This window comes from Glycine soja, chromosome 8, assembly GCF_004193775.1.
Source record: "Glycine soja cultivar W05 chromosome 8, ASM419377v2, whole genome shotgun sequence".
In the NCBI taxonomy this organism is placed as follows: domain Eukaryota; kingdom Viridiplantae; phylum Streptophyta; class Magnoliopsida; order Fabales; family Fabaceae; genus Glycine; species Glycine soja.
The window spans coordinates 21007077-21151255 of record NC_041009.1 but is presented as its reverse complement, the minus strand read 5'-3'; the positions used below and the strand labels follow the sequence as shown (position 1 = coordinate 21151255).

The 144179-nt window shown below is 36.2% G+C and overlaps 6 protein-coding genes, 1 long non-coding RNA gene and 4 pseudogenes across 9 annotated transcripts; 8 read left to right on the top strand and 3 right to left on the bottom strand.

Moving 5' to 3' along the window:
• The first annotated feature begins 11953 nt into the window (after positions 1 to 11953).
• Positions 11954 to 14350, top strand: LOC114422700 (UDP-glycosyltransferase 83A1-like). The gene is made up of 2 exons (XM_028389181.1): positions 11954 to 12501; positions 13273 to 14350. Exons 1-2 carry the CDS (start codon positions 12021 to 12023, stop codon positions 14145 to 14147), a joined length of 1356 nt encoding a protein of 451 aa, XP_028244982.1. The 5' UTR covers positions 11954 to 12020; the 3' UTR covers positions 14148 to 14350.
• Positions 14351 to 47298: 32948 nt separating this feature from the next.
• LOC114424012 lies at positions 47299 to 47628 on the top strand. The gene has a single exon (XM_028390890.1). The coding sequence runs from the start codon at positions 47299 to 47301 to the stop codon at positions 47626 to 47628; it is 330 nt and encodes a 109-aa protein (XP_028246691.1).
• A 6432-nt stretch (positions 47629 to 54060) lies between these two features.
• LOC114424011 lies at positions 54061 to 56452 on the bottom strand (annotated as a pseudogene).
• Positions 56453 to 61632: 5180 nt separating this feature from the next.
• Positions 61633 to 62216, bottom strand: LOC114423363. The gene is made up of 3 exons (XM_028390099.1): positions 62062 to 62216; positions 61912 to 61980; positions 61633 to 61809 (listed from the first exon to the last, which is right to left on the bottom strand). The coding sequence occupies exons 1-3, from the start codon at positions 62209 to 62211 to the stop codon at positions 61669 to 61671; spliced, it is 360 nt and encodes a 119-aa protein (XP_028245900.1). The 5' UTR covers positions 62212 to 62216; the 3' UTR covers positions 61633 to 61668.
• A 6225-nt stretch (positions 62217 to 68441) lies between these two features.
• On the top strand, positions 68442 to 70740 carry LOC114422842 (UDP-glycosyltransferase 83A1-like). Its single transcript, XM_028389385.1, has 2 exons — positions 68442 to 68986; positions 69726 to 70740. The coding sequence occupies exons 1-2, from the start codon at positions 68506 to 68508 to the stop codon at positions 70571 to 70573; spliced, it is 1329 nt and encodes a 442-aa protein (XP_028245186.1). The 5' UTR covers positions 68442 to 68505; the 3' UTR covers positions 70574 to 70740.
• A 2710-nt stretch (positions 70741 to 73450) lies between these two features.
• LOC114424437 (UDP-glycosyltransferase 83A1-like) lies at positions 73451 to 75504 on the top strand. The gene is made up of 2 exons (XM_028391287.1): positions 73451 to 74204; positions 74462 to 75504. Exons 1-2 carry the CDS (start codon positions 73712 to 73714, stop codon positions 75310 to 75312), a joined length of 1344 nt encoding a protein of 447 aa, XP_028247088.1. The 5' UTR covers positions 73451 to 73711; the 3' UTR covers positions 75313 to 75504.
• A 3275-nt stretch (positions 75505 to 78779) lies between these two features.
• LOC114424010 lies at positions 78780 to 84659 on the top strand (annotated as a pseudogene).
• Positions 84660 to 84852: 193 nt separating this feature from the next.
• LOC114424009 lies at positions 84853 to 85636 on the top strand (annotated as a pseudogene).
• Positions 85637 to 107220: 21584 nt separating this feature from the next.
• On the bottom strand, positions 107221 to 109234 carry LOC114424008 (replication protein A 70 kDa DNA-binding subunit A-like). Its single transcript, XM_028390889.1, has 10 exons — positions 109107 to 109234; positions 108875 to 109002; positions 108715 to 108805; positions 108500 to 108617; positions 108242 to 108399; positions 108048 to 108168; positions 107783 to 107953; positions 107635 to 107694; positions 107470 to 107541; positions 107221 to 107376 (listed from the first exon to the last, which is right to left on the bottom strand). Exons 1-10 carry the CDS (start codon positions 109232 to 109234, stop codon positions 107221 to 107223), a joined length of 1203 nt encoding a protein of 400 aa, XP_028246690.1.
• Positions 109235 to 121036: 11802 nt separating this feature from the next.
• LOC114422312 lies at positions 121037 to 124088 on the top strand (annotated as a pseudogene).
• A 342-nt stretch (positions 124089 to 124430) lies between these two features.
• On the top strand, positions 124431 to 129299 carry LOC114424597. 3 transcript variants are annotated; one of them, XR_003669034.1, is made up of 9 exons: positions 124431 to 126820; positions 126912 to 127271; positions 127349 to 127439; positions 127527 to 127605; positions 127751 to 127908; positions 127983 to 128103; positions 128249 to 128388; positions 128499 to 128558; positions 128936 to 129299. It is a non-coding gene; the product is annotated as an uncharacterized LOC114424597 (long non-coding RNA). The 3 variants fall into 3 exon arrangements; XR_003669033.1 differs by having other exon boundaries at positions 127983 to 128388; XR_003669035.1 differs by having other exon boundaries at positions 127983 to 128388; positions 128757 to 129299.
• Positions 129300 to 144179: the final 14880 nt, after the last annotated feature.

The following is a 144179-nucleotide window of genomic DNA, read 5'->3' as shown; positions in this document are numbered from 1 at the left end:
CCTCATTCTCTTCTTCTTCTCTTGTTCCTTTCACTCCATTTCGATGGTGAGCACCTGGGCCGCCGGCGACACAATTTTCATTTGATTATTTTCTTTCGCTACGTTGTTCAAGCTTTTCTTTTCTTCGTCACGCGTCTTTGTTATTTTTTTTCTTCCTTTCGAAAAATCTGGCGAGATTGCGGTGCCTCCGTCCATGCCACCGCCGCTATCTCGTGGTAGCTTCATGCCTTTGGGCCCTTCGTCGGTGGCGTTAAGGGCGCTATCGCCTTCGTTTTTTTTTGTTACTTTTCTCTCTTTCTTGTTTGCACCACTGCGAAACCTCCACCGTCGTCACGTTGCCCCTATGGCGGTCTCGTATTGTCAGGCCCTGTACTAGCAGTGCCAGGGGCGACGCACCACCCTCCGTGGTGGTTTCCCCTTTGGTCGCGCCGTTTTTTGCATGAGGCAACAAGGGTTTTCCAACCCCATTGCATAATCATAGGTTGGGCCGAGTCGTCTTGACCCAGTTCCAAAACCCAACCATTAAAAACAAAAACATCAAAAAAAGGAACAACAACAACAACAATTGTTGTTTACACCTAATTGGTTAATACATGCACCCCTTTTCCGTTTTGGGCCTAGCCCCTTTTTTGCAAAATCTGAAATAAAATGGAAACGTTATTAGCACCTCATTTTTTACAACATGAACCTTTTTTTTTTTATGTTTTTAGCCTAGCCCGTTTTTTGGCAAAATCTGAAAAAATAGAAACGTTATTCATATCCCGTCTTCAATACATACACCTCCATTCATTTTGGGCCTAGTCCTTTTTTGCAAAACCTGAAATAAAATGGAAACGTTATTTACACCCGCTTTTTTAACACATACACCTTTTTCATTTTGGGTCCAACCCTTTTTGCTAGGTCCAAAACAAAATAAAACTGATAGTTATATCCCCTTCTTTATATGTGCACCTTTGTCACTTAGGATGGTGGCTAGGCCCGCCATGTCTACACTCCATCAGTGTTGATTAAGTCCAAGTCAACCCTTTGAATTTGAAAAAAAAAACAAAAATAAGTATAAATATTAGTGGGTAGATCTTTATTTTATTTTATTTCTTTATTGTCTCTATCGCTTATTTTATTCTTCAATGTGATTTTCTTTTTATCATTGCCTAACTAGTTAGTTTAATTAATAACACATTTTAAATATCTCGTTATTCTTTTTTATTTCCTCACATGTTTTAATCTCACATCCTTAATTACTAAGAGTACTCCCTACTTCTATTTTATCCCTTTCTATTCTCATTCTATTTATCTGATTTCGTAGCAATATGCCAATTATTTATTTATTTTTTCAAATCTGCATTAGCATTCTTTAGTACACGCTTATACTATGTGCACTCCATGTTGGGTCTCCAACTTGCTTGGTGGTGTTTCAATAACATGTGAGTAAATTTTGTGAATGACATTCTGGGTCTCCAACTTGCTTGAGTTCACACAGTTTATCATAAAACTAAAGTCTTTTCTAAAAATGGTAACATCCTTAAATAAATGTTGGTGGCGACTTCCCAAGTTTTTCATTTTTTGGAAAACAATTTATTTATTTATCTAAATATTTTATTCGTCGTCCCATTGTGGCCCACATTGCGACAGATGGCGACTCCACTGGGGACTTGTTAGAGAGTTAAGCCATTTGATCGAGTGTGCAATTTTACCGTGACATTTTCTTTATTCTCTTTTATCATTATGTTGTGCTCTTGTTCATTATTGTTTCATTCCACAATCGTTCTTTTTGTGGTTTTTCTTTGATCTTGTTTCTTTTATTCTTTGTTTCGCTTATGCTTGTATATAACCTTTGCTACGTTGTTACTTCTTGGTGTGTATCCTTGTATCTATTACCTTCGTAGTTAGAAGTGAATTGTGTCATTGAATCCTAGGGTAGACGACATGCGCTATACTTGTTGTATATGTCTGGGAATTTTCTAGTAGTTTTGTAGGTAGGGTTGGGTAATTCTTATGTTGCTCCGTTCACATATGACACCTATACTTTTTGTACACACTTTGAGATATTGGGCCCTATACCTGGGTCTGTGTGAGCTATAGGGAGTGGAGGTCGATATGTGATCATGTTGGGTCTCCGACTCGCTTGATGACAATGAAACCTCATCTAGAGTTTTCCTCTTTTGGTGAGGCATTGCCGCTGGTAGTCCCTATCGCCGTAGTGTTGTTACCTAAGAGGATGATATCTCTAGAGGCCGGTGAGGTTACATGGAACTACCCTTGGAAGTTGCCACTAGATACTGGAATTTTAGACCCTTTTTGTTAGGTTCCTGAATTAGGGACATGGAGTAAACTCACCCTGTTTTATTTCCTTGATCGCATCATGCATCTCTTCATGGCATCATGATAAACATATCATTCTTGCATTCATTAGTTATCATATTAATTCATGCACCACATTTGTATAAGTCATTGCATTTCCATACATATTCATTTAGCATGTTTTTTTGTTCAGACAATTACATACATTTTGTTGTCATCATTTGCATGTTATGTTCACTCATGCATAGTCCTACCATATAGTTGTTCATGCCTTGCACCTCTTCATCGCCAAAAAGTCACAATGAAGCGTGAAAGTTTACACCGCGTTCTTAGTTACATGTGTTGGGTACCATGGTGATAGCTATAAATAAACCATGTCAGGGTTATACAGTTTTTTCTCCTGAAAATGATTGAAAATCACATGAACATGATACCTAATGCATTGTTGACACGAAAAGTGGTCTTTCGGGAGTCTTGTGTCAATCTCATAAATACATTTGTCATGAATAACATAAGTATGCCCTGATCATTCACCTCTATGATAGGTTACTGAAGTATTGACAATCAAAATTTATATTCCTTAGATCATGGGGTCGAACCAAGCACAGTCTTTTAAGAAAGAATTTTATCTAGTCAAGGTCAAAGTATGGAAGTAGCCAACTTGTGAAAGTTAGGGCAGAAGATGGATCGGGTTTACATAGCCTTTTTGACTACTGCCAACACATGATTGAGCTAATGACTTACAAAATTAGGAATAACTTATGTGCCTGTGTTTTATTTCCAGTTGCACTTTGACTCTGATGGGATGCAATGAACAACTTGTTTTAATGAAAATTAGAGTTGATTCGACCCTATGTTCTATTGAGTGTTCTGTGTAAAATTCACATGCATTCATGCTTATTTGTTTTCCACATTGGTATGCATTGCTCATTACATTCTTTCCTTGAAATCAGAAAAAAAAGTAAGCATTGTGCTAAGAAAGAAAGACTATGCTTTACGACACCCTTACCAGACACGTGCCAAGGCAAGGATAGTGAGTGACATAGAGCAAGTACAAGAGCAGATGAAGGCTGATATGGAGGCTATGAAGAAGCAGATGCTAAAGATGTTGCTAGTATTGCTACTCAGAGGGACTCGATTCACCCGTCCGGGTTCAATTAAGAGAGTTGTCCAGTTTCAGATGTAGTAGGTCAAGGAGGCGAGGCAGGGACAAATGCATATGGGCCTCATTATGTCCAGGTCCAGAGTAAGTATTCTTTTCCACCATATGGTTTGCCTCCTAATTATATACCTCCTACTGTTGTATACGCTCCTGGTGAGAATATCGGTAACTCTGCACCCTATTCATTGAGAATCAACAACCCCAACCCAATCATACTCATGCCTATGTCTCTCAACCTATGGGGGAAACACATGAAGCTTCCTAGGACCACACTCTGACCGGTTTCGAGATTTATCTAGGATATACCACTAAAGGGTCTACGTTTTCTAGTGTCCCCATTCCAAATGTTGCGAGAGCCCCTCAGTATCGACCACTATCACAACCCTTACATCTTGTGATGGAAGGAGGACTTCCTGTTATAGTTGAAAAGAAAAAATTTGATCATATAGAGGAAAGGCTAAGGGCCATTGAATGAGGAGGAAATTATGGCTTTACTAACATGTCAGAATTATGCTTGGTACCCGACGTGGTTATTTCTCTGAAGTTCAAGGTGCCAGAATTTGATAAGTACAAAGGAACCACTTGTCTAAAGAATCTCCTAAAAATGTATTACAGGAAAATGAGGGCATATGCAAAAGATGAAAAGCTGCTAATGCATTTCTTCCAAGAGAGTCTTGTTGGGGCAGCTATTACTTGGTATACTAACCTGGAACCTTCCTGGATTTGCTCCTGGAAGAACCTAATGGATTCCTTCATTAGGCAGTATCAGTATAACTCTGATATGGCTCCATATAGAATGCAACTACAAAATATGTGCAAGAGAGACAATGAATCTTTCAAAGAATACGCTCAAAGGTGGAGGGATTTGTCAGCTCAAGTAGTGCCCCTAATGACAGAGAGAAAGATGATAACAATGAAAATGGACACACTGCCGGCGTTCTACTATGAGAAAATGGTAGGTTACATGCCTTTGAGTTTTGCATATATAGTATTTGCTGGCGAGAGACTTGAAGCAGGTCTGAGGAAAAGGAAATTTAATTATGTTGCTTCTATGAATCTTGGTAATTTGGGACCAGGGAGAAGTGGTGAGAGGAAGAATGAGGGAGAACCTTATGTTGTAGCTATAGTTCCCGTGTGGCCAAACTTTCCACTAGCCCTTTATAATCCCATGTACTGATATCCTCCCTAGCAATATCACTACTCAACCACAAAGGCCATTACCCATCACCCTTCCAACCAAGAACACCCAATCAGCCACAAAGGCCACCCCTAAATCGGCCACAAAATCCACTCGCTGCAAATCCAAGACCAAACACCACCCTTAATACCAACCAAAACACCAGCCAGAAAAGGAATTTCCCAGGAAAAAAGCCTGTAGAATTCAGTCCAATTCTGATGTCATAGGTTAACTTACTCCCGTATTTGCTCAATAATGCAATGGTATCCATAAGCCCAGCAAAAATCCCTCAACCACCATTTTCCCGAGGATACAACTTGAATGTGGCATGTGCTTATCATGGGGGAGTTCCGAGGTATTCCATTGACCATTGTATGACCTTGAAACATAAGGTGCAAAGTTTGATTGATGCAGACTGGATGAGATTTGAGGAGCATAATCGCTTGTGAATTTTGACATCATCAAGTGGTACTACGCATGATGCTTGGGGCAATTTGAAGGTTGCTGTTGGATGTCTCCAAGGACTCATTAGGCTTCTCATGTTTATGCTATTACTGTAAGCAACAGTCACAATGCTAATAATATGGACGGATTTGATGCCATTATCTCTCATTCTCTCACAATTACATCTTTGCATATTTAGTTAACCGTCATTGGAATATGAATGTATTTCGCTAGCTTGTTTGCTCAAGTGACATGCACTCCAGAGTTAATTTTCAAGTCTGCCCAATTAGAAATGACACGTTCTACACATTTGGTGGCAGTGCCATAAGCAACAAGTAAAATTGAATAAACATTTGATTAACTGTGTTTCAAATCAATAAATAATAAGTATAGACATTCATACGACTTCATCTTATCTTTCTTAAAAGTTTTGTGAAGAGTAAAAGTCATTTGGCTTAATCTGTCAATTGAAAATCCTTTAAATATTTCTTGTCCTTGAAAACTCTTTTTCGAGAACTTGTGCAGTTTCTTTCATTTCTTCTTGCTACAAGGTCGTGAGAAATGACAACAGCAGATACCTCCGAACCCTACACTAAGGCAATAACAACACCATGCATGAGCTTCAAGCGAACTAAGGGGCATATAAGAAGTTCTCACTCGGTAGGTTGAAAACCTAAAAGAGAAGCCTAGGCAAAAGTTAGGGTAATAATAATAATAATAATAATAATAATAATAATAAATCCTGAGTAGGAACCATCACTCTAAATTGGTGGGAAGAGCAATGCAAACAACACATGCATGAGGTTTACTAAGCTCTAGGTTGGGCAACAATGAAATATATATAAGTAGAAAAAAATCCGTCAAAGGCAAGCAAAGCAAAAGGAGACAAAAGATCTCCAAATTTTAGAAGGAAGACACAAAAGTGCAATAAGGATTAAAGTATAAGACAAATGGAGTAGAGCCCAACCCAAAAAGTTGAAATGAATAAAAGTACAAGTAAGACTCTCAAGGTTCTTACCCAATATCACCCTTAAACACTCTTTAAGCCTCTCTGATCCTTTCATTCATAGCCCTCTTACCCCCTGACTACGTTACAAGCCCAATAAAGCCCATGTGAATCAATGAATGACTAATTTTGCTTGAGTTTGGATTCTGGAATAGAACCCGCACACGCTTGAAATTGTTAAAAAAAATAAAACAAAAAAAGATAAAGTCCCTAAGGTTTTCACCTGCATATTTGAGAAGAAAACTTATTTGACTAGTAGCTTGTGGAAGATGCCCAAAGACAATTGCGATAGTAGGGTACATCTGATGTTAGTCACTCATGCAGACTTCCTAGGGTTCCTTTCGAACCCAAGGGTAGTCTTTGTTATATAAATTCTTTCGGGATTAGCCCATGTCCTCAAGCTTTAGCAGGATTGACAGATCCATGGCATCTTTGTATGATCTTAAATTAGGAAAGTTTCACTTGGTCATATACCAAAGTGTAACAATCCATTGCCATCCTTCAATGGTGCACACGGTCGGTCCCAAAGCCTTATATTTCGTTGCTGTGCAGAATAATCAAAGTTTTTAAGTAAAAAAAGAAGGGAAGGGACAAACCCTAGGATCAATATTTCAGTTGATTGATGAAATGTCAAATGGCTCCATTGCCGTCATCCAAGATTGTCAAGTGATTAAATCAAACAAAATATACACTCTGAGGGAGTCCCCAAGAGATTTGCAAAAGATAGGATGAGGTTACATGAATTATCACATCTTGTAGAAAGAGACAATCAATCTGTGTTTAAAAAAAAACATAAAACATAAAACAAAAAACAAAAACAAAAAAGAAAAAAAGTATAATAAGAGAAGAAAAATGTCATGAACATTGCATAATTTTCATGATTCAAAACCTTTTGCATTGCATTGTTGCGTACAAAGCATACATTTACTGCATTTCAGGGCAAAGTTTGCATGCCTATGCATTCCAAAACTCATATGCTTCATATCATCCTATAAGGGCATAAATTTCTCTTTATATGCCAGTTTCCAAAATCCAATGCCTATCTTTTGAGTTTGGGATGAGTGGCTCTCTTAAAAGAGTCAACATCTTGCTTTCTTATAAGGTTGAGCCCTTGGGTACTAGTACCTATTGGTATGTTTCACAGGACTCAATGTCCTTTGCTTTACTTTTTGTTAGACATGTGGCCTCAGAAATCTTAAGAAGGGGTGAATTAATTTCTCACTAACAAAATTTTAACACCCTTCTAAAAGAAGAGATAGGCTCATAATGCAGAAGAAGTAGCAATCAATTTAATAATGTTCTTTAAACATGAAAGAAAAAATTGATTGCAACAAAATAAATGAGGTAAAGGAAAAGAGAATGCAAACACAATTTTATACTAGTTCGACAAATTTCGTGCCTACATCCAGTACTCAAGCAACTCACTTGAGATTTTCCATTCCCTTTGTAAAAATCCGTTTACAAAGTCTGAACCACACAGAGACAACCCATCCCTTGTGTTTAGGAATCCTTACAACTTAAGAGACCCTCAGTCCCTAAATCAATCTCTTTGAATTAGAAGAAACAAAGAAGAATTCTCTCTTGAAGAGAAGGATATTACAATTGAAGTCCATGGATAAACTCTTAATGAATTTGTAAGTGTTTGTCCAAGAGTTTCTTTTGAGAGAATATTTGGCAATGAAGTTCTCTTGGAATATCTCTCTCATTTTCTTTTGAGAGGATAAGACATTTTGGACCAGCAAAAATCTCTCTTCAAAATTCGTGCCCAAGTCACCTATTTATAGGCCTTTGATGGCCATTCACAAATCCAATAAAAAGATGTGACTGCTGGCAGATTTTCTGAATTTTTGAATTCTTGACTTGGATCAAACTTGAGAAACGCTTATCTTTGGCATAATCAAAATCATGTATACATACATTCACACTTTTTTCATAGCACTCAATGTCCTCGCCTTTAAGTTTCATAGGACTCAATGTCTTTTGTTTTTTGTTTCATAGGACTCAACGTCCTTGCCTTTAAGTTTCACTGGACTCAATGTCCTTTGCTTAATGTTTCATAGGACTCAACATCATCTGTCTTTATGTTTTCATAGGACTCAACGTCCTTTGCCTTTTGTTTTCATAGGACTCAACGTCCTCGCCTTTAAGTTTCATAGGACTCAACGTCCTCTGTGTTTATGTTTCATATGACTCAATGTTCTCTGCCTTTATGTTTCACAAGACTCAACGTCCTTTGCCTTTTGTTTCCATAGGACTTAATGTCCTTGCCTTTATGTTTCATAGGACTTAATGTCCTTTGCCTTTATGTTTCATAGGACTCAACGTCATTTGTCTTTATGTTCCCAGACTCAACGTGCTCCGCCTTTATGTTTCATAGGACTCAACGTCCTTTGTCTTTATGTTTCATAGGACTCAACATCCCCTGTCTTTATGTTTCATAGGACTCAACGTCCTCTGTCTTTATGTTTTCATGGGACTCAACGTCCTCTATCTTTATGTTTTCATGGGACTCAACATCCTCTGTCTTTATATTTTCATGGGACTCAATGTCTTCTTTCTTTATGTTTTCATAGGACTCAATGTTCTCTGCCTTTATGTATCATATGACTCAATGCCATTTAATTTTTGTTTTAATAGGATTCACCGTCCTCGCCTTTAAGTTTCATAGGACTCAACATCCTCTGTCTTTATGTTTCATAGGACTTAACGTCCTCTGTATTTATGTTTCATAGGACTCAACATCCTCTGTCTTTATATTTTCATGGGACTCAACATCCTTTGTCTTTATGTTTTCATGGGACTCAATGTCTTCTTTCTTTATGTTTTCATAAGACTCAACGTCCTTTGTCTTTATGTTTCATAGGACTCAACGTCCCTTGTCTTTATGTTTTCATAGGACTCAATGTTCTCTGCCTTTATGTTTCATAGGACTGAACGCCATTTACTTTTTGTTTTTATAGATTTCAACGTCCTAGCCTTTAAGTTTCACGGGACTCAATGTCTTTTGCTTTATGTTTCATAGGACTCAACGTCCTCTACTTTATGTTTCAATGGACTCAATGTCCTTTGTCTTTATGTTTCATATTACTCAATGTCCTTTATCTTTATGTTTTCATAGGACTCAATGTTAAAGAAAAAAAGACCAGAAAGAAAAAAAGAGAAAGAAAACATTGAAGAAAAAGAAAAAAGAAGAAAGAAAACTGATTTTGTTACCCATTAGGTCAAGAAGAGGATAACACTGCATCAAAAAAGGAAAAAAAGGAAAGTTTGGGATGAATGGCATAGAGCAGCATGAATCCTGAGGGAGAGAATTAGCCAACAAAAGGGTGACACTTGGCATTGCTATCAGAGAATGGAGAGGGGTCTCCAGGTATCCCTCATTCTCTTCCCTACACTGTCTGTCTTTCCCTCATTTTTTTCTTTCTTTTCTCCTTTCGCTTTCCCTCTTTCTCTTCTTCTTCGCTTGTTCCTTTCACTCCATTTTTTTTTGCTTTATCTCGCTGGTGAGCACCTGGGCCGCCGGTGACACCTGCATAGACGATTTTCATTTGATTCTTTTATTTCGGTGCGTTGTTCAAGCGTTTTCTTTTCTTCGTCACGTGTCTTTGTTTTTTTGTTTTTTTTCTTCCTTTCGTCAACTCCAGCGAGGTCGCGGTGCCTCTATCCATGCTGCTGCCACCATTTGCCATTATCCGGTGGTAGCTTCGCGCCTTTGGGCCCTTCGCTGGTGGCATTAAGGACCCTATCACCTTCGTTTTTTTTGTTTCTTTTCTCTCTCTTTTTGTTTGCACAACCGCAAAAACCTCCATCGCCGTCACGCTGTTGCCGTCCATGTGGTGGTCTCGTATTGTCGTGCCCTGCACTAATAGTGTCGGGGGTGGCACGCCACCCTCCTTGGTGGTTTCCCCTTTGGCCGTGCAGTTTTCTGTGTAAGGCAATTAGGGTTTTCTAACCCTGTTGCATAATCATGGGTTGACCGAGTTGTCTTGACCTGATTCCAATCCAATCCTAAAAAAAAAAAAACAAAAAACATAAAAAAAAGAACAACAACAATTATTGTTTATACCCATTTGTTAATCCATGCACCCTTTTTCGTTTTGGGCCTATCCCTTTTCTGCAAAAACTGAAATATAATGGAAATGTTATTTACACCAATTTTTTAATGCATGCACCTTTTTTATGTTTTGGGTCTAACCCATTTTTTGGCAAAATCTGAATAAAATAGAAACATTATCCATACCCATCTTTGATACATGCACCTTTTTTTTTTCGTTTTGGGCCTAGTCGTCTTTTGCATAACCTGAAATAAAATAAAAACGATTTTAAACCTTGTTCTTTAATACATGAACCTTTTTCATTTTAGGTCCAATATGTTTTTTTGTCCGAAACAAAATAAAACTGATGGTTATACCCCCTTCTTTATATGTGCACCCCTACCATTTAGGATGGTAACTAGGTCCACCATGTCAGCACTCTATCAATGTGGACTAAGTTCAAGTCAACTCATTGACTTTGAAAAAAACAAAAAAATTATAAATATTAGTGGGTAGATCTTTATTTTATTTTATTTCTTTATTGTCTCTATCATTTATATTATTTTTCAATGTGATTTTTTTATCAATGTCTAACTAGTTAGTTTAATTAATAATACATTGTAAATATCTCGTTATTCATTTTATTTCCTCTCATGTTTTAATCCCACATTCTTAATTACTAAGTGTATTCCTCATTTATATTATATCCCTTTGTATTCTCATTCTATTTATCTAATTTCGCAACACTATGTCAATTATTTATTTATTTTTCCAAATCCACATTAACATTCTTTAGTACACGCTTACACTATGTGCACTCCATGCTGGGTCTCCGACTTGCTCGGTGGTGTTTCAATAACGTGTGAGTAAATTTTGTGAATGATATGCTGGGTCTCCGACTTGCTTGAGTTCACAAAGTTTATCACAAAACAAAATTATTTTCTAAAAATGGTAACAATCTCAAATAAATAATCTCTCAATGTTGCACACACTCCATGTTGGGTCTCCAACTTGCTTGACAGTGCTTAAATAGAATATGAGTAAATTTTGTGAATGCCATGCTGGTTCTCCGACTTGCTTGACTTCACAAAATTTACCACAAAACCAATTTTTTTTTAAAAAAAACCCAACACACAATCTTTTTTTTTTACAAAGAACTACGTAAGTCTAATTTCCTCATTGCACTTGAGGATATGTAGGAGCGAAGACAAATCTCTCGTCGACCCCCAAAAAAATTTTTTTTTCAAATAAAATATAAAAAATTGATTTCCTTTTCTAAATAAAAAATAATATAACAAAATATAATTCATGTTTTCAAAGGAAAATAAATAATTAAAAGTCACTTTATTTTTAGCACACTCGATTAAAGGTTGTCGTCTTCATGACGAACATGTGGGGTGCTAACACCTTCCCCATACGTAAATGACTCCCAATTCTTTTTTTCTCAAATCGTAGACGATTCCTTATCCTTTGTTGATTTTTTATATTTTCCTAAATAAATGTTGGTAACGACTCTCCAAGTTTTTTATTTTTTGGAAAACAATTTATTTTTTATTTATCTAAATATTTTATTTCGCAATCCCATCGTGATCCAAGTTGCAACAAGATTCATTTCATTTCATAAAAATCTAAGTTCGAATCACACTATTGATGTAAATACTTTATTGATGGAGGATTGTAATTACCTTTTATCTAAGTGCACAGTGAAATGAATGGTAAGACATATTGAGAAATGAGACTTTGGGACCAAGTCACTTGAACTTTTTAGCACACAAACTCAATTAAATTTTAAGATATTATATAAACAAAGCAGGCTTCCTTTCTTGACCAATTCAACTAAACCACAACCATTAATTCACATAGTTTGTTTCTTGTCCCATTACCGATATTCAAAAGATGGGCATCCAACATGTGCTGGTTTTGCCATTTCCTGCTCAAGGGCATGTCAATCCTCTGATGCTCTTGTCAAAAAAACTAGCTGAACATGGCTTCAAAGTCACTTTTGTCAACACAGATTTCAACCACAAGAGAGTGTTGAGTGCAACAAATGAGGAGGGATCAGCAGTGAGATTAATCTCAATCCCAGATGGTTTAGGCCCTGAGGATGACAGAAATAACGTGGTCAATTTATGTTCGGAATCCTTAAGCAGTACCATGACTTCTGCCCTTGAGAAGGTCATAAAGGATATTGATGCACTTGATAGTGCTAGTGAGAAAATCACAGGTATAGTGGCTGATGTGAACATGGCATGGGCCTTGGAACTCACAGATAAGCTAGGAATCAAAGGTGCTGTCTTCTGCCCTGCTTCAGCAGCTGTTTTAGTCTTGGGTGAGAACATTCCAAACCTCATTCAAGATGGGATCATAAATACCGAAGGTAAGGCCATTTTTCCCTAAAATGAAACAAAAGTTTTATGTTTAATTTTCAATTAGACGTTAAATTTAGATCAAAATAATGAATCAGCGTCGACTATGAACCCTACCTTTTCCGCTACGTACCCGCTTAAATTTTCTATTTATTCTATTTAAATTTATTTATTTTTTGTTATAGAATGAATCTAGAATTATTAATTAATTTGTAGGGACGGAATTTTCTGTTTTTCTATTTTGGGACCAAATTGATGCAAGTAAATTAATACCAATTTTTACCAAAAGTATAATTAGGCTGAAAACATTTTTTTATTGAGACGGGCCAAATGCTCAAAAAAATTACTGAAAAATCAGACAATTTGGGATGCAATCTGAGAATCTTACAAATTTTCTGCACAATACCACAACCCCAGCACCTTGATGGCCTTAACTACAGCTTGGGAATCAACTTAAATAATCAGATTAGAATACTGTCTCTCTTGGTCTATAAGAAGACCTTGAAGAATTCTCCACAATTAAGCAATGAAAGCATTAGAAATACTATATGCCTGACATACCCCCCAAGATATCTCCCACATGCTGAGAAGTCATCCACAACCAGCCAACTGGGTATGCATTTTTGCAGCTCCATTTCTAAAGATATAAATTATAGAAAGTATGAAAACTTATCTTATCTACTATAGGCCATGACGCATTTATGCATAACATTCTGAATTTTGTGTATATATGTGTATTCAGAGCTGACACTTAATCTAGCCCTCACTGGTTGTCAATGCAGGGTTCCCGATTATAAAAGGGAAATTTCAACTATCCCCAGAAATGCCAATTATGGACACAGCTGACATTCCATGGTGCAGCTTAGGTGACCCAACCATGCACAAGGTTATATATAATCATGCGTCAAAGATTATACGATATTCACATTTAACAGATTGGTGGCTTGGAAACACCACAAGTGACCTTGAACCTGGTGCTATATCTTTGTCTCCAAAGATCCTACCAATTGGTCCACTCATAGGGAGTGGTAATGACATTAGATCATTGGGGCAATTCTGGGAAGAAGACGTCTCTTGCTTGACCTGGCTTGATCAACAACCACCTTGTTCTGTCATATACGTTGCCTTTGGTAGCTCTACTATTTTTGACCCTCATCAACTCAAGGAACTAGCTCTTGGACTTGACCTCACAAACAGGCCTTTTCTGTGGGTTGTTCGTGAGGATGCCAGTGGAAGCACCAAAATCACATACCCAGATGAATTCCAAGGCACTTGTGGTAAAATTGTTAAATGGGCACCTCAACAAAAGGTGTTAAGCCACCCTGCAATAGCTTGTTTTATTAGTCACTGTGGTTGGAATTCTACCTTGGAAGGTGTGTCCAATGGGGTACCTTTCTTGTGTTGGCCATATTATACTGACCAATTAGTTGACAAGGCTTACATTTGTGATATGTGGAAGGTGGGTTTGGGATTCGATTTGGATGACAAAGGGCTGATATCACGTTGGGAGATAAAGAAGAAAGTAGACCAAATCCTTGGAGATGAGAACATAAGGGGAAGGTCTCAAAAACTGAAGGAAATGGTTCTAAGTAACATTGCAGAAGGGGGACAATCCTATGAGAATTTTAACAAGTTTGTGGAGTGGCTCAAGGAATAAAAATGTATTTGTTGATGCTCTGATGTTGTGAACAATGTTTATGATGTTCCTGAAAAATATTGAACATTTAAATTTAGCTACCTGATATAGGCAATAAATTAGAATTCATGTTATCAAAACCTCCTTAATTAGTATTAGGTGACAACCATAACAAAACTAAACAATCAAATAATTTGTTGTTGTTGAGCAACAATTTGTATCTAGTTTGAATTATTTCACATGGAAGGAGAAGAATGAGTTTTCAGAGCAAATAATTTGAAAGCCAGTTATTGGGAGATTAACATATTCAAAAACTTAAAATTGCTAAATACATTTATCATTGATCATTAGAAAATTGGCTTTCACTGCATGAATTATTGGGAGATATTTGCGGATGAGATGGGCATCCCTCACTTCTTTCTTATTCCATACCCAACACTAGGACATGTAAATAGAGGGAATTTAGACTTTGGGCAAGAAGCCAGTTTAGGTCTTCCCAAGTCCCCACCATCCCCAATCATAGAAGAAAATTAAACTTGCTTCCCATAGCATGTTGTGGTGATTTTCATTAAATAGTCATATATGCAAAGTCTATTTTTCTTTCTTTATTCTTATTTTACAAAAAAAGCTTATTCTTACATTTTTAATATATTATATACGATAACATTATTTCTTCTATTTTGCCTCTTCGTGGTATGTTTTCTAGATTGGTGATCATGTATCATGTGTGGTAGTTAAAACAGGCTAGTCTTCTGTTATTGGTCAAATTCATTCAAATTCAATGAACTTGTCGGTCACGTAGTCTCCCATGTTTTATGTTAAATTCATTCCCTCCAAACAGTGTAACCATCTCCAACTGATCATTCATAGTTTTAATTAATCCCTTCCTTCCACTTACGGTATGTCTGGTAGACTCGAGGAAAATAATGGAAATCAAAATAGATGGGTAAGACAAAAAAATAAAGAGAAATATATATAAAGAAAAATTAGGTTAAGATATTAGTTGTTTGATTTAAGAAAAATAAAAGAGATATAAAATAAAAATAAAATTGTGAGGTTACTTGGTTTAAAAGAAAATAAAATAATGAAAATATTATTTTATCCTCTTACACATAATTTTCAGATTTTTGCCGTTGAAATAATTTTTCAAAAATATAACCAAAAACCATAATCGATTAAGTAGCATAATATTATGTTACTTAACAGATAGATTATATATGCATACTGCATGCATAATCGATTGTGCTTATAAAAAAAATAATCGGTTGTGTTATAAAAAAGCGGATCACGACTGTAATGATGATAACATTGTGCAACAGTAACATTTTTTCCTCTTTCCTACTCATATGAGCGTGAAAATTTTGTAGTATGGTAACTACAACTTTTTAAAAAAATTCTTACCCATTTCTTACATGCCAAATCACACAAATTACATTCAATCCATGCTAGGGGTGTTCAAAATCAAACCAACCCAAACGAAAAACCGCAAACCGCAAAAAAAAAAAAAAACAGAAATCCAAACCAAACCACGAGTTTTCGGATTAGTTTGGTTTTTTTTTTTTAGAAACCGAGTGATTTGGTTTGGTTCGGTTTTGGTTTCTAGCTGAAAATCCAAACCAAATCAAACAAAACTGCATATTTACATATTATATATTTTTTTAATTTTTATTTTAGTACGTGTGACATTACCCATTAGGTGTGGATTGCGTTTGAGTTTCACTATTTGCGTTTCACTTATTTTTGTGTTGCGTCTCACTTGCACACTACTGACTACACAATTCACGTTTCACTTACCATTACCCTAAACCCTAATATTCTTCTTCTTCTTTCTACGAGTACCAGCGGGCAACGGGTAGCGGCGCACCTCAAAACCCTAACCTTCTTCTTCTTCTTCCTACCGAACAACGTGCCTCTACACATGATTTGTTGTTCTAGTCAAAGTTATTCTAGGAAACATAAATAGATTTGGATTTGGATGACACATCTCCTTTACATTTTCAATTCAAAGATAATAGTACTGAATACTGATTGAGTATTAAAAGAAATATTAATTCTTTGATTGTTTTACTTGAATTATTGTTGTAGCAGATTTTTATGAATTACTTGAATTATTTGACTGTTTTATGTTTTTATACTTTATTTTCTTAAGGAATATTTAAATCTACAACATGTTAATTTTTATTATGATTATAAACAAGATTTTATTATTTAAAAAAAACAAAAAAAAAACCGCCCAAACCGCACCGCATAGATTGGTTTGGTTTGGTTTGGATTTTACTTTTTAAAAAATCCAAACCGAACCAAACCACATGTTAATTTATTGTTTGGTTCAGACGTAATTTTCAAAAAAACCTTTATACTTATTCACCACCTACTCCATAGTGCCCTTCAATTCCCCAAGATTGTAGAAAACCTAACACCCAATCCTAACCGCATCGCCTTGCTGCGGAGCGAATCTCTTGTTTCCTTGACCCAATTGAGCTCTTCGTTGATGGCGTTGATGCCAACGAGGTCATACTTGTCACAGAGGCTGAAGATCTCAAAGTTGAGTTGGGTGGCCTTGGCAAGATTGAGTTTTTCGGGGTCAGCGGTGGCCATGAGATCGCCAAGCTTCTTGGAGAGGTGGAGGGCGCAGATGGAGTGTTGGAGGAGCTCGATGGTGCGGTGGAGGTTGAAGAGCTGGGTGTTTTTGGTGGCAATAGAGTAGTGAAGGTTGGAGAACTCGGAGCGGAGGCGACGAACGGAGGACTAGAGTGAGAAGAGCACAAATTTAAGGTGTCCAAACTCTATTTAATTATTTTCCTTTGTCCTTTGCCTTGACCGTCATCAAGACCAATAAAAAAATGGTCCTCTCCATTCTCGTTGTCATCCTTACCATCGAAAACATTGCAAGCGAAGAACCACCACCACAACAAGCACGACTCAGATATGAGAACCACACAAATCCAGATATGAGAAATAGTGAGAACCACATCAAGATCTTAGTTTTGCCGTGCCTTTGTCAAAGTTCCACCTCCTCACACGTGACAAGCCATAACAACAATGGTTCTATTCTGAGAACCACCTGAATAAAGAATTGAGTTTCGCCACTCCACTGTCGAAGTTCCATCGGATGTTTGGTTACCATAAGCATAATCTACTTTCGGTTGTCATGTTGAAATATTCATTATTGTTCAATTTTTGGAGGGTTTCATTGGGATTGATTTAAATTTTGTTAAGTTTATTTATTTTTCCTTTTTGTTAATTTCTTTTATGATTCTACTTAGAAAACATTGAATATTAAAAATTAAAAATAGACTACAAAGAGGGATTTGGACTTGCAAGCTGCAACTCATTTGAAATGGTGCATGTTACTAACTTCATGCTTCAAAGCTCATTGAAGATGGAATCATTCATAATAATAGTAAGGTCATTTTATTCAATTAAGAATGTGAATATATAGCTAGACGTACCACATTAGTGTCTAGATGCATTATTTTTTGCCATTTTGCCACTCGTGCTAGTTTCATTTTCTTTATAATTCCAGTTCTACACTTAATAATACATATGTGAACAACCGTTTTACTTTCTCCTTTACAAAATAACCCACACACCTTACTCAATTAAAACTATTAATTAGATCCTTAATAAAGTTTGCACCATTTTATTGTTTTTCTAATAATAATAAGTGTGGCGCAACAAGAGAGCTAGAAAATCACAATGAGTTGAAATAAATGTTAGACGTTGAAAAACCAGAGTTGTATTACATTTTGAGAATTTAAGTAATTTAAAAAATATTTTTATAACAATTTTGAAATAAAAAGGTGAATGTGTATTATTGTGAAATTTTTTCATGGCATAATCACTACAAAAAATTTGTTTTTTACGATGCACATTCTAAGACGGTTATACGAAGCCATCTTAGAATCTCATGCAGTGACAATTTTGTAAATACGAGATTGTTCAACGAAGACAGTTTTACAAAAATCGTCTTGGAATGGTTGTCATTTCAAGACGGTTTTCGTAAAACTGTCTTAGAAGTTAATATTTTTAATTTTTAACTCTCCCTCTCCTCTCCTGTTTCTCACTCTCATTTTCCTTCTCCTTTATCCTTTCTCATTTCTCCCTCTCACTCTCTGACTCTCTCATTTCTCACTCTCCCTTTCACTCTCCAACTCTCTCGTTTCTCACTCTCCCTCTCACCCTAACATTTTTCCCTTCCTTTTTCCGGCCAACTTCGATCGTGAACCAAGAAACCGCTACAGTCAATTGCCTCCTCTCTATGTCCGCAAAAACACCCTATTTGATTTTAGTCTTTGCCACCGTGAAGCAATTTCCGGCCACCATGCACTGTCGTTATCCGCTGCTTTGGCATTTTGCGTCATCTGGTTCTAGAATTTATACATGTGGCAGAACTCGCAACATAACATAACCCTCATCTTCTTCAAAACCCTTCTTCTCTTCTCTTGGTTTCATTTTGTGCTTCTTCCAATTTAGGATTAGGATTAGGGCTACCAATACTAATTCTATTCTATGGCTTGCTCAAGCGCTTAAATACACAGCCTCAGAACCCCTTCCTCCTGAACCCTATTTTTAGGTCAGAGGCTAAATATGAAGGCTGTCTTTATCAAGGTCAAGTCCATACCCAGGAGACTCCACCCTCTCAGAGTGGTTAATGAGAAAGTGGTCGATATCGATTTGAGAACCACCAACTCTGTTGTGGCCGCCAAGGAAGGCGGTAAGCCCATTATCATCACCAACGCTGAGGGCTAGAGAACCACTCCCTCCATCATGGCCTACACCAAGAATAGTGACAGGCTCGTTGGCCAGATCGCCAAGCGTTAGGCAGTCATTAACCTCGAGAACACTTTCTTCTTCATTAAGAGGTTCATTAGACGCAAGATGTTTGAGGTCGAAGAAGAGTCCAAGTAGGTCTCTTACAAAGTCATTAGAGACAACGACGACAACATCAAACTCAATCGCCCCGCCATTGGCAAACAGTTCGCAACTAAGGAAATTTCTACCTAGGTTTCTCTGTCGTCTCGTCAATATTTGTTATTAGTATTGATTATTGATAATACCTTACGACTAGTACTATATTGTATGTTATATAGGTTTTGAGGAAGCTTGTTGATGCTGCTTCCAAGTTTTTGAACGATAAGGTTACCAAGGTTGTTGTCACGGTGCCTACTTACTTCAATGACTCCCAAAGGATTGCCACCAAGGATGCCAGTCGGATTATTGGTCTAAAGGTTCTTCATATTATTAATGAACCAATCGCTGCATCCTTGGTTTTTGGTTTGAAAAGAAAAACAACAAAACTATCCTTGTTTTTGACCTTGGAGGCAGTACCTTTGATGTCACTGTTCAAGGTTGGCAATGGAGTCTTTGAGGTCCTCTCTACTTTTGGTGACACCCACTTGGGTGGTGATGACTTTGATAAGGAACCAAAATCACATGTATATTTTCTTATATATTTTTTTGAATATGGTTATGAATTTGGTTTAGCTCCCTTTGTTGATGTCATTTATTACAAATGTGAATAATTTCCCTTTTGTCTAGTTGATTGTGATTTTTATAGTTATTTTTTTAATTTTTTTTTTATTTTGATTTTGAGATATAACTTTATTTGATTTAAAAAGGTTTATAATCTGATTGCTTATGTTATGTTTCTCAAAATTTGCCATTCGTTGTTGTTATATTTATACACGTGTCTTGGGATTCACTTGATTTTCTAAGCTAATGAGGCCATAAGCTTTGTGTGAGTTTGATATGATTGTATTAGTTTTTTGTTGGTTTTTCGTTCATTACCATAATACTTCTAATTTAATTCAAACTATTTTTTCAGGGAGGGGATTGTACCACAAAAGACCAAAGTTTGATCAAGAAACCAAAGGAAAGGTGAATGAGGAAACATATCCTGATGAAAGATGCAGAAAAGATCAAGAGCAGTATCTAGATGCATCAACAAAAAAGTGTTAATTCCAATATTCCTTCAGTGGCTAGAATTGTGAAGTCAGGTTATGATCGGCTTCCAAAAGAATTAAATGAAATGAAGATTGGAGATGACAAAGGCAAAAACAACAATGAGAAGGTATATATGTTGTGATTCATTTTCTTATTTTCTTTTGATGTTTGTGTTAGTTGTCACTATTTAAAATCATTTATGTATATTATTATATATTCATTGCAAGGTAGCATACTTGTTATTTTTTGTAAAGCAGTAGCAACAAAAAATGTGGTGCAAGACAAGAGATATAAGAATAGGGAATTACAGGTTATGCGTATGCTTGACCTTACTAATGTTCTCAAACTAAAGCATTGTTTCTATTCAACGGTTGAGAAAGATGATTTGTACCTTAACCTACTTTTGGAGTATGTACCTAAAACCGTCTACAGAGTTTCAAAGCACTATATCAAAATGCACTAACATATGCCTATCATTAATGTGCAACTGTATACATACCATGTAATCTAGAAATTTTAAATTGATTGACTTTTTTTTTTGAATTTTTGGTTATGAGTTTCCTTGATCATGCTTATAGTATTCAATTATTTGCTTTGAGCTTATTACTTATGTGTTGTTATTGATTGATCTTGCCAACACTCTCATAGATATGTGAGGTTTAAATTATTTGCATCATGTGATCAAGGTCTGTCGTCAGGACATCAAACCCCAAAATCTATTAGTAACAATTTATTTTCTTTAAAATTCCTTGTTTGTGAACCATATTTTATTTATTTCTTGAAAACACGAGAAATGATTATTCCTAGTTTGATGCTTAATACCATTAATTGAATCAATTGATTAATATGAAATATGCATGCTAAACCTCATTTAAATCTTGCCTGGTGGCATATGCTTGTAAGTTATAAATCTACTATGTTATTGCTTGTAAGAATAACTAGACAATAAATTGTGTCACATTCTATTTATTTTGTTATTCTCTATGGAATGATTTATCAGATCTTGCTGTTTAATGTATGGTTTGAGTTATTGGTTATGCTCATTGTAGATTTTAATAATGATTTTTCTTATAATGATTTTTTGACACAGTATATTGCTTGGAACCCTTCTTTACAAGAAAAAAGTTTTTTGAATTGTTTTGATCTGACATGTGATTGCATGTCATAGGTTAATCCCCAAATTCATTAGTTAAAAGTATGTGATTTTGGGAGTGAAAAGATGTAGGTAAATTTGTTTTTGTTATTCCTTGTCACTTTGAAAGTTGTACAATAGTTTGTGTTTGAGCTTGTGATATTATTGTGCTTTAGGTGCCTGGCGAACCCAACATATTGTACATATGATCATGGTATTATATGTTAATTCATTGACAAGTGCACAAATTTGTCCAAGTAGTAAAGTAAAATGGAAGTCCGAGTGTCGAGTCCACAGGGACTTTGTTTGTACTTGAACTTGGGTCTATCCAATTTTCAAACAATTAATGAATTGATTTAAATATTTGTGATACAAAGCATTAAAAGTAAATTGACATAAAATTAAACTAATTATCTAGAACATGGAAGGCGAGAAAAACAAACACTTGAAGCGATGAAGTGACAATTGATGCATAATACATATATGTTAGGGCTTAGTCTACCGAAACTACTCTTGATGCAATGCTAATGATTTTTCTCTATTTAAACTAATTATCTAGTAAGTGGTCATGCGCTAAGTGCGTCTTCACGTGATATTAGGCTTTTCATATGACTTCTTTAGACTAAGCGAGTGCTACCCGCTAAGTGACTGGGTCACGCTGTGCGTGTATGGCGCACTAAGCGAGAGTCTCAAGATCTTCAACTTCTCTTCCAAGCCTTATTCTATGTTTCTGCTGAAAATACACCACAAAAAATGTATAAATTTACCAGTTTAAGCACCTACTAGACAAAAACTTAGATGGTGCCAAATTCCTAACGATTCACACAAAAAGAAACATTAAAAGAGGAAAAATTTGACCATTTTTTGTTGACTTAATTACAAAGTATACTTATGCACAACAATTATCAAACTCCCCCAAATTTAAAGCTTTGCTTGTCCTCAAGCAAAAGTAAACTAATTACACTAAGTTAGATCAATGACAATGTTCAAAATGTACCAACCACAATACATGGGATAACTACACACATTTCAAACAACTTTAATTGCCAACTATCTAGTTCACATTTATCATAATCTCATGATAGAAGCATGGAAGAATGCACTTGGAAATAAAATAGGTTAGCAAGTATGACAAGAATCAATAGCGATCAACCATGCTTCATTCCTCACAAGGATAGTGTTTTTCTCAAGTACACAAATGTCTCGGTTATGAGTGTTTCAATTACAACAACTGCAAGTAAAATTTCCAACTTTGCACATCATGTCATTCAATGCAATCATACATACATAATGTGGACCACTAAGGACTTTATTAGGTTTGTAATGCGGCTGGGTTAGCAAGGAATCCATGGTTTTTCTTTGATTCAAAGCTTAGGTTCTAGGAGAGCATTCATTCCCCATTTTCTTGACAAATCATAACTCATTTTCCAGAGCCCCAACCTTATTGGGTTACTACACTTAACAATAGAAATAATTCACTTTGCTCATATATATATATACTGGAGCAATTTACTACATACTGTAGTTCCTTAGTTGTGTGGTGTTATTAATGTCCTTGCAACAAAAAAATTACCCAAGACACTCCCCCAAATTTGGGACAAATTTGTCTTGATCTGTAAATGCTCTCCTATAACCTAAGATAGGGTATACACAACAACTATTTCATTCGGCTTAGGCTTCAATGACAAATTCATTCACATTAGGCTCAATAGGGTGCAAGGGATTCATTCATTGACTATTGACAAGGTAGCTATTTGGCTAAGTAGCTGAAACAAAATAAACAATAGGGCCTTGATCATCTCCACATCATGTATGCATTCAAACAGTCCAAGAATCATGCAAAATTGAGAAATTAAGATTCAATCATTCTTTCACAATTAAGGTTCACACAACTCACCTGGTAACATGAAGCATTCAGTTTATCCTTCCATGATTTCCTATCAGACATGCTAACCACTTCTCTCATGCGCATTTAATTCACACTCCACCACTCGCACTGACGCATGCTCACACGAGAATAAAATATTTCACAAAAATATTCATTAGTACGTAGTTCATCTCACTCACGTAGTCGATTCATCCAAACATGTCACAACCAATCCACAAGTACCTAAGTATCTATCATACATCAAACTAAATTAAAACTACTAAATAACTGAAATTAGACTGCTGAAATTAAATTGTCATAGTTGCAAGAGATAAAAATAAAAGAAAATAAAAATAAAAGAAATAAATGAAAGAAAATAAGATAAAAAAGATAAATGAAAGTCCTGCTCAAAAAATAAGCCTCAGTCCTGTATGGGCCAAGGATCCCAAGTTCCTTGAGCAGCGATGACATCCGCGACATAATCCTAATCCACCCCGGCATTTGCAGCATTAGCATCATCGGGAATAGCTACTCCAACTGGATAGAAAGCTGGTGAAGGCTCTAAATGATGAGGTACTAGTTGTGGTGGAGGCTTTACATCATTGGGAGGAGCTGCTTCGGTTGGGAAAAAGGGAGAGAAGGTTGGTCAACGGGAGAAGGAGAGACAGCTGGAGGAGGGACCTTTGGTGGAGTGTTCGGAGTGGCTCGAGCCCTGACTCGCTGTGGCCACAGGAAGACAATGGAAGGGTTTACCAGATTCTAGCAGTTCTTCCAGATGTAGGCCAGGTTGATCATGGGGCTCAGCAACTCAAAGGTCAGGGAGTCAAAAGTGACCTCCTTTGCGTCACAAAGAGTCGTGATCAGGGTAGGGAAACCCAACCACGATGAAATGGACTGGGCAATTTGTGTATTCTCAAAAGAGATGAGGCTGCCCAGATCCAAGTCCATCTTCATCACCTGCCCATATATCAGTTGAACGTGGTTGACGTTGAGGTCAGAGGTGTGGGAGGTAGGGGCGAGGTTGAAGTAGGAGAGGATACTCCACATCTGGGCGAGGGTGGTCAAATCCTTTCGTAGAATCTTCCACGGAGCCCCCTCAGCATTCAGAATGAATTGACCACCTGATGTGTACAACTTGGCCGCGATGGCTTTATGGTCTGGGTAGGTGTGGAGGTATTGGGAGTATATGGTCAGCTGCTCACCCTCTAGAATGATGACGAGGGTCTCAAAAAAGGAATTCAACGTCTGAGCATCGAATTTAATGACCTTTCCCTGTACCCGACACTACTTCGGAGAGCTTTCCTCCGGGTCATACATATTGGAGTAGAACTCCTTCACCAATGCCATGTTGATTTGTTTCTCTGCCAAGCGGGTGAGTCGTTGGTGCCACTACCTCCTCTGCAACTCCTCATAGAATTCATCATATAATATGGATGCAAGCTACATGTTTCGCTTCAGAAGGATGTTTTGGAGGTGTATGTTGTCCTAGTAGCGGAGCCATGCGACCTCTAAAATGAATTGGGAGGAGTCCCATGCAGGCTCCCCCCTTGAGGTCAACTAGGGCCAACATGATGCTTCTTCGAGGCCATCTGTAAAAAGGAATACAAAAATAGGACCAATAATAAAAAGAGGAAAAAAATTAATAAAAGTAAAATTAGATAAAGCAGAAGAAAATCAGAAATGAGGTTGGGCGCTAAGCCTCCATGTGGGCGCTTAGTGCCAATGCAAAAAATTAGGTTGGAGGCTTAGGACGAGGTGGCGTGCTAAGCCCAATTATAATGATAAGTCAGGCAGAGAAAGAATTGGGCTTAGTGCGAGAGTGCTTGCTAAGCCCATAACAATTAGAAGCATAAGATAAAGGCTGGGGCATAGCACGAAAGGCGTGCTAAGCCCAATGCAAGACAAAGAGGGTTTTGGGCTGAGCGTGAGGTGCACGCTAAGCCTAATTATGAGGCAAATAGGGAATTTGGCTTAGTGTGAGGTAGCACGCTAAGCTTAGGAAAAATAGGCATAAGCCTCAGGGGTGTGGGGCTTAGTGTGTGATGTGCTCTAAGCTTGTGCACCAGCACATCAGAAGGCACTGAGGCTTAGCGTGAGAATATAGGCTAAGCCCATGCATGAAAGATAGATAGATTGTGGGGCTTAGCACGAGATGATGCGCTAAGCCTATGAATGGAAGATGAAAAGACACCTTTGCGCTAAGCCCATGCATAAAAACGAAAAGACTCAGATGATACAAGATGACACTGGGGCTTAGCACGAGAGTGCGCGCTAAGCCTATGTATGAGGTACTAATAATTGCAAAATTTGAGTTAATTTGATAGTCAATTTTGGTTAAAATACTGCAATTTCTTTATTTTACTGTTTTTTTAATGAAATACTAAAGAAATTAATATTTTGTGCAATTTTTTATTAGCAGAATAGAAGACTTTAAGGGCTTTAGAGCAAAATTGATAAAAAAACTATAAGAAAAAGCCTTGAAGAAAAGTTGAAAGGATTGAACAGCTCCCTTGGTGCATAGGCTAGGCTTAGCGCGCACCCTCGGTTAGCAGGCAAGCACAGGCTTAGCGCGAAGAAGGCCTATGAAGAAGTCCAAAGGCACACCTAGCAGGACACTCAGCGCTAAGTGCGTGACCATCTCGCTAAGCCCAGAAGAAACACGCTTAGTGCGAAGTCAACATGAAAAGTAAGCTACCATAGGCTTATAAAAGGAGGAGGAAGCAAAAAGGAAAGACACACCGAGTCTCAGAGCTCTTTATTGAAAATATCCAAAGCTTGACCCTATCTCATAGGGGAAACCCTCCTTCTCTAGGCATTCCTCCCTTATTTTCTTCTAGTCATCCAACCCATTCTTCCATCCATATTAGACTCTGAAGTGTAAAGTCTTTCATGGCTATGAGAGGCTAAACCCCCTTTGGTGGGAGCCTAGCTGCCAACACCCTTGTAATGTAACTACTTTTATTATCTATTAAATGCATTTTCTATTTCTATTGCCTCTTTTCTACTCTTTATCTTTATTGTATGGTCTGATCATACATGCATTAGTTTTAGGGGTTATACATTGGGAAATGGTAATTTCTAAAGAACTGGGAAAGGGCATCTAAACAATTCATTGCTAGGGATAGAGTGATTTTGTTTTGCCTTTGTATACATTTCCATGCTTCATATGATTTACTATTCAATCTTTGCAAAGGGATTTGGGAGAAAGAATAGATAAATGAGGCCCTTCGTTGTGAGGGATCAGGGATGAGTGTCTTAGTAGATGTGAGTGAAAATTGGAAAAGCATTAAATAGAGAAAAACATTAATATTGCATCAAGGGTAGTTAGGCATGCTAGGCCCCAACATATTTAAATTTTGAAGTTATTTATTGCATTTAAAGCCTATTTATTTTATTGCCTTAACCTTTTTAATTTTCAAATTCTTTGTTTCTTCTATCCATTGCAATTCCCTATCTCTTGCTTGCAAATTGGGTATACATCAACTCAAGTATGAACAAAGTCCATGTGAATTTGACACTTGGACTTCCATTTTAACTTTACTACTTGTGACAAATTGGTACACTTACCAACGAGTTAACAAGTTTTTGGCACTGTTGCTGGGGACTTTGTCCTTTGTACTTTATTGTTCATATATCCCAATCTGAAAGCAATCTTTCTTTATTCTTTTAATCTTTATTTATTTTCTGTTTTAATTCTTTTACCTTGATAACCTGCACAATATTGTTTCTCTTTCTTGTATGTGAGGTACATCTGTAGGGGATAACCTTGTTCCCTTGAACCTAGAGATTGAAGCAACTTGCAGAAGGAACAATGCTGTAAGAAGAAGAAGAGAGTAATGAGAGGTGCAGTTTATTCAAGGAGAGAGAGAGGATCCTCATCTGAATTATCCTCTCCCTCTCCTGTGACCAGTCAATATCCTTTCTCTAAAGAACGCATCATGGCAGAAGACCGTCCACAAAGGATGATGTTAGAGGACTACTCTAGCTCTGCTACACCTTGGTACTTCACCAACATAGCCAGACCGGACGTTCAAGCGACCAACATCACACATCCACATTCCCTCATCCAATCGATCCAGGGGAATCTATTCCATGGGCTACCGAGTGAAGATCCTTATGCACACCTTGCCATATACATCGAGATCTGTAACTAGGTAAAGATAGCGGAAGTTCCAGAAGATGTCATCCGCTTCAACCTATTCTCTTTCTCCTTGGCTGGTGAAGCAAAAGGATGGCTTCACTAATTTAAGGGGAATAGTCTACGGGCATGGGAAGAGGTGGTGGAGAATTTCCTGAAGAAGTACTTTCCAGAGTTCAAGACCGTTGAAGGAAAGGTGGAAATCTCATTCTTCCACCAACTCCCTGATTGAGTGAAGCACTTGATCGCTTCCATGGGTTACTTCAGAAAACTCCCACACATGGGTTCAGCAAGCCAGTCCAGCTCAACATCTTCATTGATGACTTGTGACCACATTCCAAGAAGCTCCTCAATGCCGCCGCCGGTGGGAAGATTAAACTGAATACTCTAGAAGAAGGCATGGATCTGATAAAGAATATTAGTGACCACACCATCCTCTGTGATCGAGCCTACACACTCACAAAGAAAAGTCTTCTTGAGCTCACTTCTCAAGATGCTATGTTGGCTCAAAACATCAAGTTGGAAGAAACGCTGGCGTAGTTCATGCAAGTCACCTTGTCACACCATAAGAGCACTAAGTCAACAATAAAGAATTTAGAGGTGCAGATGGACCAACTAGCAAAGCAAATGGCTGAAAGACCCACTGGAACCTTTGTGGCCAACACTAAGAAGAATCCTAAGGAGGAATGTAAGGAAATTGTCACTCGAAGCCAGAAGAAAAAGGATGCTGAAGTTGGCAGAGTATTACAGGATAAGAGCATAAAGGAAGGAGATGATACAAAGAGGGAAGAAGAGGATGATGGGAAAGAGAAGGATGCCGAGGTGTTAATCCCTAAGACCAAGAGTCAGTTTGCTTGGGAGGCTAGAAAAGAGATAACACCAGCCTTACTAAAGGAAGCCCTGTACCTTCTGGTGCCATCAAAGAAGGATAAAGAGCGCTACTTCAACCGGTTCCTCGACATATTCCAGAAGTTAGAGATTCTTATCCCTTTTGGAGAGGCCCTACAACAGATGCCACTGTACATAAAGTTCTTAAAAGACCTCCTCACAAAAAAGGGAAAGTATATCAGCAACGAAACTGTCGCAACGTGCCCTTCGCGGGCGAGCGAGGGCGAGGCTCATGGGTGCGCTTTCCAAAGGAGGAAAGATGCGCGGAGTCGCCACCAACGTTTATTTGTGGGAAACGTCGGGAAAACCGAAGGAAACCGGTCAAAATGAAAATTCTAAGTTCGGGAGTTGTATTTACGTTTGAGGAAGGTATTAGCACCTCTCACGTTTGTCTCAAAGGACAACAACCTATTTTTTAGAATTGTGGAAATTGTATTACCTTAACTTTTATTTCTTTTTATTTTTTGAGGTCGACAAAAGCGGGGCTTTTGCTCCTACGTACCCTCCTTTGGAGAGAAAATCAGACCTACGTAGTTCTTTCTTATGCGTGAATCAAGTGATTCTTTTTACTTGAAAGGTGATCATTTTAAGGCGTTGGACCTTAAAAATGATCCATTTTTACTTGTTAAGAAAATGAAATGATAAACTTTCAAAACCCTATTTTTGTGGACGAGCTTGACTAGGCGAATTGATTTTAGCCTTAGCTTCACTTTAGTTATTAGTCAATTCAATTAAGAATGAGAAATCCCAAAGAGAAAACGTCCGATTGATTTTTCGCTTTACTTTACTAAAAGGTATTTTTTATTATTATTATATTATTATTTTACCTCTTTTTTTATTTCCAACGTGGTTACGGCATGACCGAACGGTCGGAATTCATCTTAACCGAAATTAACGGATGATACAATTCAAATGATCGGTGGAAATTTATTTTATTTTTAGATTAAGCGAGAAATGACTTAAATAAATGGCTTAAGCACATCAAAAGGGGGTATAAAAAGCAAATGAAAACGAGAATAAAAATACATGAAACAAAATGTGGACCACCACGGGTACATAGAATGAATTGAAAAGCTCGGTTTGAGGTACTTACCCGTTGAAGACTGAAGAAAACGAAGAACGAACGATGAATCTTGAAGAACGGTCGAGAATCTTCGCGTAATTACTCACAGAAACGTTATGGACACGTTACGAAAGCGCCTCGGCTTGGATTTTCTTCAGGGAAATAATTTTCCTTAGCAATTTCGAGAGAGAGAGAAGTGCCAAGAAGGCTGAACCCTTTCTTCTTCACTCCTCCCCCTATTTATAGCAAAATAGGGGAGGAGCTTGCCACCCAGCTCGCCCAGGCAAGCAAGGTTGCTTCCTCCAGAAGCAACAGCCTTCTGGAGGAAGGATCTAGAAGGCCCAAGTGGGCCAGATTGCTATTCGTACCCCCTTTTTACTAAATGCACCCCCTTCTATTTTTTTGGTAATTCTTTTTCCGTAACGTTACGAAACTTTTACGAATTTCGTAACGATACTTATTTTCCTTCCGCAAGGTTACGAATCTTTACGGATTATGTATTTACTCTTTTTTAGCTTTCGAAGAAGTTACGGAAACTCACGAATTGCGCAAAAATGCCTCTTTTCGATTTCCGCCACATTACGGAATTTCACGGATCGCGCAAGCCTGCTTCCTTTTGATTTCTGACACGTCTCGGGACTTCATTTATTGTGCAACAAAGGACGCCAAGTATCTCAAAGCGGCTACCCAAAGGTTGCATGTCATCAAGTAATAATCCCCGGACGAAATTAGGGTATGACAGTTGCCCCTCTTTACTTACCTCTCATCGGAGATAAGAGGAAAGCAAAGATAGGACACTGATTTCGTCCGTCCTGCCCTTTCCGTGATGACGACTCTCGTCTCTACCCCTTCTTTTTTCTTCTGCACAAAACAAAATACAAACAACAACAAGAACAACAAATATAATATACATATACACATATTTGGCGAAGGAACCGATCCGGAAAACAACAGAAGAACGTGTTTCCCAGTCACCAGAGGCTTCACGCTTGATAATGGAGGACACATGAACAGCGCTAGGCAATGACATTCATGGGGCTCTGAACAAAGGTGGAGAATGGAGGATTGCCTTGAGGGTCCGCACTTAGGCAATCATGAAACACAGCTCCAAACTCGAAAGTGGAGGACACATGAACGAAAACGCAATTCATGGAGCTCCGAAAAAAGGGGGAGAATGGAGGATTTCCTTGAGGGTCCTCACTTAGGCAATCATGAAACACAGCTCCAAACTTGAAAGTGGAGGACACATGAACAGCCCTAGGCAATAACATTCATGGGGCTCCGAAAAAGGGTGGTTGGCAGGACCAAACGGTCTACCGGGTTCTTCCACCTAAAAGGCAAACATGCTTTTTGTAAAGAAAAATAAATCATTCGCGAGAGCACCATATCTTAGAGAAACAATATACTTGTGCCACGGGTAATTTTCCTTGTAACCGAGAATGAAGGGCAGGACGTCAACTTTTAGCTTTCAAATGAACATGCAGGGGAAACATCGGGCTAAGCTGAAAATAAATCATTCATAGTGTATACAACTCACAAGGCAAGTGTTTTATCCTATTCCCAAACCATAACTGCACCATGACTTTATCTTGCACACGACTTCCTATCGAATCAAAGATCAAACGTACGATCACGGACCAATAGGATTTTCTCGAGGGTGGTGTTTTTGAAGAGGAAGCTGGGTGTTTCGGTCTTTTCCTCTTTGTTTATGTGGGGTGGGATATCGCCAGTCGAGAACGACCTTGAATGGCAATCTGAAGGGAAGAGACACCAAAAATGGGTTTTCCTTTGCCGGCAGTCACTTACCTTGCCGAAAATTTATCTGGTCTGAAGATCTTCCGTTCTCTTTCTTTCATTGATCGAGAATTGCTTCTTTTCCCTTTTCACTTCCTTTTGATCTTTGATCGGGAATCCTTCCTTTTCTTTCTTTTGTTCTTTTCTTTATTTTCATCTTTTTCTTTTCTTTCTTTCCATTTCTTCCTTCTATTTTTTGTTTTTTTCTTCTCCTTCCCCCATCCCTTTCTTTGGGAAATCGGGTTGTAGCATTCTATTTGCTCTCCCTTGAGGAGATTCCGCTATCCTTTGCTTTGGGGAAGGAATGAGGATTCTTTTTATAGGCCAAGGTTCAAAAAGGTCTAAGGTTGTGTTTCAATGGGATCTTTTATCGTGGGAACCCAATCTTGATATCTGGGGCAAAACAAATTTGGGTGTCAAGGTGTCGGTCTCGGGTCGAACTTCCATATCACTCCATAAGGCACGCGTGACAATGATGATTTGAAAACAACGTGCAAAATTAGTCATGGCTACAGCCAGGTGGGCACTCAAGCATCCCGTTTATGGCGTTGTGATACTACGGTTGGGAATTTACACAAACAGACCCAATGTTTCCAAATTATGTTCTTTCATCAGTTCAATGAATTCATCCATTCTTATCTCGATTTATTCCGGAAAATAAACTCTTAGCATCAGTCCCTTGTTTCCAGAAGATATGTTTGCTCTTTACGAATGATTTATACTTCTTAACTATAACATGTCGACCTTCGCGGTCTTTCTTTCTCTTTACTTTTTGTTTTATTTTTATATTCACAAAACTATACACCCATGGCCCTCTATGAGGAAAACTTTTCTTTGTACATCTACATTCTTATACATGACAAACTTTTTTCTGTACACGCATTGGAACTCTTTCTTTTTACGTCACACGGTCTATATACAAACCCTATTTACGTTCAAAGATTTTTTTATTTTTCCCAACACACACTTATGGTTCATACAAAAGTTTCTTCATATACACTCGTTGCTCACACACACAAGAATTCCTTTCCACGCATCATTTACACACAAAAAATCCTTTTATACACACTTTCCTTTTACACACATATATAAATAAAAACCTTTTTCTTTTCTTTATGAACATGACTTTTATTCACAACGCTTCTTTCTTTTTATTAGGATTTTTGGTTCATTTTATTTTTAGGACGACATTCCTAAATGAAAAACTCTACACGGTTCCGGAATTCCAACAAACACTATTGACAACAACGAAGTAAGCACTAACGCAATAGTCCAAACAAAATATATGCACAAAACAAATGACAATCGCGACATCAAAAAACAAATGTTAGTCCCTCAAGTCATGTAAATGATAAATGATGAAACATAAAAGAACATGAATCTGGGGATCCCACGGTCATGTGGCTCCGCATGCCACCGGTCTCTTGGGACACGGTAACAAAAAGTGGGGTGGTCGACAAAAGTAGGGCTTTTGCTCCTACGTATCCTCAATTTGTGATGAGGAACTCAGACCTACGTAGTTCTTGCTAACTGTGAGACTAAAAATAGTCTCGGTGTTCTCTTCACTAAAATGCGAACATGCTTTAGTAAAGAGACAAAAACTTCCAATTGATCAGAGCATCAAATGTTTTTTGGATGAAAAATGATGTGTCTATCGGGGAAGGAGAGTATGCTGATGAAATTTTCTCATAACCGTAAATGAGATTTTGGATATTAGCATTTCGTTTCTAAATGACCATTTAGAGGAAGCACTGGGTTCAACAAAAATAGAAGAAAATCACTCAAAGTGTATCAATCTCACACAGGTAAGTGTTTTATCCTAATTCCGAACCATAGATATGTCATGACTTGATTTTGCAAATCATTTCCTATCAAATCAAAGATTACATGCGTGATCATGGATCAATAGGACTTTCCTTGGGAATGGTTTGTTTTTTCTTGGTGGGAAATTTGGCTTTGAGTGTTTCTGCCTTTTCCTTTTCTGTTTTTGTTTAGTGCGGGGCGAGAAAGTCGCTAGCGCACAGGATTTTGGTTGGCAATAAAGGGAGAGGGCCACTTTGGGTCGTGGTTTCCTTTCTTTCTTTTTTTTACTTGGTGACAATTCTGTATTGTTCAGATATTGTCTGGGTCAAAGACCTTTCTACACATTTCTTCTGTTTTCTTCCGATCCTTGATCGAGAATTTTTTCTTTCTTTTTTTTTTTTTTGCTTTCTCCCACTCTTTCATTGGGAATTTTCTTTCTGTTTTGTGTCTTCTCCCTTTCTTGGATTGGGAATTCTCTTCTTTGTGTCTTCTCCCTTTCTTGGATTGGGAATTTTCCTTCTCTTTGTGTTTTCTTCCGAGGGTAAGGATTATGGTGAGTTAGGATTTTGGCTCAAGGCTTGTAGAACGGTTGGTCATGATACATGTCAGGATTTGGCCAGCGGTTTGGGGATAAAGGGGATGTCCCCACATTATTCCCATGATACACATGCAACAAATGATTATTAGGAAATTTTATGCAAAACTGGTCATGCATGCACCCATGTGGACACTCAAGCATCAAGTTTTTATGGTCATGTGACACTAGGGCTCAGGATTTATTTTCCCTATTTTAAGTCAACCCAGTATTTCCAAAATATGTTCTTCTATCAATTTGTGCATTCATATGAGTCTATCTTGGGTGTTCGAAAAACTTTTCACAGCATTTACCCTTCAAATGTGTACACACATTTTTTTCAAAAAAACTGGTTAAGATCAGTAAAATCTTTCAACGAAAAGTTGGACATTATCTCTTTTCACAAGCATGTTGTTTTTTAGCTAGACAACTTTTTATTATTACTTTTTTATTTTCTATTTTTTTTCTTCTTATTCTTTTCTTGCTGCTCTCTTTGCTCTTTTTTTTTCATGAGGTATTTTGCTACCTAAACATACGTATAATATTTTTGCTATATACATGCATATCCAAGGTATCTTGCTACCTAAACATACATATATATGTTTTGTGAGATATTTTTGCTATATACATGCATATCCAAGGTATCTTTCTACCTAAACATACATATATATATTTTGTGAAGTATTTTTGCTACATACATGCATATCCAAGGTATCTTTCTACCTAAACATACATATATATATTTTTTGTGAGGTATGACTACCTTCCAAGCTTGTGCTTGTTTTATTTAAATTCCTAGGATCATGAGCAACTAGGTGTGTCCTGCTATGACTTGAGAAACAAAAAGTGATCAAATAACAAGCAGAGATTTAAAAGGTACTAGGTTGCCTCCTAGTAGCGCTTCTTTAACGTCTTGAGCTGGACGCATGATGGCTTGTCGGTCACAGACCTAGTACTTTGCTTACCTTTGACTTTGGGACTTGGTCGCCTATTGGTCGGCCTTGGGTCGTAAGCAACGCTCTAACCTTTTTGTGGATGAGCTGAGGTGAACTCTAGAGGTGATGGCGGTGCATCTGTTGCCCGCTGCTGGCCATCCCTAGGCTGCTGTGGTGTTTCGCCCTACGCTTGCCTGGGGACGCAGTACTTCTTGATGAAAGCTCGATTAGTAGGGGGCCTGATGCCCTTGCTGGAGGTGACAGGTACTTTGTAGAACTGACAGAGACCCGTAATTAGAGCTTGACAACTCCAAGACCCTGTTGGACTTCTTCGAGTCCACTGGGTGTCTTGCAGGCGCGATCCCTGCAAACAATAGATGAAATCAGAAATCAGTTGAGCGATGTGCATACTTACCTATGATGATGTGACCTTGCCGGGGGGAACAGGCACCCTGTAGGACTACAGAGGCCCGTAACCAGAGCTGGAAACCCCAAGGCCCTGTTGGACTTCTCCGGGTCCACTAGGTGTCTTTGTGGGCGCGATCCCTGCAAACAATAGATGACATCAGAAATAAATTGAACCATGTGCATACTTACCTATGTCATGACGGCACAGACCAACCGATACATCTGCAGGGGGAGATTGACATTGTGGTCGCTGGGCAGAATGTTGCTAAATAGCAACGTCATCCACGTAAGGGTGGTCATGTTGGTGCGCATGGTCCGCACTCGTCTTTTTGTAGCGGCACGGGGGAAATCTTGCCCCGGTATGCATAGTAGATGCGTGATAGCCTCCCTCTCTAGATGTGCTCGCACAGTTGGTCGCCTTCTAATATCAGGGGGTGGCCCAGGAATTGATAAAAGGAAACTACTGGCCCCTTAACCGGGAGCACAAGTCTCGGTTAAGCATTTAAGGGCAGAGGACCTTAAATTATCTTAAGGTGTGGATATGGAGTCCACTGAAAGTGAGGACGCGTAGCCCTCATAAAGGCGAGGGCGTGCAGCCCTCTGAAGTTTAGGACGTGCCGCCTTTTGAAGGCGAGGGAGTGTAGTCCTATGATGGCGAGGACATGCAGTCCTCTAAAGGTGAGGGCGTGTCGCCCTTTGAAAATGGGGGACATGTAGTCCTCTGATGGCGAGGATGTGTAGTCCTCTAAAGGCGAGGACGTATAGTCCTCTGAAGGTAAGGGTGTGTAGCCCTACAAAGGTGAAGGTACATGACCCTTTGACGGCGAGGACGTGTAGTCCTCTAAAGTTGAAGACGTGTAGTCCTCTGAAGGCGAGGGCGTGCGGCCCTCTGAAGGCGAGGACGTGTAATCCTCTGAGGGCGAGGACGTGTAATCCTCTGAAGGCGAGGACGTGTAGTCCTCTGAAGGCGAGGACGTGTAATCCTCTGAAGGCAAGGACGTGTAGTCCTCTGAAGGTGAGGGCGTGTAGCCCTCTGAAGGCGAGGACGTGTAGTCCTCTAATGGCGAGGACGTGTAGCCCTCTGATGAAGATAGGTACTAGTACCCAAGGGTCCACCTTTATGAGAAAACAAGAGGTCGGCCCATCGAGAGGGTCGTCATCCAACAAGATTGGACACGAGATGTAGGAAATCTATGCAGTTAGCATAATTTTTAGGGATGCAGACGCATGCAACCTTTGTTGTGAAATTTGGTAATGCTGACCTCATATGAAACAATGCAATGCAATGGAAAGTTGTACAATGTTCATGACATTCTTTCCCTATTTTGTGATTTTGATTTTGATTTAATCTTTTTGGAAAACACAGATTGACTGTCCTTTTGAAAAAGGTGATAATTCATGCAACCTTATCCTATCTTTTGCAAATCTCTTCGGGAACTCCCCCAGAGTGTATATTCTGTTTGATTTAGTCACTTGACCATTTTGGAGTGACGACAATGGAGCTGTTTAACGTTTAATCAATCTATTGAAATTCTAGGGCTTGTCTCCCCCCCTTTTTTTTCTTGTTTAAAAACATCGACGGGTGAGAACTTTTGATCTGCCTTTATGTTCACTTGAGGCTCATGCACGATGCCCCTCATTGCCCCAGTGTAAGGCTTTGAGGTACCAATTGTTATCTTTTGTCATGACCTTGTAGCTGGGAACCTATTGGGTGAAAACTTCTAATCTGCCCCTAGGTTCGCTTGAGGTTTTTGCATGGTGCCTTTCGTTGCCCCAGTGTAAGGCTTAGAGGTACCAATTGTTGTCTTGTTTTCACAACCTCGTAATGAGGAAGAATGAAAGACGCAGTTGATTCTTGCAAAAAGAATTTTCCAAGGATGAGAAATAGTTGAAGGATCTTTCAGTTGATGGATTAAGTCAAATGACTCCTATGTAGAAGCAAGATGTTTTGATGTCTTGATGATGCTAAAGGATCAAGTGCTTTTAAGTTTTACTCAAGACAAAAATCCAAGAAAATCAAGATATATGATCAAGTTGATCTCTAGAATCTTTAGGAAGAAGTTTCCAAATTGAAAATACAAAAGGTTTGACCAAAGAATTCTATCATTTCAAATTGAGATTTTCTCTATGGTAATCGATTACCAGCAGCTGAAAATGTTTATCACAGTCACTAGAAATTTGAATTCAAAATTTATAACGTGTAATTGATTACACATGGATGGTAATTGATTACCAGCAGTTTATTGAACGTTTTAATTCAAATTTTTAAAACCTGTAATCGATTACACAAGTCTTGTAATTGATTACCAGAGGGGATTTTCAGAATATAATTTCCAAGAGTCACATCTATTCAGATGTTTTATGAATGACAATCAAAGGTGACTTGGAAACATGAATTTAAAGAGACTTTTCATTGCCCAAACAGTTTTATCCTCCCAAAAAGATTCCTTGGTCAACCACTTGCATATTCAATAAAGAATTTTGATTGATCTTCATTATAGAATTTATCTCTTTTAAGAGAGATTTCTTCTTCTCTTCTTCTTATTTCTGAAAAGGGATTAAGAGACCGTGGGTCTCTTGTTGTAGGGGATTCTTGAACACAAGGGAAGGGTTGTCCCTATGTGCATTGTTAATCCGAAAAGAGAGAGTGAAAGTTTAATTGGGGAATAGTCTTTGTATCTTAATTTAACCCCCTTTTTCTGAGGCCATTTGTCCAACATCCTATTCTTGATAACTCACTTCTCTCTAAAAGACAAACTTTCCGGAATGATAAAATGAGGTCACATGAACGTCTTAAAAACACAGCCAATCAAATGCTTTTTTTTCTTTTTCTTTTTGAACCTTTTTTTTATTTTAATTTTTATTTTTATTTTGAAATTTATTTGTTTTGAACTTTACTTGTTGTTTTACGGCAGCCCCACCAACGTGCAAAACGAGTAATCTCTGATTGAATGGTCTTGGAAGTCCAAACTCAGGAGCACAGGTCGCTTGAGCAAACAGACCAATGGCTTGCACCCACATTTCGGTGAAAGTTGAATAAGCAAAGATGCGTTTGTAAGAGGATGAGGGACAAAGATATCAACTTTATCCATTTCATTTAACATTGTAACTGTGGTTTACAATAATGGTACAAACTTGAAAATCCTGATGAGTTATTTAGAGACATCTAACAACAGCTTTCAAAATTGCCCCATGTGTGGCATCTCTTGTCAATGTCAGGATTTACACGTGATTCTCCTCAAATTTCAGCCAGCCTGCATCAATTAGACCTTGCACCTTACGCTTCAGGCCCCTACAATGCTCAATGGAATGCCCCGAGGCTTCTCCATGACAAGCACCACATTGCGTTCGAGTCGTATTCTCGGAGAAATGGAGGTTGATGAACCTTGGTTAGGGTTATGGCTACCATTGAATTATCAAGTAGATATGGGAGCAAGTCAGCATAGGACACTGGAATTGGGGTGAATTCTAAGGATTTCTCGCTGCAAAATTCATTTCTTGGTTGGTGTTTTGGTTTACACTAAAGGTGGTGTTTGTCATTAGAAGTGCGGTAGGTAGGCTTTGTGGTTGATTTTAGGGATGGCCTTTGTGGAGAACTGGGCAGTGGTTAAGGAGAAGGTTTGTTATTGGCTGAGTAATGACATTGTTGGGTTGGTGGGCAACTTGGTTGTATAGGAATGGCAGTCACAACATGGGCTTCTCCCTTACTCTCACCCTCTTCATTTGCCCCAGTTTTCTCATTCGTCCAAGCAGGATGACTAAATTTGCCTTTTTTCAGACCCACATCGATCCTTTCACTGGCAAAGACCAAATCCGCAAAGCTTTGAAGGTGCATAGCCCACCATTTTCCATAGTAGAATACTGGTAATGTGTCTACTATCATTGTCATCATTTTTTCGTCATTGAGGTGCCACTTGAGCTGCCAGGTTCTCCACCTTTGGGCGTATTCTTTGAAAGATTCGTGCCCCCTTTTTTTGCACATGTTTTGTAGTTGCATCCTATCCGAAGCCATTATACCGACACTGCCTAACGAAGGCAACCATTAGGTCCTCCCAGGAATGGACTCGGGAAGGTTCCAAGTTAGTGTACCAAGTAACAACTACCCCAGTAAGACTTTCTTGGAAGGAATGTATCAACAATTCATCATCTTTTGCGTATGCCCCCAACTTCCGACAATACATCTTTAGATGGTTCTTGGGGCAAGTAATCCCCTTGTACTTGTCAAAGTCCAGCACCTTGAACTTGAGAGGGGTGATGATATTGGGTATTGGGAACAACTCTTCTAGGTTAGCAAAGGAATAATCTTCACCTCCTTCAATGGCCCTGAGCCTTTCCTCTAGATGATCCATCTTTCCCATTTCTGCCATAGCATGAGGATTTTTACTTATCGTGGAATGCAAGAGGTGTAGTTGTGGGTGATACTGAGGGCCCTCCAAAGGGTTTTGTAGGGGTATACCACCAACTGCTTGCCCTTCAGTGGCATATCCGAGCCAAGGCTCGAAGTCGGCTAGATTGTGATGGGGAATTTCATGTGTCTCCCCCACGGTTTTAAGAGACATGTGCATGATCAGTTTGGGGTTGCTGGCTCTCAATGGGTATAGGAGTGGAGTTATTGACATTCTTATTGGGAGTGTACGCCACATTGGGTGGCGTATAGTTGAGAGGCAAGCCATATGGCGGGAAGGCGTGCTCGTTTTGAATTTGCACATCATGGGGGCCGCCCATACTTCCCAAATCTTTGCCTACCATATCTGAGGTTGGATGATTCATTGATGCCGGATGGGGACGTCGGGTTCACCTTAGCAACAACGCTGGTAGCGGCAATTGCAACCGCATTGGCTTCCATTATCTTCTTCACGCTCATCATGGCCTCCATCATTGTGGCCATTTTCTCTTTAATGGCCTCCATGTCGGCCTTCATCTTCTCTTGTATCTCCTCTACTTCACCCACTACTCTAGCTCTAGCACAAGTTCGGTGAAGGCATCATAAAGCATGTTTTTTTTCTTTTTTATAACAATGATTAAGTTCTTCTTTTTTTTTTCAAGGAAAGAATGCAATGAGCAATGCAACCAATGAACAACATGGATGTATGCGAATGATGCACAGTTGAAGTATTGCGAATTTGTACACTGGATATGGGGTTGAATCAATTTAGATTTTCAACATGGTCCATGACATCTTCGTCAAGGTGAAACTGGAAGTAACAGGGACATCCGCAGCCCTAAATGTGTTTGGCAGTAGACGAAGCAGCGATGTAACACGATCTTTTGCCCCAATTTTTTTTCAAGATGGGTACTTCCATACTTCAACTTGACTCGATGAACCTTTTCGTAAAAGCACGAGCTTGGTTCAACCCCATAACCCAGAGAATGGCAATTTTGATTGCTAATACTTCAACAACATTTCATAGGGATGAAAGACTCGAGAATACGCATGCTATGCATGGAAAATGTAATTATGAGATTGAGATGCCCGAAGAGATATCCTTTCTTAATTAACCACGCATTAGGTACCATGCTCAATCATTTTGTTTTGTTGTTTATGTTTTTTTTTTTAATTTTAGAAATGGGTTTATGATCCCAACATCGTTGGCTCATGGTACCTAACACATGCAACTAAGAATGCATCATGAATTTTCATGCTTCCCTTTTTTTTGTTTTTGTTTTGTAGAGGAAAATACAAGGATCATGTATGAGCAAACATGCAGAACAAAAAGTATGTTGAACGCATATGCATCATGATGCAATGACTCATGCAAAATGGGAATGTGATAACGGACAAATGCAGGAACGATATGTTCATTATGATGCTGAAGAGATGTTTATGCGGTGCATGATATGAATGCATTTACGGACACGAGAGCCCGGAAAATTATCTCTCCTTATTGCGCATTTGGGGGGTGCAGTGCCCCTTGTGTGCAGTTAAGAAGACGATATGGATCTTCCGGCTTCCCATGACAAAAGACGAGACCCACATACAACGCATGTGTGACGGTATGATGCAGATGCGCATGCATGAAACGGAAAGAAAACAACACAAAGGGGTAATTCACACATATGAGACTGCAGAGATCCAACTTTAATGCTACGTTTTGGGCATGATGGCGCCTCAACGTAGTATTAAAAAGGTTACGTATTACTCTAAAGAAACCAAACATCACTAGCAAAACTATATAAACTAGTGCTATTTACCAAAAAATGCATGAGAACGAATGGCACGGAGCGTGTTTGCTCTTTGCCCCTATTCGGGAACCTATAGGACAATATCTAGGGGTCTCTAATAACTACTCCCCAACAATTCATAACTCACACGGCTATTTTCTAGAGGTATCATCACTCATGATAATAATATTGTGGCGGTATGGAATACCAGCGACAACACATTATAAAGAGAGAAAGCTCTAGACGAGGTTTCACTATTATCAAGCAAGTCGGAGACCTAGCATGATGATAGATTCACCTCCACTCCTTAAATTCCCATGAACCCGGGTATAGGGCCCCTTTTTTACTCAAACCCGTGGGTGCTTAGAATGCAGTGTAAAGAATGAAAAATAGACAACAGTTATTTACATTTTACACAGTTCAACAAAATGCACACACAAAGTTTCACAATTCCACAATTCTTTAAAATAGGCCTAACTCTCAAAAAAGTCCCCAGTGGAGTCGCCAACTGTCGCAACGTGCCCTTCGCGGGCGAGCGAGGGCGAGGCTCACGGGTGCGCTTTCCAAAGGAGGAAAGATGCGCGGAGTCGCCACCAACGTTTATTTGTGGGAAACGTCGGGAAAACCGAAGGAAACCGGTCAAAATGAAAATTCTAAGTTCGGGAGTTGTATTTACGTTTGAGGAAGGTATTAGCACCTCTCACGTTTGTCTCAAAGGACAACAGCCTATTTTTTAGAATTGTGGAAATTGTATTACCTTAACTTTTATTTCTTTTTATTTTTTGAGGTTGACAAAAGCGGGGCTTTTGCTCCTACGTACCCTCCTTTGGAGAGGAAATCAGACCTACGTAGTTCTTTCTTATGCGTGAATCAAGTGATTCTTTTTACTTGAAAGGTAATCATTTTAAGGCGTTGGACCTTAAAAATGATCCATTTTTACTTGGTAAGAAAATGAAATGATAAACTTTCAAAACCCTATTTTTGTGGACGAGCTTGACTAGGCGAATTGATTTTAGCCTTAGCTTCTCTTTAGTTATTAGTCAATTCAATTAAGAATGAGAATTCCCAAAGAGAAAACGTCCGATTGATTTTTCGCTTTACTTTACTAAAAGGTATTTTTTTATTATTATATTATTATTTTACCTCTTTTTTGATTTCCAACGTGGTTACGGCATGACCGAACGGTCGAAATTCATCTTAACCGAAATTAACGAATGATACAATTCAAACGATCGGTGGAAATTTATTTTATTTTTAGATTAAGCGAGAAATGACTTAAGCACGTCAAAAGGGGGTATAAAAAGCAAATGAAAAAGAGAATAAAAATACATGAAACAAAATGTGGACCACCACGGGTACATAGAATGAATTGAAAAGCTCGGTTTGAGGTACTTACCCGTTGAAGACTGAAGAAAACGAAGAACGAACGATGAATCTTGAAGAACGGTCGAGAATCTTCGCGTAATTACTCACGGAAATGTTACGGAAACGTTACGGAAGCGTCTCGGCTTGGATTTTCTTCAGGGAAATAATTTTCCTCAGCAATTTCGAGAGAGAGAAGTGCCAAGAAGGCTGAACCCTTTCTTCTTCACTCCTCCCCCTATTTATAGCAAAATAGGGGAGGAGCTTGCCACCCAGCTCGCCCAGGAGAGCAAGGTTGCTTTCTCCAGAAGCAACAACCTTCTGGAGGAAGGATCTGAAGGCCCAAGTGAGCCAGATTTCTATTCGTACCACCCTTTTTACTAAATGCACCCCCCTTCTATTTTTTTGGTAATTCTTTTTCCGTAACGTTACGAAACTTTTACGAATTTCATAACGATACTTATTTTCCTTCCGCAAGGTTACGAATCCTTACGGATTATGTATTTACTCTTTTTTAGCTTTCGAAGAAGTTACGGAAACTCACGAATTGCGCAAAAACACTTCTTTTCGATTTCCGCCACATTACGAAATTTCACAGATCGCGCAAGCCTGCTTCCTTTTGATTTCTAACACGTCTCGGGACTTCATTTATTGTGCAACAAAGGACGCCAAGTATCTCAAAGAGGCTAACCAAAGGTTGCATGTCATCAAGTAATAATCCCCGGACGAAATTAGGGTATGACAGAAACCATTGTGGTAGAAGGCAATTGCAGTGCAGTGATCCAATAGCTACCACCCAAGTTCAAAAATCCGGGAAGCGTGATCATCCCATACTCTATTGGGAATGCATTTGTAGGGAAAGCTCTTATTGACTTAGGGGCAAGCATCAATTTGATGCCCCTTTCCATATGCCCAAGAATCGGGAACCAGAAGATTGACCCTACGAGGATGACACTCCAGCTGGCAAACCGCTCCATCACAAGACCGTACAGGGTGGTTGAAGATGTCTTGGTCAAAGTCCACCACTTCACTTTTCTGGTGGACTTTGTGATCATGGAAATTGAAGAAGATGAGGAGATTCCCTTAATCTTGGGGCAACCATTCATGCTAACTGCAAAATGTATGGTGGACATGAGGAATAAAAATTTAGAGTTGTGCATAGATGATCCAGAAGGTAACCTTCAACCTGTTTGAGGCAATTAAGCATCCTAGTAATAATAAACCATGCTTCAAGGTGGAGGTAATTGAGCAAGAGGCAAACCACAATATGCAACACCTGGCGACTTACTCACCATTGGAAAAGTCTTTGAAAAATGCAGTTGATTGCCTAACCAATGAGAATGAGAAGGATCTGGTAGCCTGTCTAGAGGACTTGGAGTAATTGAATGAGATTTATATAGGGGAAGATGCTGTTGAAGATCTAAAGAAAGACAACCCTATAGAAAAGCCAAAGGTGGAGTTAAAGACCCTACCCATGCACCTGAAGAATGCCTTTCTAGAGGAGAAAAAAATCAAGCTGGTTGTGATAAACAGTGACGTATCATTAGAAGAGGAAGCACGATTGATGGAAGTTCTAAAAAAACACAAGGAAACTATTGGGTGGCACATCTCATATCTCAAGGGAATCAGCCCCGCCTATTGCATGCACAAGATCAAGATGGAGGAGGAGTACAGACCAGTGAGACAACCATAGAGGAGGCTCAATCTAGCCATGAAAGAAGAAGTGAGGAAGGAAGTCCTCAAGTTACTTGAGGCTGCACTCATCTACCCTATTCTGATAGTGCTTGGGTAAGTCTAGTCCAAGTGGTGCCCAAGAAATGAGGTATGATTCGAAATGAAAAGAATGATCTTATTCCTACTCGGACTGTCACGGGATGGAGGATGTGCATCGACTACCAAAAGCTCAATGAGGCCATAAGGAAAGACCATTTTCCTTTGTCATTCATAGATCAGATGTTGGGGCGGCTAGCAAGACAATCTTTCTACTACTTCTTGGATGGGTACTCAAGGTATAATCAGATCGTAGTGGATCCCAAGGACCAAGAGAAGATGACGTTCATATGCCTTTTTGGCGTCTTTGCCTACAGAAGGGTGCCATTTGGGTTATGTAATGCACCAACCACTTTCCAGAGAGGCATGCTGACCATCTTTGCTAACATGGTAAAGAAGTACATAGAGGCCTTCATAGACGATTTCTCAGTTTTTGGACCCTCCTTTGACTGTTGCTTGACTAATTTAGAGCTTGTGCTGCAAAGATGTGTTGAAGCAAATCTAGTACTAAATTTAGAGAAGTGTCACTTCATGGTTCAAGAAGGGATAGTACAACCCGAGGCATTGAGGTGGACAAAGCAAAAATAAATGTCATCAAGAAGTTACCACCACCAGTAAATGATAAGGGTATCAAGAGTTTTCTTGGACATGTAGGCTTCTATCGGAGGTTCATTAAGGGCTTGTCTAAAATAGCCAAACCATTGAGCAACTTGTTTAACAAAGATGCAATCTTCAAGCTTGATGAAGAATGCTTGGAAGTTTTTTAGACTTTGAAAGAAAACCTTGTATCTGCCGCAATAATGGTTGTATCTGACTAGAGTAAGGAGTTTGAGTTGATGTGTGATGCCAACGACTATGCTGTGGGTGCAAATCTAGGACATCGACGAGACAAGATATTCCATGCCATATACTATGTCAACAAGGTCCTGAATAACGCACAATTGAATTATGCGACTACTGAAAAGGAAATATTGGTCAACGTCTATGCCTTAGAGAAGTTTCAATGCTATCTGGTGGGCTCCAAGGTCGTCATCTTCACAGATCATGCAACAATCAAATATCTTCTCACCAAGGCAGATTCAAAGCCAAGGTTGATAAGATGGGTCTTGTTGATTCAAGAGTTTGACATCGTCATCAAAGACAAGAAATGATCTGAGAATGTAATAGCTGACCATTGTAGATGCAATTGGCTTTGATGTTTTGATGATGATCATGATGAAGTGTTGCAATTGATGCAAATGGGCTTTTCAAGATTAAAATTCAAGACAATACTTCAAGATTACAAGGCACAACATCAAGATGATCACTAGAATATTAGGAAGGGAATTCCTAATTGAATTAGCAAAGGTTTGGCCAAGTAATTTAAAATAAAAAGTGTTTTTCAAAGGTTTTACTCTCTGGTAATCGATTACCAGAGGATGTAATCGATTACCAGTGGCCAAATACGTTTTATAACAGCTATAAAAATTTGAATTCGAAATTTTAGACTGTGTAATCGATTACACAATTTTGGTAATCGATTACCAGCAGTTAGTAAACGTTTTAATTCAAATTTTAAAAGCTGTAATCGATTACACAATTACTGTAATCGATTACCAGACAGGAATTTCAGAAAAATAATTTCAAGAGTCACAACTTTTCAAAGGCTTTACTCATGACCACCAATGGTCTATATATATGTGACTTAAACACGAAATTGCTCAGAGATTTTCAGAACAACAAAGTGTTTATCCTCTCAAAAAGCAATTTCATTTTATCCTCTTAAGAATTCCTTGGCCAACTTGATTGCAATTCTTTAAGGAATTATTTGAGTGCTCAATCTGTAAAATCCATCTCTTTCAAGAGAGATTTGTTCCTCTTCTACTTCTCATTCTCTAAGGGATTAAGAGACTGTGAGTCTCTTGTTGTAAAGAATCTCTAAACACAAAGGAAGGGTTGTCCTTGTGTGTTTAGAACTTGTAAAAGGAATTTACAAGTTAGTGGAACTCTCAAGCGGGTTGCTTGGGGACTGGACGTAGGCACAAGGGTGTGGCCGAACCAGTATAAAACTGAGTTTGCATTTTCTCTTCCCTTAATCTTCTTTATTTATTATTGCTTTATATTCATATTCAAGTTGCTTCATTTGAATTAATATTTAAGAAGATTGTCATTAAGGGAATTCATAACTTAAGTAAAAAGTAAGATAGATTTTTAATTAGGAGAAAAGTTTGGAATATCTTAATTCAACCCCCCCCTTCTTAAGATATCTGAGGCCACTTGTCTAACAACCATTTCTCCCGGTTAGTGAATGAAGAAGTGACGAAGGAGGAACAAGAAGTGAGGGGTGAATTTCTAGATGAATCCCTCTTATTTGTAGTTGAAAGGCCCTGGTTCACAAACATTTCCAACTACAAATCTACTAGAGTCATTCCACAATATCTTAACTGGAACCAGCAAAAGAAATTTCTTCATGATATCTGTTTCTACATTTGGGATGATCCACATCTATTCAAAATTAGAGTAGATAACTTGCTAAAAAAGTGTGTGACCAGAGAGGAAGCCCAAAGCATACTGTGGCACTATCAAAACTCACCTTATGGAGGCCATTATGGTGGAGATAGGACAACTATCAGAATACTTCAGGCTAGATTTTTCTGGCCTTCCATTTTCAAGGATGCTCATGACCATGTACTTCGCTGTGATCAATGCTAGTGAATAGGGAAAATTTCAAGGAGGAATGAGATGCCATTGCAGAACATCATTGAGGTAGAGGTTTTTGACTGTTGGGGGATTGATCTCGTGGGCCCTCTACCATCCTCATACGGGAATGCATACATCTTGGTAGCTGTTGATTATGTGTCTAAGTGGGTGGAAGCCATAGCCACTCCACAGAATGATGCCAGGATCGTGATTAAATTTCTGTAAAAGAATATTTTCTCCCGCTTTGGAGTACCTAGAGTGATGATCAGTGATAGGGGTACGTACTTCTACAATGCACAACTGCAGAAGGTTATGGGGCACTATAACGTCAGACATAAGATGGCTTCACCTTATCATCCTCAGACCAACGACCAAGCAAAAGTGTCAAATAGAGAGCTAAAGAGAATTCTGGAGAAGACCGTCGCTTCTTCAAGGAAAGATTAGGCAACAAAGCTGGATGATGCCTTGTGGGTTTATAGGACTGCATTCAAGACTTCCATAGGCCTCTCACCCTTTCAGATGGTCTATGGGAAGGCGTGCCATTTACCGGTGGAATTGGAGCAATGAGCTTACTGGGCCCTCAGATTGCTAAACTTTGATGAATCTTTATTTTGTGAGAAGAAAAGATTACATTTGGTAGAGCTAGAAGATATGAGATTAAGCGCCTATGAATCAGCTAGGATCTACAAGCAGAAGATAAAGGCGTACCATGACTGGAAGCTACAAAAGAAGAACTTCCAGCCTGGTCAACATGCGCTACTATTCAATTCAAGACTTGGGATTTTCCCAAGGAAGCTCAAGTCAAAATGGTCAGGACCTTTTGTAATAAAAGATGTCAAGCCAGATGGAGTAGTGGAACTCATAGATCTAACTTCAAGTGAACCAGAGAGGAGTTGGATCGTGAATGGACAATGCTTGAAGGTCTATAATGGGGGCCATCTAAAAAGACTTACCAACGTCATCTATGTCCAAGACCCATGAGGGATCCAACATCAAGCTAGTGACATTAAAGAAGCGCTTACTGGGAGGCAACCCAGGATTTCTTCTATTTGTCTTATTTTCTATTTTGTTAATTTCTGTTTTTAAAAAAATCTTTTTCAGAAAAAAGGAGAATATTAATCATTTTAAGTGATTTTGTAGGTTAATGGGGGAACATTGTCATGATTTTAAGAAGAAGGTTCTGGCGCTAAGCGCCCCATCTCACGCTAAACACCTATGCATAGAGGCGCTAAGCCCAGACATCTCGCTAAGTGCCATTATCACTAACTGAGGGGAAGATCAAGGGACTTGTGTCCATCAGGCACTAAGCACGTCCTGCATGCTAAGCACCAACACCATTAATGCAACTGTTATTGTCAGGTTATGTGCTAAGCGTCGCACTCGCGCTAAGCGCTTTGCTTGTAACTACTGGAAATTGAAAAATCGCTTAATACTATAACTTCTCCCTCTTCTTCCCCTACTTTCTCATTTCTGCTTATCCCAACATTCTATTGCACATGTTGTTACCTTACATACTTTTTTGTCTACATTGCACATTTCTTGTCTTTATTTTGCATTTTGGTCACACTAGGTAAGGTTCATCATTTGTTCTTATTGTTTTCACCATGGGATCTTGGTCTTTGTCGCATTCGTAAGTTTCTTTGGCCTGATATACATGCATCATTGTTGCTTTTTGTCATCCTTACCTTGTAAAGTCGCTAAGCCCACACTCATGACTTAGCGAGTTCTGACCATATAGGCATAAAACAATTTTTCTTGGGTTTTTAGATAAGCGCGCTAAGCGCCCCATGGTGGCTTAGCGCGAGCTTGAGTTCTAGGCTCATTTTTTTTATGAACATGCTAAGTGCCCACTGGCGGCTAAGCACATGCTTGCAATTCTACAAAACATACGATGAGTGCGCTAAGTGCCCCTACGCGCTAAGTGCCCCTACGCGCTAAGCGCGTTATTGAGTCTCATGCATTTATGAGTTTTGTTGTTGAATGTTCATGCATAGGCTTATTGCACAGTCTCACACAGGACTGAGGCTGGACCAAGATTTTTCTTTCTTTTCTTTTTCTTTATTTCTTTTTATTTGATTTTTTTTCTTTTAAATTCAATGTAATGTCTTTTGCATTAATGATAATTTAATTTCAGCAGTTAATTTCATTCAGTTATTAAATAAATAAAAATTGCATGATAGACATAGGAAATAAATAATTGATTGTGACTTGTTTTTGGATGAATTGATGCATGAGATACACTGTGTACTAATGAGATAATGGTGAAGGTTCTAATTTTTGTGAGCATACATTATTGTGAAGTGGTGAAGTATGAATCGAAAAACAAGAGTGAAGAGGTTAGCATCACATGAGTAGGCATCTTTTTTTTGACCCCTTTCTCATAATATTTTAATTTTTTTTATTTTTTTAAAAAATAAACATTCTATGAAGGTTATCCTAAAAATCGTTTTAGAAAATCAACTTTTTAAAACGATTTTTGAAAAAAAATTCTTAGAATCTTCAATTTTTTTAAAAATATTTTAAGACGACGTCTTAGAAAACCTATCTTATTATTCTCATTTTAAAAAAAAATTCTAACATGGTTTCAAAATAAAACCGTCTTAGAAATTGTATTTTTATAAGACAGTTTGAAAATCATCGTAAAAGTCTTAACTTTTCATAACGATTACTTCAACCACAATTAAAAATTATCATAAAATATCCATCGGAATTGTCCTAAAATTCACTTTTTTTTAGTAGTGAATATCATTACTCTTGCATCTTTCTTATCAAACCATCATCTTTTACTTTCTCCCAAGGTATGATATAATTGAGTCAATACATTAAAATTTTAGTTTTGTTGTTTAAGAAAAGAATATTCAATTTTTTTTCTCATTTATATAAATTAGTTGACTTTAAAGTTTAAACATAATTTATCTAATTGAAAATATGAATTTAAGCGTGTGGCTTATTTAATCTATTTATTTATGTCTTAACTATTATTCCTGGATTTTTTTTATTGAATTATATTTTTAAGTTTAAACTTAATATTTAACATATATCTATTAATTTTACCTTGCTAAAGGTGAAATTAATAAAATTGAAATTTTAATGAAAATTTGAATTTTTGATTAAAAAAAAGACGGTAATAATTTAAATAGGGGTCTTAAAAATTAGAGTTAAATAGGTGGTAGGAACAATAAATTAAATTACTATTCTTTAAATAATTAATACAGATTTATAAATTATTCGTGAACTATTAGCATTAAACATTAAAAAAATAAATTTGACTTAAAATAATTGAAATTGATTTTAAATTTAATATTTTTTATTGAATTAAATAAATGAAGTTAACGTATCATTTAACAAGTCAAACTTAAATAATAATTCATAAAGTCTTTTATTATTTTACACGCCTATTTTAACTCCACTTGTTTCATTAGAATTCATCAAGTTGGTCTTTTCTTAGTTCATTAGGATTCTACTATATTGAGATGTACATTCGCACCAGTCGCATCAGTTTTTATGCATATATCAGAATAGTTTGTAAATATAATGATAAGTTAGTCTGCCCAAGTAGAAGAAAAAAATTGAAAAAAATTGAAAAAAAGGGCGGAAAAATATAAACAAGGCTAATTTACACTGACATTTTTTTAATTTTTTTTTTCTGATAGCACATCATACCTTTTTTTTTTTTCTGCATGTGCCTAAACTAACTCCATAAATTATTTAAAAAATATTACATCAACATTTTTTATAAATTATATAAACATTTTAATTATTTGAAAAAAATATTATAATGTGTATTCTTAAAAAGAAGGCTATTGTAAATATTAACAAAATATGAATAATACGGGTAATATAAAAAAACCTTTACTGGTCTCACACTAATTTTCTTTAAACTAGTGGAGAGCCCGTGCGATGCACGGTTCGGTATTTTACTATAAGTGACATAAATACTATTTGTCACAGAACTGTTTGTATCATTAGACTCTAAGTGAATAAATAATATTTGTCAGGGTGCTGTTTGTATATTTTTACTGTAAGTGATATAAATACTATCTGTCAGCATGCTGTTTGAATATAACATAAAGATAATTTGCATGAAGACTTGATTGTGTTGAAAATATTTTAAAATTGATTTAAATTATATAAAAGAAACATGGGAAATAAATTAAAAATATTTTGTTTTTCTGGAAAGAAATTATTTTAGATGTATTTAATTGTGAAGAGGGACTAAATTTTAAAAATAATTTTGTAAAAATGTTTAGTGAGCATGTGAAAATAATATTTTGATTATAAAAGATAATTTAGACTCATAAAAAAACTATGTTTTAGTCTTTGTTTTAAAAAATGTTTCAGTCTATACAAATAATTTGTCGTGATGTTAAATAATTTTGTTATCTCTATAAATAATAGTATTTAATTCTGATCCTAAATAAATTTTAATTTAATTCAACAAAAAAAAATTCAAATTTTTAGTTATCTGTTACAGGTGGTGGCAGTATTGAGCTATCCGGTTTTTCGTATAAAGCCGAAAATGGACTACACACAGACGTGGGTAAAAAAAAAAACATAATAGAAACAACAGTGTGTATGAAAACGAAATCAGACAAAGCTGACACATGTTTTTAGTGTTTCAGTACAAAGGAAACCGAAAAAGGTAAAGACACAACGAATGGCAGCAGCATACAAATAGAAGGTTTAATCCTGCGGCTACACTTTTGATCAAAACAGTTTTACTAATTGCAACCATTTATTTGAAACAAAAATTCGAACCATTATATTATTATGGAATAATATAATCTAAACTTAAATGTTCATTTTATTTCATCATTTAATCTAATTTAGAAGCCAATATTGACCTATCGCTTTTTTCGCATAAATACCAACAATATTGACCTATCGCTTCAACGTAATTTGGAAGACAAAGTTCGCAAAATCAATATAAATATCAAACGACAAACAAAGCGCTGAGCAAAATTAACGGAACATAAATATTTGTAATATTGAGATAGGAATCGTGCAGTTATAGTGAGAAAATTGTCTGGTGGTAGTAGTAGGAAACAAAAACCATAAAATATTAAACTTTAAAAAAAAAAGATGAATATAAAAGAACTTATTCATCAAAGTCAAGGTCGGTGTTGCTGTTGTTCCATTCGATGGCTTTCCTGATGAGCAGCTCCCATGCATGGTCATGAAAACGGTAGTAAAAGACTACCTCATCTCCGGGTCTTAAATTTTTTTCATGAATCAGGTTGAACCATGGTTCTGTAATGGCTGGGATGCCATGGTGGATGCTGAGTGGCCATTTGGTGGATTTTGAAAGTCCGTGGTGGATGGTAATACTTTTTTTGGAGCCATACACAAATTTGGAAGCCGCTGTAGGAAGTGTCTGTATCATCAAAACAAAGGATGGTTAAACAAATTGATGAGGAAACCACAAAGTATGATAGACTGAAAAAAGTGTAGTATAACGCACCAAAGGCAGGTTCTGCTGTAGCATATCATCTGTGATATCAATTGTGAAGATGTATCTCCTTCTATAAATGATGGGCTTTAGGCTAGAGTGGTGGTGTGCAGGTCCGTCAATATAAATGGTGAAAATGGTGTTTTTGTCACCGGCAACCAAACGTAGAATCACGTTTTCGTTGAGGTTGTGTGCCCTTCTAAAATCATTCAAGTCATCAGCAAAAAAGCATTTAGTACCGAGTGTTCTTACCCGAATGAAATGTATCTCGCCATCGTAGTGGAATAAAACATATTTGGGGTAGTTGCGCAGCCATTGCCTGTGGTAGGAGAAAGGAACTTGGAGAAGGTTCTGCGGGCAAAGAAAGTAAGGCGAGGCAGTTGAAAAAAAATGGAAATGCAGTTAAGTCGAAAGGTGCGGTGAATCTTATGCTATCCATTGGATCGCGTGGGAACTATACGAATAATGTGAAAATATTAAGTAACCAAAGGAATAGAGGAAACAAATATAAGAAAGATGAAAATGAGAAGAAGAAGAAATAAATTACAATAGTGGAGCGTGATGCGGAAGTGGCCATAAGAATGCAAAGAAGATGAATAGGGAGTCTAGTTTGGTTTGGCAGGATGCGAAGAAGATGAATAACAAGTGTAGTATAGGTATATATATGTGTATAGAAGTGTTGTAAGTGGCGGTGGTGTTATATCGATATAATAACTGATTTAATTAACAAATTAAATGGTGACTCTTGGATGCAAAGAAGATGAATAGGGAGTTTAGTTTGGTTTGGCAGAATGCGAAGAAGATGAATAGGAAGTGTAGTATAGGTAGATATATGTGTATAGAAGTGTTGTAGTGGCGGTGGTGTTATAGCGATATAATGATTGATTTAATTAAGAAATTAAATGGTGACTCTTTGTTGTTGAACGATGCAAAAAAGAGTTGTGAAGAGTCACAACCCTATACAACGCTGACGTCTCTCGATAATGATTACATTTGATGCAGTATAGGGAGATACAACTACAGTAATTGTCTTAGTGCATTTATTACGATGGTGCCTTAGTGGTGTAAGTTTTATGTGGGATGGGAAAATGGTTTTTTTTTGTAAACAAAGTGGAAGTTCAGAAGGCAATCTGATAGCAGAGTAAGCGGGATATGAAGCGTGTAGGAAGTGTGTACGTATCGGGAAAAGTAAGGGTTGAGTAGCAGTTGTGCAGTGTATTTATTAGGAATACGGATTCGTTGGTGTAATTTTAATTTGGCAGTGAATATAAGTTGAATTTATTTGTAGAGTAAGTGAAAGTTCAAAAGGTTATGGTATAGGACTGAAAGCACGAATACAAACTGTGGATGGCTGGTCCAGCACCCCAAGGACTTCGAAAACATTTTCATTAAATTAAATCATATGATATCATTCATATTCATATTAAATATTAAAGGATTGAAGTTGGATTTATTTGTAGACTAAGTGGAAGTGTAAAAACCAATCGTATAGGAGTGTAAGCACGAATACAAAATGTGCAGGGGTGGTCCAGGTAGTTGGAAAACATTTTCGTTAAATCACATTAAATAAAAAAGGATTTCAATTTAATCAACCATAATATGGATTTGTACGTGTATTTCGTAAATTATTGTATGATTTGTAGTTATATAAATAAATTACCATGAAATAAACAATTTGATATCGACCATGTAATATAAATTTTCAGATAACATTTGCAGCATTAAATAAATTTGTTGAAGTGTGTTATATGTCAAACTGAACAAAAGGAGTAAAACCGAATATGATGTAGAATTAAATAAATTAGTTGAAGTTGTATTGAATTCCCCGAAGTGAGTATAAAAATTTTGGAATGCAACAACATACATAGTGCATGTGTTATATGTCAGACTGAATAAAACAAACAAACAGAAAGGTGTAATTAATGCAACAACATAATTGTATTGTATGATGGAAGGATACCTGTTTATAAATTGGCAAAGACTTCATTGTAAACAACATTAGTGGTAATATTTTTTGGATTACCATCATTGTCATGTATGAGAATATGAAGTCCATCTTTGCTTTTAACCCTTGAGAGTGCAACATATAGTTGGCCATGACTAAAAACTGGGTGTGGCAAATACAGTCCTATGTGGTGTAATGGTTGTCCCTGAGATTTGTTTATAGTCATAGCATAAGAAACTATGAATGTAAATTGCCTCCTTATAAGTTTGAATGGCTATGGAGATTCAGAAGGGAACATATTTATTCTGGGTATGTATGTCCTATTTCCTGAATTAGGCCCAGTAATTACTTAAGCCTCAATCACATTAGATCCGAGTTTAGTGATAATGAGCCTAGTTCCATTGCACAGGCCATCAGTCTAGTCGAGATTTCGTATTAGCATGATTGGAGTTCCAACATTAAGTTTTAATTTATGATTAGGTATACCTAATGTTTGCAATGAATACAGGAATTCAGGTGGCAATAATGCAAAAACAGGATTGAGCAATTCATCTGATTTATTAATACTATCTGCGCTGCAATACTCTTTTTCGTGATTGGGTATAAGTGATAGGACATAATCATTTATTTTGTCAACAATTTCTTTTTTAGAGGCAAGAACAACTCTTTTTTGCAAGTAATCTGTGTCACTATAGTTATCTATCAAGTTAGGATAGGTGGCTTCAACAATAGCATGGATAGGATCATCATAATTTTTTATAAGAAACTCATATGGAATAGTGATTTCTGAAAATCCTTCATTATATTGTCCAATTTTTCCATCTCCTATGTCAAGTAGCCAATGTGAAAATTGTTTGAGTTCTTCATTGTTGGGCTGTTGGGGAGCATTTGATAGCAATCTCATGTTTTTTGTAAGTTTAAGAATTTGGCAATGGTCCCAAATGTATGATGCATTTATAGTTGCATGGACGATGTCTGAGCGATTACCTTTTGGAACAATTGGCAAGATCTGTCGGAAATCTCCACCAAAAACCATAATTTTCCCTCCAAAAGGCAGATTGTTTTGCATGATTTCTTTAAGACTTTTATCTAGTGCCTCAAATGCAAATTTATGACACATTGGAGCTTCATCCCAGACTATTAGTTTTGTAACCTTTAATAATTCAGCTAACTCACTGCCTTGATGAATATTGCATGTTGAATTTTCTGTTGCAGGGACTGGGTTTAGGGTTTAGGAACAATTGGCAAGATCTGTCGGAAATCTCCACCAAAAACCATAATTTTCCCTCCAAAAGGCAGATTGTTTTGCATGATTTCTTTAAGACTTTTATCTAGTGCCTCAAATGCAAATTTATGACACATTGGAGCTTCATCCCAGACTATTAGTTTTGTAACCTTTAATAATTCAGCTAACTCACTGCCTTGATGAATATTGCATGTTGAATTTTCTGTTGCAGGGACTGGTATAGCAAATTTGGAATGTGCGGTCTGACCACCAGGCAATAGTAATGAAGCAATTCCACTTGAAGCAACTGTACAAACAATTCCACCATTGGAGCGTATACCAGATGATAAGGTTGTCCAAATAAATGTTTTGCCAGTTCCACCATATCCATAGAGAAAGTAAACTGCAGTTGATTGAGTGTTAACCACAGACATAATGGTATCGACAATAGTTTTTTGCTCATCTGTAATTATATATTCACATATTAACAAATAGTAATATATACTATTGTGATTAAGGAGTTGCTATATCAAATGTGTCATAATTTGTGAGTACCTGTGAGCAATTGGTATGCCGTGTTGTATTGTTCTGCTAACATTTCTTTGTCATATGTCATTTCATTATGGATCAGTTATTATGATGTTGGTTTCGTGCATATCCTATTGGGTATGGCATGGATGGAAAATCTCGCAAGCTCCTTCTGTTCGCTTGTAGCATATTCTCAATCTCAGTTAAGCATAAATGAATTGTTTCCTTTTCAGTAAGGCGAATACATGTGATTAGTAAAATAATAAACATAATGATTTTGAGTAAACAATATTTATTTAGAATATATAAAATCACCTTGTTTTCTATGATTGAATATGATATCATCTGCCATCCATTGTCATGTCTGTTGCCAAACATATTCTGGTCTGTCCATGGTGTTCATAAATAAAAGCTTGACAAATAATTTTCTTAGGTAGTGTGCAGTACCCCAATTATTAGCTTCCTGTAAAGCACTAATAAATTCTTGATCACTACCAAGAAAGCCTTTTGCAAAACATGCTTCCCTAAATGTAGGATATACCAGACCATTGACTGTTCTAATGTCACTGTAAGACTGTGCACCTTTAGCAGTGGATAGCATCATTCTAAGGTAAAACAGTTCACCAACTGAAGGTGGGACCCATATGAGTCTGCCCATTGTATTCCCTTGTTTTATTGGTTGCCAGCATCTTTTGTGGGCGACATAAACAAATCTTGAGATATATTGATGATATGTAAGATCCCGTCCATAAGAACATATTTTGTTAGAATGCATCCAAGCTGTGAACATGGATTCTTTGATTGTGTTTTTTGATAGGACTTCACCTATTTGTTGATCATCTGTCCAGTAAACATGCTGTTGATTTTCAAGGTGGAAATATAGCCGCTCCACTGCCAAGGAACGCGCATGCATTAGGAATGCAAAAATTTTCCAACATGCTTCTGGGGGAGATACATATCTATTGATTCAAGCAGCACACATATATTGCTGAAGATAGAATCAGATGTTGGTAAGTTTGAGTTAAACATATAACATCAAATAAATTAATTTATGTTAAATGATTTCGTTAATCAAATCAGGTGAGAATAAAAGGATACCTGCAATCAAGATATTGCTTAATTTCATCTTGATTTCCAAGAGAAGCTGTGATACGGTCAGAACCTTTGTTGATGTATTTGAACAGATATTTAATGGATGTACTTTGATTACACCATTCCACGTTTAAGTGTGTTTTATACTTTAATAAAAGTTGTGGATTGTATGGTACAACAAATATGTTATCTAGTTCAATTCCATTTTTCATCACTGTACGACCATCATTTCTTCTCCTATAAACTGGGAATCCATCCTGGTCAACAATTGTTGCTCCATGGAATTTTTTTGGAAAACATCTAATGCACTTTCCATTGACCATACATGGTGATTTTTTATTTGCAAACCCACATGGTCCATGCATCATATGGTTGGAAACAATTTCAAATAATTGTGCCTGGCTCTGTTTGTCAGGTATTTCTGCTGAAATCATTTGATCAATATCGTGTGGGTTTGGTAACTTGTTTGAAGGGTGCAAAAACATTAAAATGTGGACATGTGGCAATCCTCTTTTTTGTCACTCAATTGTATAAATATCTGAAATAAACTTGCATCAGTGATATTATAAACATCAACTTAGAAAGTAGGGAAAAAGTCATAGAATTTTTTATTACTTACATCCAATAATGTTGCCAAAGATATTGCCATGTTTTAAGTCATTCATTAATTGATTGAGTTTTATTTTGAAAACTCGTGTGATAATATCAGGGCAATTACTGGGGGTCAGATTGGATTGTGTGACCTTGCGTTGTATTTCTGGCCATGTTGGATTACATGTCATTGTTAATAATAAGTCTGGAAATCCAAGATGTCCACAAATTGCCATGCCATCAAAATATAGTTGCTCCATATATCTTTGACCACCAACAAAACTACTTGGCAGTATGATTCTCTTTCCTATGTCCCTACCAAGTGTTTCAGGATGATCATTAGAGCCAATTAAATTGATGTATTTGTCAACCCTGAGTTGTTGTTGATGCTGTCTGACATAGTTTAGTTTTTGAGACTCAATCATACAATATCCATCAACAATCCATTGCTGAAATAATCTTCTTGAATGAAGTATAGTCTATGCTTCATCAGTTCTTGACTGTAGGCGGTAAGAAAAATATTCGCGTAATGTGACTTGTTTCCTCTTTGTAGCATGTATATTGGCATGATCTTTGTGAGGTATATTTAGTCTGTAACCATCTTCTCCTTTTGGGTATAAAAACGGATATTGCAAAGGAAAATATGCAGGATGAAGTTCATGTATTCTCTTCAGAAGTTCGGATTGTTTTTCTATTATAATACCTCTTTTATCAGCTGAGTGTTCATCACCAACAATCAAGGCAACAACTTCAGTGGTAGTTGGTAAGTTATACAACCTTCCGTCTGTTTGTCTTTGACTAATGAGTTTCATCTTCAGGTCTGGAACTACAGCAGAATGCAATTTGTCCCTTGCCATTCGAAACCTTTGAGCATAGTGATTGTGATGATCAAGCATGTCTTTGATTGCAATGATAATCTGTTCATCAAGCATATCATGCATCCTGTAAATAAAAAATTAGCCAGAACAGCATACACAGCTATTTGAATATGTAATTTTTTACATGTGTGACATAAGTATGAATACTAACGGGTTTTGCGAAAGTTTGTTGATGATCTCATTGTCTGTATCATAAATATATAGTTGTGCAAACTTAGGTGGGTTATTAGGCATAGGGAGGAGGCTTCCAATAAGATTATGTGTTTGTCCATGTATAAGGAAAGTTGGAGGTCCTTTTCTAGTGTTATAGGATTTGTCAAATTTGATATCGGGAGATGTAAAAGCAAACATTAGATTATATATTCGTATGTACTGCTGGAAATTCTTAGCTTTAGGATCCTGGTTATTGAAAAGTAAGTGATTTAATGGATGGGGTGGTTCATGCAACAGAGGCAATTGTATTTTTCCATCAGAACAACATAATGAAAACCTTGGTTTGTTTGTTTGTTTGTCTTTATTTATCCTCTCATCATACCACATCATAGCCTTACAATGTGAGCATTCCCATACAGGATCTCCGATATCAATGTAAGTACCACCTATAAATAAGGTATGAATAATAATTAAATATATCAAACACATTTGAATAAATTTTATAGTTGGAAGATCAAACCTGTATTTTGGTATGCAGATGAGGCAGATAGAAAGGTCTGTTCATCATAATCATCAAGATCATCTATTGTTGGGTCATTTAATGAGTATTCTATGCATATTGATATGGTATAACACACATCAGCCGAAAATATTTGATTTATTTATTTGATCATCAAAGAAACAGAATATAAAAAAATATAAATAATGGATAAATACCTATATCAATGTTTTCCTATGTCATATTTACATCATCATCACTGGAATCTGAGCTGTCATAGCCGACAAATTGATCATGCTGTGTAGTGTTAGTTGGTGTCTGATGTTCATCTGGATAATAAATAGCCAATTTGGCATTCTATATATAAGTTGATTGTAGAACAAAATCTGAAAAGAATGTAATAATAAATAAAATGTGTGCATGTAGATATTTGATAATAGCTTAAGAATAAAAATTACCTCTGTGAATGTCTAACTGTGTCATATTGGAATAAGTATTACTGGCTTGGTATGTGGATGTAGAAGCAGTAGTTATATTTTTTTGATTGTCATAAGATGACATCAAATTTCTCTGGATGGAAGAAACATTGACTGCATGTCTTTTTGAACATCGTTTAGAATCATCTATAGATAAAGTCCCGTGCGATGGTGGTGTAGATTGGAAGCTTGTAGCAGGGTTATTATTATGGTTAATGGTTGGACTACATTGTGAGATACACTGCAAGTTGTCTATAACAATAGTTTTTGTAAGTATAATATAATATTAATGTGATGATATGAAGAATAATAATAATCTATAAATGAATTACAAATTACAAATTACAAATCTGTATTAAGTATTACCATTAGTAGCTGAACGTTGTCTTTTTCGTTCTTGTAAAATAGTTTTCCTACGCTTCCTTCGTTCAGCATATATGTCCATGAGTAGTTGATTTCTGCAACAACTGCCTTATAATTGCCAAACAACAGGAAAATCAAATGTTGAAACTGAGTTGAATAAGTTGTTGTAGTAGGCTGACTTTAAAATGATACCAACATTATAGTTATTTGCATTTGCTTCACCGAGTAAAGGGATATGTATTTGCAATAGAAAAAGCAAAATAGCATAAAACAATAGAAAAAATTGTATTCAAACGCATTAAATTTCATACTCAATGGTTTAGTGCAGCACGAATGATTTGCTGCTCTAAAATGTTAGGTTTGCAAATTCTCTGTCATGTGAACATTTATGATCATCGTTTTTCTTATTGAAGTTGTAAACATGTAATTTTTTATGAGGGAGGAAACAAAATGTTGGAAAATAAATGGGGCATTGCCAAATGAATCGGAAGTAAGAAATGTTTTTTTAACAATTGTTTGCATAACATTAATATTAATATTGATATTGATATTGATTGATTGACATCAATGGGGAATTGACAAAGGCCGTCAAATGAGGGAAATAAGTTGGTAGAGTTGGTGAATCCAGCTAACCCATGAAGCTTAGTCAGTGTTGCCGGTAAACGTGTATCTATATGTGTTCTATTAAATGCATCGAGGCATTGAGTGTGGCATTCCAAAAAATAGCCGCCTATAAAACATAGAATAATGATACCATATATTTTCATAGCTGCACACATTAAATGCATTTGCAGATAATGAGGTCAGTAACAAAATAATAACAATTGTAAAGTATCCAAAAAATCAGTGCATTGAATATTGTATATATGAATAATAGTATATAAATAATAATAAATTATGGAAGTCTGGGATACGTTAAGCATGAGTTAATTTTTTTAAAAATTATTATTATCATTATTATTATTATTATATAATTAGTATAATTTATTATAATTATTAAAATAATAATAATAATAATAATAATAATAATAATAATAATAATAATAATAATAATATTAATATTAATACTAATACTAGTTGAATTAAAATTTAAAACCATATATAAATATATAATAATACTGATTCCAGTGTAATATGCCAACATATTTGAAAGCAAAAAACAAACCCTGCCATATACTTGAAAAAGGAACGAAACACTGTTATAAGTGTTATCCCTTGCCAATTATATATAATTTTATATAAAAACATAAATAAATATAAATATAAGAATAAATAAATTAAACCATTAAATGACATAAGTTAAATTTTTTTGTTTCATGTTTAAAATCTTAAAATTAATTGATTGATTGTAAGAATTTAAAGTTGATTGCTCCTCATAGATGTTTAAAAGCTAATTGATAAAATACAACAGCAGTTTATTGCATGAAACCAAGTATTTTGTTCGTCATACAATCAAACTTGACTTAGTAATATGCAAATAAAGCAAACCCAATCGATTTATATGCTATGGTATCACAATTTGAATAGTTAATTGATATAGTTGTATGTTATTCATTTAATTAATAATTGTGAAATTGTGATGGTATTCACGATGGTAAAGAGTATAATACGGATGAATATCAATGAAAAGTTAAAGTTTAATCAAATATTATCATATATCATATATATTTGATATTTGATTGTTTATACATCATTTGCTATGAAATGATGGTGGACTGCACAAAATATATTGTCATATCTACTCAGTGAGCAGATTCAATACGATCAAATTGATGATAAACAAAACATAGAAGCTGAAGCCACAGGATTGTGAAAGTCCCAATTACTCAGCCTTGATATGTTTGTTAGTTGATAACTGATACTGTGCATGCTCATCAGAATCGAAATCAGAACTGGTTTGCTGACAACTAATCCTTTTGGTTGGAGTTAAACAGGTAGAGTTTCCAGGATCGTAATCAGAAGACTGTGACAATGATGGCTGTGAACACATTTACCAATATATATATTAAGAACAATATCATAAGTAAATATTTGACATGATGCAATATTGAAACAAAAGACCCACCGTGGGAACAAAAATTGGTGGTGAACTTTCTGGCTCAACAGCTATTCCTTTTCCCTTACTTGATTGTTCCTGCATGAAAAATATTAACACAGGAGAAACACCATTTATTGTTGTTGACCTTATACTGTGATAAACTTATTTAGTTATTACCTTCAACCCAAGGGTGGCTATCAATGATTGAATATGATGGAGTTCTTCACTCACATCCAACACAGATGATTGGCGTAATTGTGAACGAAACTTAAATCTGACAGCCCAAGTTTTCAACAGGATTTCATCAATACACGTTGGAAATACCATAATATCATCCCCAGCCTAGATAGGTGAAATAAATGGTATCAATGACAAATCACAGAATCATTATTTAATCTATGGTTCAATTGTGTAGAACATACCACTATCAACTCATCTCGTCATTCTCCAGCAGTTTTACCAAACAGCTTGATACATGTTGCATCCCAGAGAAGGAAGTTTCCTTTGTCCCCATTATGCTCCATCCTAACATTTAATTTATACCTTGACATCCATAGAAATTTCAGGGAAATTTGCTAAAACAGCAAAGCGTGTAAATAAATAATCAGTACAAAAAATGATCATGGCTAACCGTGGAACTGTATCGACGACACTGGTATGACAAGAATGGCAAGTTGAGCCACCTTTTGATGGATCAAATGTCGTTGTATAGTTAGGACAACTGTCCTAACTCCATGGAGCATCAATAATGATTTCGTCAACTGTTCCAACAGTTAAGCAATAACAATCCTGTAACATGGTGAATAATAGATGAAGAAACAAACATGTGGTAGAGGCCATATTAACAAAAGCATTGTTCAACTATTAACGTGCCTGAGATTGTTGATTTCACCTATACTGACCACTTGAGCATTCTACAGAAATTTTTCCACCACATTACTCTGGCTAGATTGGGACTGAGAACCATCTTTATCATTGATCATCCCACCAAAATAAAATGGCACAGACAAACTGAATGGACAACAATATAAAAAATTAGAGTTCAACCATTAAAGCGTATAAAAAATGCAAAGGAACTAAAAAACATAAACGCTGCAGTATACCAACACTGTTAAAATGCAAATTTAATGACAAACCTTTGATGAAATTCATGTATCTCTGTAATATCAGCGTTGACATACAATTTAGATCCAAATTTGATATTCTGCACGCTTAGGGGATACTTGTCTGGAATGATATCCATCAATATCATCAACAACATACATATTTATTACCCAGAGTAAATCAATCTATATAATAAACACTAACCAACACCAAACACACCTGTAGCATCCTTGATTTTACCTAAGGTCAACATAACAACCAATGGTTCCTAAAGCAGAAGGTTTTTGTCAATAGCATCATGTAGCTGAATAGCATAGTCCTCCCAAACAGTTGTTAGAATGTCGCAGTTACTATGACCAAACAATCACAATCAGTATGTTAGTTGTTGCTAACCCATTCATCATATCATATATCATATAAAATAATCAATCGTCTGATTTGTTTAGTGTCTGAACATATATATATATATATATATATATATATATATATATATATATATATATATATGTATGTATGTATATGTAAAATTAGCATATTTGAATACCTGTTATCCCTGAGCTTGATGTCATCCTGTAAGGGGGATTAACTGTCTTAACATCGATCAGATCAACAATGACACCAACAATATCTTGTCAAACATGGTCAGGCAAGACAAATGTTAGTCTGACACAAAGATGCATATAAAATTGTTGGTTAAACAAAAAACTAAACAAATTGACCCACTAAAGTATGGCGTGGTGCGAGGCCAGAGATTATATTAGTAAAAAGAGTTATGAGATAAACATTAGAAGGAATTTCTGGACGGTGAATTTCCTTGACAGATGTAGTTTTTAGGAAATAAACCAAATATGGAGTTGGGCTGACTCTGTATTCAGATTAGTTGTCAACAATCCTCGGGTTCTGAATCAAATACGAAGAACCACACTGTAACTTGTCCCGCAATTCAGTGAAGAGTTCTTGCCAGAGAGTAGCTCCAATTTTTGAACCCTGAAACACTTAAATCATAAAATGAAGTGACATGACATACAATACAAATTAGTAATAACAACAATCAGAAAGAACAAAAAAATAACCGTTTGGTCCATCAACACCATCTCAATTGTTTGTTTACTATTTTGCTTTCGAGCTTGCCAAAGATCAGTGATATGCACAACTATTTTCCATGTTCCTTTTTTGGTGTGTAACTCAGATATCAGATTTTCTTTGCGAGACATCACTACAAAACAGATAATAAAGACCATTGCGAATCACAAAAAGAGAGACTAATACAAAGAAAATAGGAATCACATTCAACAGGAACAAATAGTTGGGACAATACCAACATTAAAAACCTTTTTGTCATTGAAAAAAACCTCGCCAAACAGAAATGCATAACTCAAAACGTGGTAAGAACAAAACAACAGCAGACATTAGCAAACCTTTTTGGTTTTGCAAATAGTGGCAAACAGGAGCAATCCGGCAAAAAAAGTTGGACGAAAATAGAAACCTACATATAATAGAAGAAAATAGCAACACACGTCAGTAAAGCCCAACAAAAAGGTAAAGGGTAACAGGGAAAAAAATGGACAAGAACAGAGGAAATAAAAAAAAATCAAATACAAAAGTAATAAAAGATTTTAACACAACAATGAAAACGGACAAAAACACAATAACCATACACAAACCTGGAAAAAGAAGAATCAAATGACAGCTTCACGGCTGGATATAGAAGAAGTCAAACAGTACTAATCAAAATGAGAATGACAATGAGACAAAGGTTACATTTGTTTTTAGTCCAAAGCAAAAATCAAAATGAGACAACATTTGTTTTCAGTCCAAAACAATATACAACCAAATACAACGAAACTAAATGACAATAAAAATGAGACAAAGCTCAATTATTTTTTTTTTCAGTACAAAGCAAATATACACAAAAAAAACCAACTACAAAGGCAAAGCTTTAAACATGAAGGAAAATGAAGAGTCCAAAACAATACACATAAAAAATAAACACAAAGGTAAATGTTTTTGAACACATGCATGCAAACGAACATAAAGGCCAAAACGAACACATGCATGCAAACCTGTTAAAAAAAACAAAATAGAAACAGTTGTAGGCATCAAAACAAATAGAAAGGCATAAACAGTAGCAATGTAAATCAAAATCAGGCAAAGTTCACGCATGTTCTCAACACTTTAGTCCAGAGGAAACTAAAAAAGCTAAACTGACAATGAACACATAACCGAAAAAAAAGCAAATGCAACACAAATCAAAAGTTCAGAAAGCAAGCGCAAAGGAGAGAAATAGTGAACGGAGTGAGCACAGAAAATGCGAAAAGAAGAAATGGGAAAAAAATGGAAAGCAGAAAAGGGAAGAAGCAAAAAGGGACAGGACGGACGAACATAAACAAAGAGACAACACACGTGCACTGAAGTGAGCAATCAATAGGACAGGTGGCAATACACGAGAATGAGGAAAAAAGAAGCATTAAACACGACAATGAGCAAAAGAAGGCCTATAACTGGACAGGTGTCAACAAGACAGAGAATGGACAGTGGACATGTGTCAACAAGACAGAGAATGGACAGTGGACAGGTGTCAACAGAACAGAGAAAAAGTAGGCAGGGCCTTGTTTGTATAATTATATAGAAGTCATGAGATCAGTGCTTGTTTTAGTATATAGTGTTGAAATATCTTTAATCTTTAATCATTATTTTTTTTATTCTTTATGCGAAAACTAAAAACTTACATGTCTATAACTTAGAATAATTCACCAAAAAACACTAGGATCTATAACATAATTGATTAGTAAGGATAAGATTGATATTTAATTCCTGATCTAAATGTTTTTCGACAATTGTTATAAGATTTTTGCGGCTATCCATCCCGAACAACCAATGAACAATGTAGCTCTTCAAATAGGGAGAAGAAATATTATATATTGACGTATATTGGAGACCTTAGTCTTCGATGTGCTAATCTAATAAGATTCTCATTATTCCCTAATGCGTCAAGAGACATATATTTATATCATCTTATGTAACTTAATTTGATAACATAAATAAAACCCATTAATAATAAATAACTAATATTTATCCTATAATATTAACCATAATAATTATTATTATTAGAATAAAAAATTATAATAAATAGTATATATATATATATATATATATATATCGTATATGTGTATACAGAACAAGATGCATCACCTAGTTCTCAGTGGTGTCACTCCAGGGTTTCCAATTATAAAGGGAAATTTCAACTATCCCCAGGAATGCCAATTATAGACACAGCTGACATTCCATGGTGCTGCATAGGCGACCCAGCCATGCAGAAGATATATAATTATCTTTCAAAGAGACACAATATTCACATTTAACAGATTGGTGGCTTTGCAATACCATTAGAAAACTTGAAGCCGGAGCGTTTTATCACGAAAGATCCTACCAATTGGTCCACTCATGGAGAGTGGTGATCATGAGTTTAGATCACGGGCAATTCTGGGAGGAAGACTTTTTTGCTTGAGTTGGCTTGATCAACAACTCCTTGTTCGGCCATATACATTTCATTTGGTAGCTTCACTGTTTTTGACCCTCATCAACTCAAGGAACTAGCACTTGGACTTGACCTCACAAATAGGCCTTTTTCTGTGGGTTTTGCGTGGGGATGATGCTAATGGAAGCACCAAAGTCACATACCCAGATGAATTTCATGGTACTCTTAGCAAAATTGTTAAATGGACACCTCAAAAGAAGGTGTTAAGCCACCCTACAATAGCTTGATTTATTAGTCATTGTGGTTGGAACTCTACAATGGAAGGTGTGTCCAATTGGGTACCTTTCTTGAGTTGGCCCTATTTTGCTGACCAATTAGTTGACAAGTCTTATATTTGTGATGTGTGGAAGGTTGGGATTTGTCTTGGATGACAAAGGGCTTATATCACGTTGGGATTTTACTGCATATTGCTAAAAACCAAAACCGATCAAAATTAAAAGACCCACTTTATATTGATAAAAGAATAGTCATGGTTAAGAATTTTTACAATATCACTAACAAAAAATTGAATACTGATATTCATAAAAACCAAAGTAAAATGATAAGTCAAAAAAATGTAACAGCTAAAACCCTTCCTTAAACTGATATAATGCATAAATCAATTTAAAGAAAAATCAAAGTCATCCGTACTTCAATATTAATGGAATTTAACTGATCTATGAATTGTTATAAATTTCTTATTTAATTTATATCTTTGATTAATATGTGTTGAAAAAAATCAACTAATAATATGCTTTGAAAGGCAAACTCAAATCATTCTCCAAAGCCTCAAAGGCCACTTGATTGAGAGGCTCATTTAAATTAAAAAAGTAAAAAAAGTTATATTTTCAAATAAAACTAATCTTTACACAAAACATAGTAGTGTTATTACTTTCTTTTTTATAAATTAAAAAATTCAACTTGTAGAAATTCATTGGAACTATAAACATATATTAATCAGGATAATCTAATAATTTCTGAAAGATGCAGATATCCTTAACCACAATATTTTTTTTCCGAAACATACTGGAAAAAAATTATATACCCAAACGTAAAACTGCCCTCGTTATTTATTGAAACATATGATTTTATCATACACTGTTTTTTTTTTAATTCAAAAATCCGTTGAGAATTCAGATCCTCTCAACCCGAATTCTTAACTCGATTTTTTTTTAAGAAAAAATATTTTTTTTTCAAAAGATTTAAAAATAATATAAATAAAGAAAGAAGTATATCTCCTACAGAACATTTTTTAAACTATCATTAGTTTTATCATTTTTATTTTTACGTTTTTATTATTCTTGTCTTATTACGCGTGTCTCTTTATCTCTTATCTTATCTAGGGTAGTGTTTTAATTTATGTCTATTATATAATTAAGATATAATAATTATTTATTCATTGTGTTTTTTAATTAATATAATTTCTTTAAATCATTTCCCTTTTTTAAAAATTTATTTTAAGATAACTAATTATTTTTCTTTTTTTTTAAATTAATGTACATAAGAAAACAAAATCATCAACAAAACAAAAATTAAACTTCAGATAAATTTACATGTTATGTGTCTTAAATTTGTAATTTACAATTTATTTAAGTAGCTATACGGTAACTAAAAAATCAGATAATATTCTCTAATTTTATTATTTTTCTTTATTTATATTGTTTTAAATCTTTTAAAAAAAATAGTTTTTCCTAGAATAAATCACATAGAATTTGAGTTGGGTGAACCCGAACTCTTAATGAGTTTTTGAAAAAAAAAATTTTAAGAAACATAATATAAATTCGAGTCCCTGAATTTACACTTTATACGGTAAAATTATATGTTTTTGATAAATAATGGAAAGAGTCATATGTTTGGGTATATAATTTTTTTTTCTCTGTTTCGAAAAAAAAAATCCCTTAACCACAGTCAAGTACAAACTTTAAATCAAGGAACAGTAGTCACGCAAGACACTTTTCATCTCCCAATAATTCATGCACTGAAAGCCAATTTCTAATTTGATGGGCGTCCCTCACTTTCTTCTAATTCCATATCCAACACTAGGACATGTGAACCCCCTTATGCAGTTGTCTCAGGTTCTTGCCAGACATGGCTGCAAGATCACTTTTCTGAACACAGAATTCAACCACAAAGGAGCAAATACAGCAGCAGGTGTTGGGATAGACAACGCCCATATAAAGTTTGTGACACTCCCAGATGGTTTGGTCCCTGAAGATGACAGAAGTGACCACAAAAAAGTTATTTTCTCAATCAAAAGCCACATGCCTCCTATGCTTCCCAAACTCATTCAAGATATCGATGCTTTGGATGCTAACAATAACATCACTTGCATTGTTGTCACAGTGAATATGGGTTGGGCCTTGGAAGTTGGCCACAAATTGGGAATTAAAGGAGCTCTTCTGTGGCCTGCATCTGCAACTTCGTTGGCCACGTGTGATTGTATCCCATGGTTGATTCATGATGGAATTATAGATTCAGATGGTAAAGTTTTCTAACTATAGATATTTATTTCTTGTTACATTCTGAGAAGGAACTGAAATTTTTGTACCATTTTGACCAATACCTAAATCTTGTACTCTTTAAGTTGACAAGAAGTATCAATTTTATTTGTTTTGTCTAACTATGGCGAAAAAGGAAGTAAAAATTTAGTTGTTTTACAATTTTATGTTATTTCTGAAAACAGCTGTAAAGAGATGCTTTTAGAAGTAGGGTAGCTTAAGAGGATACTGGTGTTTTTATATTCATCTTAGAATGCCAAAGTATACCTAGATAAGTAATATATTTGTTTTGGGATACACAATTATTGTTTTGATAAACCCAATATTACTTTCATGTCAAAATTTTTATAATTACTAGTTAACACAAAATAATATGTACGAATGAACCGAATGAACCTTTCTCCACAAATGCCACACATTCTGGACACATTCCAACACCGTCTTATTTCTTTGGTATCACATGCATCCATATCAGATTAAAGCAACGCTCAATTTTTTTATGCTTCACTAACATTTTTCAAGTATTACTTCTAAAAACATTAAAATTAGCAAGCCAAATGTAACCTATGAAATGCTCCTCTTGATTCTGATGCTAAGTTGCTAACACCTACAGTTGAGATTTCTGAGAAAATTTTATCTATGGCTGATCTGTAATTCTCAGTTAATTACTAGTGTAAATACAAACATGAGAGCTTTTTATGATTTCCTTTTTGGCATTTTAGGAAACCCCATCAAAAAACAAGAAATTCAACTCTCCACAAATCTGCCAATGATGGACACAGAAAACTTGCCATGGTGTAGCCTAGGTAAGATGCTCTTTCATCATATTGCACAAGAGATGCAAACTATTAAGTTAGGAGACTGGTGGCTTTGCAACACAACATATGATCTTGAGTCTGCCGCATTTTCCATATCACGACGGTTCCTACCAATTGGTCCATTGATTGCAAGTGACAGCAACAAAAGTTCACTCTGGCAAGGAGACACAACTTTCTTAGACTGGTTAGATCAGCAGCCACCTCAATCAGTTATATATGTTGCCTTTGGTAGTTTGGCAGTAATTGATCACAACCAACTTAAGGAATTAGCTCTAGGACTCAATTTCCTTGACAAGCCTTTTCTTTGGGTTGTACGGCCGAGTAATGATAATGAGGCAAACAATGCATGCTCTGATGAATTCCATGGAAGTAAAGGCAGAATTGTAAGTTGGGCACCACAGAAGAAGATATTGAACCACCCTGCCATAGCTTGTTTCATTAGTCACTGTGGTTGGAATTCTACCATAGAAGGTGTATGTGGTGGCGTACCTTTCTTGTGTTGGCCATTAGCCAAGGATCAGTTTGTTAACAAGTCATATATTTGTGATGTGTGGAAGGTTGGACTGGGATTAGACAAGGCTGAGAATGGATTAATATCAAAGGGAGAGATAAGGAAGAAGGTAGAGCAATTACTTGGCGATGAAGGCATAAAAGCAAGGTCGTTGAAACTGAAGGAATTGACCTTGAATAACATAGTAGAAGGTGGTCACTCTTCAAAGAATCTCAAAAACTTTATCAGCTGGGCAGAGTAATAATGCTTTGGTATAGTTTGGAAATCGTTGTAAACTTGCAATGTAGTTAGTAAAATTGTTCATTCCGTTATGTAGTATTTTGAGGACATTGAATATTATAAATATCATCATTTCCATTCCATGATAAAGGATTAGAGACCTTTACCTGGATTCATGATCTTGTTCTTGATGTCTTTCTCATATTTTCTGTTCTTTCCTTTCTTTGATTCTTGATCATCGAAGGTGGTTTTCTCCCCTCTCTCCCTTTCAATGTTTCTTTGATGACTAAGAAACCTTATTCTGTATGGCAGCTTTACTGACAAAAAAGCAGTGTCTATGTGTGTTGTTCTCCCACACATTCCTTATATATACAATTGTCTCAGAGAAAAAATTGGTAGCTGTTCACTATTTTGAAGGGAAGACATTTATTTTAGATTTATTTCTAGTTTCCTAAATGAAAATGCTAATTTGTACGAATTCAAGCACACAACCAAATCATCTTTGATTTCTGTCAAAGTTCTTATTTTTTTTTTTTGCAGTTTAATAACATGTAAACATGTGGTTTTCAGTTCACTACTAACAATCACACATTCCACTTCAAAAAAAAGAAACGTTAAGTGTGTCCCCATGGCATCTTTTGTGCATTTATTTGGTTAGAACTTAGAACACACTCAAACACATTCTTTCAGATAATAGCAAGAAATCAGTTACGGAGAAATCTATTTGTTTCTTTGCTGAAGAAGATATCGGTTTGTAGAAGTGGATTTGCTCCAACACCTAGCCTTAGAGATACCCTTTCAAGAGTCAAGAACAGAGGAGGTGCCTATTTCTACTTGAGACAGAGGTCACTTACTAATGGCTTTTTAAGAAGGAATACAAAAATGTAATTTCTAACTTAAATGAATGGGAAAAAAAATGGTCTAGCACAATGAATCTTGTATATCAGATAAACACAACTTAATGTCAATGCTAGCTGTATGGTTGATCCTATAACTTACTGTCATGAATGAACTGGTTCTTTGAAAGAGATATGGATTCAATTCATTAACCTTAACCGCTTGGATTTTTAGTTAAACATGAAAAAAAAAAAAAAGAAATTGAGAATGAAATCATCTAGCTAATTGCATCTAGTTCCTTTTGGGTCGTTCAAAACTCTTGGCTCCCAAAACGTTCGAAAAAAGCTTGCTTTCTTGTTTTTAAACTTCTAATAAAATGGCAAAAAGTTGTTGAAAACTTTAAGTGTCCTTTTCTGTGTGACTCAAGATATTCAACGTTTAACTTCCTATCTTCAATCATTGCTCCCAAGATATGTAAGCATTGACCAAGAAATCACAATATATATTCTTGTATGAAATTTTATATAAAAATAATAATAATAATAATAACAGTGGGACAGGGAGACATGTAAAAATATAACTCACAAATATGAAAATGTAATATGTCGCCCACGAAAGCAACACGGGAGAGCAAGACACTTAAATTTATTTGAATTAATGCACCAAGCACCACTCATGCGAGTCCTTTATAACCTCCTTTGTTGTAATAAGATTAAATAATGAGAAGGAAAAAGAGTAAAAGTTAACAATGAAGCAATTAAAACATTAAGGCAAGTGTAATCCACTGAAGATAGAATGGCTTGCGGTCCAATTAAAATCATATAGTATCATCTCGCAAATTAAGTGCTGGTGCGGTGCCTATACATGCAATCAGTGCAATGCAACGGTGCGGTTTGATAAGCTAGGTAGCAGAGCAGGAGATTGCCATAAATCTTATATTTCATATACCAAATTGTTTGGATATCAACCAAGGGCTCCATCCTTTGGTATATGTGCATAATTGATTATTGATTATATATATAAAATAAAGTAATTTTTTAATGTATGAAAAAAAAATTAAGTGTAAAGATTTTGAGCAGTCAATTTTGTGACCGTAGCTAAATCCGTTGTGCGTGTCCCTAGTAAAACTAATAATCGAAGCCAACGGAGCATTGTTTGTCCACGAAGAGCTATTCATGGAGAACGAGCTTTTTTGTCGTAACACGTCCGTTTGCTTTAAATGTTTTTAATCATGAATTTAATACACCTCAGGTTTATTGTTTTTAATTATATATACAGAGTAAATTTTTTTACATTATCATCAATTAATTAAAAATTATCGTTAATTTGTATGAATTTTACTTTTAGTGTAATGATTAGGAACAAACATACTATCTCTTCGGGAAAAAAAACATACTGTGATGTTTTGCAATTAAATAAGTATAAAATTCTTTATATTGTTTGTAGATATTTTATTAATTCAGTTTTCATACATTATATCAATAAAAAAATTATTTTTTATATGATTTTTACGATAATTTATATAAAAGTCAATAAAATTATATAAATAATAATTATTTTTGTCTAAACATATATCCTGATTCAAAGATAATTTTATTCAAGATACTATGGAACACTAAATTTTTGTTGGTATTAAATTTATATATGCGTATACAATACAATTTTTTTTTACAGTATCAACACACAATTTTTTTTTTAAATTATTCTCTTAAAAGTAAATAAATATATGTATTTAAAATAATATACTAAAAAAATTATATATTAAAATATGTATATGCCGTGAGGAATTAATTTCTGATGCAGAGCAAATAAGACGAAAATAAAATAAATGCTTATACAAAAAAAAAATGCTCTTAGCTTGCAAAGAAATATTTTTTATATTTATAATTTTACTGAAAAGACAGTAAATTGTTTTTAAAATTTAACTGAAATATGTAACTTTTTTATAATAATTATTTCAAAAGTGATATTTGTACTATTTTCTTTTCTAATAAATTGACGGTCTAAAATTTTTTATAAGCGCACTGGCACTTTAAAAAAATTAGACTAAAAACATGCTTACCTTATAAGAGCTAACGTTTTTCCAGGCTTTGGCTTTTGTTCGTGTTCTCTGAAAATGAGACAATCTTAGTTCGATATGTTTGTACCTGCAATAGCGTGGATGTAGATGAACCTAGTACTCATGTAGTATTGTACCAAAAAGTCAATACATCTTTTATGACAACTGAATAAAACGCTTGCCCAAGCAACAATCACTCACACTAACTATATCTTTCAATCTCCCAAGAACTCATTCTCCAAGAGCCAATTTTTTTCAACCACCATGGCCACCCCTCACTTTCTTCTTATACCATATCCAGTTCTAGGCCATGTGAATCCCCTTATCCAGTTGTCTCAGATTCTAATCAAACATGGTTGCAACATCACTTTTCTCAACACAGAGTTCAGCCACAAAAGGTTGAACAACAACACTGGTGCTGCTGGCCTTGACAACCTCAGGAGATCAGGGATAAAGTTCGTGGCACTCCCTGATGGCTTAGGCCCAGAAGATGATAGAAGTGACCAGAAGAAAGTTGTTCTCTCAATCAAAACCAACATGCCCTCTATGCTTCCCAAGCTCATACAAGATGTCAATGCTTCAGATGTTAGCAATAAGATCACTTGTATTGTTGCCACATTGAGCATGACTTGGGCCTTGAAAGTTGGCCACAATTTGGGAATCAAAGGGGCTCTTCTATGGCCAGCATCAGCAACTTCTTTGGCCTTGTGTGATTTCATCCCAAGGCTGATTCATGATGGGGTTATAGATTCACGTGGTAAGAATAATAATATTTTTTCAATAAATATTAATTATTAATTTATTATTTTTTGTTATTAGATTTTTTTTTCTTTTTTTTTTTTTTTGTGTGATTTGTTTTCTTCTTTTATAATTACTCAATCAATCTTATATTTTCTGATTCTTGTTACACATTATAGTACTTTTGTGTCAAAATTTTGAGAAATTACTAATCGTATTTGTATACTAACTACTAATGGGAAGGTTTCATTGTTTTTAATTTCTTTGGAATTGAAGGGGTCCCCATCAGAAGACAACAAATCCAATTCTCCTCAAATATGCCTTTGATGGACACACAGAACTTTCCATGGCGTGGACATGATAAGTTGCACTTTGACCATCTTGTGCAAGAGATGCAAACTATGAGGTTAGGAGAGTGGTGGCTTTGCAACACTACGTATAACCTTGAGCCAGCAATTTTTTCCATATCAGCGAGGCTCCTACCAATTGGTCCATTGATGGGGAGTGACAGCAACAAGAGTTCATTCTGGGAAGAAGACACAACTTGTTTGGAGTGGTTAGATCAGCAACTGGCTCAATCTGTTGTATATGTTTCCTTTGGAAGTATGGCAGTGATGGACCCCAACCAATTTAATGAATTAGCTCTTGGACTTGATCTTCTTGACAAGCCTTTTATTTGGGTTGTACGTCCAAGTAATGACAGCAAGGTAAGTATTAATGAATACCCACATGAATTCCATGGAAGTAGAGGCAAAGTTGTGGGTTGGGCACCACAAAAGAAGATATTGAACCATCCTGCATTGGCTTGCTTCATTAGTCACTGTGGTTGGAATTCTACTGTGGAAGGTGTGTGTGGTGGCATACCTTTCTTGTGCTGGCCATTTGCCAAGGATCAACTTGTTAACAAATCTTATGTTTGTGATGTGTGGAAGATTGGACTTGGATTAGATAAGGATGAAAATGGAATAATTTCTAAGGGAGAGATAAGGAAGAAGGTGGATCAACTACTTCTTGATGAAGACATAAAAGAAAGATCGTTGAAAATGAAGGAATTGACTATGAATAACATAGGCAAATTTGGTCAGTCTTCAAAAAATCTTGAAAAGTTTATCAACTGGGCAAAGTAATAATAATATTTTTGGCAATAGTTTGGATTGGAAGTTGTTGTTTTATTTTATTTTTATTTGAAGGTTTGAAATTTATTTCGTACACATATTTATGAAGTAGACAACTTAATCTCTGAAAATGTTAGGAGCTGTCGTATACATCCCATTTGTATTATGGAGTTCATTCAATGAATCATGTGTCCCTTTTATTCATTATTACTAGCCTATCTGGCTGTGTTACATAATTGTAGAGTTTTCAATAATTTCTTTTGGTTTGATTCAGCTGACACTAGTCAGAACAGAGTAAGGCCAAGGGCATGGTTTTTCTTGCCAAAACTTGTACCCAGTATTGACTTTAAGAAACATTTTCAAAACCTCACTAGTATGTGATCGCAAGGTCCAAAAATATAATATACGTGCATTGTGAAAATAAATGGACTAAAGTCAGAGAAGCAAGAACTGAGACTGTATATACAAGTTTTGGCAAACTGTGTATGTCTAGTCTCTAGGTGAATCATTAGATTGCGTAACAAATAGTTTATATTATGTAATAATACTAATAAATGTTTGACATAAATTGTTTTGTTTTAATTCTTCTTTTCTTTTTTGGTGAATTCGTTTCAATCCTTCTGATAAAATAAAAAAAGAACGAACTTCAAATTACTATCAAATCATATCTATAGATCATTGTGATTTTAAACATCATATTATTTTCCATAAAACTATAGAGGGAGGGAGAATCCCGCATAAATTCTTTCACAATTCTTCGTCCCACAATTTTTAAGAAGGTAAAACAATTGTTTGTTGTGAAGAAAAAACTATATTGTGCTGTCCCAAATTTTCAACATTTTTCTTATGTAATAATACTAATAAATGTTTGCTCTGTTTTAATGTTTCTCTCATTTCAGTTTTCACTACATGTTTTTGTGATTTATTAACATGTAAGACATACATGGATAAAGATGAATATTAGAATTTTTAAAAAAATTATTCTTTAATGGATAGGTTAGTTAATTAGTGTGTGAAAATTATTGTAAACTAAAAGAATGTAGTAAGAACTTTATTTAATACCTCAATAAAAATATTTTTGATTTAGAGGAAGAAAATATTTTTTTTTGTTAAAATAGAATTTAAGAGATATATCTCACAAAATGAAATATAATTATTTTATATTATTTTTCTTCTTCAAAACAAATACATCCTAAAGTTCGGTGCAGCTTTCTCTTGCGTATGTACTTCATCTTGATTTACAAGGGTTTTTTTTTGTCCTTTTTAAAATCTACGGTTTAAACTTTAAATCAGAAATTTTCCCCGATCGTAGTCTTTAGTTGACTTTTCTTGAAGAGCATTCTTGTTGATTTGCTCGCTGAACTATATTTATTGCTATTTACTTGAATGCGTATGCACTTACACGATATGAATTGAAAAATTAAAACTATATAAAATACTACCATATAAAAAATAAGCAAAATTATATTTTTGTCCCTTATTTTTTATTTTTTATTTTGATTTCCCTTTAAAATTATTCATTTATTTTATCTTTTTTTTATCCAATCACGTACTCTTAATTCTCAAGCGCAGATTTAGACGTCGATGACAGGAATGTTAGACGATCACATGTCACATCCTGATTGAACGAGTCATGATTGGATATCGACTCTATGAACGATGAAATACATTATTGTTGTCGGTCAATCAGAACATGACATATGATAATTATCATCCAATTAGAACACGACTGATAACAATCAATATTCGTGTGTAACCGTAAACGTCTAAATTTAAACTTGGGACCAAGATTACCGATAAAAAAAATGACAAAATACATAAATAATTAAAAAAAATCAAAATCAAAATTAAAGAAAACTAAAAGAACTAAATTTGCAATTTAAAAAAAAAAGTATGGTTAAATACTTTTGAGTTTTGACTTGTCCCTGGCAGCATGGCCCTGAGTGTCACTTAGTCATTTCAGCTTGACAAGTAACTTACAACATTATTACGACATGTGACTCTGATAGTATAAAGTTTTACAGCCAACAACAAACTAATAAAAGTCTCCTTGGATTGGAAGGAGAAATCTAACGCTTTCATGGCTTCACACAATTAATGTTGGCACTCTTAAATGTTAAATGTGGACATTATTTTTAAAGTACATATTTGGTAAGATACTTTAATAGAATTTGAATTCGTGGGACTCGCAGTCCGCGCGGGTTATGGATCAATTTTTTTAAACGGTCCATGATTATGTCATATTTTTTTGCTCACCCCGCTTAACCCGCGGACTATGCGGGTTTGGCCCACGGGTCCGCGGGTTGCCCAAAGCCCGCATTAAGTTTGATTTATGTGACCTTGACCCAATTATATTAGGTTTAATTTTCTCTTTTTCACTTTAAACTTTTCTTTTAAAACAATAGATAAAGAAATATATTAGATAAGATAAAGATTTAAAGATAAAAATAAAAGATTTAAATTAAAAGATAGTAAAGATAAAAAAGAATAAGATAAGATAAATAAAAGATAATAAAAATAAAAGATTAAGATAAAAAAGATAAGTAATAACATGCTAAAAATCTTCCTTTTTGATATTTTCTTGATCTTTTTCTCTTTTAATCTATCATTTTTATATCAGCAAGCCATAAATAATAAAAATATCAATTCTTATCATTTAAGTCAAAAATAATTGTTAAATAAATATTTTTAAAGATATTTCAATATATTTTTATTATAAAAAATAGCTCACATCAGAGATGAAGATGTTTAAATTTTAAATTTTAGATTTATTGTTTGAATTTTCTTTTGTTAAGACATTATTTATTTTATTGATGTAATTGACTAGTTATTGAGATTTTATTTACATTTGTATTGAACTTAATTTCATTACATTGTATTTTTATTAAAATTGAAATTCTTTTAAAATTAGGCCCACGGACCGGCCCGTTTGACCCGCAGGGTCTGCGGGGCGGGGGCGGACCAATTTATTTGGTCCGTGTAAGAAGTGGGGCGGACTGGCCCGGTCCGCTGCCAATGCAGACTTATGCGGGTGGGCCTTACGCGGAGCGGGCCGACTCGCTTACCCACCCCTAGTTATTAGACCTAATCCTGTTAGTATTCATGCAATTAATTAATCAGAACTGTTAGGACGATTTATATATTACTGTGATCATGATAAACCAAATTTAAAATACGCATACGGAATTTGAATATTGCCTATCTTAATTGAGGAAAACGATGTTAGGTTCATGAAAACATTTGGTCTAACTTGAAGAAGGTAAGAATAATATTTCACTCAATCTTGTTATAGTTAATTTTATTTTTCTAGTTACATACAAATTTCATCAAGCGTCTATTTTGCCAAAGTTAAGAAAATAATACTCTAAAATTTTTGTTTCACATTTGTGGAAGGTATTAAAAGTACTCACCTTACCATGACCAAATTATGTTGTATGTGTACATGAGTATTTATTTGTCAAAAAATCGGGGATAAACACATGGGTCTTTTCCATGATTCATGACAATTAGATTTATACTAATAGATCATGAACAATTAAATGTATGTGACACTGCATATTAACCTAAAACATTAAAATTCAAATTTATGGGTCTATCATTCACTTATATAGTGTTCAACTTTCTCATTTTTGTATGATGTAGGACTTCATCTCACACTTATACTCAAATACTTTCAATATGCACTTTTGATTTTGAAATGTCTAATTAATATGTCACTCAAACAAGTTTTGTTACTATGGTAACTCCTTTTGGATATTGCAAAGTGATTTTGATTTGCAATAAACCATACGAGTACATTAGGTCATTATTGGACATTAGGTCGTCATTTGACTATGTTGTCCGGTTTTGCACACTCTATATAAATAAAGTAAAACCTTCAACCTAGCTAGTTTTTGAAATTGAGTTAGGCTTGCATTTAAATTCTAAAAAAAAATTAGTAGTCCATTTTGATTGCTTTCAAAAACTAGGGGAGCTTACATCACCCCAACATGGGGGTGCATACATTTTCATTACAAAAAAAGAAAATATCAATGTTATTATTTTGATTTAGAAATCCAAAATGCATAATGATGGATTTGGCTTTTTCAGTTAATTTGCAAATGTATAAAAATGAAAGAAAAAATTATTAACTTTTTCCATTGCAATTGCAGGAGTAGCAAACAAAAAACAAGAAATTCAACTTTCCCCAAATATGCCTATGATGGATCCTACAGACCTCCCATGGGGTGGCCTAGGTAAGATTTACTTCCCTCACATAGCTCAAGAGATGAAAACCTTGGAGTCAGAAGAATGGTGACTTGGCAACAACACTTTTGATCTTGAGCCAGGAGCACTTGCCATATCTCCAAGGCTCTTCCCAATTGGCCCATTGATGGAAAATGACACCAACATAAATTCATTATGGGAAGAAGACACACCTTGCCAAGATTGGTTGGATCAACAACCACCTCAATCTGTTGTGTATGTTTCTTTTGGAAGTTTAGCAATAGTTGAACCAAGCCAATTCAAAGAACTAGCTCTAGGACTTGATCTCTTTAACATGCCTTTTTCTTTGGGTTGTACGTCCCAGTAATAATAACAAGGTAAATCGTGCATTCCCTGATGAATTCCTTGGAAGTAAAGGCAAAATTGTCAATTGGGTACCTCAAAGGAAGATATTGAACCTCCCTACCATAGCTTGCTTTATTAGTCACTGTGATTGGAATTCTACTATATAAGGTGTATGTAGTGGCGTACCTTTCTTGTGTTGGCCATTTGTCACTGACCAATTTGTTAATAGTTCGTATATTTGTGATGTGTGGAAGGTTGAATTGAAATTAGACAAGGGTGAGAATGGATTAATATTGAAGGGAGAGATAAGGAAGAAGGTTAACCAATTGCTTGGGAATGAAGACATAAATGTAAGACTAAAATATCAAACCTATAATGTTACAACCAACAAAACGAAACACAGGTCATTAAAAAATGTAGAAAACAAATTCAGAATATACCTCCAGCCATTGTCATGAAAGAGCTGCTTTGTTTTTTATTCTTCCAAGCTCTCACTCTCTTTCTATAGATGGTGTATCAAACGAAAATGAAATATATGAGCTTAGGGACCAAATACATGTACTATATATAGGCATTCTACCATCAAGAATGCATTTAGTAGCCATTAACACTCATTGATGTCATTTAGTATTCAGCCTTTCAACTCTAAAACTAATTGAGCACTTGGCCTTCCAAGTCCAAAATGTATAGACTACTGTTAAGGAGTTAATCAAAGCTTTTAATTAAAAATCATTACATTCTCCCACTTGGTTCAAACATTTTGACTCATTGGCTAAGATAAGTCAATGCACAATTTCCTTAAGAAATTGATGTGATCCTTACTAGGAGCGGATTGCTTGATACATGTCACAGAGTTTGGATGACGCCACTTTCAGAGAGGGAAGATAAGTAAGGGTAGACGCCACAAAGATTACCTTGATAAGTCCGAGATTGGTTCAACAAGAACCCAGAAAGAAGCTTTCCAAAATATTCACAAAATGCCAAAAGACCCTCTATTGAAAACGAGTTCAATACATATAGTGTATATGAGGTGCAGTTGGAAAGGCACCAATTTTATTTAATTTAAAATTAAAATGAAAAATAGAAAAAAAATGGCATGGACCTTCAAATTAGTTTGGGCCAAAATGACAACGAAAAAAATAGAAATAGAAAAAACATATTTGGCATAGGCCTTCAAATTAGTTTGGACCTTCAGCAACAATTAAGATTCTTGGTAGTACTTCTGTCACTAGGCCTTTATCCTTCTCTACTTGGGCCTTGTTAAGTATGTTTGATACCATTTGTTGGAGGATATCCACTGACTATTTGGTCCTACTCCTAGTCATAGGTCTCTGTATTTGGGCAGTCTTAGAATTCTCATCATTCCCTCATTCTTGAAAATTCTACCATCAAGAATGCATTTAGTAGTCATTACCACCCATTGATGTCATTTAGTATTCGGCCTTTCAACTCTAAAACTAATGGAGCACTTGACCTTCCAAGTCCAAAATGTACAGACTACTATATAGGAGTTAATCAAAGTTTTTAATTAAAAATTATTACATTCTTCCACTTGGTCCAAACGTTTTGACTCATTGGCTAAGATAAGTCAATGCACAATTTACTTAAGAAATGAACATGTGAATCATAGCAATAGTTTCTCTTATAACTAGTAATATCATCCAAGTATTACGACATGTTCAATTTTCCAAATAGTATACTCAATGTGGTAATAAAACTTAATGAATAAACCCAATGTTTATTCTTGGTCTAAAACATAAATTTTCTCAAATAAATCAATGTGCACCTGAATATGAGAAATTTCACAATATAAGAGTTTCAACTCTAACCTTTATGTATACAATCATAAAGTGGAACCAAGTTTCATTCTCTCTACATGATCCTTGAACTTAAACGGTGGCATGCCCTTAGTCAAAGGATCAATTATCATTAGCTCTGTGCTTATATGCTTAATAACCACTTTCTTGTCTTTTACTCTTTCTCTAATGGCTAAGTACTTAATGTTGATGTGCTTTCTTCGAATTCCATTTTTGTTATTCTTAGCCATAAAGATAGCAGCTGAGTTATTGCAAAAAATTCTCAAAGGCCATTAAATAGTATCAACTATCTTCAACCTATAAATGAAACTCTTAAGCCATACACCATGTGATGTAGCCTCAAAACAAGAGACAAACTCAACTTACATGGTAGAAGTAGCAATCAAAGTCTGCTTAACACTCCTCCATGAAATATCTCTACCAGTCATCATGAAAATGTACTCAAATGTTAATTTGTGTGAATCAACAGAACCAACAAAGTCTGAGTCTGAATAACCAATCACGTCTAGATTGTTTGTCTATCTATACATAAGCATGTATTCTTTGGTCCTTTGAAGGTACCTCATCACTTTCTTTGCAACTCTCCAGTGGTCAATACCTGGATTACTCTGATATCTTCCTAACATTCCAACTACAAAAGCAATATCAAGCCTTGTGCATACTTGAGCATACATGAAGCTTTCAACAACTGAAGCATAAGAAATGTTTTTCATATGTTCCCAAATTCATTCTTTGGGCATTGGTTCAAATTAAACTTATCACCCTTCACAATTGGAGTGGCACTTGGTGAACAATCTTTCGTCCAAAATCTCTCTAAATTTTGTTAATATAGGTTTCCTGTAATAGACTTAAAATACCTTGAGGTCTATCTCTATGAATCTTAATGCCAATGACATAAGATGTGTCACCCATATCCTTCATGTCAAAATTCTTAAAGAGAAATGGTTTCACCTTATGAAGCAAACCCCGGCCATTGGATGCAAATATCATCTACATATAAAACAAGAAAACATATTTTACTCCAACTAACCTTATGGTATATGCATTGATCCATGGGGTTTTCATCAAAACAAAATGAAGAAATTATCCCATGAAACTTAAGGTACCACTGGCGGAAGGCTTATTTTAAACCATATATAGATTTCTTAAGCTTGCAAACCAAATGCTCACCACTACTAGAGGAAAAGCCTTCAGGTTGTTTTATATAAACCTCCTCCTCTAAATCACCATTAAGAAAGATTGTTTTCACATCCATTTGTAGCAACTCAAGGTCAAATGAGCAACTAATGCCAAGATAATACAAAGAGAATTTTTTTTAGATATAGGAGAAAATGTCTCTTATGTAATCGATTCCTTCTTTTTAAGTAAATCCCTTTGCAACGAGTCTTGCCTTGTATCTCTCAATGTTGCCTAATGAATACCTTTTGGTCCTAAAGACCCATTTATAGCCAATGGCCTTTGCCCCCATTAGGCAACTCTACAAGGTTCCAAACTTCATTACTTTGCATGAAATTCATTTCATCCTTCATGGCATCATACCATAAATTTGACTTTTTACAACTCATGGCTTGATCAAAAGTTTCTAAATTATTTTCAGCTCCAATATTATAGTCATATTCTTGCAAATATACAATATAAACACTAAGAATAGCTTATTTTCTTACTCTAGTAGATCTCTTTAATGCTACATCAACATTTTCTTATGGATCATGTTGTTCAGTTGGTTGTTCAACATTTTCTTGATGATCAACTTGATCTACTGAATTATCAGCAACAAGTTGTGGAATGTCAGTTATTTGTTGTTCATCATCCCTTTGAACTTGAGGGGTATGAATTACAACCAATCTTTCACTTGATGGAAGGTTAAGACTATATATGATCAATTTCAGAACTTAAGTCCCTCAATTGATCACTTCCACTGATCAAGTCGTTTTCAAGAAACTTGGCATTTCTTGATTCCACAATCCTAGTAATATGATGTGGACAGTAAAACCTATAACCTTTAGACATTTTGGCATATCCAATGAAATACCCACTAATAGTCCTCGGGTCAAGTTTCTTCTCTTATGGGTTTTATATTTTTACCTAAGATGGACAACCCCAAATGCGCATATGTTTCAAACTCAGTTTCCAACCTTTTAACAACTCAAAAGGTGTCTTTGGGACAACCTTAGTTGGAACACATTTTAATGTATACACTGTCGTCTTTAGTGCTTTAACCCACAAGGATTTAGGAAGATTAAAGTTGCTAAGCATACTTCGTACCATGTCAAATAATGTTTGGTTCCTTCTTTTTGCAACATCATTATGATTTGGAGAATCAGGCATAATGTACTGGGCAACAATCCCATATTCTTGAAGAAACTTTGCAAAGGGACTAGGTACTTCTCCATTCTTAGTATATCTGCCATAATATTCTCCACCTATATCTGATCTCACTATTTTTATTTGTTTGCAACATTGGTTCTCAACTTCAGCCTTAAAGACTTTGAAGGCATCCAATGCTTCATTATTATTATGAAGCAAATAAACATTCATATATCATGAATAATCATCTATAAAGGTGATAAATATAGTTTTGACCACATGTATCCATATCTGGACAACGAATGTTAGTATGAATTACTTCTATTATGCTTGAACTCTTATTAACACCTTTCTTAGACATGTTGGTCTGCTTACCCTTAATGCAGTCCACACAAGTCTTAAAGTCAGCAAAATCTAGAGTATTGAGTACCCTATCTTTCACTAACCTTCATTATTGTCTGATGGTTCTCTTTTTTAATATGTAGCTCCCGCTTTATATTCTTTAGCACTCTATATTCTCTTTTTTTAAATATGTTTTTCTTTATTCTTACTTCTAGGGTTCCTAAACATCACGAGAGATCTCTCTCGCTGTACCTCTCTGCCGGAACCATGATTTCCACGCAGGGCGACCACCACCACCACCATCAGCTGCAGCTTCTCAGCTCTGCCGACACCCCTCGATAGTAGTTCACTGCAGATTGTGTCGAGCTCTTCTCCATCAAGCAGGAACCCATGTCACTCACTCTTCTGCCGTTACGATCCTGCATTTTGTGAATTTGAAACTAGGCTAGCAATGCCACCACCCATGCCTCCCCCTCAATAATCACTGAATCTCAATTTTGGGATTTTTAGGCCTGCATTTCTCATTCCTTCCAAAATGGGTGAGAAAGAGTCAGAGAAGCTAATTTGGGAACAAATGAGAACTCCCACAGTTGCCACTCCCATTACACCACAACACCCAACATTACCAAAACTTCTTGTCCTTCTCATTCTCTTCTTCTTTGTCACCTACATCATATACACGCTCAAGCTTGTCTCCACCTCACGCACCTGCAAAGACACCCTATTCTCCACCGACACCTTCTCCAAAACCATCATCGCCGTCAATGCCATCGCCTCCGCCATCGCAGTTCTCAAACGAGGCTCCCGTGAGACAAATCTTGAGGACCGGACCAACCTCTTCCACTTGGTGTTCGGAATCGCGGCGTCGACCAAGCTATGGGACCAAAGGAAAAGCTACATCAAACTCTAGTACATAGCGAGGGACATGCACGATGTGGTGTGGCTCGACGAGAAGGTGAAATCAAAGGAAAACAATAGCGACACACTCCTGTCGTGCAAATCTCTGATGACACAACAATGCTTAAGTACACGAACAAGCAAGGGCATCGGTCGGCGATTAGGATCTCGCGGATCGTGTCAGAGGCGCTGCGACTGGGGATGAAGGACATGCAGTGGTTCATGATGAGCGATGACGACTCCATTTTCTTCACCGAAAACCTAATTCACATTTTGAGAAAATACAATCACAATCGTTCTATTAGATGGGGAGTTTGTCGGAGAGTCACTTGCAAAACATTTTCTTCTCTTACAACATGGCCTATGGCGGAGGAGGTTTTGCAATTAGTTATCCTCTTGCGAAGGCTCTTCACATAATGTAGGACCATGGAGGAAGAGCTCTTTTGTTTTAGTTTTATTTTATTATTATTGTTGTTGTTGTTGTTGTTGTTCTACATTCTGTTTTATCATGTGGCTTATGTGATTTTTTTCTACTGTACTACAACAGGTTCATGCCCATAGCAACTTGGGTAATCTTATGAAAGCTCAAGGCTAGGTGCAAGAAGTAAGTCCTAACATTTAATAATTTATTGTCATGTTTAAGTGGTATTCTTTTGAGTTTTGAGGTTTTTCTACGACCTATAATTTTGTTCAAGTGCTTCTTTCTTCTTCTTTTTGGTATTTGGAACTGGAAAGTGTTCATTGTACATGTCAATAGACAAAGTGGCTCTAAATTCCTTTCAAAGGGGGCTATTGTATTTCTTTTCAGTGGTTTTGGACACAAACTGATGGAGTGGAGGAGACAAAGAGAGGTATAGAGAGCAAGAAGGTCAAGTGCTATGGTAGATATGGATACTTTGAAGCCAATCAAGTGGTTCACTACATGTATGAACAGACTAATCATGTATTGGACCATCAATCTAATTCTAACATGTTACAATCTGCTTTGTGTATATTGGTTGTAGGGGATAGATCTTGACATCCAAAATCCACATTCCTCTTCATTCTTGTTGTATGACCATAGATACAAAAGTTTCGAGTCTGCATGAAGTACAAGGGTAAAACATGGTTAAATCATTTTCCTCTAATACGCTTTTGGTAGTGCATGTGTAATTCAGTATTTCCACCAAATTTCTTAGTATATAATGTACTGCAGTTTTTTTTAGTGTGTATAAAAATCTAAATACTTCACTTGCATATGGCTATTGGCCACCATTACAATTTATTCAATGAATAAGTATTGACGAGGAATAACACAAATTTTTTGCTTGTGTCAACACTTTGTGGACAAGCATACGACACAAAAAGAATATGACATGATGAGTGTATCTTCAAAGATCATGGATAGTTTTATTCTTAACTGCAATATGTCTTCTTCCGTTGTTCATCTTCACAAGCCCAATTTTGACTCTCTTAGGCCAAGATGAGAGCATAACAGAAGTGGCAAGAACCATTTGTATTTGCTCAATTCCTATCTTATTTTCTTATATTGTCTCAAACAACTGCCAGACATTCCTTCAATCTCAAAGCAATAATGTCATTATTTCATTTTTGGCAGCTTTATCAATAATCATTCACGTGTCCCTCTCCTGGCTATTCACCATGCAATTCAAGTATGGGATTCCTAGGGCAATGATTTCAACAATTTTGGCATACTGGATTCCCAATATTGGTCAACTGATATTTATTACATGTGATTGGTGCCCTGAAACATGGAAAGGTTTCTCTTTTTTAGCATTCAAAGATCTTTGGCCTGCTTCCAAGCTTTCCATTTCATTTGGTGCCATGTTATCGTGAGCTTTTTTCTCTGTCAACTAAAGGGGTTAATAAGTTCTTTATAAATGCCATGATTGCTGAATAAATTTGGATTTCCTTTATATAGGAAATTGGATATAGATTAATGTATATGATGATAGAGGACTGAGCTACACTAAGGTAAGTAAGAGCTAATTGATAAACGTTTTCTTGCTCATTTTATTCACTGATATGGTTTATATAGTGATGTCATTGATGAATACAAAGCCAATCATTGGCTGTTCACAATATGACAAATTTTGTTATGGGATAATAACCATAATAGGTAGTGGAGTAGGTAACTAATTTAGTGATCCTAACTAATTCTGTAGAGCAAGAATGAGATAAGGTCACTGATAGTCCAGGAAATGGGCATGCTTCCTTAGTATCCTTTTGGGCCTGCTGTTGGGAGCTTGGCTTGTGTTGCTATCATATGTATTCCTAACTTGGAAGTTGTTGTATATTTTATAGTCTTGACCTCTTCTCTCTTAGCATAATTAAAATTAAATTTTATTATTTATAGTATTAACATCAATGGATGGGAAATGATGATAGCATTTGGTTTCATGGCTGCAACAAGGTAAATGACATGTTTTACCTTTCTATAGTTATTGTCATTGATTTTGTCATCATCTATAAAATAGTATATCAAGCTTAAGCTGCCATTTGATTTTTCATTTATCGTTGATTTGGCGTAGAATATTAGCTTTATATATAATAAAAATAATGAATGATATAATGAGAAAAATAAAATGAATGAATATAAGAATTAAAATACGCTCCTACCAATATTTCACATGTATAATTTGGTTCAGGGTTGTTTAATTATCCCAAATAAATAAGATTAAATAACTCTAAAATGATTGATATTTAAGATATCATAATTATTAACTCTGATTTACCTTTATAAAATAACTAGTCTGCAACCCGTGCACATGCACGGGTTGTTTTTCATGGACACCAAAATGATAAGGCTGATTAATAGGGACTTAGTTAGTAAAATTGCAATCACAGTAGTATAATTGAAGATTAGATAGATATGTATTTATAATGTTGGTAAAAGAGAGCTTGTTCAAACAAAATAAACAAAATAGAATTACATATAAAATGAAAATTATTGCCACTTCCTTTCTCTTCTAATGACTATTTCCCAAATTCTTTCGTGTGGCCGGTAGTAGAATGATACCTCGTCCCTATGATGGAAATCATTTTTCCTGAGAAACTTATACCATGGCCGGATGATACTTTTATCTTTAATGTCGTGGTCGAGCGTAACGACGTCCCATTGCAAAGGAGGTGCATTCTTCCTTATAATTGTCAAGTGATTGTCACATTCTTTCAGATATTTCCTTGCATGTGATGGGATTTCCTGCATATCATTTATATAGATTAATAATGTGATTGAAATTCTCATAATAATGCAAGTTAATCTGATTGCATGTTACCAGCGGTTGGGGAGCACCCAGTATACATTGGGTTATTTTTGTTGTCCAGATATGTTGGCGGGAATGAAGTATTGGTTTGCCACATGTCTGTTGATTCAAGGGAGGTGTAAAATGTAAATAAAAAATGGTGTTATCATCGCAGGCAAAGAAGTTGATGATGATAGACTCATAGACTTTTAAATCTGCCCTGACCTCTACGAGTCCATCTGCAAAAAAATATCTGCCTCGGTGTTGTTGGACTCATATTGGGTAGGTTGCTCCATTGTATTTGAACCGAACTTCTTGTGGGTAATTCGGTGCCCATTGTTCATGGTAGAATGGGGGTATTTCTATGAATGTCTGGATACAAAAAGGAAGAAATTGTATGAAAAGAAATAATATGTCAAAAGAGAAAATGGAAAAAGTTAAAGGAACTAAACCAAAATGATATAAAGTTCCATGCGAAAACTACAACCAAAGGATAACTAAAGTATTTGAAAATCAGTAATATATGAAATGTCAAGAATGAAATGCAAAATAGAGCAAAAATACTATAATTGAAGCATAACTGAAGTATGATGAATATACAATTGAAAAGCAAAGTCAAAATGCTATATATTTAAAGTAATAATGTGGTAAATCGAAAAGCATGCAAATGCAATGGAAGCATGGAAGCCAGCAAAAAGAGACAAAAATAGAACAAGGAAGGCAGGAAACAGGGAAAAAAAACAAAAGAATTGTAACTCTAAACAAATAATATGATCAATCAAAAACCATGCAAATGGAATGTAAGGAATAACAAACAGATGCAAGGGAACAAAAAAAAACTTTTTCTATTTTAAACTATAACCTGGTCATTGTGCAAAGCCACTCTGAATTGGATGATTGCAGGTGGTCTTACAATTGGATATATGATCTGCATGAACACAAGATTTAGTAATGTAAAAAATTTAAAGTGAAAAAATAATCCGTTGGAAGATATCAACTTTTTAAGAGACACTCCTTACTCTGGTTGAGGCGGTGGAAGATGCGATACTCATTTTGGGTTTGTCTGAAGTTGTGAAAGTATGGTGATAGGCTGTTGAAATGAAGTTTCCAAAGAAACCTGTAATATGGCTTAATATTTGAGTGAACTTGATTAGTTGATTTATCTTCTCAATGCCATAAGTGGCGGTAGGTTTTTGTTGGAAATGGTGCAACTCAATAGTTGCTTCTTGAATGGGAAAGCTAGTGATGATGTGAAGCGTCTGAACGTGAATAGTTATGGAAGTAACCAAACGGTTTTTTTTTGAATGGTTTCAGAACTGATTGGACTTTAGTGTTGTTTGTGGTGTGCATGTAATAGTTGGGCCTTAAATGGGTTAATTTTTTCTATGAGGTTTTCGCCTTAATGGATTAATTAATAGATTAATAATGTAAAGTTTACCCAATGACTAAACTATTTTACACGTTCTTGTGGTGGTAATTAAATTTCTTGATGATTATTATTTTGTTATTAATAAAAGGACGTGTGTTATATATATATATATATATATATATATATATATATATATGTATATATGTATGTATTTTTCCGACTGTGTGTCTGTGTCAAAGCGGTTATGTTTCATTAAGGAGGCACTTTTTAAAAAATTATAGATTGCTTGTTGTTATTGTTGGTGGATTCTTAGTATTTAAAATCAATGGAATTGTCTGCAAGAAGTGATCACAAAAGAGTAGCATTGTTTCAGAAAGCATGACAAAAGAATTGAAACTGATAGTCAATTCTCAATATTTAATATCAATCGAATTGTATTGAAGATTGTAATAAGTTAAATTATATAATGCAGTCATAATGCAATGTGGAAGAATTGATTATTAAAGAATAGGACTGTTTGAAAAAGCATGACAATAGAATTGAACCTGATATTAAACAACTGAAATTTATCTTTTAATGTTTCTGAACACTTCTTTGAATACTACATTGGTAATGGAATTCATGCTTTTCTGCTCATCATCATGAATCAGGATTTTTAATCATTTTGCTGAGTTGACCCTTAACAATGCAACATATAGATGGCCATGAGTGAATACAGGTTTTGGCAAATAAAGTCCAACCATGGATAGTGTCGCAACATGCCCTTTTGCGGGCGAGCAAGGCGAGGCTCACAGGTGCGCTTTCCAAAGGAGGAAAGATGCGAGGAGTCGCCACCAACGTTTATTTGTGGAAAACGTCGGGAAAACCGAAGGAAACCGGTCAAAATGAAAATTCTAAGTTCGGGAGTTGTATTTACGCTTGAGGAAGGTATTAGCACCTCTTACGTTTGTCTCAAAGGACAACAGCCTATTTTTTAGAATTGTGGAAATTGTGTTACCTTAACTTTATTTCTTTTTATTTTTTGAGGTCGACAAAAGCGGGGCTCTTGCTCCTACGTACCCTCCATCAAAGAGGAAATCAGACCTACGTAGTTCTTTCTTATGCGTGAATCAAGTGATTCTTTTTACTTGAAGGGTGATCATTTTAAGGCGCTGGACCTTAAAAATGATCCATTTTACTTAGTAAGAAACTGAAATGATAAAATTTCAAAACCTATTTTTGTGGACGAGCTTGACTAGGCGAGTTTGATTTTAGCCTTAGTTTCACTTTAGTTATTTGTCAATTCAATTAAGAATGAGAAATCCCAAAGAGAAAACGTCCGATTGATTTTTCGCTTTATTTTACTAAAAAAGTACTTTTTGATTATTATATTATTATTTTACCTCTTTTTTGATTTCCAATGTGGTTACGGCACGACCGAACGATCGGAATTCATTTTAACCGAAATTAACGGATGATGCAATTCAAACGATCGGTGGAAATTTATTTTATTTTTAGATTAGGCGAGAAATGACTTAAATAAATGGCTTAAGCACGTCAAAAAGGGGTATAAAAAGTAAATGAAAACGAGAATAAAAATACATGAAACAAAATGTGGACCACCACGGGTACATAGAATGAATTGAAAAGCTCGGTTTGAGGTACTTACCCGTTGAAGACTGAAGAAAACGAAGAACGAACGACGAATCTTAAAGAACGGTCGAGAATCTTCGCGTAATTACTCACGGAAACGTTACGGAAGCGCCTCGGCTTGGATTTTCTTCACGGAAACAATTTTCCTCAGCAATTTCGAGAGAGAGAGAAGTGCCTAAGAAGCTGAACCCCTTTCTTCTTCACTCCTCCCCCTATTTATAGCAAAATAGGGGAGGAGCTTGCCACCCAGCTCGCCCAGGCGAGCAAGGTTGCTTCCTCCAGAAGCAACAGCCTTCTGGAGGAAGGATCTGGAAGGCCCAAGTGGGCCAGATTGCTATTTGTACCCCCCTTTTTACTAAATGCACCCCCTTCTATTTTTTTTGGTAATTCTTTTTCTGCAACGTTACGAAACTTTACGAATTTCGTAACGATACTTATTTTTCTCCCGCAAGGTTACGAATCTTTACGGATTATGTATTTACTCTTTTTTAGCTTTCGAAGAAGTTACAGAAACTTACAAATTGCGCAAAAACACCTCTTTTCGATTTCCGCCACATTACGGAATTTCACGGATTGCGCAAGCCTACATCCTTTTGATGTCTGACACGTCTCGGGACTTCATTCATTGTGCAACAAAGGAAGCCAAGTGTCTCGAAGCGGTCAATCAAAGGTTTTATATCATCAAATAATAATCCCCGAACGAAATTAGGGTATGACAGTTGCCCCTTTTTACTTACCTCTCATCGAAGATAAGAGGAAAGCAAAGATAGGACACTGATTTTGTCCGTCCTGCCCTTTCCATGATGACGACCCTCGTCTCTACTCCTTCTTTTTCTTCTGCACAAAACAAAACACAAACAACAACAAGAACAACGAATATAATATACATATACATATATACACATATTTGGCGAAGGAACCGATCTGGAAAATAAAAGAATAACGTATTTCCCAGTCACCAGAGGCTTCGCGCTTGATAATGGAGGACACATGAACAGCGCTAGGCAATGACATTCGTGGGGCTCCGACCAAAGGTGGAGAATGGAGGATTGCCTTGAGGGTCCGCACTTAGGCAATCATGAAACACAACTCCAAACTCGAAAGTGGAGGACACATGAACAGTGCTAGGCAATAACATTCATGGGGCTCCGAAAAAGGTGGAGAATGGAGGATTGCCTTAAGGGTTCGCACTTAGGCAATCATGAAACTTAGCTCCAAACTCGAAAGTGGAGGACACATGAACAACGCTAAGCAATAACATTCATGGGGCTCCGAAAAAGGTGGAGAATGGAGGATTGCCTTGAGGGTCTGCACTTAGGCAATCATGAAACTTAGCTCCAAACTCGAACCGAAAAAGGGGGAGAATGGATGATTGCCTTGAGGGTCCGCACTTAGGCAATCATGAAACTTAGCTCCAAACTCGAACCGAAAAAAGGGGGAGAATGGAGGATTGCCTTGAGGGTCCGCACTTAGGCAATCATGAAACACAGCTCCAAACTCGAAAGTGGAGGACACATGAACAGCGCTAGGCAATAACATTCATGGGGCTCCGAAAAAGGTGGAGAATGGAGGATTGCCTTGAGGGTCCGTACTTAGGCAATCATGAAACTTAGCTCCAAACTCGAACCGAAAAAGGGGGAGAATGGAGGATTGCCTTGAGAGTCCGCACTTAGGCAATCATGAAACACAGCACCAAACTCGAAAGTGGAGGACACATGAACAGCGCTAGGCAATTACATTCATGGGGCTCCGAAAAAGGTGGAGAATGGAGGATTGCCTTGAGGGTCCGCACTTAGGCAATCATGAAACTTAGCTCCAAACTTGAACCGAAAAAGGGGGAGAATGGAGGATTGCCTTGAGGGTCCGCACTTAGGCAATCATGAAACACAGCTCCAAACTCGAAGGTGGAGGACACATGAACAGCGCTAGGCAATTACATTCATGGGGCTCCGAAAAAGGTGGAGAATGGAGGATTGCCTTGAGGGTCCGCACTTAGGCAATCATGAAACTTAGCTCCAAACTCGAACCGAAAAAAGGGGGAGAATGGAGGATTGCCTTAAGGGTCCGCACTTAGGCAATCATGAAACTTAGCTACAAACTCGAAAGTGGAGGACACATGAACAGCGCTAGGCAATAACATTCATGGGGCTCCGAAAAAGGTGGAGAATGGAGGATTGCGTTGAGGGTCCGCACTTAGGCAATCATGAAACTTAGCTCCAAACTCGAACTGAAAAAGGGGGAGAATGGAGGATTGCCTTGAGGGTCCGCACTTAAGCAATCATGAAACACAGCTCCAAACTCGAAAGTGGAGGACACATGAACAGCGCTAGGCAATAACATTCATGGGGCTCCGAAAAAGGTGGAGAATGGAGGATTGCCTTGAGGGTCCGCACTTAGGCAATCATGAAACTTAGTTCCAAACTCGAACCGAAAAAGGGGGAGAATGGAGGATTGCCTTGAGGGTCCGCACTTAGGCAATCATGAAACACAGCTCCAAACTCGAAGGTGGAAGACACATGAACAGCGCTAGGCAATAACATTCATGGGGCTCCGAAAAAGGTGGAGAATGGAGGATTTCCTTGAGGGTCCTCACTTAGGCAATCATGAAACACAGCTCCAAACTCGAAAGTGGAGGACACATGAACAGCCCTAGGCAATAACGTTCATGGGGCTCCGAAAAAGGGTGAGAATAGAGGATTGCCTTGAGGGTCCTCACTTAGGCAATCATGAAACACAGCTCCAAACTCGAAAGTGGAGGACACATGAATAGCCCTAGGCAACAACGTTCATGGGGCTCCAAAAAAGGGTGAGAATGGAGGATTGCCTTGAAGGTCCTCACTTAGGCAATCATGAAACACAGCTCCAAACTCGAAAATGGAGGACACATGAACAGCCCTAGGCAATAACATTCATGGGGCTCCGAAAAAGAGTGAGAATGGAGGATTGCCTTGAGGGTCCTCACTTAGGCAATCATGAAACACAGCTCCAAACTCGAAAATGGAGGACACATGAACAGCCCTAGGCAATAACATTCATGGGGCTCCGAAAAAAGGGGTTGGCGGGACCGAACGGTCCACCGGGTTTTTCCACCTGAAAGGCAAACATGCTTTTTGTAAAGAAAAATAAATCATTCGCGAGAGCACCATATCTTAGAGAAACAATATACTTGTGCCAAGGGTAATCTTCCTTGTAACCGAGAATAAAGGGCAGGACGTCAACTTTTAGCTTTCAAATGAACATGCAGGGGAAACATCGGGCTAAGCTGAAAATAAATCACTCATAGTGTATAAAACTCACAAGGCAAGTGTTTTATCCTATTCCCAAACCATAACTGCACCATGACTCTATTTTGCACACGATTTCCTATCGAATCAAAGATCAAACGTATGATCACGGACCAATAGGATTTTCTCGAGGGTGGTGTTTTTGGAGAGGAAGCTGGGTGTTTCGGTCTTTTCTTCTTTGTTTACGTGGGGTGGGATATTGCCAATCGAAAAATGATTTCGAGTGGCAATCTGGCTTGAAGAATTTTTGCCCTCTTTCCTTCATTGATCGAGAATTGCTTCTTTTCCCTTTTCACTTCCTTTCGATCTTTGATCAGGAATCCTTCCTTCCTTTCTTTTGTTCTTTTCTTTATTTTCATCTTTTTCTTTTTCTTTCTTTCCATTTCTTCCTTTTCTTTCTTTTTACTTCTCCTTCCCCATCCCTTTCTTTGGGAAATCGGGTTTTAGCATTCTATTCGCTCTCCCTTGAGGAGATTCCGCTGTCCTTTGCTTTAGGGGAAAGAATGAGGATTCCTTTTTTAAGGCCAAGGTTCAAAAAGGTCTAAGGTTGTGTTTCAATGGGGTCTTTTATCGTGGGAACCCAATCTTGATATCTGGGGCGAAACAAATTTGGGTGTCAAGGTGTCGATTTCGGGCCGAGCTTCCACATTGTTCCATAAGGCACGCGTGATAATGATGATTTGAAAACAACGTGCAAAATTGGTCATGACTACAGCCAGGTGGGCACTCAAGCATCCTGTTTATGGCATTGTGATACTACGGTTGGGAAATTACACAGACAGACCCAACGTTTCCAAGTTATGTTCTTTCATCAGTTCAATGAATTCATCCATCCTTATCTCGGTTCATTCCGGAAAATAAACTCTTAGCATCAGTCCCTTGTTTCCAGAAGATACGTTTGCTCTTTACGAATAATTTATACTTCTTAACTATAACATGTCGACCTTTGCGGTCTTTCTTTCTCTTTACTTTTTGTTTTATTTTTATATATGTTCACTAAAACTATACACCTGTGGTCCTTTATGAGGAAAACCTTTCTTTGTACATCTATATTTTTATACATGACAAACTTTTTCTGTACACACATTAGAACTTTTCTTTTTACGTCACACGGTCTATATACAAACCCTATTTACATTCAAAGATTTTTCATTTTTCCCAACACACACTTATAGTTCACACAAAAGTTTCTTCATATACACTCGTTGCTCACACACACAAGAATTCCTTTCCACGCATCATTTACACACAAAGAATCCTTCTATACACATTTTCCTTTTACATACATGTATAAATAAAAACCTTTTTCTTTTCTTTATGAACATGACTTTTATTCACAACGCTTCTTTCTTTTTATTAGGATTTTTGGTTCATTTTATTTTTAGGACGGCGTTCCTAAATGAAAAACTCTACACGGTTCCGAAATTTCAACAAACACTATTGACAACAACGAAACAAGTACCGACGTAACAACTCAAACGATATGTATGTACAAAACAAAAGTCAAAACATGAAAAATACGTTAGTCCCTTAGTCAAACAAAAATAAGATGATATGTAACAGAAAAAAACAAATGGAAACAAAAAGAAATATGGATCAAGGGATCTCCCAATCATGTGGCTCCGCATGCCCCCAGACTCTTGGGTCACGGTAACAAAAAGTGGGGTGCTCGACAAAAGCAGGGCTTTTGCTCCTACGTATCCTCAATTTGTGATGAGGAACTCATACCTACGTAGTTCTTGATAACTATGAGACTAAAAATAGTCTCGGTGTTTTCTTTACCAAAATGCGAACATGCTTTAGTAAAGAGACAAAAAACTTCCAACTGATCAGAGCATCAAATGTTTTTTGGATGAAAAATGATGTGTCTATCGGGGAAGGAGAGTATGCTGATAAAATTTTCTCATAACCGTAAATGAGATTTTGGATATTAGCATTTCGTTTCTAAATGACCATTTAGAGGAAGCACTGGGTTCAACAAAAATAGAAGAAAATCACTCAAAGTGTATCAATCTCACACAGGTAAGTGTTTTATCCTAATTCCGAACCATAGATATGTCATGACTTGATTTTGCAAATCATTTCCTATCAAATCAAAGATTACATGCGTGATCATGGATCAATAGGACTTTCCATGGGAATGGGTTCTTTTGGTGGGAAATTTGGCTTTGAGTGTTTTTGGGCCTTTTCCTTTTCTGTTTTTGTTTAGTGCGTGGCGAGAAAGTCGCTAGTGCACAGGATTTTGTCGGCAATCAAAGGGAGAGGACCACTTTAGGTTGTGGTTTCCTTTTTCTTGTTCACTTGGTGACAATTATGTATTGTTTAGATATTGTCTGGCCCAAAGACCTTTCTGGATGTTTCTTCAGTTTTCTCCCGATCCTTGATCGGGAATTTTCTTTTTCTTTTTCTTTTTTTTTCTTTCTCCCCTTCTTTGATTGAGAATTTTCTCTTTTTCTTTTTTTTTTGTTTTCTTTCGAGGGCGAGGATTGACGTTCTCACCCTGGGTCAAGGTTTATGATAAGTTGGGATTTTGGCTCAAGGCTTGTAGAACGACTGGTCATGATATATGTCAGGGTTTGGCCAGCGGTTCGGGGATAAAGGGGATGTCCCACATTATTTCCATGATATACAAGCAACAATGATGATTAGGAAATTTTATGCAAAATTGGTCATGCATGAACCCATGTGGACACTCAAGCATCAAGTTTTTATGGTCATGTGACACTAGGGCACAGGATTCATTTTCCCTACTTAAGTCAACCTAGTGTTTCCAAAATATGTTTTTTATCAATTCATGCATTCATCCGAGTCCATTTTGGGCGTTCGGGAAAATTTTCACAACACTCACCCTTCAAATGTATACACATTTTTTCAAAAACTGGTTATGATCAGTGAATTTTTCAAAGAAAAGCTGGAAGTTATCTCTTTTCACAAGCATGTCATTTTTTAGCTAGACAACCTTTATTATTTTTATTTTCTTTTTTTTTCTTCCTTCTTATTCTTTTCTTGCTCGCTCTCTTTTTGCTCTCTTTTTTTCCATGAGGTATTTTGCTACCTAAACATACGTATATTTTTGTGAGACATTTTGCTATATACATGCGTGTCCAAGGTATCTTGCTACCTAAACATACATATATATGTTTCGTGAGATATTTTTGCTATATACATGCATATCCAAGGTATCTTGCTACCTAAACATACATATATATACTTTGTGAGATATCTTTTTGCTACATACATGCATATCTAAACATACATATATATATATATATATATATATATATATATTTTGTGAAGTATTTTTGTTTACATACATGCATATCTTAGGTATTTTCACTACCTAAACATACATATATATATTTTGTGAGGTATGACTACCTTCCGAGCTTGTGCTTGTTTTATTTAAATTCCTAGGATCATGAGCAACTAGGTGTGTCCTACTATGACTTGAGAAACAAAAAGTGATCAAATAACAAGCAGAGATTTAAAAGGTACTAGGTTGCCTCCTAGTAGCGCTTCTTTAACGTCTTGAGCTGGACGCTTGATGGCTTGTCGGTCACGGACCTAGTACTTTGCTTACCTTTGACTTTGGACTTGGTCGGCCATGGGTCGTAAGCAACGCTCTAACCTTTTTGTGGATGAGCTGAGGTGAACTCTAGAGGTGATGGCGGTGCGTCTGTTGCCCGCTGCCGGCCATCCTCAGGCTGCTGTGGTGTTTCGCCTTGCGCCTGCCTGTGGATGCAGTACTTCTTGATAAAAGCTCGATTAGTAGGGGGCCTGATGCCCTTGCTGGAAGTGACAGGTACTCCATAGAACTGACAGAGACCCGTAATTAGAGCTTGACAACTCCAAGACCCTGTTGGACTTCTTCGGGTCCACTGGGTGTCTTGCAGGCGCGATCCCTGCAAATAATAGATGAAATCAAAAATCAGTTGAGCGATGTGCATACTTACCTATGATGATGTGACCTTGCCGGGGGGAACGGGCACCCTGTAGGACTACAGAGGCCCGTAACCAGAGCTGGAAACCCCAGGGCCCTGTTGGACTTCTCCGGGTCCACTGGGTGTCTTTGTGGGTGCGATTCCTGCAAACAATAGATGGTATCAGAAATCAGTTGAACCATATGTATACTTACCTATGTCACGATGGCATGACCTCGCTGGGGGAACGGGCACCCTGTAGGACTACAGAGGCCCGTAACCAGAGCTGGAAACCCCAGGGCCCTGTTGGACTTCTTCGGGCCCACTGGGCGTCTTGTGGGCGCGATCCCTGCAAACAATAGATGACATCAGAAATCAATTGAACCATGTGTATACTTACCTATGTCATGACGGCACAGACCAACCGATACATCTGCAAGGGGAGATTGGCATTGTGGTCGCCGGGCAGAATGTTGCTAAATAGCAACGTCATCCAAAAAGAGAGTGAAAGTTTAATTGGGGAATAGCCTTTGTATCTTAATTCAACCCCCATTTTTCTTAAGTTAACTGAGGCCCTTTGTCCAACATCATATTCTTGATAACTCACTTCTCTCTAAAAAGACAAACTTTCCGGAATGAGGTCATATGAACGTCTTGAAAACACAGTCAATCAAATGTTTCTTTTTCTTTTTCTTTTTGAACCCCTTTTTTTTATTTTGAAACTTATTTGTTTTGAACTTTACTCGTTGTTTTACGGCACCCCCACCAACGTGCAAGACGAGTAATCTCTGATTGAACGGTCTTGGAAGTCCAAACTCAAGAGCACAGGTCGCTTGAGCAAACAGACCAATGGCTTGCACTTGAAAATTATGATGAGTCATTAGAGACATCTAACAACAGCTTTCAAAATTGCCCCATGTGTGGCATCTCTTGTAAATGTCGGTATTTACACGCGATTCTCCTCAAATTTCAGCCAGCCCGCATCAATTAGACCTTGCACCTTACGCTTCAGAGCCTTACAATGCTCAATGGAACGCCTCGGGGCTTCTCCGTGACAAGCACACGTTGCGTTCGAGTCGTATTCTCGAAGAAATAGAGGTTGATGAACCTTGGCTAGGGTTATGGCTACCATTGAATTATCAAGTAGATATGGGAGCAAGTCAGCATAGGACACTGGAATCAGGGTGAATTCTAAGGCTTTCTCGCTGCAAAATTCATTTCTTGGTTGGTGTTTTGGTTTACGCTAAATGTGGTGTTTGTCATTGGAAGTGCGGTAGGTAGGCTTTGTGGTTGATTTTAGGGATGACCTTTGTGGATAACTGGGCGGTGGGTAAGGAGAAGGTTTGTTATTGGCTGAGTAATGACATTGTTGGGTTGGTGGGAAACTTGGTCGTATAAGAATGGCAGTCACAACATATGTTTCTCCCTTCTTCTCATCCTCTTCACTTGCCCTAGTTTTTTTGGCATTTATCAAAGTATGATGATCAGATTTGTCTCTTTTTAGACTCACTTTGATCCTTTCGTCGGTGAAGACCATATCATCAAAGCTTGAAGGTGTGTAGTCCACCATCTTTTCATAGTAGAATACTGGTAATGTGTCTACTATCATTATCATTTTTTCTCTGTCATTGAGGTGCCACTTGAGCTACCAGGTCTCTCCACCTTTGGGTGTATTCTTTGAAAGATCCGTGCCCCCTTTTTTGCACATATTTTGTAGTTGCATCCTATCCAAAGCCATTATACCAACACTGCCTAACAAAGGCAACCATTAGGTCCTCCCAGGAATGGACTCGAGAAGGTTCCAAGTTAGTGTACCAGGTAACAACTACCCCAGTAAGACTTTCTTGGATGGAATGTATCAGTAATTCCTCATCTTTGCACATGCCCTCATCTTCCGATAATACATCTTTAGATGGTTCTTGGGGCAAGTAGTCCCCTTGTACTTGTCAAAGTCCAGCACCTTGAACTTGGGAGGGGTGATGATATTGGGTTCTAGGAACAACTCTTTTAGGTTAGCAAAGGCATAATCTTCACCTCCTTCAATGGCCCTGAGCCTTTCCTCTAAATGATCCAACTTTTCCATTTCTGCCATAGCACGAGGGTTTTTACTTGTTGTGGAATGCAAGAGGTGTAGCTGGGGGTGATACTGAGGGCCTTCCGAAGGGTTTTGTAGGGGTATACCACCAACTGCTTGCCCTTCAGTGGCATATCCGAGCCAAGGCTCGAAGTCAGCTAGATTGTGATGGGGAATTTCATGTGTCTCCCCCACGGTTTAAGAGACATGTGCATGATCAGTTTGGGGTTGCTGGCTCTCAATGGGTATAGGAGTGGAGTTATTGACATTCTTATTGGGAGTGTACGCCACATTGGGTGGCGTATAGTTGAGAGGCAAGCCATATGGCGGGAAGGCGTGCTCGTTTTGAATTTGCACATCATGGGGGCCGCCCATACTTTCCAAATCTTTGCCTACCATATCTGAGGTTGGATGATTCATTTGGTTGATGGGGACATCAGGTTCACCTTAGCAACAACACTGGTAGCGGCAATTGCAATCGCATTGGCTTCCATTATCTTCTTCACGCTCATCATGGCCTCCATCATTGCGGCCATTTTCTCTTTCATGGCCTCCATGTCGGCCTCCATCTACTCTTGTACCTCCTCCGCTTTACCCATTACTCTAGCTCTAGCATAGGTTCGGTGAGGGCACCGTAAAGCATGCTTTTTTTTTTCTTTTTTATAACAATGATTAGGTTCTCTTTTTCTTTTCAAGGAAAGAATGCAATGAGCAATGCAACCAATGAACAACATGGATGTATGCGAATGATGCACAATTGAAGTATTGCGAATTTTTACACAAGATATGGGGTTGAATCAATTTAGATTTTCAACATGGTCCATGACATCTCCGTCAAGGTGAAACTGGAAGTAACAGGAACATCGACAGCCCTAAATGTGTTTGGCAGTAGACGAAGGAGCGATGTAACACGATCCATCTTTTGCCCCAATTTTTTGCAAGATGGTTACTTTCATACTTCAACTTGACTCGATGAACCTTTTCGTAAAAGCGCGAGCTTGGTTCAACCCCATAACCCAGGGAATGGCAATTTTGATCGCCAATACTTCATCAACAATTCATAGGGATGCAAGACTCGGGATTATGCATGCTATGCATGGAAAATGTAATTATGAGATTGAGATGCCCGAAGAAACATCCTTTCTTAGTTAACCATGCATTAGGTACCATGTTCAATCATTTTGTTTTTTTAAGTGAAATGGGTTTATGATCCCAACATGGTTTGGCTCATGGTACCATGCAACTAAGAATGTAGTGTGAATTTTCACGCTTCCCCCTTTTTTTGTTTTGCAGAGGAAAATACAAGGATCATGCATGAGCGAACATGAAAACAAAAGGTATGCAGTTTGTAGAATAAAAAGTTTGTTGAACACATATGCATGATGATGCAATGACTCATGCAAAATGTGATGCTGGAATATGATAACGAACAAATGTAGGAACGATATGTTCATTATGATGCTGAAGAGATGTTTATGCGGTGCATGATATGAATGCACTTACGGACACGAGAGCCCGAAAAATTATCTCTCCTTATTGCGCATTTGGGGGGGCGCAGTGCCCCATGTGTGCACTTAAGAAGACGATATGGATCTTTCGGCTTCCCATGAAAAAAGACGAGACCCACATACAACGCATGTGTGACGGTATGATGCAGATGCGCATGCATGAAACGGAAAGAAAACAACACAAAGGGGTAATTCACACATACGAGACTGTAGAGATCCAACTTTAATGCTACGTTTTGGGCATGATGGCGCCTCAACGTAGTATTAAAAAGGTTACGTATTACTCTAAAGAAACCAAACATCACTAGCAAAACTATAAACTAGTGCTATTTACCAAAAAATGCATGAGAACGAATGGCACGGAGCGTGTTTGCTCTTTGCCCCTATTTGGGAACCTATAGGACAATATCTAGGGGTCTCTAATAACTACTCCCCAACAATTCATAACTCACATGACTGTTTTCTAGAGGTATCATCACTCAAGATAATAATATTGTGGCGGTATGGAATACCAGCGACAACACATTATAAAGAGAGAAAGCTCTAGACGAGGTTTCACTATTATCAAGCAAGTCGGAGACCTAGCATGATGATAGATTCACCTCCACTCCTTAAATTCCCATGAACCCGGGTGTAGGGCCCCTTTTTTACTCAAACCCGTGGGTGCTTAGAATGCAGTGTAAAGAATGTGAAATAGACAACAGTTATTTACATTTTACACAGTCCAACAAATGCACACACGAAGTTTCACAAATCCACAATTCCTTAAAATAGGCCTAACTCACAAAACTAGTCCCCAGTGGAGTCGCCAACTGTCGCAACGTGCCCTTTTGCGGGCGAGCGAGGCGAGGCTCACAGGTGCGCTTTCCAAAGGAGGAAAGATGCGCGGAGTTGCCACCAACGTTTATTTGTGGAAAACGTCGGGAAAATCGAAGGAAACCGGTCAAAATGAAAATTCTAAGTTCGGGAGTTGTATTTACGCTTGAGGAAGGTATTAGCACCTCTTACGTTTGTCTCGAAGGACAACAACCTATTTTTTAGAATTGTGGAAATTGTGTTACCTTAACTTTATTTCTTTTTATTTTTTGAGGTCGACAAAAGCGGGGCTCTTGCTCCTACGTACCATCCATCAAAGAGGAAATCAGACCTACGTAGTTCTTTCTTATGCGTGAATCAAGTGATTCTTTTTACTTGAAGGGTGATCATTTTAAGGCGTTGGACCTTAAAAATGATCCATTTTACTTAGTAAGAAACTGAAATGATAAACTTTCAAAACCTATTTTTGTGGACGAGCTTGACTAGGCGAGTTTGATTTTAGCCTTAGTTTCACTTTAGTTATTAGTCAATTCAATTAAGAATGAGAAATCCCAAATAGAAAACGTCCGATTGATTTTTCGCTTTATTTTACTAAAAAAGTATTTTTTGATTATTATATTATTATTTTACCTCTTTTTTGATTTCCAATGTGGTTACGGCACGACCGAACGGTCGGAATTCATTTTAACCGAAATTAACGGATGATGCAATTCAAACGATCGGTGGAAATTTATTTTATTTTTAGATTAGGCTAGAAATGACTTAAATAAATGGCTTAAGCAGATCAAAAGGGGGTATAAAAAGTAAATGAAAATGAGAATAAAAATACATGAAACAAACTGTGGACCACCACGAGTACATAGAATGAATTGAAAAGCTCGGTTTGAGGTACTTACCCGTTGAAGACTGAAGAAAACGAAGAACGAACGATGAATCTTGAAGAACGGTCGAGAATCTTCGCGTAATTACTCACGGAAACGTTACGGAAGCGCCTCGGCTTGGATTTTCTTCACGGAAACAATTTTCCTCAACAATTTCGAGAGAGAGAGAAGTGCCTAAGAAGTTGAACCCCTTTCTTCTTCACTCCTCCCCCTATTTATAGCAAAATAGGGGAGGAGCTTGCCACCCAGCTCGCCCAGGCGAGCAAGGTTGCTTCCTCCAGAAGCAACAGCCTTCTGGAGGAAGGATCTGGAAGGCCCAAGTGGGCCAGATTGCTATTTGTACCCCCCTTTTTACTAAATGCACCCCCTTCTATTTTTTTGGTAATTCTTTTTCCGTAACGTTACGAAACTTTACGAATTTCGTAACGATACTTATTTTTCTCCCGCAAGGTTACGAATCTTTACGGATTATGTATTTACTCTTTTTTAGCTTTCGAAGAAGTTACGGAAACTTACGAATTGCGCAAAAACACCTCTTTTTGATTTCCGCCACATTACGGAATTTCACGGATTGCGCAAGCCTGCTTCCTTTTGATTTCTGACACGTCTCGGGACTTCATTCATTGTGCAACAAAGGACGCCAAGTGTCTCGAAGCTGTCAATCAAAGGTTGTATATCATCAAATAATAATCCCAGACGAAATTAGGGTATGACAGATAGCAATTGTCCCTGTGACTTGTTAATTGTCATTGCATAAGATAGCATAATCGGAAATTGTCTTTTCAATAGTTTAAATGGCCAGAGTGAATGTGAAGGAAACATTGACATTCTTGGAATATAAATAGCGTGATTAATGTTTTAACCTGAGATAATTTCAGCTGCAATTACATGTTTTGTCATCTTTGTTACCACTAATCTAGTACCATTACATAGACCTTGATTTTGGTTGAGGTTCCTTAACAACATTATAGGACTTCCAATTTTAAGTTTGATAGAATGAGTTGGCAAACCATCCAATGAATTAAGGAATTCAGTAGTAATTGATTGGAAATACAAATCTTCATTGGTTTATGATTTATCAACGGAATCGGAGCTTAGATATTCCATGTGATCACCTATGATTTGGAAAATTGCAATTTCAATGATTATATTTTTCACTGAGCAAGTGTCAATTAAATAAGTAATGAGATAATTACCTAGAATGAAGGATAGTACGTAATGATTGATTTGTTTTATTGTTTCATTTGTTAAAGCTAGTATTGGCTTGGATTTAAAGAATTCCGGATTATTATGGTGTTGATCTAAGTCCGGGAATGTTGATTTGACTATACCACTGATTGGATCATCATATTGAGTAATGAGTAGATGAGCAGGAACTTGAATTGTAGCATAACCATCATTTTCATCACCTATAATTCCATCTCCAATGTCTAGAATCCATTTAGCAAATGTGGCAGTTTCTTGTTGATCAACTGATTCTAGATTGTTGTGCAAGCGCATGTTTTTTGTCAAGGTTAATATTTCACATGAATCTCATAGATAGGATGAATTGGTTGTTGCATTTACAACGTCTGAGCAGGTTCCTCTTGAGATGACTGGTAGTATTTGGCGAAAATCTCCACCGAATACTATAATTTTGCCTCTAAATATTTGATTTGAACTTGATTTATTTGTGATAATGTCTCTTAAACTTTGATCAAGTGCTTGAAAACAAAATTTGTGGGCCATTGGTGCTTCATCCCAAATTATTAGACTTGTCTGGTTCAATAATTCTGCTAATTGGGTCCCTTGATGGATATTACATGTTGAGTCTTCAAAAATTGGTACATGAATTTTAAATCTGGAATGTGCAGTTCTGCTTTCTGGTAATAATAGAGAGGCTATTCCGCTAGAAGCAACAATAATAACAATTTGATTCTCTGCTCTCAATGAACTTGCTAATGTTCTCCATATGAATGTTTTTCCTATGCCTCCAAATCCGTATAGGAAAAACATTCCACCTTCATTGTTGTTGACAGCTTGGATAATTCTGTGATAAATTGTTTTTTGTTCATCTGTATTGATAGGTAAGCTAATGGAGAAATATATATGACATAAAAAATTCATAATTAAAAGAGCCTTTCAGAGTGAAATCTATACTTGCCTCATGTGATCTGTCAGGCTGAGGTTTTTTTTTTTTTTTTTTTGCAGGATACATTTTCTATACATTCTGGCTTTACCTGAGATACATGCATTTTGCATGTGCATTCTTTTGCATGTTTGCAGTTGATATCAATGAACCTGTTTTGTATATCAATTCACCACAACAAAGATTTGAAATACACAGAGACCAAATTATACATCAAAAACTATAAGCAGTAATTTAGCATTATAAAATCTGCATTTGCTAGATTAAATGTGATTAGACATTTTTATAGTTATCATTATAATTTTAAAAAAAATTGAGCATCAAATTGAAATTACAACACAAAATTACAACTAAAGATGCAGGGTAGAGAAAGATAAAAAAGAAAATTTAGCATTAAATTGAAATCACAACACAAAACTACAACTAAAGATGCAGGGTAGAGAAAACTTTGATATCGAACGTTGTCCAATCTTTCTTTGATTGATCAATGTGTCATATTTGCAATTCTCATCTCTAATAGAATCGAAATAATCCTTTCCTTGAATCTGTCCTCACTTAGCACTGATTATACTAAATTTCCAAATTAGCTATGCAATAGCAATTTCCTATTTTACTGATTCTAATGACTTACCATTAATATTTGAGTTGTCAAAAGACTGAGTTTTTAATTAGTAAATGTCAGTTTATATTTTAGTTCATGTGCAATTCCCTCCAAAAAAGCCTTAATTCATGAGTTATCTGCACTTGTTAACATTTATCAGCATTCTTGTATTGAACTGAAATAATTCTTGCATTCAATCTGTTTTTATCAGTTATCTTAACTCGTTAACATTAATCAGCTAATTTTAATTGATTACATTCATTAAGTTTTTGACAACAACAATGCACAGATTGGAATTTCATCACAGGGTTAACAAATAGAGTAATGCAAAGTCCCAAAAAACTATTATTTCATTTAATCAAAGAGGGAAAAACCAGTTTTGTTTGCAACTACAAAATCTATTTAACGAAAATTAATGTTCCAACAACGTCCTCCATGCAAAGAGTTAAAAAAACCACAAAAACTGTGACGGGGTAAATATTACAATTTGACCATACGATCATCAAAAAACATCTAAGGCAACATTTCAACAACATAATTCATTCAGGCTAAGAATGCCTGGCTAATTTGTTCGAGGAAACTTCAGCAGGTGAAATCTGAAAGTTTTTTCCCTCATTATCCAACTCATCAGAAGATACGCGCTTAATTGGTGTCAATGGAATCTTGAGAAGAGGGTCATGATCCCCGGTAATAGACACAGATTGCTGCATAAAATATTAATTGATCAGTAAGGTAAATTCTGTTGACATCATCCAAAAATACACCAGCAAAAACACACAACGACAACCCCAACTTACAGATTCAAACTCTATAGGCTCACTTGAGCCAACCATTGGCCCATCATGATCAGCGGTAATAGACAAAGATTGCTGCATCAAATATTGATTGATGAGTCAGCTAAATTTTGTTGCCATCATTGCAACATACACAAAAAAAAACAGAGAAAGACAATGTTAGCTCACAGATTCAAGCACTGTAGGATCGGTCGACTCAAGTATTGAATTCTCAATCTTGCAACATGGCTAGATGATATATGAATCGACAGTTAAAAAACAAATGGAATATATACATATACTCACAATAACTAAAATAGATTTGACAAAACACAACCTCACTATCGGGAATCATATCTAGCACAACATTGATCAAGTCTGATTCATTTGAATATTTAAGAACAACAGAATTCCTGAACGTTGGTTGCACCTTCACTCTGAATGCAAGGAAACAACCCAATAGCCTATCTAGTGCTTGAGGAGAGGCATTTAAATCAACGTCCCCATCCTTGCGCAGAAAAAAAAAAGAATGAAAATTGATAGCAAGGTAACAAATGTTCAGTGTAAATTAAAAAACATTGCATGACAATACAATAACATACTTCTATTTTGAACCTGTTGACTTCATCCGTGGACTGACCAATTAACTGTGCACATTCACAATCCCAGATCAAAAATTTGGTTTGTTCACCCTTGTGATTAACAATCACCTCAACCCGATACCTGCCAATATAGATACCAGCATAAGAAAATGTAGCTGATAAACATCATACTAATTAAACAATGAATCAATCACCTCAGTTCAGGTTGATCATTCTCTTTGCCACACAGACATGTGAACGACACAGTTTGCATGCCAGTTTTTTTATAACATTGACCACAAGCCAAATAGCACCATGAATAGTTGTCCATCACTATGGTTGTAATCTTGGCGACAGTAACACAAACAAACTCCTGTTTGAAGAAACTGACATTAGATTTTCTACAAAGAAAAGCTACAAATGAATAAGAACATCACCTCTGAACTGGCATTAATCTGAGAGATATTTTTTACTTCAGTATTTGACAGAAACGCATCTTTTGATGATAATTGAGATGACCTTGAAACCTGTGAACTCCCTTGTCCAATAGGCGTCAAAATTGATCTAACCTCGATCCCTAAATCTAAAAGACTATAACAATACAACAAATGCAAAAGCCCAGCAAACATTACTTATATATCTAACAATTTGAAATTACAATCACATAAGCAATACATTGCCAAAATACCTCTCTCTAAATTCTTGGATTTCCAGCATGAGGTCATTGATCATGAGTTTAGACGCCTTGAAAGAATTACTGACCGATGCCGGATATGATCCTATAGATTAGACCCAAAAAAATATAATCTGGCAAGCATGGAAATTGAGAAATCTAACATTACACTGACCCTGTGCTTCCTTAATCCTAGCATGAGTCAAGAGAATAACGATCAGTCTTTCATCTTCAATATCATTCAAATAAGACAAAAACTGTAGGCAGTAATTTTCCCAGAGTGTATAGGATAGCACCTGTCCACTATCAGAAGGAAACAACAATTAATGTATCAGTATATCAGCAGCTAATCATCATTAGATACAAGCAACAATCACACACACTCAAATTAAATGGTAAAAGATAACCTTAAATCCTTTAAATTCAAAACAACCCTCGTATTTTTGGATGACACATATCGGAATACCACTTCATCAACCACGCCAATAACATCTAAAACAACCACAAGGTAAACGTATCTTACTTGAAAAGCCATAAGCAAGTCAATCAAAATGAATCCACAAATTGCAAACAACGATCTTACCAACCAAGAGTCCAATTTTAAAATGACCAGCAATGACACTGGAAAAAGCAACAAATCTGAATTTCCTAAAAGGTAACTGTTCCATATCACATTGCCTAACAACAGTAACTCCAGTAAAACATAATTTATATTCATGATCACAAACTCTGAATTTCCCATCATTCTTGATAACTTTAAAATTATGCATCACATAAGTCAAATTTTCTTTCAAATCAGCCTTGCGAGACTTCAGCTGATCCTGCTTGCAAACAACATGGATTTCGTCTCCCTACAATATAGAAAGCATATTGTCGCAACCTACCCTTCGGCGGGAGGGCGACGTGGGGCTCGCGGGTGCGTCTTCCATGGGAGGAAGATGCGCGGAGTCGCCACCAACGTTTATTTGAGGAAAATGTCGGAAAAACCAGAAAAGACGTGGTCTACGAACTTTAAGTGTGAAAGGTTCGGGAGTTGTATTTACGCACGGGGAAGGTATTAGCACCCCACACGTCCATCACAAGGGACGACAACCTTTAATCAAGTGTGCAAAGATGACTTCAAATTTTTTTATTTTCCCCTTTTTTATGTTTATGTCTTTTTATGCCTTGTATTTTTTTATCTTTTTGTGGTCGACAAGGGTGTTTCCCTTGCTCCTACGTATTCCTCAATTGTGATAAGGAAATCAGATCTACGTAGTTCTTTCAAAAGGGGCGAATCAAGTGATTCTTTTTACTTGGAAAGTGGTCATTTAAGGCGTTGGACCTTAAAAATGATCCATTTTACTTGGTGAGAAAGCTAAGGCGTTGGACCTCTAACCATCTCACGAGGTCAACAAAAGCGGGGTTTTTGCTCCTACGTATCCTCCATCGAAGAGGAAATCAGACCTACGTAGTTCTTGCAAATTGTAAAGTTACATGTTGATTTTATGCTTTTGAACAGTCCGTGTTAACCGATAAAAGCAAAGAGGACTGTTTAAGGCGTTGGACCTTAAAATGGTTTTTAGTGATTTTTGCGGACAAAGCTTGATTTGTGAGTTGATTTTAGCCTTAGTTTCACTTTGGTTATTAGTCAATTCATTCAAGGAAACTTCCAAAGAAAAACGTCTGATCAATTTTTTTTATTATTTTATTTAAAGATATTTTGATTATTTTATTATTATTTTGCCTTTTTTTGGTTTAACCGAGGTTACAGCGTGAACGATCGGTTAGATTTTGTTTTAACAGTGATTAAACGAGATTACAACGCAAATGATCGGTTGAAATTCATTTAATCATTTATTAGGCGAGAAAACGACTTAAACGATCGGTTAAAGCTCGTTAAAAATGGAAGAAAAGAAACCGAAATTGAACGAAATAAAGATGAAAGCCAAAAAACATGAAATGAATTAAAAGTCTCGGATTTGGAAACTTACCCGTTGAAGAACGAAGAACGGATGAAGAACGGTGAAGAACGGAGGAAAACCTTCACGGATTTGCTTATGGAAACATCTCGGAAGCATTACGGAAGCACCTCGGCTTGGATTTTCTTCACGGAAATTTTTTTTTTCATCCAAAATAGTGAAAAGCATAGCCAGGGATCAGGGACCTTTAGAACAGCCCCATTTTGCCTTTTTATAGGAAAAAGGGGAGGAGGTTGCCGCCCAGCTCGCCTAGGCGACCTGGGTTGCTTCCTCTAGAAGCAATCCAGCTTCGAAAAACACTAAGGAAGGCCCAACTCAAAATTTCAAAATTGCTATTTGCACCCCCCCATTTTGATAAGTTCACCCCTTCTTTCGTAGTTTACGAAAAAGTTACGGAAGCCTATAAGACTTGATTTTCTTCTTTTTTTTCTCTTCTTTCTCACCCATATTAAGTGAAATATGCTTATTTAGGGTTATAGAAATTTTACGAAAGCATTACGGGTGTCCCGGAAGCCCATTTTTTAACAAAACGGGGGAAGTGGTTGCCACCTAGCTCGCCCAGGTGAGCTCGGCTCGCCAAGGCGAGCTAGGTTGCTTCCACCTTAAGAAAGAAAATGCCCAGAAACCTCTAGAAGGGCCCAGATTTAAAAATTACTATTTGCATCCTCCATTTTACTAAATACACCCCCTTTTGCCCCTTTTTTGCTGATTCTTTTTCCGTAAAGTTACGGAACCTCATGAATTACGTAATAATACTTGTTTTCTTTCCGTAATATCATGAACTTTACGGATTACGCAACCATCCCCTCTTCGACTTTTGGAATGTTACGAAACTTTACGGATTGTGCAATAATGTTTCCTTTCGACTCCCGACATGTCGCGGAACTTCACGGATTGCTTAACGATGAGTGTCAAGTTCCTCGAAGCGGTCAAACGAAGGTTGCATGCCATCAAACAATGGTCCCCGGACGAAATTAGGGTATGACACATATAAATACTTCATTGGATGACCAATAATATGATAACATAATTTTTAATTCCAAAAAACCGGCAAAAACATACATCAGAATCAACAACCACCATTTCGGCTTGTTCAGTCTTTTCGGGAATCCTAATGAACCAAAGATTAGTAATCCTTATAGAAAGCTTAAGAGCTTCCCTTGATCCATCTATCAATTTTATTTTATCAACAACACGTGCCATAACTTTATAATCGCAAACCCTGAACAACAACTCCAAGAAAAAACAGAACATTAGTAAAAAAAACCAAGCATATAGTCAAACGAGCAAAAAACTAAACTACCACCTCAACCACTGCAAACCAAAGCTAACAGCCTGTCACCAATAAAACAAAGAAGAAAATTCATAAAACACATATAAGACCACAATAAACTTCATATAAATCAGTAAAAATAAACATGTGGACAAAACATCTGCACATGTGACTAAACAAAATTAACATATAAAAATCCATTAACACCCAAATTAACAAACCATACAAAAATAGTCATCCTCAACTTAAACCTCAACTTCTTTCTGACAAACCCAAACTTGGGTACAAAAGTATAATTTCCATTTGTCACACTATAAACTAACAGCCAAACAAAGCCAAACTGTAAAACAAACTACTCAGCCAAAGAATCCACAACATGAATATAACCTTAGCTTCTCCCGATCAAACTCAGCAAAACTAAACTGCAAAACAAAATTGTGAACCAAAAAACACCTGCAAAACCACAGCCATGCACAATAGAAAAATTAGATGAAGACATTCAACAAAAGAAACATCACCTTTTGTTCTCACAACCAACGGAACACCAGAGCTAAACCAAACTGGGAAACAAAAAGGAAAATCACAGTCATGCACAACATAAATGTTAGAAAACAAATGACCAAACAAACAAAAAGTTTTCCTCTGAAACTTGAAAATGAAACAAACTGTAAAACAAACCTCTCAAACAAAGAATGCACAACATGAACATTACCTTAGTTTCTCCCAATCAACCTCAGCAAAACTAAACTGCAAAACAAACTTCTCAACCAAAGGAAAAATGTAAAATCACAGCCATGCACAATAGAAAAATTAGACAAAGACATTCAACAAAAAAAACATTACGTTTTATTCTCACAACCAACCGAACAACATAGATAAACCAAACTGTGAAAGAAACGAAAATGACACAACAACAACCAACGGCATTGCACAAAACCCCCAAACCACGTGCCCAATCAAAGAGTGGAAGCTAGCTTAGCCATTAAACACATGACACAAAAATTCCTTGCTGATAAAAAAGTTAACATGTAAACCATTTGCTTAACACGTAAACCACTTGCTGATAAAAAAATCAACACGTAAAGCACCCACTTGTAGAAGCTCAGGACAAACCAAAAACTGATCAAAATAACAATAAACTCAACCAAAGGGACAGGTGCCAATTTTCTAAGAAGGGTCACACCAGTAATTTTCCTATGCTTCTCTTTTATAATATAGGAGCCATGCACAACATAAAAGTTAGAAAACAAACGACCAATCAAACAAACAGTTTTGCTCTCAAACTGAAAACTAAAACAAACGAAAATAACACAACAACGGCCAACACCATTCTGCAAAACACCCAAACCACCTGTCCAATCAAAAAATGCAAGCTAGCTTATCCATCAGACACATGGCACAACAGCTCCTTTTTGAGGAAAAAAACAAACACGTAAACCACAGACGTGATCCACCCGAAGAAGAAAACAAAAGGACAACAAAATCAGAACAAACCCAGCAAAAGCCAAACGAAAGCTAAAACACACATGCACAACATAAACATTACCTTTTCTTCTCACAGTCAAACCCAGCAACGGAGGAAAAGCAAACCCCAAAAGAAACTTGTCAACCAAAGAAAAACTGTAAAATCACAGTCATGCACAATATAAAAGTTAGTAAACAAAGCACCAAAGAAAAAAAAATAGCGAAAAAGACTAACACACATACAAACTAAAACCAAACCGAACACAAAGACATTAAACAAAAAAATAGAACAACCCCAACAACAGAACAAAACCATACTGGAAAACAAAAACGAAAGCACAGACATGCAGATAAAAGTTCGAAAAGAAACGACCAAGGCAGAGCCTCACACCTTCAAATCCAGTTTTGCTTTCAAACTTGAAAAAGAAACAAAATAAAATGTCACAACAAAAAAACAGAACAACCCCAACAACAGAACAAAACCAAACCGCAAAACTAAAATGAAAATCACAGCCATGCACATAAAAGTTAGTAAAGAAACGACCAAGGTCGAGCCTCACACCTTCAAATCCATTTTTGCTTTCAAACTTGAAAAAGAAACAAACCAAAATGACACAACAACAATCAATGGGATTGCACAAAACCCCCAAACCACATGCCCAATCAAAGAGTGCAAGCTACCTTAGCCATCAGACACATGGCACAAAAATTCCTTGCTGATCAAAACAATTAACACGTAAACCACTTGCAGATAAAAAAATCAACACGTAAACCACCCACGTGTAGAAGCTGAGGACAAACCAAAAACACATAAAAATGACAATAAACCCAGCAAAAGGGACAGGTGCCAATGTTCTAAGAAGGGTCACACCAGTAATTTTCCTGTGGTTCTCTTTTATAATATAGTAGATTAGATTAACTCTAAATTGTTTCAAGGTTGTGTTAATTTATTTTAATTGAAATAATTTTATTAAAATATTTTTACTTTTCATAAATACATTATTTATAAGTTATAACTATTATGGTTAATGCTTAAAAAAAACTATTCGATGGTTAATGGTGATGCACAGTACTACAAATAATGTGGAATAGTGTTCATGTGCTCATTGTTAGAGATATATATTATATAAAATTATTCTCATGTTTTTATGTAATAGTTTGAACACTTATGGTATGGTATTAACTTTTAGACTAGTCTTTCTATATAACCGGTATGGTATGGTATCATCCTTTTCGTCATAGGTAGACTTGTATTATCTACACTTGAAGTCCAAATATTTATTGTGTCTCGGGGAGTACTAAAGATGTAAATCATAAAATTATTCACATGTTTTTTGTTTATTACTTGAATTCTTGTTGGTTCATGACAGTATGACTCTTGAAGTCCAAATACTTTATGTCTTTATCCGGCTCATTCATGCCAAGTGAAAGCGGAGGAACACGAAGCAGATAATGAGTAGGGTCACTCCTTTGTACTACTACATGTTCATGACATTTTTTGTCTTTTGAAGATACCTTCTCTAGAGCCCTCAAGCTACTACTGGTTAGTAAGGTTCATGGACAATTAGTTCTTAAGGCCACTCAGAGATGAGAGCTTCCTTTTCAACTACAATTGGTTAGTAAGCTACTATTGAACCCACTAATTGGATTAGAAAACTCATGAACTGGCCAAGTATCAGCTGATTCAAATAAACTTAACAATCAACATGTAGATAAACTAAGTTTGATGAAGTTTTTGGCTGTACTTCAAACAAGTTTCTTGCAATTGTCGTATAGAATGATTCCTAGTGGGATTTATGGACATAAATTGTCTATGTTGAATGGTTACATCTTTGATGACTTCCTTTTTCTTAAATTTTGCAGCATATAGGTGATTTTACTATCTGGTGTATGCTATTCATGTTGGTATAGTATGTTATTCATACTGGAACAAAGTTAGCAGCAAGTACAATTGTTGTTTCTAAAATTTCATTGGACCCTGTCCTATAATATAATGAAATGCATTATGCTATTGCTGGTTAATATGCTTTCATTCATTCCATGTGCCTCACTTTATGCTGATATATGTTGTCTAACCATACCACATGTTATCCTCTGCAGGTACCTTCTGATGTTATGTTATCCACCCTGACATTTGGTTCAATTAGTGATATTCTTTAGAGTAATTGTCTTCAAAAAAGATATTTTGCATGCATCATGTCAGTTGATTGCTTTTTCATTTTTCCCTGTGAATGATTATGAAAATGTTATTTATTACTTAATATAAATGGCATTATACTTATTTTTCAATCAAAATTGTGTTCATTTGGCATTATTACACATTCCAAGACGGTTCTCTGAAAAGCCGTCTTGGAAAATTGTCTTAGAATCCTCAAAATATTTTTTTAAAAAATATATTCTAAGATGGTTTTCTGAAAAATCATTATAGAAGGTGAAGACTTTCTATGACGTTGGCTACGACGACGATTAATAACCAATGTCGAATGTGACTTTTAATCGACGTAGAAAGTGCTTTGTACAGTAGTGTTAATGTAAAAAAATAATGGGATTTTGAAAAAGAAGGATGAGCCAGCGCACATGGGGACAAGGAAAGATAAAAATATGTTGGAGAGAAAGAATAATCTGAGTAAATCTAGTAACGTAGATTTTGGATCAAGATTTGTGGTTCTTAACAAGGAATCTGAGGTGGTATCTGCATTGGTGGAAAGAATAATAACAAATATTGAGGGAGAGAATAAACGAAATCAAAACAAATTAATTCCTACTATGGTCGTTATGGAATTGATTTGAATTTCAATAAAGAAGATATTATGGGTGTAGAGATATCATTACATGATTTACAAAAAAACAATCCCATGGAGTAGTTCAAGTAACAACAAGCCAGGTGAACCTAGTGGATTGAATGCAGTTCCACAAATGATGGTTACTAAAATTAGGAACACTTATGGTGGAAAAAATCCTCAGCATAGGAAGAAAAATTTACAGGAAAAAAATATGAAGAAGGTGAGTAGTGCAAAGGGACCTAATTTGAAGCTTAGAGGTTCGGATGAGTATAATCATAATAAAGTTTCAAAAATGACTAAATGCACAAACAAAGCTCCTTCTCTATTGAATCAGATGACAAGATTTAGTTTAGTGCATGGCATGAACTAAGGTTGGGATTTTTACCAGTAGTTAAGACCTAGGTTGATATGGAAGTTGTTAATTTTCTGAATAACATTAAACAAGAGAAAATTAAACAAAATTCATTGGAAGTGCAAATAACGAATGATGATATGGAGGTTGAGAAGGGGAAGGGATAGAAGATGGGAGAGAATGTGAATGAAGCAGAAAAGGGAAGTTGTCTTATTATGGTGCAATAGACGAGAAAGAGAGACTCATGATAAAGGTTTCTCTAAACTTATTAATAATCTTATGCAAGAGTATCTGCTTTTTTTTGTGTTTTTTGTTAGAGACGTATATGTCAAAACAGAAAGCAAAAGTTATTATAAAAAGAATGGGATTTGATTCTCATTATGTGATCAACTCTAATGTTTGGAAAATAAAGATTCTAAATTAGGATACTCAATTTGTCCTTTTGGAAGTAAGGTATGGATTACAAGAACCTTGGTTCTTTACTGCAGTTTATGGTAGTCCGATTCCTGTGTATAGGAATTCTTTGCGGAGTTTCCTTAAAAGGATTAGTGCAAGTATAAGTGGTCCTTAGACAGTGATGGGTGACTTCAATGCCATTTTGTCTGACAGTGAGAGACAAGGTGGTGTGGCTCGTCCAAATAGTATTGGGATGAAAGCTTTCAGGAAGGTGATTGAGTGGTGTCAGTTGATTGACGTGGGATTCAAAGGACCAAAGTTCACTTGGAAGAGAGGTGATCTTTAAGTGAGATTGGACAGCATGCTTGTGAACCAACAATGGTGGCTAAATTTTCCACAAGCAAAGGTGACACACCTATACTACTATAAGTCATATCATCGACCACTTCATATCGATCTTGATGTGGGAGGCCTATTAATAGAAGGAGGCATCCTTTTAGGTTTCAAGCAACATGGTTATCACATGATGGATTTGATTCTGTAGTCCAAAAATAATTGGAGAGAGGATAAGGAGTGGAATGAACATCTAGGAGATTTCACTAAAGTGCTTAAACAATGGAATAAGAATGCATTTGGTGATATCATTGGAAGGAAAAGAGATATTCATAGAAGACTGAGAGGCATTGAAAAAACTCTCGTCCAGGGGCCAAATGATTTTCTTACTCGACTTCAAAAAGAATTATGGAGTGAGTTAGAGGATATTTTGTTCCAGGAGGAGACGTTATGGTTCCAGAAGTCTAGGAGCAAATGGTTACAATTTGGAGATAAGAAATCGAGATATTTCCATTTTAATACCATTGTCCATCACCAAAAGAATTTGGTTGATCGACTGATGGATAGGAATGGGGATTAGATTACTGATAGGGGTAGGATTGAAGAGATGGTAACTAGCTTTCTCAAAAATTTATTTAAAGAAGAGGGTGAGCATGAACAACTTTGCCTCAAAGGTAAATTTCCTAGCCTTGATTTTACGGAGGTGGAGATGTTAGGGAGGGGGATTACAGATGAGGAGATTAGAAGGGGCATTTTTGGTATGAGAAGCTTTAAAGCTCCAAGGGAGGATGGATTCCATGCTTTGTTCTATCAAAGTCAATGTGATGGGTCCTTCTTTGTGTTCTCTTATTAAGGGGTTATGGAATAAACCTTATGGAATAAGAGTCTTGAACAAGACCTTGGTGTGTTTGATTCCAAAAGAGGAAGATGCTAGTCAGTTGAACCAATTTAGACCAATTAGCCTGTGTAATGTCTCATATACGGCTTTTGCTAAGGTGTTGGCTACCAAGCTTAGATTAGTTATGGATAAAATTGAGTCCAACTCAATGTAGTTTTGTGCCTAATAGACAAAGTCGGGACAATATCATTATCACTCAAGAGGTCATTCACTCTATGAGAAGGAAAAAAGGGAAGAAAGGTTGGATGGCCATAAACATTGGTCTGCAACAGGCTTATGATAGGCTTAATTGGAACTTCATCATCGACACCCTAAAGGAAATTGGGCTTCCTACTTCCTTTATTGATGTAGTCTATCACTGTATATCATCTTTTTTGTCAGCATGCTTCAGAAAGGGGAGGCTTTCTCGCCAAGTAGAGGTATCAGGCAAGGGGTTCCTTTATCTCCTTATCTTTTTGTATTATGTATGGAGAGGTTGAGTCAATTGATATTTGTAGTTGTGGATAGTAATCTTTGGAAGTCAATCCATGTAGGCCGGAATTGACTTATCTTGCTTTTGTAGATGATCATATTCTCTTTGCAGAATCTTCCTTGGAGCAAGTAGGGGTAACCTTAGCTTGTCTTGATTTCTTTTGTGATAGCTCAGGTGGCAAAGTTAGTAATAAGAAAATTAGAATTTTCTTCTCTAATAATTTTAATTGGAGACTTAGGGAGGAGATTAGTGACACCATTGGCTTTCAACGCACTGATGATCTAGGGAAGTATTTGGGAGTTAAACTTCACCATGAAAGGGTGTTTAGAAATTCTTATGATCATATTTTAGAAAGGGCTCAACAAAGATTGAGTGCTTGGAAGGCTAAGAATCTTTCTTTTGCAGGAAGATTGATGTTAGCAAAGTCTAGTTTGAGTGCACTACCTTTATATACCATGCAATCTGATTTTATACCAAGGTATGTGAGCAATAAATTGGATCAAACATGCAGGAACATCCTATGGGGAGATTTTGAATCCTCATGGAAAGTTCACTGGAAAGCTTGGAGTTCTTTATGTAAACTGAAAGAGAAATGAGGTTTGGGATTGAGGCTAGTTGGAGATATTAAATGACTCCTTTATGATGAATGTGGCTTGGGACTTCTGTAATAAAGTTGGATGTTGTGGGTTCAGGTAGTTCGGTCAAAATATGGTTGTGGGGAAGGAGTTATGCCCATAGTGGAGAAAAAGATAGCAGGGTCAAATTTATGGAATGGTGTGAAACATATGTGGGACTTTTTTCTTTTGAATTGTGAGATGATAGGGCTCAGTGATATGAGGTGAAAGAATTCTATTGATGGAGTGTTTTCTGTTAGGAGTACTTACTCGTTAATTGCAAAATTTGATGGCTCACCTAATATCCCATTATTCAAATTTATATGAAAGTGGAATGGTGTTGAGCGTGTGCATGCTCACCTTTGGAAGGTTGCAAATGGATCCTTAGCTACAAATGAAAAGACATGGCAAAGGGGTTTCACTGATAGTTGGAGTTGTATAATGTGGGAGAGTGAAAAGGAGACAATTTTTTGTTGCTTGAGAAATTATGAGGCAATAGCAATATGGATGGAGGTCAACCCTTTTTTTATCTAACAACTTCTTTTTTGCAAGTATTATTCATCAATGGGCATTGGCAAATTTAAAAGATGGTGGTTCATTCCTTCTAAATTGGCCTCAGATGTTTGGCTTCACGATTGATTTACTTTGGCAACAAAGGAATGCTAAAGTTCTCAAAGATAAAAAACAAATGGAGCAAGAAGGATATTATGGTCTAGCTACATAAGATGGGCTAGCTTGGAATTATGCTACCAAGAACCAAAAAAGAATTATCAAGAATAGATCCAGCAATGCTCAAGTTAATAAGTTCATTTGGAGTCCACCCCAAGGAAATCAGTTCACTCTCAATTGTGATGGTGCTAGATCTCGAGCAAATGGAGTTATATCGTGTGGTGGTCTTCTCATAAATGATGCAGGTGATTTTATGGTGGGCTTTGCTTGTTTATTGGGAGTAGTTTCAGTTCTTCAATCAGAGTTATAGGTCATCTTCCATGGCATTCAACTTGCTAGAGAACAACAAATTTTACAAGTAGGATGTCAATTTGACTCAACAGAAGCCATACAGCTTATACTTGATGGGTCCAGTGAAGATCATGGTTGTTTTCAAATTTGTCGAGCTATAAAGAGCAGCATTGACCCTCCAATGGTGGTGTCTTTCAAGCACATTTTCAAAGAATGTAATGAATCAGTTGATGCCTTTGCTAAACATGCTCTTGGGTTGCATCAAGGGCTGGATTTTTTTTTTTTTTTTGTGCAAACCCCTAGTTTTGCTCTCCCTATTTTGCTGGCAGAGAAATCAGCAATAGGAAGGGTGTATGTGTGTTTTCTGGTTTTTTTTGGTTGTTAAACCCCTGTAAATCAGAGAAAAAAAAAACATTTGTTTTTATCACTTGAGTAGATCACCTCTTGAGACCCACACACTATTTAAGAAACGGATACTTAAGAATCGGATAAAAACGTATATTATATTTTGTTTTTTTGTTTGATTTCTTGAAACCCACGTATAACTTGAAGAAGCCAACTGATTCAAGCAACAATAACATTTAATAGAGTACTTGTATATGGACACTCTAATTGGCTAATACCCAATTGATTTTTTTTTTATTTCTCTTTTTGTTTTTGTCACAACATATTACTATTATGCCTATATTTTTATTCATTCTATCATTTTCCCTTTCTAGCATGTGAGTGTTCACATAGATCATTTTCCTTACAACTAATAAGTTATCATTAACATCATATATAAATAACTTCCCACTGAGCAACAAATAGCAAGTACTAAAAATTCACACCTTTCACTCAGCCTTCTACTTTTCTCATTATCTCTTCACGTTTACATCAACAGACATGAGTTATCCACACTTTCTTGTTGTGCCTTATCCAATTCTAGGACACATGAATCCACTTCTTCAGTTCTCTCAGGTTCTGGCCAACCATGGCTGCAAAATAACATTTTTTTTATCACTGAGTTCAACCAAAAGAGAATGAAGAGTGAAATAGACCACTTGGGAGCACAGATAAAATTAGTGACACTCCCACATGGTTTGGATCCAGAAGATGACAGAAGTGACCAGCCAAAGGTGATTTTGTCACTCAAAAGCACCATGCCTACTAAGCTTCACGAGCTCATACTTGACATCAATAATAATAATGCTTTGGATGCTGACAACAACAACAAGATCACTTGTCTGGTTGTTTCTAAGAACATAGGATGGGCCTTGGAAGTTGCACACAAATTGGGAATTAAAGGGGCTCTTCTGTGGCCTGCTTCAGCTACTTCATTGGCCTCTTTTGAGTCCATAAGGCTTATTGATGAAGGAATTATAGACTCTCAAACTGGTAAGAACAAACTAATTACTATATTATATTCTGTTGAAAAATGTTAATTAGTTTCCTAAGATCACTAGTTAAGAAACTAAGAATAATTTTTTTATTGAGATGTGTAGAATTGTATTTTTTTTTATAATTTTTTGTATATTTTTCTGTGACACTTATTAGCCATACTCTATTATGTTAGTTGACCTATTATTTGGATATTAATTAAAAGACTCTATTATGTTAGGTGATCTTGCTAAGTGTTTTACATAACTTGAATGTTGTTTATTATTGCCAAGTGTTTTCAACTCACCTTTGAAGGCAGCGTTTGAGAAGGTTCACTTTTCATAAGCTTTGGGCATATAATATTAATATTTCAGTATGTAATGGTTCATAAGCTTTGTGTAGTTTTCGTACTGCACAGTTGTGAAATTCCCGGTGGATATATTGGTGTCTCTTATTTTGATCACCTTTGTACTAGATTCATAATTTGTTGTAAGGTGTTTGGCTTGGTTGGGCACCACTTGTGCTAAATTAAGTGTTATTAATAAATCATTTGCCTTTTAAAAAAAAATTAAACTTCACCAGGAATTGAAATCATGCAAGTCGGTGACAATTAAAGCATCTAAAATATCAATGGCGAAAATATTTGTACTCCCTTGTTTTCAAATATAAGGAAAAAATATATTTTTTTAATCTCAAATATAAAAAATAACTAATTTCACATTATTTAATATTACTATATCTCTGAAATATCTTTGATTTAATTGATGTTCTAGTTTCAATAACTATTTTTTATCATTATACTAAATTTCAATGAAAGATAAATTTAAAAAAATATTTTTAATTAAAATTAATACAATTAATTAACTTTTTTTAATCACTATATCATTTTTTTCTTATATTTGAAATTAGATGAATTATATAATTTTCTTCCTTCTTGATATGCATTTTTTTATGTATATTGTTTGATGATTGTGGACCCAAACCAATTCAAAGAACTAGCTCTTGGGATTGATCTCGGCAAATTGACCAAACTGGGTTACTTTTACAAACTATTTTTCAATAAGGATTCATTTTGAAATATATTACGAAGGGGGTCTATTTTGGTAAGCATTTCGCTATTACTGTTGGCGAAGCAGGGACACGTGGCAGCATGCAGGGCATTTCGCCATTGCTATTGACGAAACAGGGACACTGGCAATCCTTCAGTATATTTTGCCATTACGAATAGCGAAATACTTTCGCAATATGGAAAGTTAATTGAACATATAAACTTCAAACGGTTGTAACTTTTGATAGAAATGTCCGTTTGAGGCCCATAATATGTCAAAATGCTCAAAATTGAAGGAGAAATCCCTTGGCAAATTCCTGAAGGGGATTTGGTCAACTGATTTTTCAGGGGATTTGGTCCCCTGAAAAATCCTATTTTTCACTTGGTTGAATCTTAAATCCTATTTTTCACCTACTTAGAGGCGTTTTTTTTAAGTAGGTGAAAAATAGGATTTAAGATTCAACCAGGTGAAAAATAGGATTTTTCAGGGGACCAAATCCCTTGAAAAATCAGTTGACCAAATCCCCTTTGGGAATTTGTCAAGGGATTCCTCATTCAATTTCAAGCATTTTGATATATTATGGGCCTCAAACGAACATTTCTTTCAAAAGTTACAACGATTTGAAATATATAAGTTCAATTAACTTTTCGTACTGCGAAAATATTTCACCATTCGTAATGGCGAAATACACTGAAGGACTGCCACGTGTCCCTGTTTCGCCAACAACAATGGCAAAATGTCCTGCATGCTGCCATGTGTCCTTGTTTCGCCAACAGTAATTGGTGAAATGCCTACCAAAACAGACCCCTCCGTAATATGTTTCAAAATGGACCCTTATTGGGAAATAGTTACCCAGTTTGGTCAATTTGTCGATTGATCTCCTTAAGAAGCCTTTTCTTTGGGTTGTACGTCCAAGTAATGATAACAACAAGGTAAACAATCCATACCCAAATGAATTCCATGGATCTAAAGGTAAAACTATTGGTTGGGCTCCATAAAAGATGATATTGAACCACCCTCGTAGCTTGCTTCAATACCTATTGTGGTTGGAATTCTATCATTGAAGGTGTATGTGGTGGCATACCTTTCTTATGTTGGCCATTTTTCAGTGACCAATTCATTAACAAGTCATATGTTTGTGATGTGTGGAAAGTTGGACTAGGACTAAACAAGGATGAAAATGGATTAATATTGAAGGGAGGTAGATAAGGAAGAAGGTGGAGCAATTGCATGGAAATGAAGAGATAAAGGCAAGATCATTGAAGAAGAAGGATTTGACCATGAATAACTCTGCTGAAGGTGGTCAATCTTCAAAGAATCTCAAAAAGTTTATCATTTGGGCCAAGGGTTAATGGTATTTTTCGTCGAACCTTTTTTCTACTTTTTTGCATTTTTAAGTTGAGAAAGGCAAAAAGTATTTGATACTTAGAATACGATATGAATATTTAATGATATACAAAATGATTTTCAATAAACCGACGAATAAAAATGATAGGTTGAAGTCGTTTTGAGATTCCCTTGAAGTTGATCACACTTGTATTGTGTTAGTCTCTATTTATTTTATATGTAAAAATTGAATATAATATCAAAAGGTTTATAATACTCATACATCTTACTTAATAAATTGAATGAGTTTCTTGATATTGATCTCTATTTGATTTGTGTATCTAGTATTATGTTTATGCTATTTAGTATTTACAATTGAACACTTAAATTAATCGACAATGCAAAATTGTTTTAATTTTCTCAAATTTAAATTTTAAAATTATAATTGCCTTAAAAATTATGAGTTTAATTGTTACTTAATAATAGTTTTATTCAACATAAACATAATTATCATATACAGAAGATAATGTGTGATCTCTAAAACAAATACTAGTATTTAGTATTTACATGAAGCCACAAGCCACGACCATATATACTCTAGCCTGTAATGATCCTAAGACACCCTCCTAGTCCATGTTACCATCTATAATATAACTCTAATAAAAGAGATGCCCAATGAAAACCCTATTATACCCATACCTAAAATGTTGACACTTGGCACTTTTCTCGATTTTTTTGGTCATTTTGCCCCTCCATTTTTTTCCTCTGTTGGTTCTCCCAATTCTCCCACATGTTTTGTTGTCCAACCTTCTCCGTTCATGTCATTGTATACCTTTGTGTACCTGCAACACGCTTCCTCCCATGTCCCATCCAGAAAACCCCATTCCACTTTTGTATCATTGTTTATTTCTTCCTTCTTTAGTTTCCTTCGTTCTTCAGTTTCCCTCTGGTCATCCTTTTTTTGCCACTTTGTTGTTGTGAATGTTTGGTTGCAGAGTCAAGGTTTTACTTTTGTTATGTTTTCTGTTATGCATGTTGTTCGTCGTAAGTTATAGTTCTTTGTTTCGTGTATTTGCTTCCTTACTGATTTTTCCGCTTTGATTTTGCTTCTTTACTGATTTTTTTGCTTGCAAGGCTATCCAGGAAGAAGCATCCAGTAGGCAAGTTTTTATTTTGTCTGTTGTCATGCATGTTTGCTTCGTAACTGATAGCCTCACTTTGTTTGTTTCAGGTAGGGACACTTTTCACTTTGTTTGTTTCTGGTAGTGACGTTTTTCCACTGACATTGACTCATATTTATGCATGTTTGCTTTCTTACTGATTTTGTCACTTGCAACTGCATCCAGGAAGCACCATCCAGCAGGCAAGTTTTTTATTTGTTTGTTTTCATGCTTCATAACTGATAGCCTCACTTTGTTAGTTTCAGGTAGTGACACCTTTCACTTTGTTTGTTTCTGGTAGTGACACTTTTCCACTGACATTGACTCATATTTATGCATGTTTGCTTTCTTACTGATTTTGTCAGTTGCAACTGCATCCAGGAAGAACCATCCAATAGGCAAGTTTTTTATTTGTCTATTGTCATGCTTCATAACTGATAGCCTCACTTTGTTTGTTTCAGGTAGTGACGCTTTTCCACTAACATTGACTCATACTTATTCATGTTTGCTTTCTTATTGATTTTGTCACTTGCAACTGCATCCAGGAAGAACCATCCAGTAGGCAAGTTTTTTATTTGTGTGTTGTCATGCATATTTGCTTCATAACTGATAGCCTCACTTTGTTTGTTTCTGGTGGTGATGCTTTTCCATTTACAAGGTCATCCCGGAAGAAGCATACATCAGGCAAGTTTTTATTTTGTCTATTGTCATGCATGTTTGCTTCGTAACTGATACTCTGACTTTGTTTGTTGCCAGTGGTGATGCTTTTCCATTTACAAGGTCATCCAGGAAGAAGCATACAGAACTATTTTTGTGTGCCTAATACGATATTCTTTTCCTATTAAATATTTTCTTCTTTGTTATTTTGTTCGTTTTGCCATTGACATTCATCATTGATATTCAGTGCAGTTCTGACCATAAATGTTTTGGTCCAAATCGTTTTTTACATGTCTTATTCAATGTTTAGCATGTACTTTAGTCTGTTTATAAAAGTTTTTTGTGTTTTCCAATCTGTTGCCTAATGTTATTCAACCTTTGTGTTGGTTGATGACAAGATCAGTTGATTTAAATTGTTCTTAATAGCTGAGGAATGTCATTTGTTGTTTGATCTCTATTTTTCTTCTTTCTTTCCATCATTATTGTTGTTTTTTTGTGTCATCATTGTGTTAGTTGTTGTCGTCTTATCTGTTTGTTTTGTGGTCAAAATTATACATTGTTGTTTCAGTTTTATGCAGAATTATGGCTCGTATTCCGGATAAGATAAAAGACATCAATGGATCAAAAGAAACCCTTAAACTTGCTGTGAGGATAACTGATCTTTGGTTTGTTGGGACACCCGACAAGATTGAACAAGCTGAGATGGTTATAGTGGACTCTGATGTATGATTTTATGTTGTGTTTGATCCATTATTTATCATTCTAACAGTTTGTTATATACTTTGCCCATGACCAGGGTGATGAAATCCATGTTGTTTGTAAGCAAGATCAGCTAAAGTCTTGGAAGATGGATTTGAAGGAAAATTGTACTTATGTCATGCACAATTTTAAAGTCATCAAGAATGATGGTCAATATAGAGTTCGTGACCACCAATATTAATTAGCATTTACTAGAGTTACTGTTGTTAGGCAATCTGATTTGGATGGTCTTCCTTTTAAAAAATTCAAATTTGCTGAATTTGCCAATGTCATTGTTGGTCGCTTCCAACCTGGCCTGTTGGTTGGTAAGTTCAGCTACAATTCAGCCACTGACTTTGTTCACAAAATTCTAGCTATCTTTTTATAACATGCCTTTCATTTTTCTACTTTCTTAAGACATTATTGGTGTCGTTGATGAGGTGATCTTCCGCCATGTTTCCTCAAGGAGTACAAGGGTTGTTTTTAAACTGAAGGACTTGAGGTTATGTTGTCCAATTTACCCTTTCATTTTTAAAATTGGGTCCTATCTTATTAATGGTTGACTCAATTTAATTTGCTTGCTTTGTAATGTTATGTCCATGTTGGATTATTGTAGACTAATACTGTCATCATTATTTGTTTATGATAGTGACCAATTGGTATCTTGCACTCTCTAGGAAGATTATTGCTTGCAGTTTTAAGAGTACTTAAATGAGCTTGAAAATGATGGCCCCACAATTGTTCTGTTGACCCATGCTAGAATTAAAGAAGCCTAGGGTATAGTTTCATGTGGAATTTTTCGATTCTTCTGCTTATTAAATAGCATCTTATGTTCCTATTTATGACAAATGTAGGATCCTATCCACCCTCAGTGAATAATTCTTTGAAGGCTTCAAAGTTACTTATTAATCAACCGATGGTTGAAATTCAAGAATTCAAGCAGAGGTATTTTGCTGGTGTGGTTAACATAGTTTGATTATTTTTTTCCTGACCTTTGATATTGATTCCATATGTGTATGTTTTTTGAATTAGGCATTGAGGTCCGGTCAGTTTTGACACCTCGTGGTCAAGGCAATTCTCAAATTTCAGGTTCTACCAATTATCATCAAAGGTGCATTTTTTTTTTCAAAGGCTGAGGCAAAGAGCATTTATGAGATTAACAATATTTCTGAAGTATTGATCTTATTTATGTTTACTATTTATTCAACACCTGAACCAATAGGTGATAAATGTAATCACTATGTTGTTTTGACCAGGAAATTGTTTGTGTTACTATTGGCACGATTACCAGAATTGTTATGGAAAATCATTCATGGTGTTATCCAGCTTGCATTCAGTGCCACAAAAAAACTGATATAAACACCGCTCCGTTCACATGCGCATGTGGCAAATATAATGAGCGAGCTGTGCTAAGGTCATTGGAGCCGTTTTTAAATTTGTGCGCCCTTCATTTACACCTCATATTGACGCTATTATATATATTGCCAGGTATAGACTTGAGGTGATGGTCAACCACAAGGAGGAAAGCACAAAATTTCTACTCTGGGACCATGAATGTACTAACTTGATTGGGCAATCAGCTGATGAAGTTAATAGGCTAAAAATAGCAGTAGGTCCCTGCATTATCAAACATCACTGTTGAATCTTTAAATTATGTTTTTTTTGTTTACTATCCAATCTCAGAACAGATGTTTAGTGCACAAACTGATTATATTTGCGCAAGGATGGTGACATTGATTTAAATGCTTCGCCAGAAGTGCTTGATAAGTTGCTAGGTTATGTGCTTGCCTTTAAAGTCAAGGTTCAACCAAAGTTCAGGAATGTTGTTTTTCTGAAATACTCAAGTGACTTAAGTTTGATTAACACTGTGATGGACTTACTGCCTGATGCTGAGGTACTGCTTTGTAAAGTATATTTCAAGAGTTATTTTGAGTAGCCATATATTATACCTATGTTCATTTGTTTTTTCCAAGTTGCGTTACTGTTGTTGTGTATCTCATGCAGGCATCTTCCAAGATCCATATTCCAATCCTTGATTCCAATGATCCTCCCCAGCATGAATTTGTAAGCTGAAATTATGATGCTCACTTTTCAATATGATATTTGTTGCATCTATCCCATTTTAAAAATACACCAATGTCAACTTTCAATTCAACTTATTAATTGGTGTATATTTCAGGAGTTATTTGAGGAGCCATATATTATACCTATGTTCATTTGTTTTTTCTGGGTTGCATTACTGTTGTTGTGTATCTCATGCAGGCATCTTTCAAGATCCATATTCCAATCCTCGATTCCAATGATCCTCCCCAGCATGAATCTATAAGATGAAATTATGATGCACACTTTTTAATCTGATATTTGTTGCGTCTATCCCATTTTAAAACTGCACCAATGTCAACTTTCAATTCAACTTATTAATTGGTGTATCTTTTATGCAGCAATCCCTATCTGGAACAGCAGATCATGATCCGCTTCTCGGACTCCCCTTAACAGCAGACATCTCAGGAATGTGATGAAGAAGTAAGAAGCTCTCAGATTTCACCCGGGCAACTTTCATCTAACAAATTAAGGAAACATGCTAAAATTGAATGAATGTGGTTACTTGGAAGTTTTCAAAATCGCTTCTTATTTTGACTGTTACTTGCAAGTTGTAAAAAAACTCTCAGATTTACTTCTTTTCCTGTGGTATCCCTGCCTGACATTTAGTAAACATTGCCAGATGTTATGGCTCTCCAATGTGGGATGTAAAGATAACTTTATATTTTGCAACTCATTTTGTATTCGAATGTTGTGCAATTTAAATTCTATTTTAAATCGACTCTCAAGTAAATTATAGGAAGTTATTACCAAATTGTGTTGGGCTTTAATCATTTTTGGCGCTTGGAATTAACATCATGGTTTCATATGTATGCTATTTGTTTCATCATAACTAAATTTTTAAAAAAATTAGTCAATAGAATGGGCCACATAAATTCAAGAAGCTTATGTTTTAAAGAAAACTTACATTTAATTGAATACCATGGGCTCTTGCTTAAGGTTTTACACCCTGTTACCTATCGAGCTAATTTTATTGCTTAATGTTTTGCGTTGCTTTTCTTAAGAAAGGTGAGGAAAGGCATTTGTCCTTTAGGCTCGGTTTAAGTCTTTTGTTACCATCATTTGTTCTTTGATGTACCATATTTTGCTTAATCCAACTTTCTCAAATGCCAAATTAAATATTTTATAAATCCATAAAGTAGAATTACAGAATATGGGATATAATTAATTGGGAAAAAACTAGATGTTTCTAGATTGACGGCCTACTCCTGCCATACACAACATCTTTCATATCAGCTTTTCTATCAATGTCACCAACCCATGCCTATACATGCATGTGTGATCATTCCGATAAAAGTATGGTCTATTTAACCAGCTGTCAATGTTGAACTATAGTTTTAGTTCCTAATGCAACTGTTTCCCTTATCTTCCAATGTTTTGTTCCATCCTTTTCAAATTTCAATTTAGCATCTCTTACTCCATTCCAACAATGATCGTCTGATAAATTTTAAACTCAGAGCAACATCAATAATAGACATCAACAACATGGATAACGATGAATATACAAACAAGTCAAATTCAACAAAAGCCGGAATGAACAAAAACGTATCATGCAGCAAAAACGACACACTTAGACTTAGCTCCATGTACATACAACTGTGCATCCTGCTTCACAATATACAAAAGATCATAATAAGAAATTATATATACCATGTTTCAGATTGAAATTATCTGCTAACATTACTTAAATACAATGTTCAAAATTTTGTACCCTGCACCGGGATCTTTGTTATAAAAATTTTGTTATGCAAAGGCAACCAAACTATAAGTTGCATGCAACCTAGAACTAGATTTACATTTATTTTAATTATTATGGTCATGCATGCCACTTAATTATTGTATTTAAATTATGGTCATAGATATCTTTAAGTAATTGTTTCTGATTCATCGGAGGATGTCAATTCTGAATTAACAAAAGGTACTACTAAAAAACTCCTCAATCCAATTGTTTTTTCATAATTAACATGTAATAAGTATATCTAACTACAATTTTTGCAGAATCGGATTCCATTTCTTTTGTTGGAGATGAAAATTGTCAATTCCCAGTTAATGACCCTACAATTAACACAGAAGGTAATTATTATTCTAAATCACTATGTTAATAACTTCACCTACAATGGCTTTAATTTTTCAAAACCATTTTTATTTATCATGTAACAATTTAGATGTTTTTTCTGGAAATGTTATCAATTGTTACCATCATGTTGTCGTATTTCATTAAACAATTTCATGGTATTTTGAACTTGGTGATCAACTCATGCAATGTAGACACTGTAATGCAAACGTTTGGTATAATGAAAGAATATCAAAACCTTAAAATACTTTAAGCTCGAGGTTCAACTTATGTTGTGGAGATGGTAAAGTTGAACTTCCATTATTACAAAATCCCCCCAAACATCTCCAGCAACTTTTGTTCGATCATCATGCAACTGATAGTAAAAATTATTAGCAAAACATACGGACATATAACATGATGTTTGCCTTTACTTCTGCTGGTATTAAGCTAGACAAATCAATTAATGATTCAAGAGGACCTCCTACAATTAGAATTCAAGGCCAACCATGTCATAGGATAGGCAGCCTATTACCAATGCCTGGAAAAGAACCTAAATTTGCACAATTATATATCTTTGACACAGAAAATAAAGTGCAAAATAGAATTAATGCCATCAAGTAGTGATTCTTTTATTCTTATTATTATAAAAACACAACATTAATGGAGCATGTTTGATTTTAAAAAAATTTGATTCTTCCTTTCTCATTGATGTTGTCTAAATTATATATGCATTTTAATATCACATTTTACAGCCACCATAATGAAATTCAACCACACATTGTTTCAAGTTTAAGACAAATGTTGGATGAACACAACACCCATGCAAAAAGTTTTAGAATGGCAAGAGATAGATTGGCAGATAATGAAGTACATAATGTCAAGCTGAAATTGGTCGCTAATCGTGAAAAAGATGGTCGTACATATAATGTACCTACTGTTTTAGAAGTTGCTGCACTTATTGCAGTGATTTTGATACGAATTCAAGAAGAGATATTATTCCTGAGACTCGAAATGGCCAATTACAAAAGATACATGAATTGCATTCTAGTTATCTAGGTTTACAGTACCCTCTATTATTTCCTTATGGTGAAGATGGATATAAAGTTGACATACTTCATCGCGCTACATCAAGTGGCCAAAAAAGAAAGAGAAATCGTCTTACAATGAGGGAGTGGTTTGCTTTCAGACTACAATGCAGGTCAAATGAAGCACAAACTTTGTTGCATTCTAGGAAATTGTTCCAACAATTTTTTGTTGAAAGGTATACTATGGTTGAATCAGAAAGACTTTCCTTCATCAGAAACAACCAAAAAAAACTTAGTTAAAGTTTTGCAGCTTGCAAAAGTCATTGGATGATTGTACCACCAAAGGCTTAAATAGAGGTAAGAGGGTCATTTTGCCTTCAAACTTTGTTGGGAGCCCACGGTACATGGATCAACTTTATTTTGATGGTATGGCGATATGCAGGCATGTTGGTTTCCCAAATCTTTTTATTACTTTAACCTATAATCCAAATTGGCCTGAAATTCGTAGATTACTGACGCCATTGGATTTGAAAGCAACAAACAGACCAGACATTATCTCGCAAGTTTTCAAACTGAAGTATGAATAGATGCTTTCAAACCTAACAAAGAATCATCTGCTGGGAAAAGTAGTTGCATGTAAGTTGGTCCTAATTTTTACCAATTCAGCTTACAGATCAGTTGATTATTTTTTCCTTTTGGCTGATCATCTTACATCAGGTTTCAATATTTAAATGCAACTATTGGTACTGACCACACAAAGAAATCTAATCACTTTAATGCTTGTCTATTAATACTATTTTCTAATAATGGCAGATATGTATATAATAGAATTTCAGAAGTGAGGACTTCCTCATGTACATTTATTGTTGTTTTTACACCCCGACAATAAATATTCATCTTCAGATGACATTGATCAAATTATATCAGCAGAGATACCTTCACAGGAAAATGACCCAGAACTGTATACATTAGTACAAAACCATATATGGTTCATGTCCCATGTGGAATTCTGTGAACAAAATCTCCATGCATGAAAGAAGGCATGTATAGTCGTTTCTATCCTAAAATGTTTCAGTCCCATACTCTTTTAGATGCAGATGGTTATTCGGTCTATTGTAAAAGAAACAATGGTCGGACGATTTCCAAAAATGGTGTTACAATTGATAGCAGATATATTATACCTTGCAATCCAAAATTGCTCATAAAATATCAAGCCCATATCCATATTGAATGGTGTAACCAAAGCACTTATGTCCAATATTTATTCAAGTACATAAATAAAGGATATGATAGAGTCACTACTGTTATGGTTCATGATGATAATGATGCAATTCACCACGCTACAACCTAGAATGATGAGATCAAAGAATATCTAGACTGCAGGTATTATTAATTTGTAATGTCTAATTGATCTGACCAATATTGTTTTAATTCATGGATCTTTATGAAGCTACTTGGAGAATCTTTGGTTTTCCAATACATGGCAGAAAGCCTGTTGTTGAAAGATTACATTTCCATCTTCCAAGACAACATAGTGTTCTTTACCAAGACCATGATGATATTGACGCTGCCCTGTCTAATCCAAGCATCTCTGATTCAAAGTTTATTTCTTGGATGAACAGCGACCAAAGCTTTGCTGAAGGAAGAACTCTTATGCAGAATTTGTTTCTAAGTTCGTATATAATCAGAAAAAAAGATCCTGGCAACTTAGAAAAAAATGATACACTATTAGGAGGCTACTATGGGTCCCACCAACTATAGGAGAACTATTTTATTTAAGGATAATGCTAATTGTTTGCAAAGGACCAACCTCATTTAAGGATATCAGAACGGTTGCTAATGTTCAATATCCTGCATATAGAGAAGCATGCTTTGCTATGGGTTTTTTGCAAGATGATAGAGAATTTGTTGAAGCAATCAAAGAAGTGAAAGACTGGGGCATAGCACATTATTTGAGAAAGCTATTTGTGTTAATACTTTTAACAGCTACCATGAACAAACCTGAAGAAGTTTGGGACCAAACTTGGCATTGGTTAGTTGATGACATTGCGTATCATCATAGGAAAACAAAAACAAATATAGGTTAGTTGAATTTTCTTTTATATCAAATACCATCAATAAATATCATAATTTAACAAATTATTTCTGACCTGCTAGAGATACGTTTTAATGATGACCATTTGAAAATTTTGGTGTTGCTTGAAATTGAACAACTATTGCAAGCCAATCAAAAATCACTTAGAGACTATCCTTTAATGCCATATCCTGAAGATGGAAACTGGGCAACCTGTCTAGACAATAGCCTGATATTATCAGAGCTAAATTACAACAATGATGAGGTCAGATTGGAATTTTTACATCTTTTTTCTCAGATGACAAGTAATGTACCTATCCATATGTAAATCCTATACCTACAGATAAAATTAATTGCAAAGAAAAAAAAACATAACAAGTCACTGTACCTTTCATTTTAAGTCTGAATTTGCTATACTCATTTTCCTATTCTATATTTGTCTCTAGAATTACAATATGCTATTAATCAAATTCAATTTGCATTTAATTAATTCTTCTTTGACATCTGACAAAAACATATCCATAACTATAGATCAACAAGCATCAATTTATAACCAAATTATTCAAGTTGTCAATAAGGATGAAGGTAGCATGTTTTTCCTATATGAATATGGTGGTACAGGAAAAACATTCATGTGGAAAACACTGGCAAGTTCATTAAGAGCAGACAATAAAATTGTTATTATGGTTTCTTCTAGCGGCATAGCTTCTCTATTGTTTCTTGGAGGTAGAACTGCACATTCCAAATTCAAGATTCCTATTCCAATTTTTGAAGACTCAACCTGCAATATACACCAAGGAAGTCAATTAGCTGAATTACTAAATCAAACAAGTCAAATCATTTGGGACGAAGCACCCATGACTCACAAATTTTTTTTGAAGCACTTGATCTAAGTCTAAGAGATATTATTAAAGGCGAATCCAGTTCCAATAAAATCTTTGGAGGTAAAGTCATGGTGTTTGGTGGAGATTTCCGACAAATACTATTAGTCATTCCTAGGGGTAGTCGCTCCGACATTGTTAATGCAACAATAAATTCCTCTTATCTATGGGATTATTGGCATGTATTAACACTAACAAAAAACATGCGTTTACAAAGCAATATACAAGCAATAGATCAACAAGAGACTGTCACATTTGCAAAGTGGATTCTGGACATTGGAGATGGAATTATTAGACATCAAAATGATGGTTACGCTATAGTGGAGATCCCACAGGATCTGTTGATAACAGAATATGATGATCCAATCCATGGGATAGTTAATTCTACATTCCCAGATTACAACAACCCTGAATTCTTCCAATCTAGAGCAATATTAGCTTCAACAAATGAAATAGTCCAACAAGTCAATGATTATATACTACCATTGATCCCAAGTAATCATACCATCACTTATATAATTGTCTTTATTTGTATCTAATTAATTTACCTTCCCTAAATGTAAATTGTGCCTGCTTCATTTCCCATTATGCAGAATTACCAGCTATGTAGTATCTTTATTGATTTTTTAAATGGTTATTATTAACTTGATATACTAATTACAAAAATGATCATAGGTGAACACATGGAATATCTAAGTTCTGACTTAGTAGACAAATCAAAAACCATTGAAAGTTATCATTTCCACTCACTAACTAATGAATTCTTTAATTCATTGACAACATCTGGTTTGCCCAATCATTGTATCAAACTAAAAATTGGATCACCTATAATGCTGTTAAGAAACTTAGATCAAACTCAAGGGCTGTCTAATGGCACTAGATTAATTGTTACAAGGCTAGCCAAACACGTTATTGTAGCTGAGATAATTTCTGGGAAAAATATTGGCCATAATGTTTATATTCCTAGAATGCCCATGTCCCTTTCTCAAACACCATGGCCTTTTAAGCTTTTAAGAAGACAATTTCCAATAATGCTCTCTTATGCAATGACAATTAACAAGTCTCAAGGGCAATCACTATCTAATGTTGGACTTTACTTGCCAAAACCAGTTTTTAGCCATGGATAATTATATGTTGCATTATCAAGGGTCAAATCAAAGAAAGAATTAAAAGTTTTAATACATGATAAAGAAAAAAAAAATTGGCCTCTACCACCAATGTGGTTTTTAAAGAGGTCTTCAAAAATCTAACAAGGTAAATACAATTTATATACAATGTCAATTGTTATTCTGCATAATACTATATTTAACAATTATTCATACACCCTCTAATATGCAGCTACATTCAAAGTGATATCAGCCAGTATACTATACCTCAGCTTCAAACATTGGATCTTCTATTATGAGGTACATAATATAATTTACTACATTTTAATGTTCCATGATTCTACATAAATGAAAAAAAAAAAACAAATAGGCTGACAAAGTATGCCATGCCCAATCATTCGAATACATCCATTGATATGGTCATATAAAATTACATCACAATATAAATTACTCTAACAAATCAAATCAAACTTCAAACACAAACATTCTCATATTTCAACATCAAAATTGCATACTTTCTTGGCTGTTAAATATTGACCATTAATTCAAACCGCTCTATGTAGCAATATCTAGAATAAAAGGTCTTAACGATAGTAGGTGACCAGCTATACAACTTAACTCCAACATTATTACTGTCCATTTACATAGATTTAACCATTCAAATATTTTCGAAATATAAAGTTTTTTTTTTGTAGAACAGAAAAAAGGTTAACAAAATCAAATGAATAAAGAATTCATTATAGATATTCATACAAATACTGGAAAAATGCATATATTCTTTAATCATCTAGGAAAATTATATCTACAGATACTTAAATATATATTCATACAAATGAATCATGTGCCAGGAACCAGATTTGAACTGGTGACATGAGGATTTTTAGTCCTTTACTCTATTAACATAGTACTAAATATTATTTGATTTCCCCCTATTCTTACAATTCTTCACTGTAAATAAACAAATTTAGGTTCACAGTCAATAACATTCTCAACGTCTAAAGAAATTTTAGTGTCACTGTTATCACCAAATGTATGTTGTGGGCTTTGCCTTAAGAAATCATATGATGATTATTAAATTACTAATAACATGAAAAAATAATTCTGAATTTTAACGTGTTTTAAATTGCATTTACAATTGTATATATTACTATTTATGTCTTTAGCATTACTGACTACTTGATTAAATGTGGAGGGAAGTGATAAATGTCCAATACTATTGGAAGTATTACTCTTTGACTAATATGAACTGTAACTGCAAATACTATCATTGGTTTAATTGCATTTGTTGTGCCAAATGTTATTGTCACATCCATCGATAATAATCAAGTGCATCATTTAAAATGTTGCTTATTTGATACAATGTAAAAATAATTAAGATCATTTTTATTATAAGCTTTTTATTCTATAATGTATTTCAATTGGACAACAGAATTTGCATTGCATGCTATCACTGTCTTTCATCTACAATCATCACACAAATTCCTATCTATTAAATTAGTTTTTTTTGTAGGTTAAGAAATCATATGATGATGATGATTAAATTAGTAATAACATGAAAAATTGATTCTGAATTTTAACGTTTTTAAATTGCATTTTCAATTGTATATATTATTGTTTATGCTTTTAAAATGATTGACTAGTTGATTAAATATGAAGAAAAATGATAAATGTCCAATATTACTGGAAGATTATTACTCTTTGGCTAATATGAATTATAACTGCAAATACTCTCATTGGTTTGATTGCATCTGTTATGCCAAATGTTACTCTCACATCCATCTTATAATAATTTCTTATTTGATACAATGTCAAAATAATGAAGATAATTTTTTACTATAAGCTTTTTATTCTACAGTGTAAAATGCAAAAAATAGTAGTGACATTCAGAAACGAAAGAAAACTCTTCACATCCTTACAACAGCACATCATAGCCGCCTATCTAGCTTCACAATCATTAAACTGCCCCTTAACTTTCAATCTTCACAAGCAACAATCAATGCTCCATGTTCGGGTGGTCGGCAAGTGTACCGATTCATTAAAACGGTAAGACCGGGTATTGTATCCACATGGAATTTGTTTCACCCAGAAACTGTACATTCAGTGTGCAAACATTTGTATACGACTAAAAGCAAGAGAAATATCAAATGGAAATTTTGTGCTAAAGTCTAGTTGAATATAAACTAAATATATAAAGTTTGAGAAGTAAAAATAGTCAAGTAAAAAGCATCGGGTTGCTCTACTAAATTTTTCTTGATGTTGTTATGTATTTTTCTCTATTTAATGTTATCCTAGTGTTCTTATGCTGAGAAATTACCCAAACCAAGATCCCTCTAGTGAATGGGCCTAACTCTCTTTAAATCTCGTCCTTGATCCCTCAACAAACTCAGCCTAAAAGAGTCACATTAAGTCTACAACATAATATGGACTAGATCACTACACTTCATTCCTAGACATACAGTTTTCTAGCTTGCTCTACCAAGTTCTAAGGCTTTAAAGCACTTCCCAATGCTAAAAATCCTAACTCTACATACAAATGGATGATCAAGCCACAAGAATATAAAAATAAGCATAGATAGAAGCAATGAACATAGAAAAACAACATTAAATAGATAATGAAAGAATATTACATCAAGGGTTCAGCAGAACTTCCCAACCAAGAGGTTTAGACTTCCATTACAAGAAATGAACTATCAATACAAGGAAGAATAGAGTTTAAGTGGAAGAAAATGGATAAGAAGGATTGAGGATGTCTCCTTCAACCTCTAGAACCTTAATCTCACTCCTTTAACCTAAACTCTCTTGGTGGCTCAATTTCTGTCGCTTCAGCTTCTCCATTGGCTCTGTTTTTCGACTCCTCCCTTTAGTTTCCACCAACTTTAGTGTTTTAAAGGCTACTTGGACGTTTCAGCTTCTGAAGGCTTGCTTAGCGAGATTGGCTCGCTAAGCGAAAGTAAGTGAATTTTGGCTTAGCGAGCTGGGCGCGCTAAGCGCAAGAAGAGACAAACAACTCATTGGGCGAGCTGGCGGGGCGCTGGGTGAGCACATCTCTGACTGATCCTCTTCTAGGGTTTCCCAACACGCTAAGCGAATTGTATGCCTCGCTTAGTGGATGTCACTTGCTAAGCGGATCTACCTCGCTTAGCGAGACACCAGCTACTTGAACCTTCTCTTCTTTTAGCCTGAAATTGAAGTGGTTTCAACATTAATTCACAAAAATGGGAGCATTTATTGTATAAAATCAAACTAAACATGAAAATATGTATAATTCCTACAATATGAACTATAAATTGAAGGTAAAGCGCTATTTTTGTACAAATATTCAATACAAAACTTAGTCGTGAATAGCGACTAACAACTCCCCCAAATTTACAGTTTTGTTTGTCCTCAAGGAAATAACAGTTAACTTGTCCTTAAGTGACAAAAAACACAGTGGTTAACCAAAAATGTGTTTGTTCCAAAACATTCAATCACATGAACATCAGTGGTAAGCAATACTTCAACTAACAACCCTTCATAAAGTTATGCAGAACTTCAAAGATATGAACATGATCATTAAGCAACACAAATGAAATAAGCTAGCAAGCAAGATAGGTATCAAGGAAGGTTCATCAAGCCTAATCCTCACGATCACTATTTCTCTCATAAGCATAAGTGTTTAAGGTAATTCTTTAACTCAAAAACCAACACAAGTTTCAACTTTTGCATTTTATCTTATGCCATACAATCACAAACACACAATTTGAATCAGAAGGACTTTCTTGACTTGTAATGAGGCTAGGCTACAAACAATTCATGGTTTTTCTAGGATGCAAAACTTAGGTTCTAGGAGAGCATTCATCCTTAGATTAACTCTTTCCTTTTATTCCCAGCTTCTATTGAATTGCCACAATCATCTAAGACACTTAGCTTAAGCAACAAGACACATAAACTTTGCTTATTCTTAAAACTTTCCTTTTTTTATTTTAGCAGTTTTTACTTACTGCTTCTTTGTACAATTTTTTGTGGTTGTTGCTTGTCTTACCACAATCATCATCACCCAATACCTTCCCCCAAATTTGGAACAAATTTGCTTTGGATTGTAATGCTCTCCAACAACCTAAAGAAAGATAGATGGAGATTATAATTCAACAGGCTTAAGGTTCAACTCAATCAATCAGATTTAAGCTCAAAATGGGTGCAAAGGACTCATCATTCATGAACAGGGTAAGCTATTTGGCTAAGTGGCTAATTAAATCAATCACGGCCTTCATCATTTCCAAATCATGCATTCATTCAGTATTAAGAGATTCATGCAAAAATCGGTACTTGATGCTAGTCGTTCTCTCACAATTAAAGTTCACACAACTCACCGGGTTATGGCTAATGATTACCTTCATTGTTTACATGTCAAACAAACTAACAAATTCACTCATGCACCTAATTCATGTTCTTTCTCTTCTAATTACTACATACTTATTCAAAGCACATGATCTAACATCGCAATTGACTCAAGTCATGCAATCAATCAAATTCAAAACCAATCACAAACACCAGAAATTTAAACCAAAACAAACCACTGTGCATATAAATGTAAATTGTTCAAAAAGTTGTGAATTTGCTAAATAAGTAAATAAACTAAAACTAAAACAGAATTTTAAAAATTGTATCTAAATAGCATAAAAAATAAATAAGGTCCTGTCTTCAATCATCCTGTCCTGGTGTAGGGTCGTCCTGAGGTGTGGAAGGAGCATCCTGGGCTAAAAGTGATGAATCCTATGTTGGAGTGGGTCAGGGATTCCAGGTGCTCTGTGCTGCTGCCATATCTACTGCATAATCTGCGTCTGCAACACCGTCTCCCTCCTCAAGTGCCTCAGATGGTGTGGCAATAGGGGTGTCTTCAGACGTCTCCTCAACCTCTACCTCGGCCTCTAGCTGCGGCTCCTGGGCTGTAGGAGCATCACCTTCCCCCAAAGGAGAAGGTTGGACTCCTGGCCAGGCCACCTGGGCCATGAAATCCTCCATGCTAATAATGGGCCGATGTTGAGCCAAGTTATGGATACTCTGCATCACCAGGCATAAGCCCTGGTGAAGGCTCTATAGCATCGGCACCATGGAGTCTGTGCTCTAAGCGGAGGAACTGGTGCTGATGCAGGTGCAGTGTAAGAGCTGGAGCAGTAGGAGTAGAGGAGGATGGAGCAGAATGTCAGGTCCCCTAGCCCTAGTCTTGCGGGTCCCCAGAAAAGTGATCAAGGGATCATCTGGGTTCCAACAGTTCTTCCGGATATAAGCCAAATTAATGGCAAGGCTAAGGGACTCAAAGGTCATCGAGTCTGGGACAACTCCTCTGGCGATGCATAAAGTTGTGCTGAGGGCAGGGAAGCCAAGCCGAGAGGAGTTGGACTGGGCCATCTGAGAAATCTGGCCTGAAATGAAAGAGCCCACGTCCATGTCCATCTTGGTCACCAAATCGTACACTAACCTCGCCCTCTCCATATTAAGATCGGACGTATGAGAGGTGGGGGCGAGGCTAGAATATGACAAGACGCTCTAGGTCTGTGCCAGAGTAGTCAAATCCTTCCTCAGGAGCTTCCAGGATGCTCCTTCAGCGTTAAGAACAAAACCGTGCCCTGGAATACAGAGCTTGGAAGCAAGCTCATGAAGGTCTAGGTGAGTGTGACAAAATCTGGAAAAAACGGAGTAGTACTACCTTGGCTCCAGAACCACCGGGGTCTCCAAGAATGCGTTCAGCGTCTCCCCATCAAACGTAATTAGCTTACCCCGTACTTGAACTTTCCTTGGGGACTTGTCCTCTGAATCAAACAAATTAGCATAAAACTCTTTAACCAGGGCCACATCAATACGACCATTAGGCTGCCTGGTCAAGGCTTTATGCCACCGCCTCCTCTCAAGTCCCCGTCGGAACTCATCATTCTCTGTAACATATAAAGTGACGTTCCTCTCTGGGAGTGAATGTTTTGCTCATATCTTTCCCAGGCAACCTCTGAAACAAATCTGGTCGTGTCATATGGTTCTTGAGGTCGGGAGGCGGTTGATTATCTCTTCCTAGATGCCATCTGCACCAAAAGAATCACAAGAAAGAAAATTAGACAGGTTTTATTCAAGACTGAAAGCAGAAAAATAAAACCGAAAAATGGATTGGGCGCTTAGCGAGACAGGCTCGCTTAGCGCGCCTTCAGAAAATAACATGATATGCTTACCGCACAGGACACGTTTAGCGCGACAATAGGAAAATAAAGACTCTGGCTAAGCAAGACACCCTCGCTTAGCTAACACAACACAATGGCTAAGCGAGCATGGCTCCTTAAGCCTTATTCTCCAACAAAGAGTTAATTGTGCTTAGCGAGATAGGCTCGCTTAGCGCGACACACTATACAGGCTTAGCACCAGTGGGCGCTTAGCCTAACTTGAGCACTGGAACTTAATTGGCTTAGCGAGCAGGCTCACTAAGCCTTATTCAAAAACAGAAAAGAAATTGCACTTAGCGAGTACGACTCGCTTAGCGCATGAACAATTTTTCAGAACATTAAATTGCCTTGGGCTTAGCGAGACTGACCCGTTTAGCCCAGGCTTATTTGACATTCAAAGGCTTGGTGGCTTAGCGAGTGTGGCTCGCTTAGCCACAAACAGAATACCAAAAGCCTCAAAGACTCAGACCTAACTAAACTAACTCGCTTAGCGCAGCATGCCGGCTTAGCAAGTTCATACAAACTTAAAAAAGTAAAACTTGGAATTTAAATGCTCGCTAAGCTTGAGTGCAGTGGCTTAGCGAGTTCATACAGATGAGCATAAATTTAAACAGAAATGATGAACACGCTTAGCGAGATAGGGCCGGCTTAGCGAATTCATCAGAAAACCCAGAAATTCATCCAAAATTGATGAACTCACTCAGCGAGCAGGCTCGCTTAGCGAGTACATCGAAAATTCCAGAAAAATTAGGGCTTCGAAGCCTTAACTTCCTAGCCATTTTCAGGCCTAAGAACTCTAATCAAACCCATCAAATGAACCTACATTATTTACGAAACCAAAGCCCTAACAGCAAGCTATCAAACAACTAAGCAATGAACAACAACATCAACAGAAATAAAAAATACACAGCAAGCAAAGTTGTCTTCTACCCTAGGGTTCAAAAACGAAATTAACAAGAAAGAAATGGATACTTACCTGGATTGCTGAGGTAAATTAGCAGAGATGAGGGCAAAAGAAGTAGGGAAGCAAAATGCACAATGCAGAATGCAGGTGAATGCCAATGATGGGGAAGGAGTTATAAATTTATGCACAAAAGTAACTGCCTAAGGCAGCTATGTCTTATTTTTGGAAGTTTCGATTGTCTCGCTTAGCGCGAGTGACTCGCTAAGCAAGCACTCAGTGATGTTTGAATTTTTAGATTTCAAAATCATGCGCTTAGCGGGACAGACTCGCTTAGCCCAATTCAAAAATTAGAAACCCGAGAAGGTTTTAGGCTTAGCGCACAAGTGCGCGCTTAGCGAGTTCTGCTGCTCTTATTGGTCTGCAACTTCAGCTAAGTGGGACATGGCCAGCTTAGCGAATTAAATGCCTCAAGATGCAGTAGTGGGGTTACGCTTAGCGAGATGGGATCGCTTAGCACAATGCCATTCCAGAGAGATATGTGGGCTTAGCGGGTATGACCCGCTTAGCCCAATTGACATGAGGGTCCAGGCAAAGAGTGATAAGCGCTTAGCGAGATGCTGGGTTGCACTTAGCGAACTGACTTGCTTAGCCTAATTCCATTAATTTCAATGCCAAAGAAGTTTTTGGGCTCAGCACAACTATCTCGCTTAGCGAGACCCCTTCAGCCAATGGGTGGGGGTTGGCACGCTTAGCACCAGTGACTACTCGCTCAGCACATGAAGTATGATTCGCTTAGCGCATAGGGCGTGCTAAGTGAGTGGATGACTGGAAAATTTTCTAAGTTATTTCATCATCCATTGCTTCAGAGAAGCTTTTGCCAACCCCTTGTCATACAAAAACATGTTGATGTCTTACTTTAGCAATCACAAATAAGTTGAAACCTAACTATATGCAATGATGTACAAAAAACAATTATTAAGAAAACAAAGAAAAAGACTGGGTTGCCTCCCAGTAAGTGCTTCTTTAACATCACTAGCTTGACGCATGTTACCTTTAAGGGTCTTATGCAATCTTGGCTCTAGCCATCTGAGCCATCTCATTCTCAATTTCATCCATCTTAGAGCCAATATTTTGGTCAAGTGAGTGCTTTTCTGCATCAAACAAGTCAAATATGACCTTCTGGTCATCTATACCCATTTCAAGGTTACCTTTCCCTATATCCACCACACAATTGGCGGTTAGCATGAAGGGACGACCCAAAATCAATGGAATTTCAGGATCCTCTTCAATATCCATGATCACGAAATCTACAGGGAAAGTAAACTGCCACACTTTGACCAAAACATCTTCTACC

Coding starts and splice junctions, on each gene's coding strand:
- LOC114422700 (XM_028389181.1), top strand. CDS start 12,021: ATGGGCATCCAACATGTGCTGGTTTTGCCATTTCCTGCTCAAGGGCAT. Junction 12,502..13,272: donor TGGGATCATAAATACCGAAG/GTAAGGCCATTT, acceptor TTGTCAATGCAG/GGTTCCCGATTATAAAAGGG.
- LOC114424012 (XM_028390890.1), top strand. CDS start 47,299: ATGAGATTAAGCGCCTATGAATCAGCTAGGATCTACAAGCAGAAGATA.
- LOC114423363 (XM_028390099.1), bottom strand. CDS start 62,211: ATGGTATTTCCAACGTGTATTGATGAAATCCTGTTGAAAACTTGGGCT. Junction 61,981..62,061: donor TAGCCACCCTTGGGTTGAAG/GTAATAACTAAA, acceptor TTTTTCATGCAG/GAACAATCAAGTAAGGGAAA. Junction 61,810..61,911: donor CACCAATTTTTGTTCCCACG/GTGGGTCTTTTG, acceptor TCATTGTCACAG/TCTTCTGATTACGATCCTGG.
- LOC114422842 (XM_028389385.1), top strand. CDS start 68,506: ATGGGCGTCCCTCACTTTCTTCTAATTCCATATCCAACACTAGGACAT. Junction 68,987..69,725: donor TGGAATTATAGATTCAGATG/GTAAAGTTTTCT, acceptor TTGGCATTTTAG/GAAACCCCATCAAAAAACAA.
- LOC114424437 (XM_028391287.1), top strand. CDS start 73,712: ATGGCCACCCCTCACTTTCTTCTTATACCATATCCAGTTCTAGGCCAT. Junction 74,205..74,461: donor TGGGGTTATAGATTCACGTG/GTAAGAATAATA, acceptor TTGGAATTGAAG/GGGTCCCCATCAGAAGACAA.
- LOC114424008 (XM_028390889.1), bottom strand. CDS start 109,234: ATGGCTTTTCAAGTAAGATACGTTTACCTTGTGGTTGTTTTAGATGTT. Junction 108,169..108,241: donor AATGATCAACCTGAACTGAG/GTGATTGATTCA, acceptor CTATATTGGCAG/GTATCGGGTTGAGGTGATTG. Junction 107,695..107,782: donor ATATGATTCCCGATAGTGAG/GTTGTGTTTTGT, acceptor TATATCATCTAG/CCATGTTGCAAGATTGAGAA.